Source organism: Python bivittatus, unplaced genomic scaffold (genome assembly GCF_059951505.1).
Source record: "Python bivittatus isolate LINGU-HERP-01145 unplaced genomic scaffold, Pbiv_v1 ctg000700_np1212, whole genome shotgun sequence".
NCBI lineage: Eukaryota > Metazoa > Chordata > Lepidosauria > Squamata > Pythonidae > Python > Python bivittatus.
This window is the reverse complement of record NW_028277098.1, coordinates 41055472-41199650: the sequence shown is the minus strand read 5'-3', so window position 1 is coordinate 41199650 and position 144179 is coordinate 41055472. Positions and strand designations below refer to the sequence as shown.

Here is a 144179-nt window from a genome sequence, read left to right as displayed (position 1 = left end):
TGAAAACTGCTAGACATATTTGTTTCTTAATAAGTAAGTGGTAAAGCCTTGATCCATAAAAATATGTGAAATTAAGATTGTGGAACAAATCAAACTTGAAGATAGTGTGGAAGATGCTCTATTGGAAAGCCTAGGTCAAGCAAGAGATAAATATCTTTTATTTGATTTTAGATGGTTGTTTTAAAGACTTTGAGAAATTGCATTTGGATATGATTTATCTATAACATCCACATGGCAATATATTGAAGTTGAAAAATGCACTAACTAAACAGCGTAGCCCAGATGGTTTGGCAGCCTCAAAAGTATCTGCAGTCCTAGGATCCTTAAGAGATGGAGCCCTTGAAGTGAAACTGACAATTCAGTTTTATAAGGAATTAAATTTTTTAAAAAATTGAAGTTAATATCAGTTACATATCTGAACTGTAGAAGAATTGAAATACTCTTAGAAAATCAGAGTCCAGGTTTTGAGAAATTGAAAACATATCTCTTATGACTCAAGAATGAAATTAATTATTTCATGTCTATTGGACCCCTCACAGAATGTTTGAAAAGGGTTGGATATCAGACTTTTTGACCTGGCATTGTAAAAATTTGGAGATTCTGGAACTCAAATGATTTGCTTGTGTTCAGCTGTAGCTTTGTTTTAGTTTTAAATCACAGCATATGTTAATACAACTGTGGAAAGAAATTTAATAGTTAAAGATGTAAATATGTTAAATGATATTACCCAAAATATGGAATTTGACTTTTGATGAGGAGTTTTGACTTTACCAAACCCAGGGCTTGGCAAAGAGGATGCTCTTACATAAAGGGAAAGAAACTTATGTTCCTCAGACCAAGGAATAGATTCAAGATATCAGTCTGTTATCTTTTTTTGAAAATTCTGGAAGTTCTAAAAATGAGATGAAGCTATATTTCCATGTGGTTTAGATTCAATGATGAATTTAAGGATTGAGTTAATTTGATATAAATGCCAAATGCAGATAATGATCTTTTCCCTCTCTTTTGATTGTTATGCCTTGTTTGTTTTAATCAACACCAAAGTATGTAAATTCTTTTCTCACTATATGGCCACTATTGAATTTTTTTTCCCCTGTTGGTGTTGTAGTTATTTGTATTCCACTATTTAACTTTTAAAAAATTAAGATGAAATATTTTAATTTCCTACTATGCCTAGATTGAAGGCAACCATTCAAGTGCAATCCACCTATGGATTATATGAAATACATTTAATTAGTAAAAAATGAACAAATGCATGTATGTAAATACAGTCTTGTCCTTTACTCACAACACTAAAGGAGGTGTTCATTCCCAAAGTAGATCTGGGGTGACATCCTTATAATTGTCTCTTTTACTTCATCCCTATCTATATTTTATTTTCTTGTATTTTCTAAGTAGATGTTCTCTTTCCTCCTACGATTCTAAGACATCCTTAGATCATTTCAGTTGTTAAGCAGTGGCACTATAGGTGATCAAAGGTGGTCAAATCTTCAGACATATATCACATGAAAAACAATTAACAATATTAACCTAATTATATACTTCTATTGATAAGTACAATCATATTATTCTCTTCTTTCTGGTATTCATTCATCAACTTTCTGGTATTCATTCATCAATTCATTCTTTAGATTTGGTGTACAAGAAATAGAAATGAAGCCTAAATCACATCTTAGTAATTATATTAGGACTGTAAAAGATGAATCATTTATCCCTCATCTAACACCACTAACCATCACTGCCACATGCTAGGATATTCCCACAGAGTAAATGCAAAGGTAAAACAAAATCTAGTGGCATCTTAAAGACTAACACATGTATTATGATCTAAGCTTTTACAGGTTGGAACCTGCTTCAGATGTATAAAGTGTTACTCTGGGTTAAACTTAAATAGAGACAATAGTTTCTGTTCTACTAGAGGTGCTAATTAATGAAACAAACAGTGTTATTGCCAAATACAGGTCAATATGCTCATTTTTCACTAATTTAAATATTGATTTAATTGATAAAAATGTATCTTTGTATTTCATTGCCCTTTTGCCCTACAATTTACTTTTTTTGCTATATATACATGTCTACTACTGAAGAAATCTTCAGACATATATCACATGAAAAACAATTAACAATGTTAACCTAATTATATACTTCTGTTGATACAGTACAGTCATATTATTCTCTTCTTTCTGGTATTCATTCATCAAGCAGGACCTTTTGCACCATGTGCAAAAGAAGTTTCAGAGCAAGTACGTCTATGTTTCAGATATCTATCTACTTAGCTTCCATATATTTATTGACACTCACAAACATACTCACATATGCACATACATCAAGGTGGTATCATACATCAAGGTGGTGTCCAGAGTCCTACTCAAAAATAATTCTCTCAGCCATCAAACTACTGGCTTACTATGTTTTGAAGTGAAATAATACACAGTGTAATCTGAAGAACCCTGATTAAAACCAGAGTCTAACAACATTTTCGCACTATACTGTTCCCTTTCCTCCAATCTTAACCTGCAATTGTCTTTACTTTTGCCAGTCTAAAAATACTGAGAACATGGACGACATGCTATGAACCAATCAATGCTCACTGTCTAGCTTACCAATAGGAGAGAGTAGAAACTGTCCTCCAGTCAGTGTCCCAACTTCTAAACTACTGCAAATCCTGGAACAATGTTGATCTTACCCCATTCCTCCAAAAATGGAAATAAATTTGCTAGTTCCCCGGCACTCCATAAACAAAAACATATTATAATGGAAAATCTTACCAGCTGCTATGAGAAAATGTTGACTGCAAAGACACCATTCCTCCTAAATTTAAAAGTCTTTTGCAAGTTGTGATGATAAACTGATAGCATGTCAATGTTTTCAACATAAGCATTACATTATGTATTATTCTAATGGCTGAAGTGGGGAAAAGGAAGAGGTAAATTCTAAACAATGCCTACAGACAGATAACATGAACAGGACACTAAAATTCAAGGGAAGAAAGGAAAGAGAGGCGGTAATGGTTGCCTTGAGGATGACAAGGTAAGAGTTCACAACAGTAGGAAGTACTAATAGAACTAGTAACAGTACTATTTAGAAAAGTAGTAAGAGAATTACTTTAACAATACTAAAGTATTAGGAGCAGTTTTATTTCATGAGCAATATAAGTACAATACAAGTAAATAAATTTTATATACAATACAGACTAATATTAAAATACAGTGATAGAATAATAAATGTAAGAGATTTCCAAATATAATAAAATCAGTATAAACAATTTCTAATACTAGCACAAATTTAGTATGGATCTCCAGAGAATAATGAGAGAGAAGAGTGGTTCCCCCCTCCCCCCAAGTTTCATAAAAGTCTTGCAAATAGAAGCATCTTAAGGGCTTTTTTAAACTTCTAGAGATTGGACTTCAGACATAACTCAAGGGGGAGTCGATTCCAGAGAGTAGGAGTTAAATGGGAAAAAGCCCTAAAACGTGGTGGCAATTTTAACATGAGAAAAAAACTAATCAACCTTGATTGCACTATTGAACTGAGCACACAGGAGCACAAATTACAACTTACAAGCAGTCTACAGCAGCAAAAGGAAAAACCAGCTTTGCTCTGGCTTCAAATAAGTCACTTTTGTGAGATGGGTGACTATATAAATATGATCAATAAAATAAACCAGCACTGGCCAAGAAATGTCAGCTAGCTCTCCAGAGCAGGAGATATGATAGTGCCAGACAGATGCAGAGCTCCTTCTGAGGCACTGCCAAGGTCTCACACAGAGACGCCCTAACATTATTTAGCTGCACCACTGTTTGCCTGTGCAACAGATGTTTTTACTGAACACTTGTCAGCCCTTTGAGGTTGGCCAAGTCAAGAAACAGGTATAGCAAGGATTCCAGGAATGCTTTATATTGTGCTATAGTAGAATGACAGAATCTTGAAAGCCTTTCCAAGGTTCTTGTCCCATTTTATACTAAATAAAACCAAGGTGGAGTTATTCTGAGTTTCTTTCTCATGCTTCCTTCTGTCTTAGGACTGTATAATCTCTTGTCTCCCTCCCAACCACTCCTTTTATAGCTTGCTCACTCCTTCCCCCTTAATGGCTGTTTCACACCTATCTCAAGGTCAACTCTATATTCCTTTACAATACTAGATTTGGGGCCATCATCCAAGGCATGGTTCCCTCAGAAGTTCCCAATTCAGTAGCAGGGACTCACCTACATTTGAGTACAGGATCATACCCTTAATCTTGAGTACAGCCAAAGACAGGCTTTTACAACTTAAAAGGAAATATTTTTGCCACACAGAAAATCCATTTGCCTTGTAATTAACTGAACCTTGAAATGGCATTCCTGTACAGAAGACAAAACAAGCCGGAGGGCTAAGCTGTATTCAAGATTTTTTTTTAAAGAACTACTCACCCATTCCTTGACTACCTAGACATTTTCCTGGATGTTAGTTACCTCACTGGGAGAGAGGTGGAAAAATGTCAGAATTTTACATAACTCCAAAGTATCAGGTATATGCACCATAATATTCTTGTTACCATTTAAACAATAAATTACAAATTCTCTCACAAAGCATTTTCTTCACCTCGGTTTACGTGACCGATACCACATAAATTCTCTGTGTTAAGTGTTTAATTAAAACAAAATATGGCCCAGTAAATCCAGCAGCCCTCATTTAACAAGCCCTGCAGACTTGCAATCTTCCCCCCCCCCTTTAAAAATTGAGATGCTTTGAACATCCTGCACCAGAAGATTCTCCTTTTGTGAGATGTCAGCAGGAGACAATATATTCGGCTTGGTAATTATGTACTTCTGCACAATCACGTAGCATTATATACCAAAATCACCACACTGCAGAGAAGAAAACAGCCTGAAATGCTAATTAGTTCCAAAATTAACAGTGATTTGATTTAATGTTGAATAAAGGTTTACAGCTTTAATTTTAGCTGAAAGCAGTCACATGGCTATGTTTTAAATAACTCAACATGTCTTGTTCTAGATGTGCAGTATTATAATGTTTTTAAAAAGCAATAAAACACACTCAGTTTTTGTACAGGATATAACTACTGCATAATCCAAAAATCTATCATATGATCCTTAGAAGCATATCTAGGAAATACAGGATAGCTTCATAGTGCCTTTTGGAAATGTGGAGCATTTTCTTCCATTTTTTCAATGGAATTTTTGCTATAAATATATTGCCATGTAAATTTTGCACATCATCTATGTTCCTGGCAGAGCATGCTATAAGTCTTTGATTTTCTAGTCATATTATTAATCATATTTTGCAAGTATGAATATCAAGTTGGCGAGACAGTGTCTATTCTTACTATCAATACAAAATAACTCTTATACAGAGGTGCAAAAGAGTGACTCTGTCAGATACTGCAAACAGAAGGCATGGGGAGCCCTTCTAGGCCACAAGTCAAGTATGACTCCCTTCCTCCATCAAAGTCAACATCAAGCAAAGTCAATATCAAGCAAAATCTTGTTCAAAATAATATGCAGAACACCTTGTTAAGGGTACTTTGTCCTAATTGCAGAAGAATAACAAATAGGATACAACCAATATTGATCAAATGTAAAGATGACCACAGTAAGATGTTAAGGATGAAAAACAATTCACCACAAGTTGTGTAACTCTAGAATGCCCTTCAATGTATAGGGTCTTTCATTAATTAAGTAACTGTAATCTCATGTTTAATAAAAAATACTAAGAGGGCTATAGTTATTATGAAACAGAAGTGATTGGCAGCCATAATGGGAGGATGAGATATGGGAATATCATATATATGTCATGATAGCATGCTGGCTGATGGGGAAGAGCTATAAGCCAGTGGTAGAGCATGTTATTTGGATGCAGAAGGTTTCAGGTTCCGTCCAAGGTATCTCCAAGAATGACAGAAAAGAATGTATTTGAATTCCTGAAGAACTGTCACCATTTAAATAAAAAGTACTGTACTAGAGAAATCATTTGATTGTGTCCATCTTTCACACGCCAATTGTTTTCTAATTTGCAAAAATACTCAATTATCAGTTACTAAATGAATAATTTTTTTAAAATCTGAACTATTTTTTTAAATGGAATATTATTTATGATGGTCTAGAATGCCTGCAATATCCAAAGTTCTTTTTGGAACATCCTTCCAACTCATGTCAAGCCCATACTATGTTATTATGGCTGTTGGATATAGACCTTTCTCAACCCTTCCCTTGATATACTGTATGATGTGGCATTGTGTTTACTACTAGCTGTTTTACTGTGCTTTATGTTTTATTCTGTCTGCTGCTGCTGCTGCTTATGGATTATTTCAATGATAAATCATAGAAAGATAGATGGATCATGTGAAGGGCAGAGACCAAGGAAAGCCTCAAAATATCTAGGAGTTAAGCTGGAGGTAGCTACTCTTGGATTCAGCTTTGAAGCCCATTGCCCCAGTTGCATTCTCAACAGTAAATGGAATTTGTGCATTTTCTAAGTCAGTCTATGTTTTGCAAGGCCTGTATATGTAAAGAAAGAAAGAAAGAAAGAAAGAAAGAAAGAAAGAAAGAAAGAAAGAAAGAAAGAAAGAAAGAAAGAAAGAAAGAAAGAAAGAAGGAATGAAAGAAAGAAAGAAAGGAAGGAAGGAAGGAAGGAAGGAAGGAAGGAAGGAAGGAAGGAAGGAAGGAAGGAAGGAAGGAAGGAAGGAAGGAAGGAAGGAAGGAAGGTTAATTGTAAACATAGCATGATCCTCCATTGTTCTCTCTCATTCAAAACAAACTAAATCTATGGTTAACAGAGTATGGAGTGCAAAACAGTACTGATAAAATACACACACAGGAAAAGAGGCAGCCAGTGTAGATGTAGAGCACTGGCTGGGGAATTCTGGGAGTTGAAGTCCACACATCTTAAAGTTGCTAAGATCGAAAAACACTGGTTTAGAGTCTGAGAATTAGCACAGGCCTAAACTACATGACCTGCTAACTCTGTGTAGTTTCCCACCTATCCTTCATTTCTGCTAGTATACATGGATTGGGGAAGTCCAATCTTGAGGCTTATGCTCCCTCTCTCTGCAGCCTCTTGCCTCACAAAATCTGCTGTTCCAATGTTTGCTGTCTAGCACCTTTTCGGTTTAAAAGAAATTGTGTTAATTGTTTGACAACACCTGTTCTTGATTTAGACTTTAAACATTTCTTTAAAGGTGTTTGTGTACAGACAGTAAACTGCCTAGGGAGGCAGGGGCGTCCACAAGGGGAGAGGGAGGGAGATCAAAAAATCAAAATGGTGTTGTGACTGCATAATCATAGCCCTATTCCTTTTTTACAGGTATGGAAATTTTTATAAAGGTGGCAGATGTAGTCTTAGATAAACGACAATGGCACCATGGAAATTCTAAAATTCTTGAAGATAGGTCTGGGGAGAATTTTATGAAACAAGTGGTGGGGGAGGAGATTTTAGCCTCTTCACTCTGTGCATTAGTCTAGCTGTATTCCCATTAAATGCTATAATCCATAAATCATAATCTGACAGCCTGGTTCACATAGCACAGCAAGACCACAGCTGGGTTCCCACAGCATGCTAAACTACAAATATCCATCCAAATTTTAACCTGGTCTAGCATCCAGCCAGTATTTTGTCAACTATATGGTTTAGCTCTACATTATTTGTAAATCAGTATTGCAAGTAGCAGTGCAAAATACAAAACTAATCTTGTAAAGTTAGTTAAATAGTGTCTGTTTTGTTGCTAGTTCCTGCTTAAATATGTAGTTTAGAACAGTGAATTAATTTGACATTCTGTATAAATACAAAATCTGAAAATTGTAAATAATATTTCCAGGCATTGGTATAAAAACATAAACGTCATGTCAAGATTTACTACTGGAAAAATTGGTCGTTTAGGTTTGTTTTGCTTTTTTTTTAATGGATTTTTTTTAAAAAAAAATCTAGCATGAAAAATATATCTTCCCCTTCCTTTATGCTAATTTGACATTTATTAATGTGTACAGAAATAAGCCTACATGTGGCTGAATGCAGAAAATATTAAAATTATGTCAACTGAACTTAATGATAAATTGATATTTGCTGGGGTGAAAAACGAGATGCAAAATCAGTCTGCCATTTCTAGTAGTCGTCATTTGGATTAAACAATCCTGCAGTTTTCTGGTTCAATGAGTCTGGGGAAGTTTAGGGTTCTTTAAAAAAAAAACCCGCCCTGACAAGAAACAAATTGTGTTAGAAGGCAGATTACACCATCCTATTTCCTGCAGTGTCAGCAACCCAAGATCTTTTGGATTCTGTTATGCTTATTATATAGTTCAGAAACAGAAACGGATCTGTTGGTCCAAGCTCATCTGCATTAGCTTGGCTCAGTGAACCATTCAGTTCAATTATACTATATTATGCATGAGGTAATTGTTTAACTTTATAAATTAATACCCAGGAGGAAACCATGGGAAATAAGACATGCAGCAGAAAATAATCCCCAGGAAACTTCAGGTGGCTCTTTGAAGAGCATCCATAGGTGCTTTAAGTCATGAAGTCCAGCAGTATCTTTAACGAGTTGGAGAAGAAAGCAATACTTGCAATTAATGGGAAGAAAACAACTTGTAGGAGGAATATTTACAACTACAATGAGTATCAGCTCACCCACACATATTGCATTAATTAAAAAAAAAATTCATTCATGTCTCTATCCATGAAAAAAGATAGAAATTAAAGGAGGAAAAAGCTTGTCCTGTTATATTCTCAGTAGCTTGGGGACTCATTTTCATTAAGTCACTCTATACTGGACCCTATAATGAAGGTTCACCTGCATTTGTTTTCCCCAGTGGCGAACATCAAATACAATCTAGTTGTCATTCTGTTCAAGCCCCTTACTTCTCTCCACATGTGAGAATGAATTCAAGCATCTGACTTGCATCTAAAAGTGGGTGAGAACATTATATACTTGTTATGCACATAATCACAATGCCTCTAAATGGGAATGGATAATCTTGTTTTTCTATACAGCAAGCTATATATAGTATATTGTGTACATTATTTTTTGAGCCAGGTTGTCATAGCTAGTTTCAGTGGTAAGCAGCTGATTCTGCAGGCAATCAGGATTAGATGTATGGCTGGTTTAGTCAATATCTGAGCAAACTGGAAACTGGTTCCTTTATAAGGAAAGTTGAGGTTTTATTGCTTACATGCATTGTCGGAAGCAAGGGCACTGCAGCAGATCAAGCCAACAACATTTTCTATTGCAAACTTCTGTGGTGGTAGAATTATTAATATGGGTGCGATATATTGCAGAATTGAGCTCAGGGAAGAGCTTATAAAATGGATCATTAGCAAATGGACTGTTTATGAAGCTCCCTTCAAGAAATAAATACTTAAGTACCCATCTCAAAGCTCTGTGTATAACAGATCCAGAACATGGAACCTGAAGAGAACTAGGCCACTCTAAACTTCTCCTTTAAACAGACCGCTATATCAACCTTGAAAACTTTTAATGACCACTACAGAGGCTGGAATGACAACAGCAGCCTGGACACCACAACAAACTATTTCTTTCCAAATGGCATCTGCAGGACCTCAAAATTAATAATAATAAAATTGTTAAAAAATGACTAACATCTCATATGTTGGTGTTCTACCTTAAATCTGCCCATCTCCCACAGTTAAGTATTTTAAGATATCTGCACTACTATATGCTTATGAACCAGCTAGTGCACTTTTGCTCTAGGACACAATGAATAGAGATGGAACCTCAGTAGAACTGGACTACCATGATTCCTTATATCACAGAATCATAAAAATCAGTGTACGTCACTAATAAATATTCTGTTCTAAGGGAAAAAGCTCTCTAGTGGTATAGCTTGTGCTTTGCATAAAAAAGATCCTAGCTTCAGTTCTTGATACCCCTAGTTGCAAAGATCTCAGGGAGCAAGTAAAAAGTAGTAGATCATGTTATCACCTTGGTTCTACTTATATTCTTTCAAAGGAGATAATAGGATAGTTAAAGAGGAAGTCATCTGTGTCCAATGATCTTAGTTACATGCCCTCTCTGTCCTATTGCTTGTTCCTCTTGACAAAGTATCTTATTTTTTATTTTTATTTTTTACCTTCTTCTGTTGTTTCAACTGCAAGTGTTCTTGGCCCTTTACAGAACATCTGGCACACACTTCTGGTTACATCTACATTCTTCAGCTATGTGCTGGCCTATTTATACAAAAAGAACATGGGTGTGTTATACACAAGATAATAGATATCTCCTCACCGAAGAATAAAATAAAATAAATCACCATCCCTTCTCAACAAATTCTTAGAACAACATGGTCTTCTTTTTCCTCAGAGTTATGATGTGGCTTTTTTAAGATCCCCGTTATCATAAGCAGGCTAATAAGAGGAAGATCTAATATTTTAATATGTTGCCTTTCTGACCCTTATAGTGAAGAGGGTGGAAAGAAAATCCTTTGTCCTCAAGTGAAAAGACTCACCAATTTGGCTTTAGCTTGTGATCCCAGGGTCAGTGAATATATATAATATATGAATATATATAATTTGAAATATGGGCAGATGGTAATCTGTGTTAGGATATTCTGTTTAAGAGAAGTGTCACTGAACAAGGAAGGAGCCTTTCTTTCCCGCATAAGAGTAAGCAAGCAGATTTGATCAGAAGTCGTTTGTAGAGAACTATACAAAAGAGGTCTAAGAAGGGATGGCTTGAATAATAAAAATGCCACTTCCAAAAAGTAGCTGTACTTAAACTATTGTTTGTTGCAAAAATTAGAAGATGCCAAGCAGGATTTATAGATGTAGACAATGTATAGATGAAGAAGGAGAAGGAGAAGGAGAAGGAGAAGGAGAAGGAGAAGGAGAAGGAGAAGGAGAAGGAGAAGGAGAAGGAGAAGGAGAAGGAGAAGGAGAAGGAGAAGGAGAAGATGATGATGATTCAGGCAAGAGTGAGAGAGAGGGAATGAGGACGCCCAGTGTTTAGAGCAACTTTTTCAGTCCCTAGGATAGAGAAGGCTATTCTAGACTTTAAAGTTGTGGTTTCCAGCTGTGGAGCACAACTTACAGCCCAGAGATACATTATTCCTGTTGAGATCAAAAGATGTACCCAATAATGTCAGTGGCACCAAAGGATGTTCCAACAAGCAAATTTCCAGTGATCTCTGCTACATGCTGAACTTCTAAAGCAGAAGCAGATCATAGTGAGGGGTCTTTAGACAAGATTCTAGCTAACTCATTTCATGTCTATTTGGAGGGGGGGGGGAGGTGAAGAATCAAAAGATTTAGCTACTAAATTAAGCATATGGTAGAACTGCATGTATCTTTTGATATGATGTATTATGTGAGTTGCTACTAAAGCTATTGCTTATGTTTTTGTTTTGTTTTGCTTTGTTTTTAATTTCTTATGTGTACATGTTTGGCAAAGGATCACAAAAGATAGTAGACTAAACTATAACAATGTTACATTATTCCTACACCTCCCACATGGCTACAGAATTCAGGGGAAAAAACAACAAAGGCCTTTTTTTTCCCCCTACAGCTCTCACTGCATATAATCCATTGCAAAGTTTAGCGTACATTGGGCCCCCTTTGGAAAGCATGATTATGACAATGATTACTAAGAGGTCTCTAAGAAGTATAAAAAATCATGCTGATTAGCTTCCTGCAGTGCTGGCCTGCCTTCGCAAAAGAGTTCCAAAGTAAAATGAGAGATTGTCCAATGTCATGTGTTAGTGGAAAAATTCAAATTTAGCATCACGCTGGGAAAGCACATATAAAACAAATACCTGTGACAAAACCTCCCTGCTGAGCAGTTGTATATATCAGGCACAGTGCTTCCCTGTACACAAGCTCCAGAATATAGTTCAGTCCATTTTGAAACCATTTTTTTTAATTGTGGGTATCAACGCCTGTGTTTGTTTTATAACAGGAGCTGCAGACACCCCTGGAAGAGCAGCTGCAGAGAGCAGAATGCCAGATGAAATAACCATTTAGCCTATGATCTTTTAGGATAGTGCTATTGTGTTGAGACAGATGCAGGATTGTTTCTGTTTGAAGAGCAAGACAAAATGTACTGCTCAAATCTGATTAGTTTAACTAGGAAATATCAGCAAAGACAGTTGGTCCCATGACCTTCAGCTGTTTCTGGATGACTTTGCCATTGAAGGGGCTGGCAATAGCACCCCTCTTTTCAGTCAGTAGAAAGAAGAGTTGACTTGTCCCAATTAAATCCTGGCCTTCTTCTGGGAAGCTCTGGGAGATGTATCACACATGACCAAAAACAAACCCAGAGGTGCCATTATATTCAGGCTGGGGCTATAGCCAGTTATGGTTCTTTGAAGTACATAGGACATTTGTTCCATTTAGCCTAAGACTGTCAGATGATTAACTGCAGCTCTCTAGGATTTAATGTAGGCATTTTTCTAGCCTTACTTGAAGATATCAGAGATCGTTCCAGGCATTATGCGTGTGCAAAGCAGACACAAGCAGAGCAGTCAGGCCTGACTGCTAGGCATGTATGCATGCAAAGACATCTAGATTGTGTTCATACTGTGGTGGGTTTGTGGGTTACAGGATTGCCTTGATAAATGTAGATGAGAGATCTACATGCATAGAGCTATCATCTTGAGCATGGATGTCTGAGACAATATCTCTCAAGTCTAAGTAAAAGGGCAATCACTGTGATTCCTTTCATTGTCTTTCAGTAATCTAGAAACATGCTTTTCAGTAAGAGTGAGACCGGCCAGGGAGAAGAGAAATTGCTCATCTTTCTTTACCCCCAAGATTTAAAGGGAGGATTCGGGGGCATGGCGGGGCATGTAACATATATAGCAGAAAATCATTCTGTGCTTGAATTTTAGAAAATGAAATGAAAGTGACCTTAACTCTCTTCAGGAAATCACACACACGCACACACACACACACAGGTATGTTCTGTGATACAAGCTTTATTTATTTATGTGAATATGTATGTATGTATGTATGTATGTATGTATATGCATAAATAAAGCTTATATCAGAGAAAAGACTGAATCACCATTCAGTGATCTACTTTGTTTACTTCCAAAGAATCTGGACAGTACCATGCAGTGTCAGTATTTGTTTTTATTATTTAACCTGTACATATAATAGTGAGAGAAATTCAGATGTTTTGGATTACAACTGTCCGAGTCCCTTGCCACTGGTCACTCTGAGTGGGGTTGAGGGGAAATTGAAGTATAAAAATGTTGGAGTGCGTTGGTCTGTCACTTTTGGTTGAAAGGTGAAGTAAGCCTTTATGCAGCATTTCAGCCTCCCAGTTTAGATGTTTCCTAGTGCTAGGTTGAATTGCCACATTAGTGGAAGGAGATACAAGTGAAGGTGTAATATGTGAACAGTAGGAATAATCCCAGTTTAAGGTAGCAGTAATTTTTTAGAAGCCTTCCCCATATAAAAGATTCAATGTAACTGAAAAATCAGCATATCCAGGGGAGGTATGACTGATAGTAATCCTACATGATATTACATTGTTCCATTTTATGTAAGATGACTGAGTGAAAGTGTCAACATCATGCACAATGACAGGGAAAAGGGCAAGTTCCATGTTAGGTATTATCAAGAAAGGATCTAAGAATAGAGCCAGCTAATGGACAAATGTCTTCATTTGCGATGCAGCTGTATTTGGATTATCATTTATAGTTCAGGCAGGAGAAGGAGGAGAAATAATCATCTTCATAGAAAATGTTCTAAAAATCTGTGACTGTAAGACTGGAGCTTATTTCCTATATGGAAGGGTTAAAGCCCAATGGCAGGATGAGGGGCAAATATGGACAGGATTATGGATGAGACTCAGTTACAAAGGACAATATTTATCTTCAGATAGTTTCCTAAACCACTCATGTAAGGTTCCCTTCATGAGCTTTGCAGCTGGGCAACAGAGCAGGAGAGAATGTGTCGATAGCTCAAAGTGGGATCAGTTGCAAAAATAGGGAAAAATAGGGAAAAATGCCTGAATATATGGTCCATGGGACAGTGGACCAGTGGACAGTTCCCTATCGCAGGCTACAGCTTTTGAGGATTCTTCCTTAAAAATATACCTATAGGTTGTACAATTATGAATGGTACAGATAAAGTATCCAGTGAAGGTCTTCCTTTCATATCATATCAGATCTAAGGCCACCCTATGAAACTATGAACAGTAGATTAAAAAAGTCAAAGTTATTCCCAGTGCCAAACCAAACTGTATTAAATGTACTTTAAATGCTGAGTGCAGGCAGAATAAGTCTATCAAGAGCTATTATTTTCTTAGTGCAAATGTTTATAAATTATCAAGATTTCCAACTATCATATCTGGGCTGCAGATATCCAGATAGCCACTAAATGGCAACCAAAAGGTGCAAAAAATTAGTCTTTGCTGCTATCTAGGGATTTTCCTGATTTCTACAGCCTAAATATGTGTTAGGGACTCTTCTGATTCTGAGACTGAAGAGAACCTAGCAGACTTGCAGCCTGCAGGTCAAGAGGCAACATGGTATCGACTACTATACTTGTGAACGATGGCTCTGACTCAGTGCAGGTAGCTACTCATTCTAATAATGAGTCAGAACTTGTCCTTGGGATACAGCCAAGCCCTAAGCCATCTTACCAGCTAAAGAGGCCCAAGGAGTGAAGCCTGGCATCATGGCTCCTTTATATTTATTTATATCTATCTATCTATCTATCTATCTATCTATCTATCTATCTATCTATCTATCTATCTATCGCATATCTCATATCTCATATCTCATATCTCAATGTCTGGCATGGCTCCTTGAGCAGAAAGGGTGTCTTCTCCACCCTTATCGCATCCGCAGAGTGCCACCCGGCAGCCCTGTTTGGGATCACTAGATCCCTCCTCGGTAAGGGGGAGCTGGAGATTCATTTGCAGGGCTGCATGGAAGAATTTTCAGAGCACCTGCAGGATAAAATCGCTCAGATTTGTTCCAAGTTGACTCCGAGCGTGGCACAGGGTCTGGGGAGATACCAGGGGATTGTTCTTGCCCAGTTACCTGGGAACGGTTTGGTCTTGTTGTTCCTGAGGAAGTGGACAGGATCCTCCAGACTGTGAGGGCCACCACTTGTCATCTGGACCCATGTCCCTCCTGGCCGGTGAAAGCAGCTCGGGAGGTAACATGTGGTTGGATCCAGTTGATAGTTAATACATCCTTGCAGGAGGGAGTGTTTCCAGTGCCCTTTAAAGAGGCGTTGGTACACCCCCTCCTCAAGAAGCCCTCTCTGGATCCTACCATACTGGACAATTTCCATCCAGTCTCCCACCTCCCCTTCTTGGGGAAGGTGGTTGAGAAAGTAGTGGCATCCCAGCTCCAAAGGGTCCTGAAGGAAACGGATTATCTGGACCCTTATCAGTCAGGTTTCAGGCCCGGTTATGGAACGGAAACATCATTGGTCACTCTTATGGATGATCTCTGGCAGGAGCAGGATGGTGGAAGTGCGTCCATCCTTGCTCTCCTTGATCTCTCAGCAGCTTTCAATACCATTGACCACAGTATCCTATTGGGACGGTTCAGGGATTTGGGGGTGGGCGGCACAGTTTTGTGCTGGTTCACCTCCTTTCTTTGGGGCCGGTCCCAGTCAGTGGTGATAGGGAGCAAGAGGTCCCATCCTCAGCCCGTCCTCTGTGGGGTGCCGCAGGGTTTGGTTCTCTCTCCGCTCCTTTTCAACACCTACATGAAACCACTGGGTGAGATCATCCGTCATCATGGGATGAGGTATCATCAGTATGCTGATGATACTCAATTATATATCTCCATCCCTGATGAGGTAAGTGATGCCATGACCTCCCTCTTGCAGTGCCTAGAGGCTGTGAGGGTCTGGATGGGGAACAACAGGCTCCAGCTGAACCCTGGTAAGACGGAGTGGCTGTGGGTTAATGGCTCCTCTGTATCCGGGACGTTATCATCATTGGTGCTGGATGGGGTAGCACGGCCCCAGACAGACCCAGTGCATAATTTGGGGATCCTCCTGGACTCACAGCTCCTGATCAAAGAGCAGGTGGCAGCCGCGGCCAGGAGGGCTTTTGCACAGCTCCGGGTTGTGCGCCAGTTACACCCTTTCCTGGATCGGGATGCCCTTTGAATGGTCACTCATGCCCTTGTTATCTCCCAGATAGACTACTGCAATGCGCTCTACATGGGGTTACCCTTGAAGAGTATCTGGAAGCTTCAGCTGGTCCAGAATGCAGCCGCACGAGCTATTTTTGGGGTCCAAAGAAGGACCCATATAACACCTTTGCTTCGTGAGCTGCATTGGGTACCGGTTTGCTTCCGGGTCCAATTCAAGGTGTTGGTTATCACCTTTAATGCCCTACATGGGATGGGACCAGGCTACCTGAGGGACTGCCTCGCCCCCACCATTTCAACCCATCCCACCCGATCTCACAGAGAGGGCATGCTTCGAACCCCCTTGGCAAAAGAACTCCAACTAGCAGGGTCCAGAAGGTGGGCCTTCTCTGCTGTAGCCCCCGCCCTTTGGAACATCTTGCCCCCGGAGGTGAGACAGGCCCCCTCACTCCTGGCCTTTCAGAGTGACTTGAAGACCTGGCTCGGCCATCTGGCCTGGGGCGGGGAGGGAAGTCATCAGAAATGGGGTTGGCTAGCCCCCTAGAGGCCTGGTGTTGCTTCCATTGGCCTCTTGGATTTTTTCTCTTCCTTCCATTTTGGGTAAATGTGTGTTTCTCTTTTTATAATTTTAATTATGCATTTATTTGTTTTAATTTGTTGTAAACCACCCAGAATCCCCCATTGGGGGGAGATGGGCAGGGACAAGTCTGATAAATAAATAAATAAATAAATAAATAAATAAATAAATAAAGCCTCTTAATTACCCAAACCCGGAAATTGGCTTTGTAAGAGCATGTTCCACACCTCCTCCCCTTGTTGGAAACAACTCTCTTGCTTCCCGACCAGCATTTATGTGATGTCCTACTCCAAGTTCTTCCTATGAATCGACCTTCAGCTTGGCTTTTGGACTAATTTCTGAAGAATTCTCCAGTGCTTGACCTAAAGGCTATCTTGGACTTCTCCCAGCCTTCCTGCCTCCAAACTCTTCATGTTAGTAACTTGGGGTACTGGCATAATTTACAAAGCATACAGCTCTCCTTCAACTCTCCTAAGCCTTTGTGAGCTCTGCCTTGGCTATAGATGGAAGATTTACAACACGCTAATCACAGCTCTCAGACTTGTAATTGCCTTACTGTCTGTTTGTATCAGCTTAAGGCTGATACCACAACACAATAAAGCACAAATGAGGTGGCCGTATGAGTTCCTTGGGTGGGGGGAATACTCAAAATGTAATGGGAATAATAAAGTCATTTCAGTTGAGTGCTAATATGTAGTATATGTAATAAGTACATAACATAACATTTGGAACAGCTGTTTTGTTTTCCTTTCAGCTCCAGCTATTTTTGGCCCTCAGTTGTGATGGATTAAACACCTTTCAATATGATTCAATAGAATTCTTTTCTGTGCTTAACATAATATTATGCACATTAATACTAATACTGTGTATTAATACATAGTATTAGTATTAATATGCATTATTTTTCAAATGATGTCTATTACAATGAAGTCCTGTTTCAAAACCTGAGAAATCAAAAGTAAATGAAAATTAAGGTCTAAAGGGTAGAGCATCAACTGATGGCTTAGGTCTTAATTTGGGGGCGGGGGTGGGTGGGAGTAGAGTCTTAACAGTGATTTCTCAAAGCCTGCCAGAATGGCTATCCTCTCAAATATTTTGTCTCTACTGCAGAACCTCAGACTATGCTTAGCCATGAATTCATAGAAGTCAGATAAACTCAAATGATTATTCCAGCTATACAGAACACTAAGCTGATAAAAAGGGTCAACTATCACACTGCTAACATAAAAACAGAATTGCCCCCAAGCCCTGGGGCTAAATTGGCTTCAGGTCATTATAAGAAACTTCCCTTGGAATGTAACACCAAGCATTGAAGGAATAGAACTTAGCTATCTATGTTGGATTAACTGACCCACCAAGACAATAAAAGTAAAGGAAAATAGAGGAAAACACCATGCAGAGGAAAAGAGATTTCTATAGCCAATGGTAAGTTTTTATTCTATGTATAGGAAACACAGATACACACACACAGCTAATACACACATTGTTCCCCCATTATTATTCTCTCTCTTCCTTTCCCCACTCAAATACACAACGACCTTACCTTTCCTTCTGTTAATAGCAAACCATCCAGCTATTAAAGCGGGGGTGGGTCCCCCCACCTAGCAGGAGATAGAATATTAAAGGTAGAGCATTCTAACTCCATTCATCTCATATGAATACATGTGTAGTGGGGAATATAATTTCTGAATAAGGCTAAAATAACATCAGAATGCAAATATTAATTTTATTGTGCACAATTAACTATAACAAATGCAAAGACCTATTTAACATAACAAAAGAACAAATACAGGAATTAAATTCAAATAACAGTTTTTTCCCACTAATGGCTCATTCAATAAATAATGTCAGTGCCATATTCATCTGTGGAATACTGGCATACCTAAGAAAGTACACAAAAATACAAATAAACAATACTGGTCACTTTATTAAAACGTTATTTGTTTGTGCTTAAAAGCAACTCCAATCCTGAGTTGCTAAGCAGCTAATAATTATGTCAAACAGTAGCAAGTTTAGAAGTCAATCATAAATTTAACTATTAGAATTAAATAGCAATAACATAAAAGCAAAGAACCTGCACCCTCATTTCCACCATGAACAACAATTCCATTGTATCCCTAAAGACCCAACCGTTCTTAATAGCCCTTAATAGCCCTTTAAGATATGAACAAGGATGGGATCATCCATATCTCAGAAAAGAAAGGAGCCACCATTGAGAAGGTCCCTTCTCTCTGCCACTCCATAGAGGGGTACTCTTAATCTGACCTTTCTCTCTGGATGGGTAGATAAAGTGGACAATCTCGTAGATACCTATACCCCAAGCCAACATGTTGAATTGCATCCAGAAGCCAAGTAGTAATAATGGAGCTCTGACAATTGATGTATCACATAAGTAAAATGAGTCAAATGCCATATTTTGAATCACTTGTAACTTATGAATGGTCTTCAAGGGCAGCCTCAAGATCAGCACATTGCAATTTGGTGAAAAGATCAGCATGTTAAACTATTTGGTGAAAAGGGCATGAGCGGATGCACAAGGGATTATACGTAGGGTTTCCTGGCTATGGTTTCTACCTGCTGATCCAGCAGGAGCCATGAATTCAAGAGAACACCTATGTAGACTGTAACCCTATTCTCTGTGAAGAAGTACTTACTCCATCAAGAGTCAGAGATGGAATTCCACTGAAGTCAAATGCTTCTGGATCACTACCACCTGTATCTTTCTAAGATTAAACTTAAGCCTGTTTCATCCCATCTAAATCCTGACCGCTTCCAGGCACTGAAGATTTTGAAGGCATCTCCTAATCATCACAGGATGAAAATGTGTAATTAAATCTTAAATTGAAATCAAAATAGCCTAATAGAAAGCAGGTAAAGGCTAGATCTTTAAAACAAGGAGCAAGGAGTAAAAGTCATAGAACTAATAACACTAGGAAAGAAGAAGGAGACATCTTGCTAAGCCAAGGCGCCAAAGACAAAGCTAGAAGCAGAGTTGTATCTCCTGGATCTGTGACAAGGTTACCTGAAAATGGTGTAGGTCCTGTTTCATCAGGAGGGGTTAAGCCTGAAGCAAGCAGAGTAATATGCTCATGTTCACTAGCGAGAGATCTTAACTAAGATTTCTAATGCCAGGAGTTTCCAATACCAAGATCATCCAATGTTCCAGAAAATTTCCAGGAAACCAAGACTTCATGAACTAGGAATACATAGTTAATAAGTGAGAAAGCAGTCAAATATATTCTAAAAATTAGTAAAAAAAAGGTTTGAAACTGGAAGCTTTGCTTTAACAAATAGGCATCAGTTTAGAAGCTCCTTTATTCACATCCTGAAATATCTGTCTATTTTTAGTATAATCATCCATGGTTATTGTAATGGAAGTGAGGCATCGGAGCAAAATTATTACTAACGCTATACCATTTTCCTCCTGAATTATATTCATAACAGAAGAAGTTAAGATTTTTTTTGCCCAGAATATCAACTAATGTATATTGAGTTTCAATATACACTTCAATATTCACTCTAAGGTACTTTCTGAAGAAACATTTATTCCATACATTACATATCTAGAGACAGAAGAATCTTTACTGTCCTGCCAAAAGCTTCCATGTCCTTTAGATGCTGCCAGATCTACTAATAGTTACACTAGTGCAACAACACAAAAGCTAGCTAAATTTGTATTCTACATATGTACAGTATGTGGTCTTGTTGCCCCCTAGTGGCACATTTTAGAAGTTATAACCAGAACTACTCTGATGGTTTCTGCCAAGTCTAGGGCCAAAGGTCCTATCTGTGAGAAGTTTTCAGTGTCAAGGAAATTAATTATAATCATCTTGGTCATTAGTTCCAATTTCAACCCTCTTTTCTGTGTGTGTGGAAGAATAGTCTATTTGTAGCTTATTGTACATTTCTAAACCAGAAGAATTGCGTGGGTCTGTTAAGGTAGGCTGCAAACGTGACTTCTTCCAATAGATTAGATGCACTGCAGTCCTATTTGTGTCTGCTCTGAGCTCTGCTGGCTTAAACAGTATTGCAATTTCAGTAAGTCTACCTATGCTCTGCCCTTTTCCAATGTCAAATTCAAGGTCACACATTGTCTGATTGGAACCCTATATACAGGGCAGTCATTAAGCAAGGATTACCTGTACCTTTCTACCAGAATTTGCATCTTAAGAATTCTCCATCCCTTTTCCCAGCTTACGTAAACATTCTACCAAAGTTTATACAAATTCATCTGCATGCTGAGGGTCCTTCCCCCATATATAGAAGGCTTGCAATTGTTCATTCCAAATATACAAATTTCCCCCAAATTCATACCTAGTTCTTCTATTATTACCATTCACTACAGTATAATGTGCTTCTTTCTTGCATATGTGCCCACAGCTGCCTGAATGATATCAGTTCATAATTCTGGCATATATTTTAGCCTTTCATTTATCATTGAACCTAGGCCTTCTGTTCACTGCAATTCCACTCCACAAAATCAGATCACCTTCAGTTAGATCAATTCCTCTTAGATTATATCTAGCTTCATCTGTTAATTCGTAATTCTTTATCATTTACTCTTCTTACTTTAAGTCACTATTTTCCATATGCCATGGTCATCACCAGATGAATGCATAGATATTGACCTCCACCATGTGTCATGGTTTTGGTCAATCAAGGTTTTTATATAACATTTTTTTTAGTAACGTAGAGAAGGTGTAGACTAGATTATCAGCTTTAGTTATATATGTACCTCACGTAACATTCCTGCTAATAGTAAAGGCAGTACTGGTGAGGTTTGGCATATTTTGAACAGTATGTCCAGTTTTACCCACGCATATGCTCAAGCTATTCTAAGTGAGCTAAAATCACCAACCTAGAAACTAATTTACAAGACAGTATACACCAGTTAAGTGGCCCATGCACTGTACTGTGTACCCCCAGTATAGATGTCTTCTTAAAGTATTTTTAAAAGGTATGAAATGTTGTTGTTGTTGTTTTATTTACACTGAAGTCATCAGTATTTTTCTACAGAGAAGCATATGCCCTGATCATCCACACAACCCAAATTTCGACAAATGAGTTATGCAGTAATTCCATAAGTGAAGTCTTGGTTGAATTCTTGTATTTCAGAATTGGTACAAAATCATGGTTACAGGCATATTATCTACAGGTCTTTCTAATCAATAAAGGCAACTTGCATAACTGGAGCTCCCATGGACTGTATTATCAAAGTAAAATGGATGTAATCAGACTAGACATAGAATTAGTCCCAAAGGAGAGTTAAGTAACAAATCTCAGTAACAAGTTAACAATGGGAAGAATCTATCCAGAATAAAAGCCACAACATTTTGGTTTCAACAATAAAAGTGACTAAACTTGGGATTCTTCCTGCCCTTATTGCTGAATATTAAAATCATTTTTACATATAATAAGGCAAAGAAATTACAGAAATGAAATGATTTGCAGATTAGATATAAAGTACTTTGATTGCATTATATCCAGTATTGTGCTACTGATGATACCTGACCCCAAACTGACGGATACATCAATGGTTTTATGTAGATTTTAAACAGAAGGGGAGAAATTGTTGAATTGTGCAGCACCTCACAAGTGAGGGACCGTGGGTACAATCTCTCTCCCACCTGCCAACATCGATTGGAACTGGCCACAGAGAAAGGAGAACCACCATAAAAGAGTGTCTCCCACCCCCATTCTTTAATGCTGTGCCAAAAGAACACCATGATTTATACTACTGAAAGGATGGATACACCACCCCCATCCCAGATTCACCACAAGTCACCAGTGAGCATGACCAATGGAGTCTCCATACTAAACCCTAGCCTGAATCTCAACTAAAACAGATTCAGAGCTGAAATATATTCTTCTTTATGCTATTTTTCTAGTTATAAAGTAGAAAGTGGAAAATTGTTCACTCTGAAATTATATTTCTTCCCCTAAACCCATGTCATATTTACTTTACTGGATACTTTACTGATTATTTACAGAACTGCCTACACACACACACACACACACACACATAAATATACATCTGCTCCTATATCTTTCCCATTAGTCTGGTGCAGAATTATTACTAATTTCATTCATCTCAGCATGTACAAGTGTGTTTATTATATCTCTTTCTTGCCTGCAATAAAAGTTACTCATTAATTTATCCAGAATTTCATATACTTCTGTAACATGCTAATCAGCAGAAGCATTAATCTCCTAGGCCACAAATTTCAAAGCATATATTTAATGATGCACCTTAACTTAGGGATAATTAAATTCTCCTGCTACTTTTAATGGATATCAATCTGAAAACTAACATCAGCCAGATACATTCATTTGATTAGTATTCAAGACTGCCCTTTGAACTCCAATTTTTTCACCTACCACTGTTCTATTGTTCACGTTCTTGGTATGGATAGAGTTTATATCTACAGGTAGTCCTTGATTTATGACCATTCATTTAACAACCATTCGAAGTTACAACAGCACTGAAAAAAGTGAGTTATGACCGGTTTTCACCCTTATGACCACTGCAGCATCCCACATGATCAAAATTTGGGCACTTGGCAATCGGAATGTATTTATGACGGTTGCAGCATCCTGGGATCATGTGATTGCCATTTGCGACCTTCCTAGGGGGCTTCCAACAAGCAAAGTCTGAGAAGCCGTCTCACCCCCATATCAGCCCACCCCACTCAGTCTGGCAGAAGGGGCATATTGTGGATCCCACCAGTCAAGGATTTTCTGCTGATGGTGTAGAGGAAGAGGGCCTTTTCTGTGGTGGCCCCTGCCCTGTGGAACAACTTACCACCTGAGATGTAGTTCACCCCCACTCTCATGACCTTCCGGAAGAGTGTGAAATCTTGGCTATGCCAGATGGCCTGGGGGCCTGATGGGGGCTTCCATTGTTGGAATTGGCTGCTGGTATAATCAATTCTGCTCTCCCCCGTCATCTTGAATTGTATATAGACTTTTTATATAGCTTTTTTTAGCTAATTTAATATGGATATTTATGTTTTTTACTGTTTTTACCATTTGGATTTTAACTGTGAACCACCCAGAGTCACCCTCTGGGGCAGATTGGTGGCATATAAATTAAATAAATAAATAAATAAATAAATAAATAAATAAAGTCAACAGAGGAACCCAGATTCACTTAACTATCACATGATTCACTTAATGACCACAGTGATTTGCTTAATGATCATGGCAAAAAAGGTCATAAAATCAGGTGCAACTCACTTAATGACCACATTGCTTAGTGATGGAAGTTCCGGTCCCAATTGTGGTCATAAGTTGAGGACTACCCATATTAAAGCAGATTTCAATTCTGTGATGTTTCTACTAATAATAAAGGTTTATTGTTATTTGGATTCTTCAATGAACAGATGAAATATTGAAAATAAATTGTCATTTAAACCAGTACTGTTTTTACTAATGTTAAATATTGTTTTTTATACATTCAAAGGCACATTTCAGATCTTTAGATGTACACACTTAAACATACAAATCTTTGATAAAATATAAATAAATTATAACTGTATATGTCTACAAGAAGGTTTTGTGAAATGTGTGTGTGAAATCAATGTGCAATCCATTGCAATCTGATAAAAATCTTAAGATTTTGCAGGAAAGTAACTATTTAAAACATTGTATTATATTCAAGCCTCAAAGTTTCAGCAAAATACGTTGTTTTTAGCAAAATAGTACTCAATTTCATGGATGAATAACAACTTTGCCAATTTATTCAGGTAATCAGAGCTAACTCTGACCCTGTCTTTACAGTGTTTAAGTCATGAACACTTAGATCAGCTTTCCTACCTTCATATCAAGTATACATAATAAGTGGGACTCTTAAGATTTGTCAGTAAAGTGCTGTAAATGAAAACCATTTTGTGAATATTCAGGCTTACATTCTCTCTCAGATGACCTGTTTTTGATTATTTCCAGTTGAACACTGACTTAAATTAAAGTTCTGCCCAATTCATGGAAGATTCTGAGTGCACTTAACAAAAGCTGTATCTTTTAGACTACAAATTGTTTTTGTCTTTCTCCTGAGAAGGATTCGGAGACTTTAACAGTAATATAACAAACAGGCATTTAGGACTTGACATTGTTGCATCATTGCACTTTCATGCCAGAAAAAGTTTCAGGATCAGCCTTTCTGATACTGGCACTGATGCCATCCCTAAAATGAAACTGGCGTTCCTAGATCTACCCCACTCACTGTCTTGTTAATAGCAGTGTGACTTGACACTTCCTGATCAACTACAAGATCTCGCTAAATCTCTTTCGAAATACTGGTTCAGTTTGAGCTGCATCCATAATTAATTATGCACATTGAAATGCCTCAGCAGGAGGCAACAGCTGGCTACTTGTCTGGGCTCAGGAGCTAAGCAAGGTTGAACCAGGTTAACACTTGACCAAAGATCAACAGGGAATATGAGTTCTGTAGGTTCAACTGGGAAGTAAAACATATCCTGGAAGAAGGAATGGGAAAACACTTCCATATTGCTGCCACATAAAGTATATGGTTTGCTCTCAGGAGTGAAGCTCAATTTTAAGTTGATTTTATCTTTCTGTCTTGAAAATATATGGTTTAATGGAGGGTGGGGAAAAATAAAGAAACATCCATTTGTGTTCCATTCAAGTACAATAACAATCCTTTACTATCTGTGCTTTATGTTGTAGTTTTTGGTTGTTGTTATTTTGTTTGTTTGACATTTCTACGGATTTAAGCAAATGTCATGTTGAGGATGCCATCCATAAAACAGGCTCTATGGTACAAGTTAACTTTTGTGAAAAGTGCACTTTAACTGTTGGGACATCATCAGCCAAATGAGTTTTGTCAAAATGATGAAAGGTGCATTGTGGTGTCCCATGTAAGCTGCGCTCTTGCATGTGATGTTGGAATGCAAATACAAAAAGGGGGGAGTTCACATTGCAACATCACACTCCACATTTCATCAATTTCCTCTCCTCTTCCCCCACTCTGGTGATCCTCCTGCAGGTATTCATGTTCACAGAGGACACTTTCATGTGCCACATGAAAGTGGCACATTGTTCAAGCCAATCACACAAAGAAAACCTTCCTCCGAAATAAAACATATGAAACCAAGAATCCATAACCAAGTGTTTATGATACTTAATTGATAAATAATTCATAAGTAGATAATCTTCCCTCCTCTTTTTTTTTTTCCCCCCTCTCTTTCATACACACACACACACTCCCCCAGATTTCTGTGAGGCCACATTGGAGAGGGACCAGCTCTTTTGCTAAATCACAATAAGTCCTTAAGATCAAGTATTGCACCAAAAGTCAAGGAAAGATGTGCCCAAAAGTCCTTTCTGTAACGAGCTGCCACCTGTTGATCCCAAATCCAGTAACTTTCCTTGCAACCAATATTGATTCAAAAGAAAGTTCATTTTTTGAGAATAAGTGTACAGATCCAAAGCATTGCTAAGACTGATCAAAAGCACGCCAAAAGCTGTTTTTCTTACTTCCCCCCCCCCCGCCCCCCTACATCGCCCTTAGTTCTTGGTCCTCTGATTCTCTTGCTGGTATGACCTTGAGCATGCCAGAGCTTGTGATAAGGAGCCATCTGCTTTAAACGGTTTCTCATTCCTACTCCCCCCACTCTTTTACAATGGCAGAACCGCAGCATGTAAAAAACCATTTTTTAAACTAGCCATCTAATAATCTATTATAAAATCTTGCGAGGATTCTGACACTTTCAAAATTTTTGAAAATTCCTTTCAAAAGCAGACTTCAGTTGTGCTTGCAAGAGGCTATCTCCCTACTCATGAACCCATGGATCAATTGCATATTGAATGTGGATACCTTTGAAGCTCACAGATAACTAAAATGCAGGATGGATGGAAGGGGTGCAACCTGCATAGTGTAGGAGCAGTGCAGATGCAGAATTATGGCCCTTTGGCTCTTTCCTGAAAAAGTTGCATTGTGCTACCTAATAGTTTTGACTCCACAGATATTTCAGGGCTTCACAGGGTCAGACAAATTGTCCATATTGAGTTAAATAAGTCCTACTAAATTCAATATTACATATAACTAAATAAGTGTATTGAATGTAGCATCCTCTCCAGTAGCAAATCATTTCCTAGCTGTTATACTGTAGCGTGAATATAAACCTGAACACTCAACTGCTAAATCTCATGTTCCAATCTGTAAGTATTTGGATTCATGGATGAGTTTCAATATGGCCAGCAGTGAGCATACAAAGGATTTCAGCTTAAGAAAATAAGTGGATTTAACTTCTTGGATAAAAATTAGCACAAGCAATCAGCCCCCAATCACCTTTTCATTGGTGGTTTCAATACAGTTAAATGGTTAAAAGTATCCATGCACAGCACATTAAACAACATGGTTCACTGGCTCTCTATTGCTAACATAGTAATGTAATGTAGCATGCTCCATCTGTGAGTCCCAATAATCTATTTAGAAGCATGCTGCTTCTGATCTCCATGATAATATTGACCCAGTTCACATACTGCAGTAATCTATGGTTTATTTAACCATGATTTGTTGGAAAAACCACAATTGTCCACATGTTTAGCCAAAACAAAAAGAATCATATTATGGCTGTGTGAACCCAGTTCTGTTCTTGTCCTGTCTATTTAATGGGAGGGGGGGTGAGTGTGTGTGTTGGTGTATGGTGTATCTCCTTTCATATTTATCCATCCCACAGTTTCAGATTTCATATCATGCATATTTTAAATTCAGTATCCAAAACAAAACCCTGGTTTAGCATGGAAGTATTTTAAATAATGAATCTCAGTACCTTCTGACCTTGTCTCATCTAAGCAGGATCAGATCTAATTGGTAAATTGGATGAGAAATTACCAGGAAAAATAGAGCTGCAGGCTGAGCTGGGAAGTTGAACACTATCTTGGAAAAAGGCAACAGCAAACCAAGTCTGTAGAGTTGCCAAGAAAATTACATGATACAACCAGGAGCTGAGTAAAAGTTACTTTTATTTTAAAGAACAGATTTAGTTATGTAAATTATGTCTTGTAATTGCTATGTGATTTCCCCTTCTTATAATTTTCACCAAATCTATAAACATACAGACCTACAGTATATTCCACTCTGATGCATATAAGGATAACACTGTTCATTTCCATAAGGAACTTCTGAATTTATACCACTTTGGGGAACTAGTTTTTCTGTATTTAGCTTTGATTTAAAAATAAATGAGTTTTCTAGAATACTGACAGTATTGACCTTACATATTATCAAAACAGATTTTTTTTTAATGAAACAAGTATAAAACCAGAGTACATTTATAATAGATATGCAAATATTGGTCTTTTCATAAAGGTCTCTCCATCCACTCACACAGTGCTTCCTTGCCACTCAGGAGAGGTGAACCTAATGTGCATTTATTAAACTGACAGAGAAAAGGAAGGAGTTCATTGCTACAGCCAGAAGCTCAATCATATTTAAAGTCAAACAGCAACAAAATTATGGGAGAACCCTGTTCCTGCTGTTCTTAGAGATAATTTCCCATTCTTAATATCAAATGTTCACAAGAAATTATTATATCTGGAATAGGAACAAAAAAAAGTTTTTTTTAAATCATAAGTCCTTTACATCCCATAATGATAATTGTCTGTATAATTATGTTTGACAAAACATTTAGTCAACATTTTACATGCATTAAGTAGTCTTATAAATTAATAACCAGTAGATTAATCGGGTCAATTGATAAAGTAATAAGTAGTGACAACCCTGTTCCAAATGGGTTTGCACTTCACCTAGAATTGTTGAGACTGTAATCTGGGGATACTAGTAAATCTAACCTTGTCATTAAAGATTCATATGACTTTCAAGGCATAAAGCATTCTTTATGAGCTTAAGCTCATATGCCTGCTACGACCTCACTTGGATAGAGAAAGTACTACTCTACTATATCTGATTTAGATTATTTTGATGTTATACAAGGGGTGCAATTGAAGATTTGCAGACAGATTATTAAATGGGCCCAAACAAATAGAATATGCCACTTTAACTGCTTTCAAAACCTGAATATGTTAATTCCTTAAACCCAGCCTTAAACCCCTCTATAATAAGACCCTGCTAGTGTTATAAGACTTACCTTGGAGAACTGTTTCACTGTTGCTCCTTGCAGCCAGTAAGAAGAGTCAAAAAAGCTAGAGGCCGTTCTAGATTATATTGCCAACACTTTGGAATTTACCCCTACACAGGTTGGCTTAAGCATGGAATGACAAAGTTGGAAGGTATCTCACAGTCATCAGGTCAACCTGCCTGCTCAGTGCTGAAGCATTTTGGACAGCCTCTCTTTGAAGAACCCCAATGGAGGGGGAGATGGCACTCCTTGAGGCAACCTATTTCCCTGGTCAATAGCTCCTAATATTAATAAATTCCTCATAATATTTAACTTGAATCTATTTCCCTATAGTTTCAACCCATAGGTTCTGGGTCTGCTCCTGCCCTCCAAGGCAAAGAGAACAAGCCAGTCTTCTATAAGACAGCCTTTTAGATATCTAAGACTACCATTGTATCTCCTGCAATTTTTTCTTCAGCTGGCTGAACATGCCCAGTTTCTTTCATAATTCCTCATAGAATTCCTCATAGATAGCCCTCCTCTGAACATGCTCCAGGTTGTAGTTTCTATTTGAGACTGCAATACCTGGAACTGGACACTGAATTCCAAGTGGGATCCAACAAGACAGAGTAGAGTGGGACAATTGTCTCACATGATCTGCATTCTGGACTGGAATAATTGTCCCAAGGTAAAGTGGGGCAATTATCTCAAACGATCCGGACTCTATGCTCCTGTTAATACATCCCAAAAAAGCATTTGCCTTTCTGGCAGCTGTATCACTCTTTGATTCATATTTGACCTATGATCTACTAAAACATTCAGATCTAGGAAAAGTCTTTGCATGTTTAAGAAACCTTGTTTTCACTTAGACTAGAAATGCTGAATCCAAGAAGCACTGTATATAGTAGTAATTTATATAAGAATAGCATGTATGTTATTAATTAACTAATTATCCCAGGTACCTGGGATTTCTCTGGGAACGAGAAATAATAATCCATCAGGATTTTTAGTAAGGCATCCAAGAGGCAAAAAAAGAAGAAGTAATAATTGCAGCAAAGAGCTTTGAAAAAATGAGGATATACAGTGGTACCTCTAGTTACGAACACCCCTCCTTACGAACTTTTCAAGATACGACCAGCTCCGGCCCCAAAAATTTACCTCTACTTGCGAACTCCGCCTCTACTTACGAACCGGATCCGCAGCCATTTTCCCTGCTGCCACGTGGTCGCGGCTTCCTGTGGGCGAGATCGCGGTAGCAAGGAGATCTTCGGTGAGGCTTGTGGTGTGTTTTATGGTGTTTGGAAGGTTTTTGTGGCGTTTGGAAAGTTTTTGAGGTTTAAAAATAAAATGCATATGTTTCAGAACTGTTTAGCCGTATTTACATTGAACCTTATGGGGGAAATTTACCTCGGGGTGCGACCAAATTTGGAGGGCGGATTAGCCGTATTTACATTGAACCTTATGGGGAAATTTGTCTCGTGGTGCGACCAAATTCAGAGGGCAGAACGGATTAACCGTATTTACATTGAACCTTATTGGAAACTTTACCTCGACTTGAGACCAACTTGAGTTGCAACCAGAGTCACGGAACGGATTAAGTTCGTAACTAGAGGTACCACTGTATTTAAAATAATACTAACTCTCATTCCTGTGAAAGAAGTACTTTTTACCCAAATTAAATAATGGCAAGTTCACAACATAAATCTGAACACTGCAAACTCGTTTCAACCATGGGACTGACAGGAAGACATTTATTCGCAGACAGGTGCACATTCCCAATCAATCATTCCATAATTAGGAACCTGTCAAAAGAGCTAAATATAGATTTGGAACTTCAAGAGCTCTAAAGTTTTTTGCATGAAACATTTAGCTTTTGATTACCGCACACTTCAATAACTGAAAGCCAACCTTTGCAATATTTTGCCTTGTCCGGAAACAGGCTGCTTCATATAACAAACAGGAGCAACGGATTCATTTCAGATGGAGATAGCTGAGGACTGCAACAAATCTTCTTTCTCTTTCATTGCCAAATGATGTCCTGAAGTAGGATCAGCAGAGATTTGTAAGGGGTGGGTACACCTTTGAGGAACTGGGAGAATTCAGCATCCTCTACTAAAACAATCGGTTTGAGGAAGAAGATGGCAGAAGACTAGATTTTAAGGAGCAAAATGTAATTGGATTATGTGGCTTAGGAAATTGAAATGAAGCAGAGGTCTGATCCATCAATTTCTGCCACTCCAATTATTCCTTCAAAGCCAATGCTGTCTTCAAACAAAAATGATGCCTGTATACATGGACATCACCGGATGGGATACGTAGAAATCAAATTGACTATATTATTGATAAAAAGAGGTGGGGGATATTCACCTCTAGAGGTGGGGGAGCTTAGTCATAGCATCAAAGACATGGCCACGTTCTGACTGAGGAACAGATCCCAAACTGCTCATGGACAGGTTCCAAGTTAAGCTAAAGAAAAGAAGCCGACCAATTTTCACAATGTGATCTTACCCACCATTTTCAAGGAGAACATCAGGAATTGTTCTGAAGTCCTGAACTTCAATGATAGACAACCAGAGTAACTGTGGTATTAGTAAATAAGTTCATTTTATTTATGGCCAAAACATCCAAATAGCAATTTACAAATATAATCTAAAATTTGGCATTAGATAACAGTTTAGATAACAGTTTAACAAATAAAATAATTGATAAATATTACATAAAACATTTAAAACTGTAGCTTATTGATGTGTTACTAAAGGCCTTGTTTTTATGGCCTTAGTTAAAAATTTGGCTGTTGTCTCTGTAATTTTAGGATTTTCATCTGTAAGTAAAATTTTAACATACTCAGAAATATCTCTTCCTGGTCTTGATTTTGAAATAGGCCAGATAATATCTTGCCAGAAACTCTAACAGTGGTATTAGCTAAAAGGATAAAGTTACATGTTGAATATATATTAAGGGAAGCTAGATTGGAAGAAGAGCAGCATGGTTTTAAAACTGAGGAAGAAACATTAATAACCTGCACTACACTGATGACACTATTCCGATAGCCAAAAATGCAAAGGATCTGCAAGCCCTAGTAATAAACGCCAAGGAGCACAATTAAAAAATGGGAATAAAATTAAATATAAAGAAGACCAAATTAATGACAACAGATACAAAAAACAGTCTTGGAATTGACACTGAAAATATCAAAGTGGTAGATAGCTTCTGCCTTTTAGGATCAACCGTCAACAGTAAAGAAACAAGCAGTCAAGAAACACAATGGTAAAGCAGCCATGAAGGCTTTGGAAAAGACTCAGAATAGTGCAAACCGTGGTATTCCCTGTGACACTCTGTGGGAGGGAAAGTTGGACTTTGAAGAAGCAGGATGGAAAGAATATTGATGCTTTTGAACTTTAGTGTTGGAGAAGACTCCTGACGATACCATGGACAGCCAAGAAAACAAACAAATGGATCACTGAAAAATCAGCCCAGAGTTCTATCTCCAGGCACAAATGACCAGGCTCAAATTATCCTACTTTGGACAAATTATGCAAAGATTTAGCTCTCTAGAGAAGACTCTAATGCTGGGAAAGAAGGAAGGGAAGAGAAGAGAAGAAGAGGACCACAAGCGGCAAGGGAGATGGACTCAGTTACAAAGGCAATGGGAACACCACTGGAAAAACTGAAGAATCAGGTTAGGAAGAGACTGTCATGGAGAAAATCTATCTATGTGGTTGTTAAGGGTTGACACCCACTTGATGGCTTATAGTCAATAATCAATCAATCAGAAATTGAAAGAGTAGCAAATGGGATAAGGCTTTTTATGGAGCCAGAAAATAAAACAAAAAATGAAGTCCACAAATGCATGAGTTTACTGAAGCCCAACATGATTCTAAAAGACAATTTTATTCTTCAGTGGCAATTGGAAACCTATGCCAATTGGTTTTCAACATTTTCAACACTTAAATTTCTACACTGCAAAGCCAAGTTGGAGTAAATAGGACACAAAGACAAGGTAGGAAAAGCAGGCAGAGCATAGCATTTGGACTTCTTTCCAGCTCCTTTAGGAGCAGTGGCCATATGTGTACAGTAGAAGTAGTCCTAACTTACTGACTGCTTGTTCAGCAACCATTGGAAGTTACAACAGCTTTGAAAAAGTATGTTTATTACCAGTCCTTGAATTTGTGGCCACCACAGCATCCCCATGGTCACATGATTGTGATTTGAGCGCTTGGCAACTGGCATGCATTTACAATGGTTGCAGCATCCCACAGTCGCATGATCACCATTTGCGACCTTCACAGCCAGCTTCTGACAAGCAAAGTCAGTGGAGAAGCTGGCAGGAAGTCACAAGCTATAATCATGCAATGTCATGCTTAATGACCTCAAGTGATTCACTTAACAACCACAGCCAAAACTGACATCATAAGTTGGGCACAGTCACGTGATGTTTCACTTTACAACCACATTGCTTAACAACGGAGTTGCCAGTCCCAATTGCAGTCAGTAAGTGAGACTACTTGTATTAAGCACAGGGTAGATTGCATTTCTTCTGCTCCGGATCACATGATTAGAAGGCAGAAGAGCTTAGGTTGGAGTCATTGCCCACATTCTGAGCTGCTCTCCAATTACACCTGGGGTGCACTGGGAGGACTTCAGGATTCTTTTCTTGGATGCTACCAGCATGATCCAGCCTATTTTTTATCTCAATCTTTCTATTGCCAGCTTCTCCTCTCACAGAAACCTTGGTCTTGTTTGATTTAGTTTTCTATGTTAAGATTAAAAGAGTTTCAACCCCTTTTACAAAATTAATTTCCAGTGTTCTCTTGGGTCGGAAAGCACAAAAAGACAATTTTAAGAAGCCATGCTGCAGACCCTCCTTGTTATGGGGATCTTTTCCTTTATTTTTTTGTAAATGCTAAACCCCTTTTCTGGTGTAAAAATTCTTGAAGCAACTAAGATAACATAACTAGGTGGGATGCAGGGAAGATCTAGGATAGCACATTGACTTGGTTAACAAAGGAACACGGTCAGCAGTGATGCCCTTTCAGGCTGCATGGCTGTGTGTCAGCCCGCCCAGGTAAACCAGTCAGGAAGCCCGACCAGATGTGCTACGTCTACTTTATTGTCAAGCTACATTAACAGAACCTTCCAAGTCTGAAAGTGTGAATCTCCCACCCTCCATATTTACTGCCTGAGTAGTTAGGGCAGGTCCTTCCTAAGTTTCTTTTTCTGGCTTTACTCTGTTGCAGACTCCTTTCTCTTTTATCCGATTGTTCCCTAAGTGGCATCTCCCCCCCATCTTCCAAGGTCACCCACACATTCCAACACAACATGGTCTTTCTGTCATCCTGACATTTCACCAGCAGCTGCAGCTGGCATCTTCAGAAGCAGAGTGAGCTGCTTTGTGGTGTACCTCCAGCAGCTCATAGGAAACTGAACAGGGACCAACTGGGCTCTTATATTTGAATCCAACAAACTGATCTCTGATTGGTCCATGTCATGAGAGTCCAATAAAGCTGGTTCCAGATTCATCCCTCGTCTAGGTAGACCTACAATCGATCCATTTTGAAGAAATTCCAAGAAAACCAGTCTCTAAGTGGCTTGTCCTTGACCCAGGCTGCTGTAAATATTAGCCTACTCAGACAATAAAAATATTCTTAACCCTGTTTTCTTGGCAGGGAGAGATGTTCCCAGGTGTGGATTCCTAGCCTTCTCAAACCTGTCCATGCATCTGCCCCTCCCAAATCTCTCTCCTTCTGCTGGAATATAACCCAGAGGAGGTGCCCTGAATTGCCATCCTTTGATTGGCAGTTCTACTGCCCAGTCATTATGAGCCCAGACTGGCATGCCTACTGTTGAAAAGTATTTATAAAAGCCATGTTTCTGTTTTGGTTTGGAGTTGTTGTCAATTGCTGTTGTTATTATTTTATGAGTTGTTAGGATAATATTATCAGCATTACTGTCTTCTGCTATTTCAGCTTTCAGAGCTTTATGGAAAATTCATTATGGATGTTGTGACATTGTACTATTTGTTTATATATATTTTGATTGTATGCAGTTTGGAGAGAACATTTTAGATTATGTCTGATAAACAGTATAAATATATCTCAAATAAATCAATGTTGAGACTCCTAAAAATACAAACTGCATATGGAAGGGGAAAATAAAATAGGCTGACAGAGAACAAACACAAAGATAACCTAAAAAGACTCCAACTTATAAAAAGCTCAGTTTTGGAAAAAAAAAAAGATTGAAGATTATTAAAGTTATAAATAATTATGATTTCTGACTTTGGCACTTTCTAACTTATTGGTACTAAAAAGCTACAAGTCTCAAAAATAATGTTCTAGCAGCACTACATTGACTTCCCACCCATTTAGTATATGGAATTTGACTCAATCTTTACATGTTGTCTAATGTTATATCAGAGGTGAGGGGAGTTTTTCTTCCATGTATTAAAAAAAAAAAAACTTAATTCAAATTATAAGTGAAATTGCCCACTGCTTAATATCACCTTTAACAATGGCAGATTCTCAAGATCCTAATTCAGAGTAATTCAAGGCACATGGTTGAATTTTAAAGCGCTTTAGCAGATGCTTTTTATTTTTCATCATTTCCCTAGTTTTTCTACACTCAAAATGATATTCCTGTTCTGAGACTGTGCCCAAAATAAGAGCTTCTGTTGTTAGAAGGATAGTTGTAAAATGTTCAGATATACCTTTCCTAATAATTTTACAGCTGAGCTGCATATACTTTTAAAATGAACTTTTATGTCATATACCACGTGCATTGTTTCATATAAGGGAAATGTCAGTTGCAGGCTTTTCAGTTGATCAGGTTGATGAATGCTTGACACATAGTAGTATATTTACAATAAATATGAAATGAGAGTTATGCACATCCATTGACTGTCACAAATTTCCTAGGGCCACCAAATTTTTCAAAGTAAAACCTGGTGCAGGAAAACACACACACACGTACACACAGTCCTGGAAAGATGACTTCAGTGAACTCACTCCAAATACCTTCATTTTGTTCCTGCTACACTGCATTTGTTTTTCAACTCTTTTTCCTCTAGGAGTCTCCTTCTGGAGTGTTCATTTAATCCGATGGAGGATTTGTCTTCCTTCAACTCCTGGAAGCATTTTTTGTTTGTCTGTTTTTTGTGTGGCCAACTAAGAGCAAAAGAGACCCAATAGTAGTGAAAAAACAGTGTGGAGCTGGTTATTCTCTCCATATCCAAGACAAGAGCTTCTTATTTGCTTGAGTAACAACTACAAGAAGAACAAAGACTTATGAGCCAGTTGAGCTATTTTTGGTCAAACTATGATGTATGTAATCTGATGAACAAATGAAAAATGTGTTTTCCTTATGATATTTGCTTTATAGATAAAGATGGATTTTTAATCTTTTTTAAAAGGTTTTTGCAGTTGGCACTAATTCTTTGTTTTCTTTAATACTGTTTAAGACAGCTTAAACAGTATTACTACGTAGTTAATACTCAGAAATAAGCTTCACCAAATTCATTAGTACTCACTTCTGAACAGGCAGATACAAATAGTTCTCACTGAAGGACCATAATTGGGACTGGCAACTCAGTTGTTAAGCAAAGCAGTCACTAACTGAAAAAAATCACATGACCACAACTGTGCTTACAATTTTACTTCAGCTTTTCTTTGCTTTACAGCTTTAGAAGGATACAACCCCAAAAAGCCAGGTGAGCTCAGACAGTGGGGAAGGGAACTGAACTCACAAGGAAGCTGAGTAAAAGGGCAAATTTTACAGCCCTTTTCCCCCACCCTGCTCACCCTGGTGCTGGGATAATTAGCAAGAAGAGAATTAATGACTGTATTTACATTCATTGGAGAGGAAGGGATTACAAGAGAATAACAGGCACACAATAGGGAATACACATTGAAAGGAATGTGCTAGCACTGGCTGTTTCCCTAGCAGGTTCCCATCTCCCAGCCCCAGACATTTAGGAGGCAAACAAAAGCCTTTAGTGTGAAACTGATTAGGGTCTTGTCAATTTCATGCAGCAGCTGCCAGGGCAGGAGGGTTCTAATCAACTCATTAAGTTCAGATAGTTGAGCTTGTTAACTTGTGATTACCACATTTTAGGAACAGCTGTGTTGCTGAGAAAAGCAGCTGAGGAAGAGATAGCTTGTTTAGGCAATCTCTCCACTCTGTGAGGGGGGTGGGGGAAAAAAAACGAGTCAGGCACAGGACAACATGTACTGACTGACTATAATGGCAAACTGATGACTGAGAGATGCTGCAAAGGTCATAAATGTAGACATTCGTCTCAACGTTTCATCACTGTCATCCCTGTGAATGGTCGCTGTCCAAGGCAGTTGCTAAATGAGGACAACCTGTATAGAATTGTACAGTGTAAACAGCGATGTATCCAAATTATATTAAAAATCTAGAATTCTGTATGTGTTTCATGCATGGTTTAGTACTGGCCAGATAAAAAAGACAGGAAGATCCTGCTCCTATATTATTTTTATAATTAGTTTATTTTTAATTCTGTGTAAGGATGTTGCAATTTTCTACATGCTTGCACTGAATGTAGTATGAGATTCACCTCTGAGTAGCCTTGCAAAAAAGCAATGTTTTCACTGGATATCTTTGTTTAATTTTGAGTAGCCATACAGAGAGGTCTTGCAACTGTTGGGCATGGGAACGGTTTCTATCTCCTTCCTTACTTCTGAGATAATATAGACAGCATGTGCAACTGATGCCCTTGCTTATTTTGGAAATATTTTGGAATATTTTTAACTTTGGTTACATCAACATGGGAATATGGTTCTTAAAGGTCTTTCAAGGACTGGTTCTCAATCTCTGGTGGTAACCTAATGGCTAAACATAAGAAAATCAGTATTATTTGGGTGAAGACTACTTCTTTCAGGCTCTTACTATGCGACCAAAGAGGAGCAAAAACCATTTCATATTATGTTAGGTGAGGTTAGGGTTACCAGATATCTGAACATGCAAAGGAGGACAGGACAATTGGAAAGGAGAACAAATGGGCGGGGGGGGGGAAGAGGACACATTAACAGGTTAATATTTGCATTTACATTCATTGGAGAGGAAGGGCTTACAAGTGAGTAAGCAGGCAGACAATGGGAAATACACACTGAGAGAAATGTGCTAGCCATGGATGTTTGCCTAGCACACTGGTGGCTTAGGGCCCTGAGCCAGTTAGGAGGCAAAAGCCTGTGGCTTGTAACTGATTAAGGTCTTGTCTATTTCAGGCATTGCTTGTTAACTTACAGTTAGCACTTATTAGGGAACTGCTGCATCTGGGAGAAAAGCTATTCAGTTAGATACTCAAAAAGTCAGACAATATTTGATTTTAAGGCTGTGCCTGTTGGACAGGGAACACGGGGGCAAAAAGGAGGATATGTCCGTCTTTTGCCGGAAGTCTGGTAAACCTAGGTGAGGTAGATTGAAATGTTGGTGGTTATGGTTATGAGAAATGTACATTTTGGGAAATTGATTGAATTTCTAACACTAAGGCTAGTGTTGATCAGTGGCTCAATCAATCCTTAAGCCTTCTTATTAACTGATATATGGTTTATAGTCATAATCTTGGTCTAGATTATTCTGGACCAAGCTTATAGGCCATTAGTCGTATTTTGAAGAATAATGTTTATGAGAAAGAAACAGTGCTGTTGAGATGAGTAGTCGCATCATCATAGATAGTCTGCTACTGCTTTTTGTAACCCAAATTGTTAAATTTAGCATTTCTCTATCCATGACTTATGCTGGGCAGTATCTTTTATTTAACTGATTTTGCAATTTTTTAAGTTTCTTGCAGGCATTCACATGTAGAAGTCACATGTAAAGGTTTAAAGTTTAAACCTTTAAAAAATGGTTAAGCAGTTTTTAAATACGGCATTATCTTTAAAGCAACTTGGGATGTTAGTGTGTATGAAAAAGACATAATATAAATAATTACTGCATGGTATGTCATCTCCTCCATGTATTATAAAAAATATAATCAGACTAAAATTCTGTTTCTACCAGTGTAAATCCTACTTGGTTTCCTTCTTTATGTATCACATATTTTGTCCTGAGGCTATTTCCCATTATGTAAATCAGTCATAGACCCCATGTTCAGATGACAGTATTACATATAAATCATAACTGATTCACAACAAACCCTCCAGTTTCCTGACTCCAGACTGGTCCTTTCTTTCTCTTCAGCATATTTGCTTTCCTTTAGAAATAGTCATCTTTATCTTTTCTTACATATCTAACATACCTAAAGAGCAGGTGGCCAACTAGAATTTTTAAAAATGTATTGATTGAATATATGGCCAAAGACCAAAGAAAAAAGAAAAACAGAAGCAAAGTGAGGAATTAACACATCAGAGAGACAGAGATGGTTGCAAATATTAAAAATTATCATCCTTCTAGGCCAGATATAAATAACCAACTATCCAAACATAGGCATACTTCAAATCTGGCACTTTTTAATAGCAACTGAGCAGAATTTAGCAACTTTTGTACAGGGTCATCCATGGGAGGAAAGGTGTAAAAAAAAAACAAATGAAATTGGCAGCCATGATTATGCAATTGAAGCCGCACCCCTTTTATGTGCTTTGTCCATGCATGAACAGAAGCACTCCAAATATGAACCATTACTGAATTTCCCATACACCAACCATTGAGAGTAAGGCCCAACAGAAAGGATGTTGGGGAAATAATTAGGAATAGCAAAAGGTCTACTATAGACTTCCATACCAATAATTTAAAACTCTGGATCTGTCATTCTGCAGATTCAAGTCAAGACTCTCTGTCTGATCTCTCACATAATTTTCCATGGTCCAAGCATTAACTGGACTCGGGCTGAGGGGCCAAAGGCTGTATATTTTTTTCCAAGATGGAATAAACTGGTTATGAGGATAGACTGAGCCAGAGACTCACCCCAGAAAATTAGTTTCAGGGAGTATTTCAAATGAGAAGTTCTTACATGAGTCCCCAAAGAAGGACATCTTTTCTTTAGTCCAGCTGAAAAATGGCACAGATCAAGAAATGCAAAGCATAGTTCCTATAAATTTTGACTGGATTGCTACTAAGGCCATAGTAGTTGTGCCTAATACAGCAAAGACATAACAACTTGGCTGTCAATAATTTAATGCTGCAGGGGTAAAATTATTGCTGTTACAACTAACTAATCTAATTATTGCATTGGAAACCAGGATTTTTAATCCTTGTTCTGGAGGAGAAGCTGTTGAGTTTCTACCGGCTGTTCCACTGAGCACCAAGATGGGAATCTTACCTCTTATTTTCCCATTTGTGCCACCGATTTTCATTATCTTTTCCTTTTCAGTTATGCAGGATCTCATCATTATACAGGAAACTTGTCCTGAGGGCTAGCTAGATGTCATCATCAAAGCACTGCAGCTTCCACAACTGAACTGAAACACATATGCCTTAATATTAAAACTATTATTAGCAAACTGCTTCAAGCTAAATTTCACACTTTTCTAGGTCACCCTGAAGATTTCTTTTTAATTTGGAATATGAATATATATATATATATATATATATATATATATATATATCCACATTCAAAGGATTATTGAGCTTCAATGGATTTTGTTTCATATCATTTTTAAGGAGCTTTTAAGATTTTTTTTTTTTACCCAGCATGTTTAAGCTGTTCCTTCTATATTTATAGATCCAGCTTTCTCTTCCAAAAATGGAAGGTGAAAGCATTTTTGATCCAGTGGAGATTATTACATCATCAGAAATTCCTGTTTTGCTGGAAGAATTTGTACAATTCTCTCTGTTCTTCCATGCCATCCCATACTTTGTTGTGTGGAATTTCATTAGCATTCAGAGCAGAGGTCTATAGAAGAAATGGGGAGGAGGATCAGTGAAACTTCCCTCCCCTCTCCAATAAAGGAAAAATCTCATGGGCAATATTCCATTTAAAAAATCCTGAATCCAAATCATTAACTAAATATTTTCACAAACTTGAAAGCTTTGAAATAATCTTCCATGGACGACTCCCTTCACTGTGTATGGCTTTCATCTTGATGTTTTGGTTTGATTCTGGAAAATGTCAGTAATCAGCAGCTCTGTTGTTGATTTCACAGGGTAAAAGTTGGCTAAAGCTATAGGCAGAAAAAGAACTATAAAGAATTTGATTAAACTGATGGAGTTGTTAAATGTAAGAGGAGACCGTCTAATACATCTCCTTAATTTAAATTCTTTTTAGTGGGTAATATCAATAATGAATCAGCGTAAGAGGGAACCGTGAAGAAGATTTTAAAAATCAGTGCAATTGAGGTGAAACAGTAGAACCCAGGATTCAAAGTGCTACACTTTTACAACAGATATAAATGACAGATAAAGGCCATTCAGGAATTTCTAGCAGTGAGTGCAATGATACTGGAACAGAAAGAGATGAAAGGTGTTCATTTCTGAGCAGCTACTAAGAAGAGGGACAGATTCACTGAGCATGGCTGCTTCTGTCTGGAGCTGGAGCCAAGAATGTCCATTGTTGTTTAAGATGTTCTGCTGCCTTTGGTAGCAGAATAACATGCCCTCAGCCCACTTTCTATTACTAATTGTGAACTAGATTGGGATGTAAATATTACTTCCAAATCCATGAGAGAACATTACTTCCATCACATCTGAGGGCAGAATATTAACCTTGGGGTATAAATCAGGCCATATGGCACTCATAGCTCTGACTGAGAGAGGAGAGTGGCTGCAGAATTCAGGAGAAATGGCCAAAAGCTGCTGTGTCTACCCCAGCTATTTGAACAATTGCTTCACTCTGCCTCTGACTAGCAATATACTGTACCTATCTATCAGTATTTATTATTATATCTTTATGACAATACTGTTCTAGAAAGATCAATGTCCTGATGTCACATTAGGGTATCTTTAATTATCAGTTCTTCAAACCAAACTCATGTGCCTTCTGTATTGATTATGAACGGGCCCTACCAAAGATACAAACCTGAAAACCTCATATTGAAAATGGCTATAAGGCCATTAATAGAAAATGTTATGCATTGTGTTAGAAGAATCCATTGGTCTTTTGATGTCTATAATATACCATGGTTGCCAAAATCCTCCCAATAATTTAGCAGCTCGTAATAATGATCTATAAATAACACCTTTATAGAAAATGTATCCTTCATAAACTGAAAATAATGAATATGTATTTTTGTTTCCCCCCCCCCCCATTTCCCATCTGCAGGAAACAAATGCCACACACAGCTATTCCAGAAGATCAGAAAAAGGTCTAAAGCACACAAGCTATAAAATATGCAGACTGTGTCCTCTTGCAGAAAATTGCATCCCTAAACAGGGGGAGGGGGAGCCATTTTGCTGTTAATGAGGGTTTAATTAATTGTCAACTTGGCTCAGCAATTTAGGGCTCTCACCTCTGCCCTAGAATGTCATAGTTTCCAGACCGACATCACAGTCTGAACTCATTGTCAATGCTGACATTGCAATGTTCCATTTGAAGTTCTGACCTTCAAATAACATTTTCAACTTGAGGGTTCTTTTGGTTTCCAGTAGCAATTCCAGCTGGGAGATAAAATGGGGCAGGTTGGCTGACTGACAACTCTTTAGAAAGCATACAGATGGAACATTCTCCCCCCCTACCCCCCAGCTTAAAAAAAAAGTGCCCACAGTTATTAGGTTCTAATAGAAGCCACTATGCGTGCCAGCACAGCATATTAGATGTGCAGGCAGTCAAATAGCAGAGTATTAGATATGATCATTGAAAATTCAAAGACATTATTCAGTCACTAGGTGGTCTTGAGACAAGTCAGTGTCTCTCAAAGCTGATTCATATGTTATCCATTAGATCCAATACACATGAAAAAAATTAGTGGCCTGCACAAAAGAGCATCATCATTCCAGAAAAAAAATGCTACAACACTTTCCACAAGCAGGAACTATCAGCATGTCCTTTCATAAAACTACTGTAGCGTATTTCACAGATATGCTTCTCTGCTCCTGTGCACTACCATTGGAAAGCACTTACAAATAAATTCAGTATATTTTTCAATATACCCTGATTCATTTTCCCTTTTCTTCACAATGGTAGTTGAGGGGTTAAAGCTGGATATTGGGCAATGTGACTTTCTACTGAATCTGTACATAACTGGAAAAAAAGAAAAAGAAACCAAGGGAGTTGTCAGATTTGAGAGAGATCCATTACCATATTGGCTGTTTGATTAATGTGATTGTTTCCCATTGTCACCATAGTTTCTCCACACCCACCCACCACCTCTACACCTGCCCTCTTGGCTGGCAGCCACGATCTTCTCTAAAGAGATGCATGACCAGGAGATGGACTCCATGCATTATTTTGTCTACAGAGTATCTAGAAAATTGATCAGGATACTTTCCGGCCAAAAGCATATAAAAAGCCATTCCTGGAAATGACACCACCCACACATAGCTGCAGATTGACTGCCTGCCATTCACTAGAGCCTCAGGCCATCTGAGCCTCCACAGGAACAGATGATGATTCTCATGTACACCTGGTAGGGCAAATTCATCCAAGCTCTAAGCACTAGATCAGTCTGCTGTCTCATTCGCATTTATCCTCTTTGGTTATTTATTTCTTGTATGTTTGTTAGATATATATTGTGCCTTTCCTCCAGGCAGTGTACCTATTTCCACAATAACCATCCTATGAGTAGATGAGGTGAGAGAGTGACTGGCCCAAACTTACCCGCTCAATTTCCACGGCTGAGGTTGAACTTGGACCTGCATCTCCCCGGTCCTAGTCCAGTGTGCTGAGGAGACAACTGGGTACCTCTTACTACTCTAGCCTTAGAAGTGATGTGAAACCCCAAACTCTATCCCCATTGGTTGCCTACCAGAAACAAGTTGCATTGGTGTTCCTTCATCATAACAGTGCCTTAGGGCATTCATATATATACATACATAGACACGAACACACACACTTGGTTTAAGTACCCCACTCTGTCCACAAGCCATGTCAAGATAATAGGCTTATGAATCTGTCCAAACTACCCCCCATATCTAGTACAGTTAGAAGCAAATAAAACGAAAAGTGCCAATTGTAAGACATATCTCAAAAACTCCTACAAAGACTCAAACAAGGTGACTGGTTTATCCCTATACTCCAGGAGAGATGGACCTGATACTGCTCAGAAAACAGTTAAATCATCCTGCATCTGTCCTTCCATTTGCTGTTACAGCCTGTCACATGTAGATACAAGAACATCTCACAATTCCTAGCATTAAGGAGAGTGAGATATTCCTTCTATCCAAGTTCTTGTTTAGAGGAGGATCATTAATGGAAGCAGGAAACAACCTTATCTTCTGATGACTCTATGCCTAAAACTTTAAAGTTAGGCATTTTGAATTTTGTTCAAGGGATAGGCTCAGCAAATAACCCAGAGAATGCTACATTCAGTGTATTTCCATTCTCTACTTAGTGAGGCTTTGCAAAGAAAAAGCTGTAAGAGATGAATAGGTGCATTGTATTTAATACAGAAGATATTTCGGGATGACAGCTTTAAGAAAATATGCAGCAGGAAGAAGCTCTGTTTGGCCTCCTGTTTATATTGAGATAAATAAAATGCTTGGGATGTCTCTCTATATATTTAATTGGATTTACTTCTAAGACATCGCATCACCTTTCATTTTTTATACCGAACCTAGAGCTCTGCCACTTTAAAGATATTGAAAAGATGTCATCCAGTTTATAAAATATTATATATGGTATTTAAGGAAGCATGTTTCACTGAGCTGCATTTTTATTTTCCAATAAATCATCACAAGTCTTTACACAACCATTTTTACCAGCCCCCTCAAAAACACCAAAACCCTGAAGAGATCAATTTAAATCAATGTGAAATTTCTCTCTTTTTTCCTGATAGCATAACTTTTAATAGGAAAAGGCTCATAAACTGCCACTACCGGAGTAAAGTGTTCAAGTCCAATCTTTGCTAAAATAAAATCTGAGGATTAATTGTCCACCCCAAATACTGCAATCTTTTCTCCCACTCCTTCAGTTAATATATCTTTAAGGGGCCTGTAATAGAACAGATTGATTCTTAATGTGTAGGGTTGGGTATTATTCGATTTTTCTGGGCATTTTCTGAGTACATGGAAATCTATGATTTGCTAATATTTCTAAGGGAAAAAAACCTTGAATGCTGACCAGGAAGTATAATCTCTTGGAATATGGGAGTTTAAATATTTTATCCTTGGAAGCTGTAAGCAATGTTAGAATACTGATACTTCACATCATATTTTATTTTTTTCATGGAAACACCTAAGTGTATGTCAAGTAACACAAACATACATGGAAACACATTCAGATACAGTTACAAATATCTGAAATTGAGCCAAATTGATACTCATAATTACAAATGAGGCTGTTTGCCATTGGCTTTGTTCACACAGTGCTAAGCCCGTATATTTTAAGGATGCAAATAATCAAAAACATACAAACCATATTATGTGTGAATGCAATCACTGAGCTAGACTTTTGCTCCAACAACTGCAGCTGTGACATGGATTCTCCAGGATCCTCAGCAAAGATATTTTCTAATCTTCAAGATCCTATTGGAGCTATCTGGGTGACTTTGCATAGAATAGAATAGAATAGAATAGAATAGAATAGAATAGAATAGAATAGAATAGAATAGAATAGAATAGAATAGAATAGAATAGAATAGAATAGAATAGAATAGAATCTGGGTGATTTTGCATGCCAAGCATGTATGCAGTGCATAGCAAACCTCCAGTTGTTACCACGTGTAAAGGCCCATCCTGAAAGTCTGAAAACTGAACAACCACTCAGAAAAAGTGTGTAGTCCTGTTTATAGCCCTAAGGAAATACAGCATGTCTTCTTGATTCACACTAAAATAAATCTTGAAGTGAGTTGATTGGAGAGCTGGATATATATCCAGGCAGTCCCTTAAATACCTGATTAACTTTCAGCAAGTGTTCAGCTTCCTGTGAGTACAATGAAGCCTATAAATGCCCTAAAATCATATCATGAATCAAGATGTTTTCTTGATTCAAAGGCTGAGCTTTTAGCATTACTAACACTGCATATGCTTAATAGGAAACATGTAATACCCGTTTAATGAGATAGATACAAAGTTATATTACCTTGTGAATTCTCTCTTTAAATTGCAATTATGCAAGAGAAATTTCCATAGCAACTTAGATTCTTGACCTTCTGGATAGAATCCACAGGAGTGTTATCAACTGCAGTCCTGCCTGAAAATAGAGTAGAAGACCATCTGTTGAAGCAAATCACTGCCCCAATTTACCTTAATTGTCTCACCCACCCTCCTATATTCTCTTGGCTTAGAGATCCAGAAAAGGAGAAATGGGTAGCGTCGTCTTCTTTGAGCCACCTGATGATATAATCAACTACACTGGACAATAAATATCTGAAGGGAATGAAGTGATCATACTTTACCTCAGGTTTGGATTAACAAAATAAGGCAAGGGGTGAATTTAAAAAGTATAATCACCAATTGTATCATAGATGTCCATTACAATTAAAATTTTAGTATGCAACATATTGAAATGATGTGAAATGATAATTCTGGGCAGTGTAAAGATACTACATGCACAGAGAAAGACATTCCTTAGTGGAAGTTATTGTTGATAGACCAAAGATTATTGGAGGGACATTCTGCTTCTGTCATGATGAAGAAGCTTGTCCAACAGTAGCTTCTTGTTACATGGCACAATTGCCAGAATTTTTTGAATTTCCAAAAGCTTTTGTAATGCACACTGTAACAGTCAATCATCTCTATTCTCCAAATTACACAGTTCTGTTGGATTTATCCAAAGTATAAACTGAACCCCATCCATGCAATAGCACATTTACAGGCAACAACTTCAGAAGATGAAGAAGTATTGCCAGATGCACATTTCCAGATATAAAAAACATTGTAAATATTACCCTGGAGCTTCTGCCTTTTGTTTGATGTAGAGCTGGGGAATTAGTTTGCTCCATAATAAAGGCCATCCTTTATTTCTATGGAACTGTAATGTTTGGGGAAGGGGTCATTCCTTTAAAATAAGGGGTTATCTGCTGATTGGCAGCAGAAGTAATGTTCAGGATTACACGAGAGACAATAAAAAGATATAGGAAAGAGAAGAATGGCATTTAAATGCATCCCAGAACTGTTACATTTCTTTGCTGTGCTTTTCCCCACAGCCATCTGTCCTAACGTTCCAGTTTTCTGTATTTGAATCACTTATCATTAAGCATGAAGATTAAAAGTGTTTTTGACATGAAAGACAACATTTTCCCCCTCTCTCTTTTTCTCAAGCTATCTCAAAAGTATTTCAGGAAAAACAGGAGTTTATGTTATTAAATCTCCTCCTGGGCTGAATTACAACTGGAGCAGGTCAATCTCCAATCAATCCCATTTTCCATCTATCACAATTATTGGACTGCAGTACCAATGGAGATAGACTGTTGCTTCATAGGTCTTAGAATCTGGTGTGATCTTGGGTACCACACCTATGACCTAGGTGTAATGCATCTAGGCAGGGGTTGTTCTACTCTTCCATTTGCTATCATTCCCAGATAAAATGAGAAAAGGGAAAGAGAGAGGACACTGTATTGTTCCCTGATGTCCAGCTGATTAATTCAGAAAATATCTGAAGAATATATTAATTAGTGTCTTAAATACTAATCAATTTGGCATAGGCAGAGTGGAGATAAAGAGACCCCTGAAATGCATCTCCTTTTTCCTACCAACCATCTGATTAACACTATGAAGTGGCAACCAGAGTGCACTAGGCATTAAAATCTCACCAACCCCACAGTTTATCATTCTCTGCATGCTGAGATGGGGGGGAAAGTGTGAGCTAGAGAAATCCAGACTCCACCTACTGTGAGTTCCCTTGCCACTCCCTGCTATGATGTGGCTCCCACTAGCAAATGCCAGCTTTGTTCGTAAAATGTTGCCTCTCCCAGCTTCACATAATTGACTCTCCTTTCTAAGATTAACACGATGAGTAGTTGTTGTCTTTGCTATCCAAAGGTTTTGGGAAGCAAAATGACTTGACCAGCCTGTGACTAGACTTAAGAGCAAGCAGGATACAAGCCTCAGTGGTGTTCTGATAAAGGCACATGGTTCCTATATCCCAACTAAGCACATCTCTTTCCCCCCCTGTTCAGCCACTCAGAAATGCGTCCCCTACAGAATTCTGTACTTTTCTGCTAGGAAATCAGAATAGCTATTCCAGTAAGTGATCAGACAACAAACTCTGGAGAAAAATGATTTGTTGCATCTCTTTAAGTCTGAATCGAGGAAGCTGACTAATATGCTCATTGCTTTGCTAAAGAGCCCAAAACAGCAGCAGCACTGACTACATTCTCAAAATGAGCAAATTGCTTCTCCCATGCACTTCAGTCTGAATCCCCAATTGCAGTCTTCCCAGACTCAACGGGGTGCATAAAAGGTCCTTCTCAGCCTCAGATGACTGAGGGGGAAGTAAAAATGCTAGATGACAGGGATGTGTTTATGCAGCCAATTACTGTGAAGAAGCTTGCTAAGAAATATATTCCCACTAGAACAAGCAGGGAAGATGTTCAGGACGTTACACATCATTGCTCCTGACAAGTATTGATAGCGTAACGTCTGAATGGCTATTTTGTTTCAGTTTCACATGTGCTAGGAAGTCAGTAGTAACTTCTAGCAAGTCTCAGCTCTTTGCAATAAATATTATAAAAGTGAACACGGTTTGTATAATATCAGTAATATATAAAGCTATAATGATTTAAAATAATGTATAATATATATGATATCCACATAGATTGAAATTTTTAAATGAAAAACATTGGCCAAACCTGTGGAATGTATACATTCATTCATACATCTACTTTATAACTTTATTTTCCTATCATTAATGAATGGCAATCAGTTGTTTTTAAGAAAAGTGCTATTTTTATCTAAAATCTACCGTTTAGTCAATTTTGTCATGTCTGCAACATTTCTGAAGCATTTGTTAGTTTCTGAACAACCAACAATTTGGCTGCCATCAGTGTTCCAAAATAAAGTATTTGTTCAGATGACCTAACAAAATAACCAAGCAAACTGTAGATGAGTTCCCAGCAAGTAAAACATAATCCCCATCAACATTTCCCAGTGAAAATTTAACTTTTACTTTATTTTGGAACTGGCAAGTGCTTTCTGCATGACTCACTAAATCATCATTATCATCATATAAAAACAACCATAATAATAGCAGCAGTCATCATCATCATCATCATCATCATCATCATCATCATCATCATCATCATCATCATTCTGCAAGCCCTGCCAGGATCTACAAAAACTGAAGATAAGGTAAGGTAAGGTAAAGTAAAGTGAAATAAGAAAAGACAGCTGGTTTGGTGTGGTCTTTTAAGGACCAGAGTAGAATCCAGGAGACAGTGAACTCTAGTCCTGCCTTGGGTATGAAGCCAGCTGGGTGGCTTTGTGCCCATCGCTCTCTCTTATACATAGAAACCAGGCGATGATGAACCAGTTCCAAGAATCTTGCCAAGAAAACTTCAGGGACTACTCCAAGCAGTCACCAAGGGTCCAGACTGACTCAAAGGCACATACATAGACACATACACAAAACAAAATGGAATAAAGGATCATTTGAACACAACTTGCTTTCCTAGTTCAGATTAAACCCATTTGAACACTGGGACTATCAACACCAAGGCTTCATGAAAAGACCATTGTAAATATAGCTAGATATAGATAAACAGGAAGGTTAACAGTTATTGTTACTATCAAATTTGGGGGAAGTTTAATCAAGTCAAACAGTTCCTAGCGAAGTCCTACCAAATCTTACTGGCTGTGAAAAAAAAATGACACTATTATAAGAGAGTGCATCATTATGGTCTGGATACTGTACTGCTGAACGTGTAATAAATTTGTATCACAATCTCAGTAGGACTGACCGTAATGAAGCATCTGAGCTGTTGTTTCATTGGCTCCTGACTTAGAAAGACAAAGATGTTCATTATATTGATTTTTTGGAATCTCCCTTTTTGAACTGTTATTTGTAGGACAATACAGGGAATGAGCATCAGAAGTCTTCAGAATTTCACTATGGTGATCCAATTAGGATATCTGACAGATTTATGACTAGTAACTCACTTGCCTAAGATGACATTACTAGGGGTTAAACTGAGCTCCATATCAAATATTTGTTGTATCAGATTCTTCTTGTCATACCCTGTTGTCATTAATACACAAGGAGAGGAACCATAATGGTGCAGCTTCTCCTCCAATCCTTTTTTCATTTTGAGGTAAAGTCATCAACTGACACATATCGAGCTAAGTTATGGGGAAAATAACAAGCCTCAGCCAAAATTTGAAGATGTTAAACCATTTGCAGGCTTTGACTTTAAGTAGTCCTGCTTCCATATGAAGAACAGCTTAGGCACACACTGAGACACTTGAAGAATATGCCATTGATTGGACAATGCCATCTTTTGGAACCCATGAAGCTTGCCTTCTTTGTATGGCACCTGCCTTCTGGAATACCATCCCCCCAGAGATACACGTGGCTCCCACCCTGATGGGGTTCCAGAAGTCTTTAAAAACCTGGCTGTTCCCCTAGGCCTTGACCACTGAGCCTCCACCAGATGTGTCTTTTGTAGTATATGGTGTTGGTCTTGCTCAAACATACATAGTTTTCTCTGTCATTATTGTTTTTTACTCTTTTAAAATTTAAGCCACCCAGAGTCACTCTGGAGTCAGATGGCCTTTAATTCAAATAAAATACACACACAACATTTCTTTGGAACCTGGACTAAACAGACTCAACCTTTGAAAAATTGGAATAAATAATAAGTTGTACTCCATAAGGGAACTGCACATGAGTCTTTACTGAAAAGAGTTGTATTCCACCAGGGATGAAGTAGGCACCCCAAGAACATTAGGCCTGGATAGCTGATGCAGACTCAGATGCATTCTGTGTCACATTATCTCTGTGGGCAAGGGCCAGACTAGACATGTTAAGTGCATCCATGGGAGATTTCCTAATGCAAACAGCATCTTCGCTCTAGATATATTCTCTAGGATTGCAGTCAGAAAGGAAATAGCTAGATTTTCTTCCATTCCTGCTGCAATTCTACTATTTATCAGTCCTAGTACTTATCAGTCCTACTCTTATGCCTATGAAGTCAGACCATAAGCAAATACAGCCTTCCCCAACCTGGTACCCTTAAGTTGTTGTGGGTTGTTGTTGTTTAGATTTGTTATAGCTGCTCTACTCCCAAAAAAACTCAACTGGCTTACAACATCCAATATACAATTTAAAACCATTAAAAACTAAACCACAAAGCATAATAGCCTGGACAAAAACAGCCATAACAATTAAAAAAAAATACATGCCAGGGGCTCCACTAACACATTAACCTCAGGGAACAAAGCCAGGTCTTAACAACTTTCTGGAACCTTAAGAGAGTGAGGGCCATATGTACCTCTGGGAGGATGCTATTCCAGAGGACAATTTTATGGAAATTGCAACAACCATCTGATTTTCTGGCCCTGAGACCTAGTGGCTGAGAATTCTGAGTAGAAGTTCCAAAACATCTGGAGAAATAGTTGCGATTAAGGCCAAGAAGCCTTTCCTGAATTCTCCCAAGAACAGGGGAAATTCCTGCTTTATCTCAGGATGCAAAAAATTGCTTGGGGATGGCTGGAGCCACCTCTTTTTCCTTGCAGAATTAGGTCTATGCTTTGAATGGGGTAAAAGAAGCAAAACACAAAGCACCACAGCAGTGTCCATAGTATATTATCATGCAAATTCCACCATTTGACACGAATCATGGCATTTGCCTGATGACATCATCATGAGTGTTTGAGATTTCCCTCACCCAGATGAAAGTCTGCCACAAAGAAAAGAAAAAAAGGCAGCATTTCATTTTGTGTGCTCAAGGTGGCCTTTCATACCATTCTTTTAAGGTCCACCATTTCCACTGCAACTATCTTCCATTATTTACCTGGCTTGTTAATGTCCCCACTTCCATCTTTTCCACTGTTTCATGACTTTGCATTAAAATATAGATTCTTATTCTGTGTGCTAAAAGGTAGATACACTAACCAAGGTTTTTTTTAAAAAAATGATTCTGTAATATAATTTCAAGAAATTCTGTTGTGTGGAAAATGTTTTAGGCTGTGTTTGCAAGTGAGGGGACAACTCATGAGATGCCAGAACCTAATTAAAGAGCCATAAATCCAGTGAATATAATATCAAATATATGATGCACAGGAATGGCTGTTCTGCTTTTATTTGATTTACTAGACCCAACCTGGGTACTATAATGCCTACCCACAAGGCTCCATGTTCTATGCTAAATGACTAAACTAAAATTTAAAGTTTAGTTTGTACTCAGCACACTTCCAGTCAACCCCTATATCCAGATCAGAGCAAGCACACATGCCTGCTCGATACAACTAGCAAAAAATATAGGTTGACATTTATTTATTTAAATCAGCAAACATCAAAACAGTTAACTGGAAAAACTGGGCAAAAGACAGGCAAAAAGCAAAGACAGAGAGGCAAACAACAGGCAAGGGATCAAAGGAAAGCGAGCTTAAGAATAACAATCTACATTCTCAATATATCAAAAAATAGAGAACTTTCCTGAGCCACTGGAAATGATATCATGGGTAATTAGCACAGAGTAATAGGTGTACATAAATGTACCTAACAGAGAATAGAGATGGAAAATAGGTCACCAGGCAATCCACTTTCTGTTCTGAACCATGAAGGAAAGAATTTGATGGACCATGATGATTTATCAACCTACAGTACTTGGCCATTCAACAGGTTGAGATAAAATAAGTACACTGCAATCACCTTCTTTTAGAAGTGTTTGCAGGATTATACTTCTTGTGTACACCACTACAGGTAGTCCTCCCTTAACAACCACAATAGGGACTGGACATTTCATTGTTAAGTGGGACAGTTAAGCGAGTCCCACCCAATTTTACAACCTTTTTTGCAGTGGTCATTAAGCAAATCATCATGGCCATTAAGTGAATCACACAGTTGTTAAACAAAACATGTGGTTCCCCATTGATTTTGCTTGCCGGAAGCTGGCTGAGAAAGTTGCAAATGGTGAACACGTGACCCCAGGATGCTGCAACTGTCATAAGTACAAGCTGATTGCCAAGCCCCCAGATCGCAATCACGTGACCACAGGGGTGCTACGACAGTTGTAAGTGCAAGGATAGATTGTAAGTCCCTTTGTTTAGCACCGTTGTAACTTTGAATAGTCACTAAACGAATGGTTGTTAAGTGAGGACTACCTGTCCAGCAAATGAATAAAGTAAGCACTGAATGGTCAGGCTGTATGTTGCATTTCAAGTGATTGCTTCGGTGGCTGGGTTACTTCAAGGTGTGATTGTGTGGCATATTGCATACTGTTTGAAGAAACAGCAAACACCCCAGCATGACTCAGACTGTCACAAAGCATTCTATAAGTTTCTCCCACGCCCTCACAAAGCAATATTCTTCCCATTACTTTTAGTAATGCATAAACCCATTAGTTCTAAACATGTGCCTTTAATATACCGCCATGCATGCTACAATGCAATTGGGTTATAATATTAATTACAATAAGTATTAAGCCACCCAAATTCAATACATCAAAAACGATTGGCAATTAGAGCTAATTGGAATGAAATAGTTAATATACTGTGATTAACATGTTCTCTGCATTTTTCTTCAGTTTAAAATTAATGGAAATTACTTATGCTGATAAATAATTCCATCAAAATGCTCTCAGATATACAGCACGACAGGTTTATTCTGTGTTCTTGCCATTGCTGTTGTCCTGGGGATGTGCTGTTAATTTTCCATCAGTAATTTATGCTGCATCCTCTTATCTTTGTATTATTCATTTTCTGCTTAAACATCAAGCGAGCAATACCTGCATGGAAGTGATTAAAGCCAGATACAAGTAAAGAATTCTTCTTCTTGCCCTTCCTTGCAGAGCTCAACCAGAGAGCGTGAAAGAGCACTTGCCCTGATTGACAGCAGCGAAAAGCAACTCTAGTCACTTGCTAAACATAACTGCAATCAGAATGCTTTCTCTCCAAATAGCTTTGCTTCACAAAAAATAGAAACGTTTGTAGCTGAATCTTTTTCATAGCCCCGGCCATGAAACGGCAGTGTTTCCATAACATGCTTAATTCAGTCAGACACTGTCAAACCTCTTTTCTGATGGTTCTGGCAGCACATAATCATTCTAACTAGGTCAAAAATAACTATGGAGTACGCAAAGTCCCACCCATTTTGCCAGGATCTGCCAGACATGTTCTGACAAGGCTTCCTTTCATCACTACCTCTTCCCCATTGGCCAGGCAGACAACATGGTTTTGCCACTGCACCCAATCAGCATTTGGAGAGACATTCTGTTTTCCAGGCTTTGACAATAGGTTCTGTAATGGCGAGAGCTGTTTTCTTCAGGAGCTCTTTTCCTCCGGCTTTTTTTTCTTTGAGAATTTAGAGAGGCAAAATGATTCAGTTTTGGTATTCTCAGAGAGCAGACTGGGTGTAGCTGGGTGAAGCTGTGGCAGATTAAATCTGTTTAAGGATAAATCAAATGTCTTGAAATGAAATGACTGAATCAATAATGTTTTGGGGTCCCACAACAGACTATCTCCCCCTCTGCATTGGTTTCATTAATGTGTATTTTGGCTTTGGGATTTTTAGTCTAATTCATTTTAAAATGTGTAATGGGCAGAGAGAATAACCTTGAGCAAAAGGAGGAAGAGCCGCTACCAAGACAAGAGTCAGATAAAAAAATCTGAGTCCAGGACAGAAATGTAATCCGAATAAGCGTCTCAGACAAGACCCTCCCTAGTTCTCATGAAGATAAAGGGAGGGAGTGGGAAGTACATTCAGACTTGCAAGATTGATATCAGCCCTTCAGGGTAGACAACCAAAGTTGTGCAAGCTAATACTACTTTTATCATAAGATTATAGTAACAGAATCTTCAGAAACTTTAACTGAATTGAATCAAATTCAGTTAATGAAATTCACATTGGATTCATCCCAGAGAGATATATGAGAGATAATATTAGATATATATTTGAATGGTATTGAAAATACAAACCAGAAAAATAACATAGTAGCCATGGCTTTGCTATATACATGCATACATTCTTTATTATGATCACTGATCCATATACATTAACATATACAAATTTTAAAAACGATTAAATATAATATAAATAAACCCTATATACAGAGAAAGTTTTTGATCATTTGGAATGGCCCTTCCTATTTATAACTCTGGAAAAGATGAACTGCAAGATGAAAACTCTTACCTGGATACAGAATATTTATAAAGAAGAAACGGCCAAGATAATGGTAAATGGACTACAAAAATATACTATAATAAACAAGGCAAAACTATTCTCTTGATGCTTCTTTATTTCTGTTGGCATTAGAATCACTGGCAAATAAAATAAAATTTCAGAAATTAAATTAAGAGAATAAATTGAGACAGAGAAAGTTGAAACTGTCCTAGGTGGGAAGAATCACAGCAGTAAAAATGAACATTTTACCAAGGCTTAACTTTTTATTTCAAATGATTCCTGTAAGAATTGAAGATACTGAAAAATGTGGTGATCCTAAGAAATTTGTGACAGTTGGTTGATGTGCATAACATATGTTTCATATTTATTGTAAATATGCTATTATGTGTCAAGCATTCATCCACCTGATCAGCTGAAAAGCCTGCAATTGACATTTCCTTATATAAAACAATGCATGGAGTATATGGCATAACTTCTTTAAAAACTTTCTTCAAATGTCTTTTTCTGCATCTGAACTAAATGGAAACCTCCACCCTGGATCATCTGCTTCCAGTGAAATTGCACCCTTTACCCTGAAGGCATGTTGGAAAAGCACAGTCTTGATTGCTTCCCAGAAAGATAACAAGAAAGGGACCTTCCAAATCTTGAAAGGCAGAGTGTTTCAAAGAAAGGAGGCTAACACCAAGAAGGCCTTCTTCCTGGCCTTCTCCTCCTTGACTTCTTGAAGGGAGTCATTCTCAACCTGCCTCTTGGCCCATATGGAATGAGCAGATAGATTCTACTGGTCAGATGGTCTTGAAGGTAAGGAGGACATAAAGTGTCATAAAGAGCTTTGTAAGTGATAACCAGCACCTTGAATTGGACTCAGAAGCCTAGTAGTAAGCAATGTAGCTCCTCCAAAATTAGTGTATTTTGCTGTATCAGTACTAACCACTAGGCAGGTAGGCAACTGCATTCCGAAACATATGTAAATTCTGAATTGTCTTCAAAGAAAGCCCCATGTAGAACAAGCTGCAATAATCCAAGCACAAGATGACAAAGGCCAGAATGTTCCCAGAACCTCTTGAATGAGAAAATCTCCAGGACCATCTCCTTCATGAAGAACTGATCCATCTGGTCTTTGTCTGTTCATCGCAGGTAAGGGTGTTGAGGTTCCCTCCCCTGATGCTTGAGGCTTCAGAAGGCATAGAAGACTGAACTTTTCTGCAGAATTTTTAATCTAACTGTAAGAATTGTTGCTGTTTAATGCACTTTGGGATGGCTTGATAGTTATGCACTGGTTGGGGAGGGATACTATGTCCCGATTTTACTGATTTTATTTTGCTATATTGTAAATCACCAGGAATCTCTGGGGACTCCAGCAGTCAGCAGTGTCTGCAGAGGAGGAAGGTCAGCCTTTTGAACATGCACACAACCTTGACATACATACTATACAAAAGAGTCAGGGCATACATCACAACACTCCATCTGCCTTCTTGACAATTTACCCCTCTCCCTACCCTAGTGCTGGCAGTATGTAAAAACCATAAATAAGTAAACTAGCAAACAAGCAAGTTTGACATTTTTTTAAACCAAGAACCTCATTCTGATAGGAATATTCAGCTGGAAAGGAGCCCTTTGCATACTTTGTAATGGCTATAGCTGAATTAAGTGATGGATAACACCAGAGCTAAAAATATCTGAGATCATATTTTTGCTGACACCTTCTTTTTTGCACTCTTTCTCTCTCTATATACCCATCCAGATCCAGGAACTTCCAGGGAACCAGACATCTAAATATAGTCCTGGAAAGGTGGGGCTGGAATTAGGTTTTACAGGCTGCCTACCTGTCCCTTAGTATCACAGTGTAAGAGCTGAACTGAAATAAATCTAAAACAGAAGGGGAGGTTTCTGATCTCTTTGTAGCCGTGCTAGAGAGGAACAAGGGTAGCACATGAAACCAAAGCTTGTTGCTGCTTGTTCTAATAAAGCTGAAACATGATTAAGCATTATCCTTAAAAAGACAGCTAATGTATATACTTTACAAACAGAAATCCTTTTTTTTTTTTTTATGAGATCTTTTGTGTCTAGATTCCTGGTACACAATATTCCATTGCATGCCTTATGGGGGAAAAAATGCATAGAGAAGGAAAGTAGAAAATCCAAGGTTGCCAGATGCAACCCCCAGGGACTTAATTGTCTGCCTTAATTTACAGACAAAGTAACAGTGAACCTAATACCCTACATCTCTTCAATTTTTTCTTTACCTGGATTCTACCAAATACCTGAGCATGCTGAGCAACCTTCTATGGAGCAAACTGACAAGAATAGATCCCACAATTATTAACCTTTCCACTTGTTTCCATAGTTTATTGTGACGAGACAATGCAATAAGCTTGAAGGTAATCAAAAAGCAATTTTGTAGTTGTGAGCTCAAAATGACAAACCTTTCTTTTTCTAAATAAATCACCATTATTCCCAGATGGCTCATGCTTGACAAGTTTGTTTCCTTAGTAACAGAGTCCTTAAACAGTGGCTAGGTGCATCTGTATTATCTCTTTTAACTGTAGATGTGAAAAAAGAGACAATTGGACAAACGATCTACACACACACACACACACACACACACACACACACACACACAGGGTTCTTGGGAATGGAACTGATGAATCTGTCAACCTTTGGGGACAATGAAGATTTTTACTGAGCCCATCTAGAGTTTCCTAAAATTCTGCTTGAGTGTTTAGCAGCATTTGTGCCCTGTAAGGGCTTCTCCAAGATTTTCAGCTAACAGATTCTCCATTTTTTGCTTAATAGCTTGGCGAAAGTTAAGGTCAGCTGTCTTATAAACCAATGAACAGATTAACAATATTGGAACATATAGTATGGAAAGAAACACTGGGCATGTCTCACTCAATTTCTGTGTTGAAACATAGAATAGTTGTTTGCATTATATTTAACCTTTGACTGTATTTCTCAAGGTCCTGGATTTTCCTTCAGTCTCTCAACACTGATCACTGCCTTTTTCCCAGCATAATTACGCTCTCCTTGTTTTCTGCTAATGAAACATAGGGCATGTTGTGGCATTCCCTTGTGCAGAGTGGGTATTTGTGTCTTCCCCATGTTTAATTCAGACTGAACTAGTTTGATTCAGACTGAAAGTGACTGGACACAATTTGCTTTAGCTGCAGTCCTACAAAGAAGGAAATAATTTGGTTGAGTTCATTGCTAAAGAGAAGGTTTTCTGAATTCAGTAAGTTGGCACAAGGTTATGATTCTAATGGGACATTAATAATATGATTCCTAATATCAAGCAGTATATAATTACCTACAGACAGCAGCATCCATCTTTTCATGATGTATGCCTTACATTGTGCTAAATCTACCTGAATTGTTAATGGGTCAAAGATTTTATTTACCAAGTCAGCAAAATATTCTAGATTCATAAGGTTCTCAAGACAGTCCTTTCCCTTTCGATACTGTCACTGTGGTTCACAGTGCTACAATGAAGAGAAGTGAACAAAACCAATTAGGCAAATTCAGTATTTACTAATCATGATGCTAATACACAGATGTTATTTCCTGCAACAGAGGAATAGACGTCTAACAAGTTACCAGTTCCTAGGGAACTTGTCATGTTCAACCCAAAGAACTCCAAGAGACAATGCAAATACAGTTCTGTTGCGTTTATTAGCTTCAACCTCCAGACAGAAATCTCCCCAGACTGAACCCTAGTTCCCAAGCCAGCCAGCCACAACACCGTGAATTCCTTAGGGAGGTGCCAGCCGCATCTTCTTGAACTTCTCACACTCCTGTTGGGGGCTAAGAACACGCTTATCTCCCTGAGCCTGGCCTTCGTAAGTCCATTCCATCACAGAACTTGAGCAACAAATACTCTGGCATTTATGTCATACATCTAAGCATCCCCAAGGTACTTGTTTAGCTGTTTTGAAACAGAATGTTGGACTAGGTGTTTGTCTTTGCTGATGCAACATAGCTTTGCTTGTATCCTAATGATTCCTTTGCCTATTGTATTGGATGGGTGGCCTATGTAGCAAGGCTATAGCCATGTCCCCCGGCACAAGCATACTCTGGCTACATTTCTTGTTTGCCATCTCCCCATCAGATGGGGATTGCTTTCATATCATTCTTAGCCCATGAGTGAGACAGACTTAAATAATCCTTAGCTGTACCAGTCTTAAAGTAGTATCTTCCCTGCTATTCCCGCACTGTGTAACAGCAACCTCAAGGTATGTAAAATCTGTTAGGTTTGGGGTCCATGGTCACATTCTGCTTGCTGCAACACAAACTAACCATGTTACTATCTGTGTTGGAGAGAAATGTCCTCCAAACATCACCCCCATCTCATCTCCAATCCACTGCTGAGACAGCTGAAAGCCATTTTCAGTTGTTCTAATTTGGAAGTGGTGTTTTCCTTCTCCCTGCACAAAACTTCTCATGATGATAATCTAGGACATCCTGGGAACAAACTAGGAGATAACATAATCATGGACAGTGATCTACTCAGCTTCAAATGGACAAATACGTCTGCTGCAGTATGGCCTTCTCCATCCAATAACTGGGCACTGTGCTTCCTGGGCCATTTTCTTTGGCTCTGACAGAAACTAGACCCCTGCCTTTTTTCTTTATAGTACAAGAGTTTTTTCTTGTAATCCCTGGAGACCAGTAGAACTGTCTATCAGAAATCCAGCCATTTGGTGTATATGTACATTGTGTGTCTGTCCAAGGGAGACTGTGAAGTCAAGAAGGTGCTTGAGGATACGCGTACATAAATGTGGAATGGCGATGGGAAAGAGAAGAACCTCTTTGCCCAATCAAAAATGATTCACATGAAAAATTAGCTTCTGGGAGGAGGAAAAACAGAAAGTTCAGAAGAACAATTCAGAGGTCTGAACTGAAGTTGAAAATAGGCTGATGGCCACCTGTGGCTCTAAGATCACAGTCACATCTCTCTTTTTTAAATGATCAGGCCTTGCATTAGAAAACAGTATTAATAGCTGTAGTGAGTCTTTGCTCAAATTAAGCCTTGGCTAACTCCGACTTCATTAACTTTAATCCTACAAGTCTGCTGAACATGTTAAATGCCATCTGCATCCTTTTTTCTTTTCCCAATGACACATCCTGTTGTAATTGCCACTAAGCCCAAGCCTGTGACATTAAATACATGTTTTGGGATAGCTAGCTAGCTAGCTAGCTATAGTATTTTCTTATTTCTTTCCCTCAGTTATCTCACTTTGTCCCATATTAAGTTGTAAATTCCTTGCCCAAGACCTTTTTGACAATATTTTCTTGTCATAACTCTGTAAAGTCTGCTGCATCTTGATGGGCACTATATAAATAATAAGGCACCTGCAAGGAAGTGCATTTCCAAGATTTAATTAATCAGTGTAATATTTAAATGTTTTGAGTCATATGTATGTATCTGTGTGTGCGTGAGTGCACATGCATTCTGCACCTACTTCAAACATTATTCTGATTGGGCACAAAAGCCAGGCTTTGACTGTGCCTTACCAGAGCATCTCCCTGCTATTCGTTAACGCATCCCAACTATATCAAATTTCTGGGCGAACCTGAAGAAAGGTACAACGTCTTCGACTCATGAATATGAATGTGACTTTTAAAGTAAGAGCAGGTTTTTTTTGTTTTTTTTTCTGACTCACATTGGGCTGCTTTAATAAATAACCGAGTGGTGCCACATAAAGTCCAAAGCATTTTTCTCAAATCATAAAATAGGGTGCACCTTTTCCAACTAACAAATTTTATTAAAAGGCCTAAGCTTTTTTGAGCTGCAGCTCATTTCATCAGAGACAGAGCATGAACTAAAGGTCACAAAAATTTAGGCCTTCTAATAAAATTTGTTAGTTGGAAAAGATGCTTCCAGACTTCTGACTTTTTGACACCATAGACCAGTGTTTCTCAACCTTGGCAGCTTTCAGATGTGTGGACTTCCACTCCCAGAATTCCCCAGCCAGCCTTGCTGGCTGGGGAATTCTGGGAGTGGAAGTCCACACATCTGAAAATTGCCAAGGTTGAGAAACACTGCTGTAGACTAACACAGCTCTCCTCCTTCAATTTCCAAATTGTAAGTGTGCTTAATATGTATAATCCTTCCAACCCGTGTGTGTGTGTGTGTGTGCGTACTGAACCCTTTCATGAGCTGTCTTCTGAGAAAGAAACGTAATGTCTAGCCAGTCTTTTAAGAATTTAGTAATGCCAGTCGAATCAGTGTTCAGTCAACAGGATTGTCAAAAAGATGTGTTCTGCCTGAACACAGAACAGATTTTCAGTCTGTGTCTTTGTAGTTTTGCTTTTTTCCCTTTTTATTGTTCTTTCCTTTGGCGAAGAGGCAGATGGCTTGCAAGGAAGAACAGTACTTTTCCTGTTCTAATCTGGGGGAAAAATGTGCCTATTAGTTTTAAGTCAACCTCCACTGCTTTCTCCTGTGCATTTATTTACAAAAGCAAAAGTAATAAACACTGACAACATTAAAAGACCTCTGGGAAGGCAGACTTTGTTTGCTAGGCAAACATTCTAGTTTTAGCATCCCCTACAAGCAATATTGCTGTTTTAAAAGGATAATTCTCTCTTTTTTCCAAGCGAAAGTTATAATTTTGTAAAAGCATTCACAGAATAAAATTAATAGGGCATAGAACACTTTGGATATTATGTTCCCATTTTCTTCATGTACTGCATATTTTAAGAGAGGAATTATGCTGTATTTGTTTAGGAAAAACGTCTAACGGAAGCCTTCTGTTAAAACAAACGAACGAACAAAAAACTCTGCATGCCCCACCAGATGCCAGTGACAAAATACTTGGGGACTAGCTATGCATTACATACAAACATCTACACCCTCGATAGGCATTCTTAGAGGAAAAATGCTGTAGACAACTAAGAGAAGTAGTGAATTAAACAGAGAATAATCACTGTGCTGTCTTAAGTCTCTGGTCTCCTGAAGCTTTTCTTTTTAAAGTGCATGAATGACGGTTTAGGGCCGAGATAGGCAACTTTTCAGTGGATGGTGGATGCACTTATTTAAGTGCTATTGCGCTGTTTAACAACTGAGGGTTGAAGAACACAAAACAATCAAATAATGCAAGTTGGCAGGGCTGGAACTTCAGGGGAGGGGGATTAAAAAGGGAGTGTGGTTTTGTTTGTCCTTTCACTGGGTTTGTTACGGGTTTGTTCGTTCTTCTCTATCCTACTGCCTGCACACCCTAGCTAAGCAGAGCTGGATCTTATTAATATTTGGATGGAAGATCACCTGGAAATCCCAAGGCTGTAGATCAGACTCTTTGGAAAAAGGCGGCGGCAAACCATTTTCTTCCTGTTGTCAAGAAAACTACATGAGGTACCTGTAAATCCACTAGGAATCAAGTTCTGCTTGAGAAAATCTTTATCTTCACTGCTTATACATCTGTTTATTGCCCAAAATTGGCAGAAAATCAGCAGTATGATTTCAGGGGGCTCTGGAGGCTGCAAACGACATTGGTTATCCACCACTTCTGGGTGGGTCCCCACACTTCTGTGCATTACACATACATTTATCTCAGATGTTTCCTCCATACGTTTTTCTTATTGGAGAAAGATGAAACTTCCTTTCCCCATTGATTTTTACCAACATATGGCTGCTGTCCCATGTCCATACATAATATGGCGCCTATGTTACTTCCTTATGTCTACATATTGATCACGAATCACACTTCACACAAACTGGGGAATGGGACCGTAATCACATGTGAGCAGTTTTCAGTCGTCTTCCTTCAACTCAGAGAATGGATAGAGTAGCACAAGAATGCTTCTACTGTATCTCCATGCATAATAATCCTTGTAATGAGCCATAATCAGGTTCTGTAGAGAGAGAAGCAGAATACAGTGTCACCATCCATTCATTATTTGGTTAATTTCACCCTCTCATTTCCAAAATCACAACTCTTGAGTTTACTCCATGTAAAAATACTTTCAATAATTCTCCTTATGCCAGCTTTCTTCAAACTGATACTCTCCAGACTACATTTCATTTCTAGCAATTTCTGTCTAACATGGAAGGCCATTCTAATAAGGAATCGTGATATTTGAAGCCCAGCAGAGCTGGAGGTCTCTAACTATATATGAGTGAAATTTAACAAAGATAAATATGATACAACAGCGATAATACTATGTAGCAATGATAAAAAATAACTACATGTTAAAAAGGGGGGAAGATATGTATGTATGTATGTATGTATGTATGTATGTATGTATTTATTTATTTATTTATTTATTTATTTATTTATAGAATTTATAAGACCATCCATCTCAACCAGTGTCTCTAGGCAACTAACAATGCAGAAAACATAAAACAAAATAGAAGAAAAACAGAAGAAAACAATCCAATGCATTCTTTCATTATGTATCATAAAGCAACTGGTATCCTGGCCCCAATGCTGGAGGGAAAAGCCAGGATACTAGAGCTTTCCAGAAGGGTAGCACGATTCGGACTGAGTCTCAAGGGTAGACTGTTCCCTAGAGCAGGCACTGCAACAGAGAAAGCATTAATATACAATTCAGTCCTTTAACAAAGTATTAAATCTAGACAATATAACAAAATACTGCTCCATCTTCTCATTTCTAAAATATAAAGCTATATCAAAAAATGACAAAGAACACATATTTTGAATCCACTCTTTAACATCTGGATTCTGTTGTTTTCCAGTACATTGCTGGATATATTTCGGTATATTTACTGCTGTAAAAAATGCTTTGTTAAGTTTTATTACTTTCCTATGGTAACTATTCAAGTTTTGACTATTACTCATCTTCAATTCTCTATAAAAATGAAATAAATCAGCACTAGAAAGCTACAATACCAAAGCCAACTCATTTGTATATAAATAACAGTCAGATACATATGGATGGTTAGTTCTTGGCATAGACCTTCCTCACCACCATCATCGGCTCCATGAACTCCAGCAATATTACAGTACACTGCAATTAGCTGGAGCTTAAATACAAAAGAGTTTCAAAATGCTTCTTGAAAACTAAAACATGAATAGACATCCTGGCACAGTAATAATCCACCTGATTCATGTCTGCTGGAAGCTAACACAGCCCAGAACTGAGACTCTGACAGGTGGCTTTCCTGTTCGGAAAGTCAGCATTTTTAGGCCAGCACGGGCTTACCTGGCAGGCAGTTTCTCCACTCTCAAACAATGATGAGTGATTATTTACATGCTTCATACAGCAGACTTGTAAAATCCCTTGATATGAACATTCCTTGAGATGTCTGTTCAAGAAGTTGAGTGAACGTGCTGCCATTTCTCCAACAAAAGAAGCAAATGGGAAAGAAGGATCATGTTAAATTTAACCAATGCAGAATGTTGGAAAAATAACTTGTCAGAGTTTGGAAATTATCCAGTACCTCTACTGATGCATCCTAAAGGTTCATTTGGACATCCTGCTTGCAAGGACAGTCCATTAACCCTTTCTCAAGGACAAGCACACATAATGTGATCCTCAGCTTGCTCTTAGCCTGCTAAGAAGGCAACCTCCGCCCATGGTTTGTTAGGGTTTTTTTGCACTAAATCAAAAGTAATTTTTATCTGACTTCTGACAGCACAAGTGGTAGTCTGTAGTATGTCTGCTGTGCTTCATTTTGTTTAGGCAATATATCTACCCCAACTAGCTACTCTGTGCTGTGGTGGACAAACCACTCCATTCTGGTCACTGGTCACTATCCTCTACAGCCATTTTGTTCTGGGTTGCAGAACTGGTGAAATGCAGAAACTTCTTGCGGCTAACCAGGCTAATAGTGAACTGATCAAACAGTGGGCCTTTCCTTTTTTCTTTCTTTTTTTCTTTTTATCAAGAAAAAGAAAGCAAGAAAGTAGTGGAGAGATAGGAGGCTGGAGGACTGGTAGCAGGGAAGGGAAAGGAAGGGAAGGCTGCAAGAAGGAGACAGAGAAGGGAGGAAGGCTCCTTTGAGTGTGCAGGTGAGTAGAGCTGGAAAGCAAATAAACCCCAACCCTCTTCCTGACAAGCATAAAGAAGAAGGAGACCGAAAACCAATCCCCTTCTTCTCTCACTGGATAGATGCTCCATCCAGTTGTCCTGGTTTAGAATTTAGTAATGTTTTTGGCTTGATGAAACATCATGGGGCTTACAAAGTCAAGTGCTAGAAGAAAGCAACTGTTTGGACTGAGCATAAGGGTGGGGTAAAAATGACAACAATTTGCCAGGTGTGCCTTCTAGCTGAAATGACAGCAAAAATGGTGAAATGGTGAAACCATGGTGGTTTTCCTCCCACTGGTACACTAGTAAACCAGTGAAATGCTTGTTATGGACAAGTAAGTCCTACTGTGGGCAGGGCCTTCCAAATATATGATTCTACGACCGCTGGATATTATTTGTTAAAGCAAATGAAAATCACATGTTCTCAAAGGTCCATCCAAAAACTGGGAAGTGATTGTCATTTGCTTTCCTGGAACAGGTGGGAGGATAAAGAAGTAGAGGAATCCACCAGTTGAGGGCTGTGGTAACCATCATCCAGATAGAGCACCTAGCCAGCATCAATGTGTCATATTTTTGTCTCAACCACAGATTGAATGCTAAGTGTAAGGAGGCTAGATCAGCTAGGGAAGCTATGAGAAATTTGAAACACTACACGTTACCTGATGTTATATTCCTTTGTTTTATCTACCCTCCACACAGTCTGGTTAACTCGTATTGTTCATATTCATCTATGTCCATGATACGACCCTTGTTAGTGTTCACATCTGACTGTTTTATTATTTTGATCCATCATTTCTATTTCACATCATGCAACAAGACTCATCAGGCAGCTCATTTGAAAGTGATTACTGTACTCTGTGGACAATAAACCCCCCCTTGTTATTATTATACAGCTGAAGGTGTGCTGGGTTGGCAAATTGCTCATAAATGGAATGCTTAATGTGTCCTAATGCTTAATTGCATTTTTCAGTTTTAATTGTGAGGCTGAAGGGTAGCACAGGTAAGTCATTCCTCCCCAGGAAAAGAGCCTGGATTATCTCCCGCAACTCCACCCCATTTTTTAATTTTTGTTTGGCAAGGGTTTATTTCTAGGTTGTCAGCCAAATGTGCTAAGTGGTCGGGCGCCTGGGAATTGCTATGGAAAGCACATGGGCCAGTGCAGGACCTATTATATATGTTCGTGGTTTGGTAAGGAATTTGTCACTGAGCCAGTGAGTTGTACTTATATAAGCAGTCTTGTGAAGCTCTAACTCTGAGCACATGTCATTCCACAGCATGTGCAACATAGCGATATCTGGCAAACAACTGTTTTGCCCTTGTGAAGAGGGATAAAATTTTTGTGGTCTTATATTAGTTGGAGAAGTTGGGCACACTGGTTTACACTGCTTGGGGAAACATTTAAACTTAGGTGGAAACATGAAAGGCTGTCCTGCTGTGGGTTTTCTGGACTGAAAGGAGAAAATACTTAGTGGGTAGTAAGATGATTTGTGAATAGAACTGTATAGGATTACAGGATTGGTCTAATTAAAATGAATGAAACCTATATTGATTGCAGCTTAGCCCTGTTGGGTCCAGTTGGGAGTTTGGCATGGTTTTCTCCCTGGATTGGACTAATAAGGCTTTTTAAAAGAAATGACATGTATATCATTTGCTGGAATGAAAATACTGTTCTCTCCTTATCATGTCCCGGGCTGTACCAATAAACAGACAGAAGTATTAATAGATTTTAAAAACTGTACTTTGTTTGCTTTGGATAATTCCATTTGTTGTCTTGTTGCCTTCTTCTATTTTGGGGACCAGTTCTGAGCAAATGTAAATTAAAAAGGAAGAAAACTGGTCTTTTTGAAGAATGACATAACAAAGAAATGAATTAAGTTCTTATAACTGTATGGCTTTCACTGTGTTCATTCAGAGGCTAAATACTAATTGTAATAAATACTATTACAATGTATGTTCTCTCCAATCAAAAGGGATGAATTTTTTTTCTTTAACACTACTATTGTCAATCTTAACAAGCCACTCCTTGGCATATGGATCCTGTTTACCTATAGATCACCCTATACCTCATTAATGCTCTATAAATATTCATAAGAACAATTTCTGGATCCTTCTTTTTGTTTTCAGATCTTTCTTGGGACAGAGATCCTATAATCTATATCTTGTCTTGTAGCTTTCCCCCCATGGCTGGTATAATTGAAAAGTCAATAACATACAATTTAGAAGCCTATTTCACTTAATTTACGAGAGTTTGTGTTAGCAGACTGTGAATGTTACACTAATAGTAAGAAAAGAGTTTCAAGAAATAGTGAGGTCCAAAACAAGCCAACTTTTCCATGCTTTCAGGTTTTCCGGTTTGGTTTTTAAAAAATATTTGAATGACATCTTTAGCAAGCACTGCTAACTTTTTTTAAGACAAGTCACACTACTGCATATTGCTTCTGTTTGCACAGCCTAGGCAATCCAATGATCCCTCTTCCATAATTTCATTCACCTTTATGTGCCAACAGCACACAATCCAGGGTAATTGAGATGGCAGGTTGGAAGCCAGGTTTCTCCTGTTAAAAGCACCCGTCCAACAGTCCTGACTCTTAAGCATCTCATGACCTACTGATCTCAAGGAGGCAGGAGGATGCAGCTAGAGAATTTATTGATTTATTTTACGGTTTTTATAGCCCACTCAAGTGGAAAAACTCTGGGCAGGTTGCAGGTGAAATTGTAAACACCACAATAAAATAAATCAAAATTATAAAAGCAAAAGTAACTATAAATTAATAGCAATAATTCAACCCTCCCCCCACAAAAGGATACCAGTAGAATTTACCTAGGGTTAAACTGCAGTGAAAAAAGCTTTCTTTAAATACCTCAAAGCCATGAGAGAAGAAGCTTTACAGACCACTGGGGGTAAGGAGTTCCAAAATGTGGAACCCTACCAAGAAGGTCTGTCATCTCTCCATGCCTCCCTCACTTCAAAGAGAGGGGGGACTCTTAACAGGCCTTTTCAAGCTGTTCTTATCAGTTAGGCAGATTTAATTCTGACAAAGTGGTGCCTGATGTAACCTGGTATAAGCATTTGTAAGAGAGTTAAAGATTTAGTGTGTGTGCCCACTTGGTTTGTCATTCTGCCTGTTTGTTGTCTAAAAGATTGATAAGATAACGTCACGTCCTTCTGCCTTTCTTCTCAGGTAGATATGCATGGAGCACATAAGAAAATAAGTAGTGGCCTGCTGGATTGGATCTCTCGCCCATCTAGTCTCACAATTGCCAACCAACTCCACAAGGAAGCCCACTAGTCTCCCAGCAGATGGTCTTCAAAGGAAATCACATTGCCATCAAGGCTAATAGTCATTGATCCCCATGACTTCCATGAATTGGTCCAGCCCTTTTATGAAGCCATCCAAGCTGGTAGTCAGCACCACTTCTCATAGTAGAGAATTCCAAAGTTGAATTACACATGGTGCAACAAAAATGTCCTTTTGTCTGACTCTCTTCCTCCTGAGATGCAGTTAGCTGGGTGATAGGTTTTGCCTTTCCCTATAATGTATTTCCTGTATGTAAATCTTCTTCCTATTATAAATCCTGATTCACTAATCATTACTCAGGTCAGATACCTGTTCACAGGAATGCTCACACACAAAGAGAGAACATTTTAACTTCCAACATTTAGTCCTCAAACTGTACATAGGAAATTGGGAGACTGTCACTTCACTGTCCATTTTCTGCTTCCCCCCCACCCCACTCTGGAGAGGAAAAAAAATTAAAAAGGCATGATCAGAGTTAGCACCATGAACAGGATGGGGAGGGGGTGGTACCTTCTTCCACTTGTTTCTGAACCTTTTCACACAAACCACATCCTATTTTGTGGAGCAGTATTGCTTTGGGGCCTCCTTTGTCACTTTTGGTAGCCAAAAGAAGCTGCAGTGGGTTACTGAAATGACCAAAGGAGGCCTCAGAAACTTGGGTTGGGGGATGACAAAAATGAAGGTGATGGCTCCAAATGTACAATTGAAGTCCCACACCATTTTTAGAGTGCCACACATGCCATACATGAAAAAGGGACAAGGCTTTGGTCAAGTGGTCACAGCCACCAACTTTTTGGACCCCCACCCTACCCCACCAACAACCCTATAATATAGCCATTTTGGTGTGATTGGTTACATATAGGATAACTTCTTGTAACTGTAGTCCATGTTGGATTGTGGAAAGCCTCAAAGTGTTTTGTCTCCGTGATACAACAAAATAATTTCCCATCTTCAGTGAAGTGTTTTCTAGTCCTGCCCGTGCATTATTTAATATGTATTTGACCACGTTATAATTTCCCAGTCACATCTCTGGCCAGTACTAAGAAAAACATTAATGCTTACACAGTTCCTACTTCTTTATTCTCAAAAGCTCTGGGCACTTATATTTTATAGTCCAATTAATTCTTTTAGTTTAGAGAAACTGCCATATTGTCCACAACGTTTGCCCAGAAGAAAAGGACGAATAAAAGGCCCAATTATCTGGACGCTACAGCCTTCTGTCTGTATATCATTATGAAGCTTTTAATACAAATACTAGATTTTCATTAGCTAAATGCCTCTTTGCCCTTAACGAGTTGTTAAAGAGTAAGGGCAACATTCTGTTTTCACTTTCACCAATATTTCTCTCATTATCCAAGTGCCTACTGGAGATAAAATGAGGAGAGCTGCCCCACCCTTGAAATTAGCACTTGTATAGTCAAGCTCTGCACTCCTAAAAAAACATTGTCCGCCTTTCGAGGTGAGCCAGGTGAGGAAACAGACACTGCAAAGATGACTGGAGCGCTACTTTATGTTGTTGGGTATAACAACAGACTCTTGAAAGCCTGGCAAAGTTTCTGTCTGCCCCCTTTTATACTAAAGAGAATCAAGGTGGGGTGACCTTGAGTTTCTTGCTCATCCCCTCCTCTTTTTCAGGGCTGATCTGGTGTTTACTTAACCATTCCTACATTCCTTCTTCAAGGTTACCTCTGAACTCCTCTACAAACACAGGCACCTTCACAGAACAAAGAGTAACAATACAGCATCCAAACAACGATCAGTAAATGTATTGGCTATTTTATCTTTCTTGGATTAATACTACTGCCAGCCTTGTAGAAGTAGCACACCAGAATACCAGCTCTAACTTTATTGTAAGGTTACATTAACTAAATCTTGCAAGTCTGAAAGTACATCTCTCCTCCCTCACCTAGTCCAAGAAACTAGGGAGGGTCCCTTCTGAGATGCTTGACACACCCCTATTCCTTCTGCAGGCTCAGCTGCCTCTTATTTGACTGTTGCCTAGTCTGCGGCTCTTCCACCTGTCTCCCATGGTCATTCCCACAGACCATTACACCTACTGATGCGATGTGGAAATGAACATATTTTGTGGTAAATATAGAATTTGCCTTATACTAGATTAGGAATCTTGGCCATCTAGTCCATATTTTCCTTTTTGACTGGCAGCAGAAGCTTCCCTTGTTCCTAGAAGAGTTTGGATATCTCCTGCACCTTGAATGTTTCTAATGGAGACAATAAGTACTGACACTGGGATCTTCTGTATGTAAACTTTTTTTTTTTTTACTATTGAGCTCTTTTATTTATTACTTATTTATTTTTCAGTGCTTAGAACCTGCCCCTATCCTAAAGGACTCCGGGCAGTATACAACATCAAACAAAAAGAAAAAAACCCATAATAAATAACTAAATCTAAATCAAACTTTTAAATAAACCCCTAAAAACAAGGATAAAACCAAGATAAGTGTCCATAATCAATTAGCTTGGAGAGACAAAGAAAACAAAGGCATTTCCAGGATCAGTTCCTTCCCCGGGACTATCTTTTCTCAACAGTCTTAACCTGGTTCCTGAATTAACCTATTCTCTCGTTCACATCATTCACTGAACCATAAACTAGATGGCTACGGTTGTACCACAGGTTAGGCCATAAAAAACCTACCCTAGTAACCTTAATCAACCATAGCAGCTTCTATAGATGCATCTAATAGTACTTTACTTGACCTTCTTAAATGTATTATATGAATACAGACAGTGAATCTCTAGATCAGGGTTTCTTAACCTTGGCATCTTGAAGATGTGTGGACTTCAACTCCCAGAATTCCTCAGCCAGCAAGCCACACACCTTCAAGCTGCTAAGGTTGAGAAACACTGCTGTAGATGTTAGGGCTGTACAGTGCTCTGGAGTGGGTGTTGGGGTATACATAGTAACTGTCTGTACTTCTTTAAATGTCATTTCTCAGAATCCCACTGCAGCAGCTGCTCAATCCTGGGAATAGTGGTGAAACATAGTTGTTATAAGGAGTTGCAAATATAGCTATCTCTTAATAATATTTTTTTTTACTTCATTAATATTAGATTTAAAAATGCACATATTTAGAAACATGGATAATCCAAGTCACAGGACTGAGAGCAGAGAGAATGAAGGCAGACAAGTGAGTTCCTCCTAACATTCTTCAGTCCTAGTCAACCCAATAACAATTAATAATGATAATCTAATAAATCCACACTGGGCTTGTCAAACAGCTCCTTAGAGGATTTGAGCTATCAGGTCTCATTAAAAACAGCATTAAACACTCACCCTTTCTAAGACTGACTTAACAATTAAGGCCACATAATCTGGAACAACTAAGATAAACATCCTCAGCTGGATGTCCTCCAGATGTATGATGCTATATCTACCATGATTTTCAGTCACTGACAAACTGGCTGAGGACTGTGGGAGATGTGTGTATGTATATATATATATATATATATATATATACATACACACATACATACACACACACACACACACATACATACACATACATACACATACATACACACATACTGTATGTGTGTGTGTGTGTGTGTATATATATATATATATATATATATATATATAAATATATAGTATTTATATTTATAGTATATATATATAGTATATATATATATACACATACATACATACATACATACACACATCTCCCACAGTCCTCAGCCAGTTTGTCAGTGACTGAAAATCATGGTAGATATAGCATCATACATCTGAAGGACATCCAGCTGAGGATGTTTATCTTAGTTGTTCCAGATTGTGTGGCCTTACTATATATATATAGTATATATATAGTAAGTGTGTGTGTGTGTGTGTGTGTGTGTGTGTATATATATATATATATATATATATATATATGTGTGTGTGTGTGTGTGTGTGTGTATGTATGTATATATGAATGAAATTTGGGTTGAGGAAAGCTGATCTAAGGTAATGTTAATAAAGAACATAGTAACAACATACAAACTAGCGGGGAGAGCAGCAAGTTTTGTAGTGGCTTAACTTAGAATATTTGCCTAAGGGTTACTGTCAATATAGTTAGCTCAAAAAAACACTTCAGTTTGAGAGAAGGGGTAAAGCTCTTTTAAATTCACTCATGCTCCAAAAAGCACAGAAATAGATATCCAAAGTTTTTTTTTTTTTCTAAAATACACACACACATACACACACACACTTGAGAGAATGCTCAAAGCACATTTACTTCCCACAGGTAAGTTTAAACTTATTTTTCACCATTTAAAGGAAAAGAAAGATGAAAGCATCTAGTAAGAATTAAAACCAGTTCTGTTTCCCTTAAAAAAGTAAATCAATGTATATCCACTCAGAACTATTGAGCAGGTCAATATGTTTTTCTTCCAAATATAGAATCATGTCTTTATGGTACAGACTTTTTTTTTTTTATGTGAGTACACCCTCAGATAAGCTTCAGTTTCTGATAATGAGCTATCTTCTCTATTTTTATTCTTTGAAATAGCCTCTCAGATGAGATCAGGTTCAGAAAGATGCTAATAACTGAACCCTTCCATAAAGAATTTGTAGACTTGCTGGCACCATCTAGGCTGAATGTATGTAGGATTAAGGTGTATTTATAATGACTTGATTTCATTTAATTTTTAAAGTGTTTTTTTTCTAAACATGGATATTTTATATAAGTTGTATTAATTTTTACCATGGATATTTTACCTTCTCTGGAAGTTTTATCTGTTAACTACCAGGAGTTCTATGAGACTGGTAATATACAAGATAATGTATATTTTAATATATGTTTGTATTTTAATTATTTATGGATTTTAGTCACTGTTGGAGGGATTGGTGTGTTTGTTCTTTTTTTATTGTGAGCCGCCCAGAGTCACCCGTTGGGGGAGATAGGCGGCATACAAGTTTAATAATAAAAAATAAATTGAATGAATGAATGAATGAATGAATACCAAAATCACTTTTTGACATTTTAGACATCATTATTTCTTAAACATAGTTTGAATGTAAATGGCAAGATCCTTTTATTTGGGTGAAATTTATACATCCATGTATTTTCTAGGATCTGATGCCAGCAGATACAATCATAATAGAACTCTTTTCCAAGTATAAGAGTGGATTCAGCAGACTTTGGGGGAATATAAGAATGATCTTTTAGGGTTGTTCTGGAACTATTTGGCTCACTATAGGAACTCATTGTTTGCTTTGGAGCAGAGAGATCCAAAATCAAAGCTTCTAGCTCACCAGTCAGCATCCTTACATACCTTCTTGTATCAATCTTCAAAGGGAGTTTCTACTTGGGTTTAGATGACACTGCATCGTTCATTCCAGTCTTTTCATCACAATAAGATGATAATTATTTAATGTTGAAAAGAGCTACTCTGGAGTTACAATCCTGGATTGCTTACTTTCCATTTATGTAGTGATGTGATATAGTGTGATGTGTACTACTAGTGCAAGCAAAGTTTATAGATTTCTTTTTAAAATAGGCTGAATGGTATCTTCTGTATGTAATATGCTTTTCTGTATGTGTTTGTTTTTTTCCCATTTTTTCTGCACCTGGTAACATTTTTAAATTTTAAAAAGTATCTGTTAAAACAGATTGAAAGTAATAATTCTGATCTAGAATTAGAAATGTGACCAAATTATTTTATGTCCGTACCAATAAATTCCAATTCTGTGATTCTAGAAACTGATGTAATATGTCAGTAAAGTAACAATAACATATATTGCATAACAGTGATTTAGACCAATAGAATGCGGAAGGAAGGAAGGAAGGAAGGAAGGAAGGAAGGAAGGAAGGAAGGAAGGAAGGAAGGAAGGAAGGAAGGAAGGTCACATCAAGGGATAGATATGAAAGCAACGGGCAAGTTCATATAATACAGCCATTTTAAATCTAGTGATGGATTTACTCCTGGGCTTATTTTATCCAGATGTAATTATTGCAACATGACAACAGCGTACAGCCACCAGGCATAGTTATTGAGCCACATTTACACAACATGGCAGCAAAACCATGGTTGACAGCAGCTGTGCCATGCAAACACGTCTTGTATTTTCGCCAAGAATTGATACAAAAAAACCCCAAAGTTCTTAAATGTGATTATTTCTGCAGCTGATCTAAGATAATAATATTCTACATCCACATAAAAACATTTTAAAGAGGAACCTCAGATTTCTTCAGGCTTTTTTCTTGTTTTTAGAGAAGGAGAATAAAATATTTCAAAATAAAGGCACATGCATGTAGAAAAGACTACAGTTAAGAGACAATAAAGGAGAAAAACCAACTCTAGCAGATACATTATATCAGTTACTGTACATTAGTTTGGGCAGTAATCACTTTCTAAATGCTGGAGTCCTATACTTATGACTCAGGGGTGTCCGCGGGTTATGATTTAAAAAAAGGCAGTCATGACAGTGAGATCAAAGTTCCTCATCACTGATAAAAAACAGGAGCTTCAATCACACCAACATGGCTGCCATCTTGACTTTTGACCACACCCAGCGGACATCTCTGTTATGACCTAAAACAGATTGTTGCCATCTGATAGGGGAACAATAACAGTTCTCTTCCACATTCTGCAGCATATGCTTGTTATGAAGCACATCGCAGCTAATTAATAATATTTGTGTGCCTTCAAGGCAGTCTTGACTGCTGGCACTGCCTGGACAAGTTTTCTTGGCAACATTTTCAGAATTGGCTTGCCATTCATTCTTCCTAGGCTGAGGGAAAGTGACTAGCCCAAATTCACCAAGCTGGCTTTGTGCAAAAGGCAGAATTAGAACTCATGGTCTCCCAGCCTACACACCAAACTGGCTTTCTGCAGTTATATGTGTCAAAATCTACCTCCCAGAAGCTTTCTAATGATTTTCTTGAGATTTAACTGATGTAGGAGAAACCAGCAACTGGAAAGCGGGTTATCTTGTGAAAGTCATAAACCTCACACATAGCCCTCAACCATCTCCTAACTAAGCAAAATGCAAGCTTCCTGCATCCTACCCTTAGATATTTTCCAACATGTTTCCAACAAGAACAAAAAACAAAATAATGTCCTCCCATTACACAGAATGGGAATAGCCAAAAAAACACAGGAAGAATTTTAGGCACAGCACTATGTATGTGGTTCCATCTGGAGAGGAGGTGCTTTTTAACACTCCGTTACCCCATTTGGGAGGGGCGGTTACATTTATGAAGGCTTTATCTTGGTTTCCTCCAACAATCCATTAGCTGAAAATAGATTTCAGCTGCTATGAGGACCCAATTAAAACAAAATTTCCTTCTGGTGGCCATTTTGACTGATGCAGCCTCAATGAGATGTCAAAAATGTAATCAGGAGTGTTCTAAAACTCTTCACAGACAAACTCAGAAATTGATCCTTACAGCAAACGGAAAAGATTAAGGCATTCAAATAAAAACAGCCGTGTATATACACACACCTACACCTGTTCTCAGGGACAGCATGGGATTCCAGGATCTTAGACATCACAAAACTGTAAATAAACCAGTCTCACAATTATAAGATAGCTCATTTTGGAAAATTTCTAGATGGAAAGAAGGTGGAGAAAACTATGATTTATTTGTAAAGGCAGTAAATCTTCACAGCTTGTTGTTAGCATGCTGACATTTACTGCCTTGGATGTGTTAACTGTTACCATGGCAAGATAGATGCTATAGGGCACTGAAAGTATTGTTTTGCACATGTATATAAGACCGTAGAGGTAGTTCTTAATTGAAGTCTGGAGATGTAGCAGAGTAAAAGTCAGGTTCCTCTGCAAATTAGCACTCCAGAACTGATCAGCCTGTTTATTCTTTCATTTTCTCCACCCCCATTTCCACTCAACATCTGTAATTATTACCAAACATGGGATAAAAGCTATAGAAAATGTAAATCATGTTTGTAACCAGTATGGATTGATTGCAAACAATTTTATTAATGCAATAAGTCTACTGAGCATCCATAAACAGGACTGTTAAGTAATCTGCATCAAAATAATCTAAATCTGTGGCAACCAACATACACATCAAGGAAATGTTCTCACTACACTTTAATATATAATGTTCCCACATCCTGGAATTAGGGGGGATTGGTATTATTTTAGCTGCTGAAAGAGCAAGCAAAGAGAATGGAAGAAGTTAATGGTAAACAGTGAGTGGTAAGATCAAAGAGGATGAAAAAAGAACCACAGGGAGACATCTGTGCAAGGCAGAGGAAGAAAACTTCAGGAGGATTGGTGTGTCTTCTTTTGTCAGAACTCTGAAGTCCATCCCTTGAAGCCAGACACAAAATAATGGCTTAGGATCAGAGGCATCTTCCTTCTGCATCCTACTGGGATAATTTGTACATGCATGAATGTATGAGTTATTACAGCTCAAGAATTCTATTTTTAGTTCTGAAACAAAGGATACAGTTTTTTCAATCCTGTTTTTTCACCCCAGCTTTCTTTGTTTAGCAGCCTATCTCAGAATTGAAATGAGGAGGCCTTTTGCCATTTCTGCTGTTTAACATGTCAGAAGGCCATGGAGAAATCTCCAAGGCATTTGCCAATAGACTACAATTTAGTTTCTGTTTGCCCCCAAACAGATTACTCCCAACCCAGTTATAGTATGCATGGGATCAGACCTATTGTGTTGTGATTCATAAGCTCTACTTCGTACTGACTTATTCAGTTATGTTTATTTGTAGCCTGCCCTTCAGAAACAAGACGTTTCATGACATGTAGCAAAATCAATCAGCCAATAAAACTTCAATACAAATCCATAACACCAGCAGCAGAGGGGGAAAAAAAATACATCAATACTTCTCCCTTTATTGGAGAAGTAACTGACCATCGATAATTACCCAATGGTTCACTTCCACTGGGCATTAACACTGTTGCTTCCCATATAGAATGCCTGATGCACTTCCTGGAGGGGACACATTCTACATTATAGCAACTGCTACAATGTAGGCCCCATTTCCTGCCACTGCTACTCAATGTTTGATTAAGGAGTGCACGCACCCACAAAGCTAAGTCACTTCCATTATGAGAACAGAAGTAAGGCTGCATATAATAAGCTGATGGGAAGCATAGTCAATTTCCTGTCCTGCCTATAGATTTTCAAGAACAGCCCTTCCCAACCTAGATGACTCCAGCTATGTTAGACAACATCCAGAATTCTTAACAAAAGTCACACTGGCTGGAAAATGTGGGTATTGTACTTCCAATCATCAGAAGGGCTTCACATGAGTGAATACTTTTGGGGAGTATTTCAATTTGCCAGTATTAGAAACAATAAGAAAGGAGATCCTTAGCTTATTTTAGTAGGAGAGGAGTGTGCTGCCCCATCTCTGATGTGAGGGAGGGGGCACCTTCGAGTCAGTGTTGACTCCTGGCGACTGCCTGGACTAGTCCCTGCAGTTTTCTTTGCAAGATTTCAGAAGTGGTTTACCATTGCCTGCTTCCTAATACTGAGAGAGTGACTGGTACAAGGTCACCCAGTTGGCTTTGTGCCTAAGGTGGGACTAGTACTCACGCTCTCCCAGTTTCTAGCCTGATGCCTTAATTACTACAGCAAACTGGCTCTCCATCACTGATTATATGATACTTTCTCCAAGTACAGCTGTGGACATGCTATGGACATGCTATACTGGAAAATAAAGTACAACCTGGAAAGCAGACCTCTACAGTTGGCATGACTGCACACCTCTTTTTCTGTTCAGTTATGTGTGTGTGTGTGTGTGTGTGTGTGTGCCATATACTGTATGTCTACCCAGTAGTTATTGCGACAGAACAACATTTTCACTTGTGACATTGCTAAATGCTCAGGATCATCACAGTGTGCCTCTGCTATGATGATGTTCCAGCAGCATTAAAAAAGAAAATTAGACCATTTAAATGAAGACTGTAGAGACATAAAGTAAAATGTAAAAATGAAACTAAGATAGCATGCTCCACAGGGAACATGTTTTGATGCCTAAGTAGAATAAAACAGTGTAAATATGTATCATATTGGACTAAAAAGCTCACCGAAGCTGGTATTAGCAGCCTAATTTGGGGATGGCATAACAGATATCCTTCATGTAAGCTTTTATTTCTGCTAAAGAGCTATTTACTGAATTAACAAGCAAAAATGAATGTTAATGGACTAGTTTGAGAAGTATTGACTTCTGAGATTGAATGAGATTTGGGTATTGGGAATGTTGGTCTGAGTGGGACAGAAAACTTGCCCGTTTTGTCTATGTGCAGCTGATGGTAAATATGGACTTCTCCGTCCACTACACACACACACACACACACACACACACACACATCTTTAAAAAGAAGACAATGAGATCCAAGCTGCTTTGAGAACACTTTCTTGGAATACCTGTGGGGTGAACAAACATGTCAAGACTTTACACTTAACATATCATATGCTGAATATGTATACAGGACAACATGTAACTATAAACCCCTCCATTCCTGAGTCCACAGACCTCTATGGTCTGCTCTTCTCACCAAAGGAATCTTTGGACCAGCTCTGGAACACCTCCTCATGGCTCCTGAGGACAGCTGAGTACAGTGTAGTAATGCAAGCCCCACCCCTTTTTCTATGTTTGTCACAATATTCTACCCAAACCCAAGAAGAGTAGGGCTTGTGGCACAACATCACAATGCTATTTTCATAATTCTGAAAAAAAGCAAGTTCCTGTAGCCACTGCTGGGACTGTTCCCTAAATCTCATTAGGCTCCCTTCGTTCCAGAGGGTCTACTGGACACTATCAGGCTGCTGTAGGGCTTCTGGGTGGGCTGGTCTATTCTCTGCTTTTAGTGGTACTTGGCATTCCACTTCACTATTGTGCTTGGAGCCTAGAGTTGGATTTCATTGCTCCACTCCCTCTGCTTCTTCTGCAAGTACTTTCCTGATTTCAGCAAAGACAAATTTGCTGTGATGATTCTGAACATTTAACAATGTCAAAGTCATAACTAAAATTTGGGAAGGTTCTTCTATTGAGATAGGTAGTTGGGTAGAAATATATGGCAATATAATGTAACCCCAAAACCTGCCTTCCTAATATGCTGGACTACAACTCCCAAAATTCCAAGCAAAAGGCCATCTGGCTGACAATTCTGGGAGCTACGCTCCAGTACAACTAATATTCTGGATGTTGTATGTTGCCAAGATATCTTGGTTTGCCATTATTGGAAATAAGACTGGCAATTTAATCTAGCAAGGCTATATAAATATAATGAATGAATGAATGAATGAATGAATGAATGAATGAATGAATGAATGAATGAACAAACAAACAAACAAACAAACAAACAAAGATTTCCTATGTATTTTTTTCAGTTGCCTTCAAATAGATATTGCATCTTGGGTTCTTGGTATTTTTTGAGCTTGGGGTTGTGTTTTTTTTTTGTTTTTTTTGTCAGATGCTTCATCACTAGACTAGGTAATGCCATCAGTGCTCTGACATGGAGAAGGAAGAGGAGTTGTTAGCTGTTTATGTGTAGCAGCTTGTCCTATCAGTATTGTGTGGATTTGGGCAGTTTCTCTTGATTGGTCTTATTGTTTCTTCTTTGACAGGCATGCTATCTTATGATGCTTCTTGTGGGGATTAGATGCTGGTTCCTAACGATGTCACCAATAATATCCATGATGGTGCCCTTGAGAACCAAGGAATTGCAGTTCCCAGAATTTCCTTCCAACAGACCCATGTCATTGTAGTCCAATTCACATGCAGAGCAATGTGTTATGGAAGGCTGGTTTCTGGTTGCATTTTTCCATTAATTGGTAGTAGAATCAGTGTATGTTTCTTTCTCAAATCCCATCTGGATGTTCACAACTGGCATTCCTTTTCAGGCAGAAGTTAAGCAACTTTGCACATGTGACAACTGCACTGAAAAGATGTGACCTAGCAGACATTCCTTTGCTTCCAAAATATGTTTCTACTATCACAGAAAGATATTGAGAAGTGGCCTGGGAATTCAGACAAGACTAAAACTAAAAGTATTAATGAGCCAAAGGGAAGATGACAGACAGTGAGAAAGTGTGTAATAAATCCCCCCCCCCCACTCCCCTTATGTGTCTGAGGAGCATCAAGAGAGGGTTGATTTGTTTAAGAGGAATCTAATTAGGAGTAGGAAGATAGACATAGAGGAGTATAATTAGCAAATTGAGAACAGCTTTGTATTTTTCAAACTGTGATGTGGTTGCTCACTAATAGCCAGGGATATACTGTTTGTCAAGTCACTTCAAGCTAGACTGTAAAATGCTGCATAGATATTTTACAGCAATATTGCATCTGAGGAAGATTGTAATTCAGTGTGAGAAAAGTAAGTCCTTTGCTTTAACATCATTTGTCAGCAATTTGTCAACAGTTGACTTGGGAAAGTCATCTGAAATTTGGAGCTTGGTTTCTCTCTTTTTCAAATGATTGCAAGTCCTAAATTGAAATGGTGGGTTTGACATGGGTTGACAAATTAAGGATCAGTCCATCAGTCAGTAGATATATTAGTCTGGCATTGGAAGAATAGCCATTTCTGGATGAGGTTGTCTGCCCTTCTGGTTTGCAGAAACTTTCAGACCCTCCCTTGCTGCTGGAGGCCTGGTGACTTCTGTGGCCTCAATGATCCATGTATTAATTGATTTCCATTTAGATTACTACAATATACTTTTTGCATGGCTGCTCTTGAATGGTCAGAAACTGCAGCTAGTATAAAATGCAGCAGCCAATCTATGTTCTGGTATCCACTCTACAGTTCACAAAATGCCAATCTTACGCCAATGACACTGATCTGCTTTCTTTTTCCAAACACATTTCTGTTTGTTCATTTTTTTCTATAAAATCCTAAAAAGTCTATAAACAGGATAACTAAATAGATTTGCTTCCTCCCATGTATATCTACATTTCCTAGACTATTTCAGTAGTTCTACTATGTGTGCATCTCTATGAGCAGAGGTGTCCATAGGGTATGGTCAAAAAGTCAAGATGGCAGCCACAATAGTGTAATCAAAGCTCTGCCTGCTTTTTTGTTGTTGCATGTGAGGGCATCATTTATTTATTTTTCTGTTTTAGTGTGATAGCTAATTGTGGCTTCTTCAGCAACAATGGCTAGGCAATCCATGACTTCGTGTGACATATCAGCCAGATTTGTATGTTGGACAAGTGGCTTATCCTTTCTTAACTTAGTTGTGAAATTGTAGATCATCTTGGTGACTTTGGTGGCAGAATGGCAGGTCATAAATATTTCAGTAAAGACATAAGACAAATGGGTATTATAGGTCTATTAACCAAAGTTAGCTAATCTGCTCAGAATTCTAAACTGTTTGGATGAAATGTGGTATGTATCTCATATAACTAAATGCTCACTTACTGGTCCACCATAAACATAGCTGTTCCTAAAGGAGTAGTATTAGGCATCACTGGGTTAGCAGGCGCAGGTATTCCAAGAGGCGCTTTTACAGCATTAGTGGTCTCTTAAGACTTATTGATAAAAGTGAACAACTATCAATTTATGCTTAAAGAGATTTCAGTCTGTGATAACTAGCACAAAATGAAACCCCCCAATAATTTCTGGTTAGATATATAGTGGCCTTTTGCTGAGAGAAAACACCCCAGTAGGCCAGATTAATCTCCATCACATAAGGAAGTCTTTTAGAAAGGGAAAAATTAAGTTGGGAGAATCAAGTGATTTGGCAGGTATGCAACTGAATGATAACACAAAAGGAAGGGAGAGAGAGGGAGAGGGAGAGAGCACATTCCAGGCAACAGATAATGGTTGGAAGAGGGTCAACAGTATGCTGTATAGCTGAGAGGGAAAATAGCTTGACTAGTAATGTGCTATCTACAAGGACTTAAGCTGGCAGCAGAGGTGTCCATAGGGGGATCAAAAAAATAATCAAGATAATGAGGCACATTAAAAAGTGGGTGGGGCTTTCGTTGCATGGTTGTGGTTGCCATCTTGACTTTTTTAACCCACTCCCTGAGGACACCCCTGGCTGGCAGAAAAGTATGCCAGCCCAGATATTGCTGCCCCCTGTTCAGCAGTAGTAACAAGGCAGCAAAGAGTGCCATCCTTGTGTACCTACTGCAGAAAGAGATTGCTGGATTCCCCCAATTTTGTTTCTTTTCACAATGGCCAGCAGAGGAACAACCACCAACCTTTCTGCCTAATGTGGAGTGGGCTGGGGTTGGGCAAATATAAATGGGTCCTTAAATCACCTGTCCAGTGTCCTAACAAACTGAAGGCAAGGGTGAAACAAGAGGGGGTTTCTAGATGCTCCTGCTCAGCAGGACCCTTCCTACCCTTCAGTTGAACTATTTCTGAACAGAGCCCTACTGCTCTTCTGATAGAACATTAAACCCATATCCAAAAATAGCTCATCTGATGCTCACAGGCATGGAGGAGAGACACTGGGTGAAGGGGGAGATAATAATAATGAAAGATTAGTGCTTGTAATAGAATGGCAGTGCTGGCAGTAATTAACTAAACTGCCCAGCTTTGACTTGTGAAGGTGATGGTTGTCACCTCTAAACTCTTACATGGCATAAGGCCAGGCAACTTGGGGGAACTGCCTTTTTCCCAATGTATCTGCTCAACTCACCAGATCTAGCAAAGAGGGCATGCTCCAAGTCCCCTGTTAAACAATGTCATCTTGTTGGACCCAGGAGTCATATCTTCTCTGTAGCAACACCTGCCTTGTGGAACAGCATCCTTCCAGAGATCCAGATGGCCCCGACTCTATTGGCCTTTCATAAGCCTCTGAAGACATGGCTGTTTCTCCAGGCGTTTGGGCCAGGAGGTTAGGCAAGCTCTGTTGATGTGATTTTATGATTGGAATATATTATTTACCTCAGGAGTCACAGGCTATTGTTTGTAATAGGTTGGATTTTTAATCTGTGCATGCTGCCTGGAGTCACTGTTATGAGAATAGGCGGCCATATAAATTATTTAAATAAATAAATGGAAGCACCTAGTTGACAGCCATGTGATCAGCCCGCACGTAATACTAATCAACATAATTCTCAGTCCTTCCCAAGGCAGAAAGAAAATGGTGCCACCCCCACCCCCAAATATAATAAAAATAGTAAAAACACAGCCATGCAAGCCCCCTTGTTGGCAGAAGCATTTTAATTGTAAGCCACCCAGAGTCATGTATATGAGATGGGCAGCCTATAAATTTACTAAATAAATAAATAAATAAAACCAGTGATGCTACCAATGGTAACAGAATGAGCAACACATCGCTGGCAAAATCCACTTCTCTTTCCCAATTTAAACTGACCTGTGCAGCACAACAGCACTAAATCTGCACTGATGCTTTGGAAAGGGCGGGTCGGCCATTACACTGGCAAGGCCGCTGCAGAAGCCAGATGTTCAGCCAAAATGGCCATGGTTCGCAGTTGTCAATGCTTAGTGGGGGGGGGAGGGGAGAGAGGCTGTGCATCTCTAGTAGTCTAAAATGACCAATAGGAGCTGGGCAGATCCTAACCCTTAACTGCATCAGCCACCATGTGGTCAGTGCAGCCTGCCAGATCATATGCAGAGCAAGAAGTGTGTTGGGAGAACTGGAACAGCCAAGGGCAACACTAGGCTGCCTTAGCTGTGGGCTGGGGATGAATCAAAGGGAAAGTTATGAGGCCATGGCATAAAAATATATGATTATAAGCTCATGTTCTGGAAGAGTTCTGGAGTTGGGTGGTGCCAAATTGAATTAATTACATAAAAACATTTAAGAGGAGGCAAGGAAGAGCTGGAGATCTCCATTCGACATAACATAAAGCCAGAATTGTTTAAAACAATGTTTGTTGAATTAGGCATAATGGCCAGGTTGATATGTAATGCTTAGCTATAATGGGTGGTGTTAACATTAAGTAAAAAACTAACTATATTACAGCTAGAATCAGTTCTGTGAACAAAGTAAACTCTGGTGTCAGATTTTTTCTGAACCAGATTTGCAGGGCCTTTTAATTATAAGTAGAAGGAATTCCAATGCAAATGTTCCCGTTTTTCATGAAGAGAGAGAAGGCCCTGTCAGATATCTTGGAGAAGAAAGACCTTCCTTACTGGAGGATCTTCTTCCTTATCAGGTTGCTTCATCCTGCAAACAATTCCAATAGACGGCCAGTCAAATTAAACCATTGGTTACACCCTCCACTGTTCAGGCAATCTAAACCTTCTCCTGAAGATCTCTTGTTCGTCTCTGGATGGAGGGGGTAAAAAAAAAAAAAATCAAAGATGATCAGGAATATGCTTTGAATTTATTAATCCAAAGCTTACATGACACAGAATTTAACAAAACCTTAGGAAACCTTCTAAGGATGCACAGAATAGCTTAGCACATGTGAAGGTTTTAGTTTCAAAACTAATGCTACCCATTGTCAAGGTATGATTCATGGGGAGGGGGGGGCGGGGTGGAGAAAGCAGGAGGAAGATCTCATATGCAAAGGCTTGTAAGCAAAACTAAACAATCTGTTTAACTTAGTTATGTGTTTCCTATTTAAACATTGTTCTGGGATTTCAGAGAATGGGGAGAGTTTATTGCAAATAGGAGAAGCTGAGGGCTTCACTTGCCCTTAATCACAATTCAAACATGCCCTGGCAACATCTTTTTTCTTCTGTGTCCTTAGGACAATGACCTCATCTCATCCTTAGCCCAAGAATGTGACAGCCTCAGGTTGTCTTTAACTGCCTTGGGGTTTAGTATTTCCCCCCTTATATTGACACCATCCAAGGGCCACCTCAATGTATAATATCTGTTATGTTTTGCTACCCATTACCCAGCCAGCTGACTGAGATGACTGAATAAGGAGCAATAGAGAAGGATAGGGATCAGCAGGCAACACAGAGAGAAAGAGAAAATGTGCTCTCGTAGTTTTTTGTCTACTCAACAATTGGTAGCATTTCAGCTCAAGAATGGATTAAGGTTAGAGTATCTCTGGACTCCTAGTTTACATGATTCCAGGGAGACAAAATACTGGGTGAAGTTTCAGTTATTTATGAGAATCAACAAAAACTTCTTTGATGCAAATTCATGTTTCAACTTGTAAAAAGAAGCCCTATTTCTGACATCAAGGGCCTAAATAGCGAATCAGAAAATTATTTAGAGATTGTTTCTTCTTTTTTCCTGACTCTTGATCTTAATAGGAGAGAGATTATTTTGAAAAGGGATTAATCAGGAGATATATTCTGAAAACAAAGCAAGATATCTCCCTCTTGCCAACTTCTAGAAAAACATACAGATAAAAGCAAACTTTCTCGGACAGATACTAGGCATCCTGAGAAGTTGGTATCAAATTTTCTACATGAAGGCTGCCCCAGAAATAAACAGGATACATTACGCAGGGACACTTTCAAACAGCAGCAGTCTGTATGTTGTAAACTAAAATTAATTCAATCCAACATCACCCAACGAATTGCTCATATGCCCTTCATTTTCTATTCCCATGCACAAGTTTTTTTTTTTTTTAATGGCTATTCCATTTCCAAGCCATCAAAGGATAAGAAGCTCAAGGAAGATTCTGATCTTTGGGTATCTGACAGTAATAAATGATATGCGTTGCTTCTGTGACAGGTTGCTCACTTGGTAACTGATGAGCTGAGGTCCCAAAGAGCAGAACCCATGTATTTAACAAATAGCAAACCAACTGCAGTGATCGAATCGGTATGGATAAAAAGAGAAGCAAATATAGGTTTTTGCACTAAATGTGTATGATAGATAGATTCGTCTTATTGCGTGCTACTCAAACTCAAACATGTATTCATTCAGAATACATTTGTAGTTTGAGGATGGTCCCTCAACTTTGGTTCTTACTTAATAATCCTTCAGAAGTTCTTTCTTTTAAAGAATGCCAGTAATCTATGAAGTCACTGAAACATGTTAGTTCATATTCCAGATGAAGCCTGCTGTATAGATCTTGCTGCTGCCATAAATAAAACTTCTATGCAGCTAAGCAGTGATGTAAATCAACATGAGGAGAAGCAGCAGCCTGCATTTATGAAACAAGAACTCCTCATTGTTCTGGAGAGGGTTTTGTTCTATGGTTTAAACAGAAAAGTGGGGGGAGGGTTAGTAGGCACTGATTTCTTCATTAGTGATTTGTGACCCCAATTTCCATATTTCTGTCTATGTTGGTGCCCTCTATTTCATATCTGACTCTGGAATTACCATCACATAAAATTTCTAGAAGAGAACTGCAGTAGCTAAAAAAACAGTCCAACATTTTTTTAAATCTATTTTTTGAATGCCACCTCCTGCTTGGTTTTTTCTTATATTCTAAACAAAGTGTGAGCTTCATTTTTAGGCTGTGAAAGATGTATGGAAGCAGTTTAGATCTTGATTTAACATACATACACACACATATGTGGAGGATTCTCTAAGAGTTCTAGCTTCCTTGCTGCCAGCCTCAAGTCACCAAGTATAACTCCCAAAATAAACAGTTCTATCTTGTTTCTGAAACAACTGTCAGCTTGACCCACTGAAGAACACAGGAAGCTGCCCAAGGAACTCAGGTTACTTAACTATATAATCCTGCAATCCCTGTTCAAGCCCAGCATCCTCCAATTTGAGGCTACAATTCCACCCATCTTTTGCCACTGGCTGGGACTGAACAGACTGGTTCAGATCTGGAGGAACAGGGAACATTCTTCAGATCTACTTTAAAGGGTAGCTCTGGGCTCACCAGGCTGAGGCTCATCAGCAATCCTTTTTAACGAGAGAAGGCAGGGACTGGACTTTCTCCTCCTGCACTATTTCATTCTTGGGCTATTTAGCATTCCTTCACTTAAGCCAACAGGTCTCAGTAGCTATTCAGCAGCCACCAGGAATGCCTCTATTAATGATGTCTTTTTTAAAATGAATGTACTGGTTTAAAGTCATCTTAGCAGATCTTAGACATTCCAAAGATGTTTTTTAACATACTCATATAAAGCCCAAAGGAAGGCAATGCCCATTGTCTACTTCAAGGCTAAGAAAACTACATGGATGTATCCATGAAATCATGGCAAGCTGAACTCAATTTGAGGAACTCTTTCTTTCTTTCTTTCTTTCTTTCTTTCTTTCTTTCTTTCTTTCTTTCTTTCTTTCTTTCTTTCTTTCTTTCTTTCTTCGTTAATATTGATCTGCTTAGTTGGGTAGGAAGGATTGTCCTAGGAAATTCTAGGGCTTAAGAGCAGGGTGGGAGTTGAAAAAACATCTCAGAGTATGAAGCTAACCACTTCCATCTTGCTGCTGACAGAACTGCATAGATGAGTTCATGAAATCATGCAAAACTGAGTGTAACTCACAGGACACTTTACCCTTTTTATTTCACATTAAGCACAGGAGATTATGCTTAGGAAATGTCTATATATTGTATAGATCAGGGATTCACAACTTTCTGGGGCAGTTAGGGATATTTGGAATTTGTGACAGGCTTTCACAGCATGGTTGGCATGACAGGTACAGCAAACCATAAAACAGCCATTTTACTGGGAGGTAAAACTGATGTGATGGCTCCTGATCATCATCCTCTTTAGGTTCTCACATGGTCTCTCCTACCTCAGCTTACTTAATATTTTGGGGGAGGCAAGTGGGCAGATTTTCAAACAACACCCTAGGTTGCAGTCATCTATCATTTTATATTCTAAGAAGATCTATGGAATGTCTCTAGAAGACCCATTAGGTTGGTTAAGTTTAAAAAAAAATCACTAATGTAAAAAAAAAGTCTAGAACATTCACAATTACAGCTATAGCATCTATAAGCTCTGCTTTCTCATGAAGTTTTGCAATCCATCATATGTCATAATATTCTCCCCTTCCACCAGTTTTTACAAAAGTACTTCTCCAAGAAAAGAGAGAAGAGGAGGTGGGAAGGGAAGGGAAGGGAAGGGAAGGGAAGGGAAGGGAAGGGAAGGAAGGAAGGAAGGAAGGGAAGGAGAAGAAGAGAAGAGAAAAGAGAAGAGAGAAGAGAAGAGAAGAGAAGAGAAGAGAAGAGAAGAGAAGAGAAGAGAAGAGAAGAGAAGAGAAGAGAAGAGAAGAGAAGAGAAGAGAAGAGAAGAGGAGTCATATTCCTAATTCCCTATTTACAGTGCAGGGGTAATTCTATCCACAGATCTTCTGTGGCCACTTTATAACTGATGGAATGAAAAAGCATCTTCAATTTCCTAGAAGTATGAGCATCATCAGAACAAATGGTAAGTTTCCAAAAAGCTCCCTGTTTAAACACGGAATATTGTGCCAGAAGCAAAGTCTCTTTTTAAAACATTTAAAAGCCCTAAAGAAAGATCATCTCAATTTGCCAAAGCCAGACTAAGAACTAAGCTATTGCAACACATCAATTAAAAGAGTCTCACAGAGACAGTCGAACTGCCATCTTGTGGTTAACAAATCTTGTTGCTGTGACTCTAATACTTTAGTCAGTTTTCTTTTATTCTGTGCACGTAAGGAATAAATCAAAGGGCAACATATTCCAGGCAGGAATAAAGAGCCTTGATTCTCTGGAGTCTAAATATCCAATATGGATCAATGTTACTAGAGGGAAAAGGAGAGAAATTTAATTACCTCAAGCCTTAAACCAAATGCATAAGACAGTAGGACAGGAAGCATTTGAACGAGGGCAGAGGCCACGTAAGTGCCACATTGTTCACTGCAACTATCTGATAATGGGGTAAACAGGCTGCAACATCAGTAGGAGAGAATTATCTGGAGGAAAACAAAATCACAGAAGTATTGCACTGGCGCAGGCTTTCAGAGGTGTCGGTCATTAAGGACAGAGAAAGATACATTGCAAGCAACTTTTGTAATGGTTGGGATAATATTATCCACTTGTCTTATCTTCTGGAGATGCCTCTTGACAGTTAAAAATTTAAGTGTGTAGGTGAAAACTTTCTCACTGATGTGCTTGAGTAAGACCTCCTCCCCACAAGTAATGGAACATGCTAGACTCTGGAACTAAGCATGTTTCACAAGTTCCAATTGTTCCTGCTGTTACCATTTTGTGCTGGGATCCTCCCTTCTCTGGTTGTGGTGTGATGTTGTCTTAGTCACTCCTCATATATCACCAAAAATGTGTTGTTGTTTTTCCATGACACTGAAACACAAATGGACTATATGTGGGCTGAAAGACACAATAGGAATAAAAACTTCACACTGAGTCAAGCCATGATCTAGATCAGTGTTTCTCAGCCTTAGCAACTCTAAGATGTGTGGACTTTAACTCCCAGAATTCCCCAGCCAGCATGGGCTGGGGAATTCTGGGAGTTGAAGTCCGCACATCTTAGAGTTGCTAAGGTTGAGACACACTGACGTAGATGCTAGCCCGTTATTCCTCCTCTAAACTCCCCTCCTTTTCTGAACATCACATTAAGATAAGGAGGATATTGCATTATCTCATGAAATTCATTTAGAATCAAGGGGGTGATTAGACAATATGTGCCAAGGGACATTTCTCCATTACAGCTCCTATTTGGGATGCTAACAAATAGATGTGGATTATTATATTAGGGATCATCCTTTAGGAAGTAGAACTAGCCTTGCTTTGTAGCTGAAAAGATGCTTTTTATGGGGAGACTACCATTTGAGGTCTAATAGCACATGAATGTTCTATATGAAGTGTATACTCTCATGTCTAATCAAATGCAGAAAGATATATCTTATACGGCTATGTAAAAAGTCTAGTAGTCTTCAGATTAAGCACAGCCCCTGCCCACCTCATAGACATGTCCATGTAATTCTTTTGGCAACCATAAGGAAGGGTTGGACATTGGCTTTGTCCAGGATTTTTTTTGTTTTTTTAACTTCCAGTTTAGCCTACAACCCTGAGATTCCCTATTGGCGTCTCCTTCATGCCATAACCAAGCCCGACTCTGCTTAGCTTCAGACTCAGACAAGGTCAGGCAGATGCTACCACCTGCTGAGACTACACTGCTGTGCAATAAAGCAAAACTCCTACGGCAGTGAACTCTTTCATCTCGTTCAAAGGAAACTACTAAAGAGTCAGCAATCAAAGCCAAGTGGCCTAAGTGGCCATAGAGCAAAGATGATCAGGGGACAAAAGGAGGGATATGACCGTCATTTCACTGTAGTCCAACTAGGTTTTCTAAAGCGACATGTTGTTTTGCAAGGAACTGTATCATTCAGAAATACATCATCTTTTATTTTCCAAACCACAGCCAGGTAAAAAGGTCATAATGAAGTTCTTCAGACAAGCTGCACAAAACGTTCTAGGGACGACAAGGCAAGTGAACTGGTTTTGCATACAAATTGAGAAAACTGAACTAGACACTATACCTTTAGTGGGTATTTTAAACTGTTTATATCCATTTGTTGGATTGTGTATAGCTGTGGGCATCCTGTGTTTACTAAGCATTATGAGGTGAAAATGGAGTCTACAATACACCTTTGGGGTATGTAAATATTTCTTATATTGTGGAATCAAAGCACAGGACACAAAGGCAAAATAATCAAGGCTTCACTGCAGTGTTTATTAGATAGTACGTACTGGAGGGGGACCCCACCAAGGGTTAGTGGGAGACACTCCCCTGTAGGCAAAATGGATGCCCTGATATTTATACAGTTCTACAAGAAGAGGAAGGGAAAAAGAATGCATGCGCATACATATTCATATGATGATGCAGGGATACCTAAATAAGCAATACTTCTCAAGTTACTTTCTGCCCTTCTGTTATCTGCTACCTACAAGGACAACTGCTATCTACTAGGAAGAAGAAAAGAAGAAACTAATTACTTCAAGGTGCCAAATGCCAGGAAGAAGGCATCCTCCCTTAAGTTGCTGTGGGGATGTTTGTGACAAGGAGTTTATAATCAGCCTAGTTTACACCACCTTCAAGGATGCTGCACATTCCTTTATGTTTCAATTTTATTAAGGCGATCCCATTCATCTGAGGCCTCTAAAAACTTGCTTCTTTCACCCAAAGATATATTTTCCTCACAGTATAAACTATCCTTTGCATAACTATAATGGGCATTTGCAAAATGAAATACACATTGAAATATATAAATACAGGTAGTTCTCGCTTAACAACCATAATAGGGACCAGAAAATTCAGCATTAAGCGGGCAATTAAATGAGGCATCACGTAACTGGACCTGATTTTATGACTTTTTTTTTGTGGCAATAATTGAGTAAATCACTGTGGTTGTTAAGTGAATCATGTGGTCATTAAGCAAATCACACAATCGTTAAGTGAACCATGCAGTTCCCCATTGATTTTGCCTGCTGGAAGCCAGCTGGGGAAGTCATAAATGTCTATCACATGGCCCCAGGATGCTTCAACCGTTGTAAGTGTGAATTGGTTGGCAAGTGCCCAAATTGTGATCATATGACCATGGGGGTGCTGTGACAGTTGCAAGTGCGAGGACCAGTCATAAGTAGCTTTTTTCAGCACCATCGTAACTTTGTATGAATAGTTGTTAAGCAAGGACTACCTATACAATGTTTTAATTAACTTGCCCTGCACCAATTTGTCCCGCCAACTTCTTTTCTTATCAGGCTGTCCTCCTGAGCTATTGGAAACACACTTCCTAAAAATTCTAGCCAGCGAGTTCAGACTCCCTGAGAATTGTGGGACTTAACAGTTCAAGTTCATTTGGAGGTCACCAGATTGGGGAAGACTGACTTTGCTATCTAATATAAAGCTATGAAACAGAACATGATGTACCAGAAAGATGTGAGGCACCATTCTTCAGATGCTCTAACACTTCCCATTCTCAATTTGTTCTGCTAACATTCCGTCTTAAGTCTGGTCTGTTGTGTTGCAAGCACAGTATTTATAAATTCTTAGTGGAGTACTGTCACAGTCTTTTCTAAATCAGAATCATTAGACGTAGTTCCATTAAAGATCAAATTATTGTTTCTAACTTTTGCCCAAGGCTTGGTCATGTTTCAGAAAGTAACAAGATGTTGATTTATAGTAGCCAGAAAGCACAGTTCATATTGGTATTCGTGCAACTTGCTTATACAGAGAAATAGCAAATACAGTGACAGGTTGCAGGCACAATATCCCAGAACCAATTAGGATATAACAGTCCAACTCACTTTTATATTTTATCCATGTGCATAATGTGTTCATCCACAAACTCAGTTTAAAATGCTGGTGTCATTTTTTACTCCATTAATAACTTGGGATTTGGGTCCTTTAAAGACTGCTTCCTCTGAAGTCACTTCCTTGGGCAACTTCTGTTGCATTCCTGTTCAACTTTGAAGTTCTGGTCCAGGTAGCCCTCCCAAACCAAGTTTGGTAGTGATCCAACTGGAAGAAGCCATTCTCAGTTATGATGCCAAGTGTATAGAATGTACACACCCAGTAATAGTGCCTTTACACGCCAAGTAAAAAATGAGCTTTTGAAGACAACCTTTAGCTTCAATTTGATTTCAATCCTGTGCTTTATTACCAGTTGTCCCTCTTTTCTATCCAGCTTTTTCATTCCTTGTAATTCTGTTCTGTTGATGGTTATTTCACTTCGTCTTGCAGTTTAACTAAACATTTTAACCATTATTTTGTTATCTGCTTTGATTTTTAATATACAGAGGGATACCATTTTAAATCACATTTTTCCCCCTACATTAGAGATCTGCCCCAGGGATTTCACTCTTTTAAAATGAGTCTGAAACCACTTCCTGTCACAATGCTCTGTCTTCTCATCCTGCCGATGTGAACTACAATCTTTTCTCCTTTTTCCTCTCTTCCTCCCTCCCAGCAGGAAAGCTGACAAGGGTTATCACACTGGCCAAGAAAAAAAGACTCTCTTCCTTTCTGATCAAATGTGGGAGCATGTCACACCAATTTACTTCTACAGTGCATTTGGTCCCTAAGATATTTGTTGGATCTGTAGGGGGAAAAAAGTGATTACTATATGTTATGCTTTTCAGTTTATTTTATGTGTTGGCATCCAAATAGCTTAGCATATTTTGAAGTTTTTCTGTTTATAGAACAGGCAGCAAAATCACGAACAGAAATAACAAAGTGACCAAGAATGGCCAGCGTGAGCCTTTTACTTAGTTTTGCTTTCTGAACTATAAAAGGCTTGAGCCCGATGCACGCTAAATCAAGAGATACAGCATCAAGACTGGAATCTGGAGAGCCAATCTTGGACATTCCTCTCCAGATAAAAATAAATTGCATAATGTTATTAAGAAGCTCAATATCAGTAAACAGTACTAGTACTGCTTTTTGTCAATTGCTTTCTTTTAGTGAAATCAGAACAAAAAAGGAACATTTTGAACAACAACAAAAAAATAGCACCCTAGAATACCTCACGGAACAGCTCTTATGTTAACTTCATTGCAAACTACATCATGGCTAACAAAATGCTGCCGTCTTATTTAGTACTTTCTGCATGTCATTTGTAAGCCAAAGGTTCCAGGTTTATTAAGCCATTATATACTTGACCTACTTTGAATGTATAAAAGCTGTTTAGTCCTAATTTTCAGAAACAAGTGAAAAACAAATCAGGCATGGATTAGCTTCAGATTTGGACTGATGATTTATTTTACTGCATTTACCTAAGCCAGAAATTGTGTGCTACCAACAAATGCTGGTTTAAAGCTGGATTTTCAAATCATGGCTTGCTTGGTCACAACAAAATGCCATGCCAGGTTTGGATGAAAAATTAAGCTATCAGTATCTGACTTACGCTGCACACCATCCTTATTGTGGCTTAACCAACAACTCCTGGCTCAAAACCATATACACACCCATATTGTGACAAAAAAGCAAAGGTTTGTATTCAATAATTTTTGAAAACACTGTTCCACACATCAATTTATCAGTGTTCCTTGGCCATTAAATGCAGAGATTCCCATCACTAGTAATAGATGAGCTTTTGAAACGTGGAATTTTGCAGCAGCGTTCTTGGTTATAGCAATATTTTCTTTAAAGCTTTTATTTCACAAGCATTTTACTCACACTTTTTTAAAAGTATACTTTATTCTCAGTGGAAAGTTTGCCCAGAATAATATGGAAGAAAAATCTCCCAATCCTCTTCACATCTTCCTGGATTTTTATATCTTTAGTAAAGATGCATAAATCTTTTAAATTGTTCTGGAAATATGGCTGTCCAATAGAGGAGAGCCTTTGCTGTAATAGGTGAAGTGGGATTTAGTGAATGAGTTTTATAGAGTAAACAAATGTTCTGAAATAAGGACTACATTCTGACAGTCATATACTCCCTAGAATGGTTAGGATGTAGAAGTATTATAATATTGGCCAAGGACAACATCATCATTGCTATCAACTATATGCTTATAAGACTATTTACTTACAGAAGCATATGGTGAAAATAAAAGCATTGCAAAGACAACCCTGTGCAAATGGGTTAGTTACAAATTAGGTTCAAAGTAGGGACACAAGAATGAACAGGCAATACAGGGCTAGATGGATTGTTTTAATCCTTATGCCTTAAGGCACTTCTTCAAGAATAGTATCAACGTATCTTGACAATATGCTTTAAGAGTCAGAATCTAGGCTAGGTATTTTAAATGCTTGTCAGCCCCCTCACCTAATGTTTATGTTTAATCACTAAAGTTAAATCATGCTCTTCCTGCAGGAGTTCAAGGCAGTACACACAGCACTCCCTCCTCTAAGTTTTCTTTACAAGGTCAATTGAGTCAAACAGGTTGGGATGAGAGATAGTGACTGGCCCCAAATGACTCAGTAAATTTCCATGGCTGAGAATAGATTTTCAGAGTCCCACTCCACCAACTTAAATTAGTACATCATGTAGCTGGAACCCATGAACTTCCCATCACTAGATATCCAAGCATAAATCTACTGAGATTTAATCTAAGTGGTAACTTGTCTACCCTACATAGGCAAATTTATATTTTATTACATCAATTTTTAATGAAGGAAATGTAATGTTATGCAGTGTAACAGGGATCTCAAAGTTGTGGAAGTCATTTTCTGCAGCCCTCCAAAATTAGGCAACAGTAAGCCCTGTGGGGCATGTTTCTGTCAGCTGGCAAGGACTATCCCCAAAAAAGGTGCCCATTTAAAGAGGTGCAACAAATGAGGCAAGAGGAAACTCTGCTGAGACTGAAAGAGAAAGGAAGGACGGCGCTGTCTTGCCAATGGCCCAGAACAGAAGAAAGTTGCCTACTCACAAAACGGGAGCGCCTGCACCGATGACGACCTTGGCCAGGCATAGTCGATCCTCCTGTGATTAAGAGGAAATGGCTTGACACCCAGACAAGGCAAGCCAAAAGAGAGGCCACAATCCTAGCCCCACCTCAAGATGCCATCACAGCTAGGGCCAGGAAGAACTATAGCAGTGGGAACAAACCCAGGGGGAAGAGCAGGCCCAGCCTCAGCCCTTGGCCATGACTGTAGCATCTCCTTGATGAGGGATTAGGGCTACAGCTACCCATTGACCTGCCTGCTCAGGTAGAGGCTTTTTCTCAGTCTAAAACTGTAGCAAATGTATGGAACAGAGAAGTGGGAAGAGCAGACCCTGGTCCTGGTTGTGATGGCCTTGTTCGTTCTTGAAGACACCTCAAGCAGGGAGGAGTATAGAGAGAACAAGAAGATTTGCAAGGCAGCACCCTGGGGCTGGGGCTGGCTCTGGTATGGAAGGAGGCACCTCCTCCTGGAGTTTGGTGCCTTCATTTTACAAAAGGGTTCCTGGGACCTGTTCCTCAGAGCCAAAGGGTTAGCTACTGCTAGCTATTCTCCATGCAACAGCCACCCACCTCACAATAGCTCTGATGTCAACAGCAAGCCCAGGTATCAATGCACAACCATCACAGTGGCCCAGGTGGCCAAAAAGGAGCTCTAGCGTTTTTATCACAAAAGGCTTTTTATCAATATATGAAAAAGGTTTGGTGTATTGTTCTCAGTGTAAAAGACAAGTCTTCATACAGCACTTATGTTAAGTTTGAAACCTCTGCTACATAAAATGTTATTTATTTCCACAACCCTTTGGGCTTGCTCTACAGCAGGCTTTCTCAACCAGGGTCCCGTGGAACCCTAGGGTTCCGCGAGAGGTCACTAGGGGTTCCCTGGGAGATGATTTATTTAAAAAATTATTTCAAATTCAGGCAACGTGCTGTCACAGTGATGAGCAGAGACTGAATAAAAATCTAGGTACAATTCTTTCTGAGCCCTCTGGTAGTGCACTGTAGGCTATGTTTATTTAATTGAATCCATTCTTAATTTTTGACATGAGGTAGAGGAGACCATTGATAACAGGTGAACACTACATTGCAGGTAGGGAGGAATATATTGAAGGAAGGGGAGGGAGATGTGCATTTTTCAAGGAATTAATGGACTCATCCAACTTAGTGTGTGATGTCAGTCTCCCCCTCCTGCATCTTTTCCCTGTGGTTTTCCTGTAGTTATTTTATTCTGTTAAATAAATTTTGTACACATATATTCAGTCATGTCTGAGGGTCCAATGTGTTCAATGATGATAATGAAGAATTTAAATCTTCTCAGGCATTTCCCTGCACTGGTACATCAATGGACTCAAAAAAAGTCCATCTTTACAATGAAAGCTAGTTATCAATGGGTTTTACATGGACTGGTGATCCAGGTTGTCCTATTCCATTGTGCCTCATCTGTGGCAAACAATTGACAAATGCAGCAATGGCTTCAGCAAAATTAAAAAGACACTTAATTACAAATCACAGCCATATGACAAGTAAAAGTTCTGAGTATTTTAAATGGTTATTGGAATCACAGAACAAACAGAGTAAAGCTTTTGTTAATAAAATGACAGTCAATAAAAAAGGCCAAGAAGCAAGTTATTAAGGAGCAGCAAAGTCATACTTTGGTTTAGAAAGTAATCATGCTACATATAAAATAATAGTGGGAAAAATGCTAGGATAAGATGCAGTACAAGAAATTGAAAAGGTTCCACTGTCAAACAGTACAATAAATCAGTGTATATATTTTTATATATTTATATTTATTCAATTTCTCCCCAGCCCATCTCCCCCCAATGGGTGACTCTGGGCGACTCACACAAAACATTAAAACCATACATGTATATAAATACATAAAACATCAAAATTTAAAAAACATTACTGAAAAAAAGGAAAAGGAGAGTCCAAGAAGTTGAAGAATCTGGGGCTGAAGACAGCAGGCTTCTATGGGGCTAGCCATCCCCACGCTTGAAGTATTCCCGCCCCACCCCAGGCCAAGTGACAGAACCAGGTCTTCAAAGCCCTTCGGAAGGCCAGGAGTGAGGGAGCCAATCGCACCTCCGGGGGCAGAATATTCCAAAGAGCGGGAACTTCTGCAGAGAAGGCCCGCCTTCTGGACCCCGCTAATCGGAGTTCTTTTACTGAGGGGGTCCAAAGCATGCCTTCTCTGTGTGATCAGGTGGGATGGGTTGAAGTCATGGGGGAGAGGCAGTCCCTTAGATAACCTGGTCCCATGCCATGTAGGGCTTTAAAGGTGATAACCTACACCTTGAATTGGACCTGGAAGCAAACTGGTACCCAGTGCAGCTCACGGAGCAACGGCATTACATGGGCCCTTCGTGGGGCTCCAAAAATAGCCCATGAAGCTGCATTCTGGACCAGCTGTAGCTTCCGGATACTCTCCAAGGGTAGCCCCATGTAGAGCGCATTGCAGTAGTCTATCTGGGAGATAACAAGGGCATGAGTGACTGTACAAAGGGCATCCCAATCCAGGAAAGGGCGTAACTGATACACAACTTGAAGTTGTACAAAGGCCCTCCTTGCCACGGCTGCCACCTGCTCTTCAAGCAGGAGCCGTGAGCCTAGGAGGACCCCCAGATTATGCGCTGGGTCTGTCTGAGGCAGTGCTAACCCATCCAGCACCAAAGATGACAAAGTCCCAGATACAGAGGAGCCATTAACCCACAGCCATTCCGTCTTACCAGGGTTCAGCTGAAGCCTGTTGTTCCCCATCCAGACCCTTACAGCCTCCAGGCACCACAAAAGGGTGGTCATGGCATCACTTACTTTACCTGGGATGGAGATGTATAATTGCATATCATCAGCATATTGATGATACCTCATCCCATGATGGTGGATGATCTCACTCAGCAGTTTCATGTAGATGTTGAAAAGGAGCAGAGAGAGAACCGAACCCTGCGACACCCCACAAAGGAGGGGCCAAGGATGGGACCTCTCGCTCCCTATCACCACCGACTGGGATCGGCCCTGAAGAAAGGAGGTGAACCAGCACAATACTGTGCCACCCACCCCCAATTCCCTGAGTCGTCCCAACAAGATACCGTGGTTGACAGTATCGAAAGCCGCTGAGAGACCCAGGAGAGCAAGGATGGTTGAACTTCCACCATCGTGCTCCCGCCAGAGATCATCCATAAGTGCGACCAATGCTGTTTCCATTCCATAACCGGGCCTGAAACCTGACTGGAAGGGATCCAGATAATTCGTTTCCTCCAGAACCCTTTGGAGCTCTGATGCCATCACTTTCTCAACCACCTTCCCCAAAAAGGGGAGGTGGGAGACTGGATGAAAATTGTCCAGTACAGTAGGATCCAGGGAGGGTTTCTTGAGGAGGGGGTGCACCAACACCTCCTTAAAGGCAGCTGGAAACACTCCCTCCTGCAAGGATGTATTAACTATCACCTGGATCCAACCACATGTCACCTCCCGAGCTGCTTTCACCAGCCAGGAGGGGTATGGGTCAAGATGGCAAGTGGTCACCTTCACAGTCCCCAGGATCCTGTCCACTTCCTCAGGAGCAACAGGATCAAACTGTTCCCAGATAACTGGGTAAGAACGGTCCCCCAGTATCTCCCCAGATCCTGCCCCACACTCGGAGTTTAACTTGGAATGAATCTGAGCGACTTTGTCCTGCAGATACTCTGAAAATTCCTCCACATGGCCGTGCAAATGAACCTCCACATCCCCCTTGCCAAGGAGGGACCTAGTGATTATGAACAGGGCCGCCAGGCGGCATTCTGCGGATGCAATAAGGACGGAGAAGTATTGGCGCTTTGCCACTCTTATTGCTACAGTGTAGGCCTTGATAGCGGCTCTAACCTGTGTTCGGTCAGATTCGGTCTTTGTCTTCCTCCAGCAGCGCTCTAGACATCTCTTGACCCTCTTCAGCACCCTCACCTCCTCCGTAAACCACGGGGAGTGTCAGGGCCGATGTGACAAGAGAGGTCACATAGGCGTGATCCTGTCCAAGGCCCCGGCTGCCTCCTTATTCCAGGTAGCAGCCAAGGCCTCCGCTGGACCATGCAGCAGATCCATGGGAATATCCCCCAGCTCCCTCTGAAACCCTGACAGGTCCATCAGGCACCAGGGGCATTCCAATCGCATGGGTCCTGCCTCCTTGCGGATGGGGGTGGCACAGGAGAAATTCAGGGTCACTAGGACGTGATCTGACCACGACAACAGGGAAAGCTGTAAATCTCCCCTCAGATCACTTTGCCATTGCTCTGACAAGAAAACCAAATCCGGCATGTGGCCACTGTCTCGGGTTGGGTCCCGCAACATTTGAGACAGGCCCATGGCTGCCATGGTAGCCATGAACTCCCGAGCCGCATCTGAGGACCACCCCAGGGATGGCAGGTTGAAGTCCCCCAGAACCATAAGCCTGGGGAACTCCACCAACAGCCCCGAGATGACCTCCAGCAGCTCAGGCAGGGAGGCTGCCACGTAGCAGGGAGGCTGGTACAACAGCAGAACTCCCAACTGTTCATGGGAACCCAACCTAATGAACAGTGTCTCACAGCCAGAAACTTGTGGAGCAATGCCCCTGAAGGCCACTAGAGATTCCAGGATCACAAGAGCCACCCCTCCTCCCCTGCCCTGGCATCTCAGCTGGTGCCACACCATGAACCCAGGTGGGCACATTTCCGAGAGGGGCACCCCCCCTCAGGCTCCAGCCAGGTCTCGGTAATGCATGCCAGGTCTGCCCCCTCCTCGGTGATCAAGTCACATATGAGGGGGGTCTTCTTGTTAACCGACCTGGCATTAAGCAGCAGCAGCCAAAGGCCAGGGCCCCTACAAACCTGCTGACCAGGGCCTGAGAATGAGCCAGGAGGGCCAGAACTTGCCACTGGCAACATACACTGGGGGCGTCTTCCCCGAAGATGGCCCGCCCTCCAGCTCCCGCCATATTGTCCCCTACCTGTCACCACCTCAATAGTGTAGTCCACGGCATAGTCCCTGGGGGTGCCAGGCCCAAATACCTCCAATCCTGGACCTCTTGGGTCCCTAATCCGGGGCAAGGGTCCCTCCTTCCAACCAGTCATCCTCATTCACACCCAAACGGTCACAGGTGAGGGAGAGTTGCCCCAGCACACCAGCTCACGCTCTTGGCACTGCCAGGACCCACCCACTGAACTTTATACTCCTACACACCCTCTGCCACCCTGCACGACCTCTCTCACTAGTCGGCAGGGTGGGCATCCCACTCACTCCCTCACACCTCCTGTCTCCCACCCAAAAGGTGGATCCTGGTATCCTCATGTACTCCCAGACTCCCTCCCCAACTCTCACTCCCAGGAGTCCCAGACTCACACTGGAGGGACCCTGCGGTTCTCCACTGGCTCTGGGGGGCAGTTAAATGGGAGTGGCTAGATTCTTAATCCCTAGTTCACTAGCCTTAAAACCAAGGGCTGTTGGCTTTGTATGCCATCCGGCTGTTCCCGTCCGGCTGTTCCTCCGGAGCCAAACGATCTTCCTCCACAGCTGGACTACAAGTCCACTATGGCCTCGGCCCCAACCCGCCCAGCGTCCTTGCGCCAAACTACCAAGCTCCTAGAACTCCAGCCACCTGTAAGTTCCCACATCCCTGGAGTTTGCTGCATTGCTCCTGGGGTCACTAAGGCACGACATGTAGCCCTGGGGTCACTGGAACTCGCAGCACTGCTCCTGGGGCCCCTAGGGCTCGCTGTGCCATGTGAGGACCTGCTGCACTTTCTGGACCTGAGGTTGGGCATGCTGCGTCTGGGGCTTTCTGGGCCCACTGGGCCTGGGGCTCGGTGTGCCGTGCCGGGGTCTGTTGTGGTTCGCCACGCCATGCTAGAAGTCACCGGGGCTTCCCATGCCACACTGGGGCTCACCATTGCACCTCCCTGGGGCCGCGTCATTTCAAGGCTCACCGAAGGCCGTGCGGCGCCGAGACTTGATGACGTCACATGATGCAGAAGAGGTTTTGTATGATAAACTGAAGAACAGTAGCTTTTCTATCCAAGTTGGTGAGTCAACCAATAAATGTCATGTTATGGCATTGGTAAGATTTGTAAACGATGGTGAAATTCAAGAAACCTTTTTCTGCTGCAAAGAACTACATGAAACATGCAGAGGCCAAGATGTATTTAAAATTTTGTCTTCATATCTGGAAACAAAAAGTCTGTCTTGGAGGAACTGTGTTGGCATCTGCACTGATGGTGCTCCATCAATGATTGGCTCCATGAAAGGTTTTGTTTCTCTTGTAAGAAAAGAAAATCCTGATGTTGTCACAACACACTGCTTTATTCACAGAGAGGTGTTAGTGTCAAAAACTCTTGAAATGAAAAAAGTTCTGGATGATGCTACAAAAATGGATAACTTTGTTAAACAAAGACCAGTTCACTTAAGAATGTTTAAAAAACTGGGTGAAAACCTGGACAAAGAACACATCTGTTACACACAGAAATATGGTGGTTCAGCAGAAGAGTTCTCAACAGGGTGTTTGAGCTGGAGGCAGAATTGCAAGAGTATTTTTGAGAAAATAGTATTCCACATTTTGCTGAGTGCTTTGAAGATGGAGAACGATTGCAGAAATTAGCACATTCAGTGGACATCTTTCTTCACTTGAACCAGCTGAACAAGTCTCTACAAGGTACTGGAGAAAACGTTTTGACTTCAAGTGACAAGAGTCTTCAATTTAAAAGAAAACAATGTTTGGAAAAATCATGTTGCAAAAGGAAATATTGAAATGTTTCCACTGCTGCTTGGGCTTGAGAGTGAGGAAGGATACCAGAAAGTCTCAAATCTAATTGAAAACCACCTGGAAGTACCACAGAACAAAACTGATCAGTACTTTCCCTCCCTTTCAACACAAATGTATAACTGGGTGAGGGATCCTTTCTCTGCATCTTCTGCTCAGTCTGAGAACTTCATTTTGAAGAAAGAGGAAGAACTTTGTGAACTGCAGTCTGATCATACACTCAAGATGAGATTCATTGATCTACCCATGGACAAGTTCTGGATTTCTGTGAAAGAAGAATATCCTGCCATTCATAGGAAGGCACTGAACATTTTGCTGCAGTTTTCAACTTCTTACATGGGTGAGCAAGCTTTTTCTTATGTAACTAACATCAAAAGCAAAGACAAAAAATATCTTATTTCAGTTGAAGATGAAATCCCTGTGTGCTTATCTCAAGATTGGCCCAGAATTGAGTATTTTTCCAGCAAAAAACAAGCACAGGTTTCACATTAAAGAGTTAAGTTTCATTCTTTATTTTTAGTTTAAGAACACTGTTAATGCATATATACAGGCCTACTTGGATGGGAGAACAAAAGAAAATGCTAGAACTGGAGAAGAGATTGGAAATAAAAAACAATATCCCAGGAGATAGCAATGGTAAGCTATTTCCTTATCAATGCTAAGAAAACATGGATGTAGCCTTGTAGTCACCAGAAGTTGGGTGTATGTAACTTAAGGTTGACTTCACCTGTTGATTCAACCTGTCTTTTGAAAATATGAGACTCAACACGAAGTCATGAAATTAGATGATATTCTGACCAGCTCATTGGACAGTTTATTGCATGTTGCGTCTTGACAGAGGCAGTGCATTTCTACAATTCAACACAAGCTCAACAAAGTTGTGTTAAGCTTACAAACTAATGAATATAACTTAAATGCACCATGGAAACAGCTGCCAAATATAGGCAGACATTTAGACAGAAGCAAGATTTTCCAGTGGAAATCGTCCTCAACTCTTCATACAGAAATAAAGCTGGAGATTATAATGTGATATAAATAATGGGTATTTGTTACAAGAATAAATTGGACAATCATTTCATAGTCTTTGAGGATCTGTTGCTATAGCCCTTGGTAGATGTACTATTATCTAAGTGTAATCCATGCTTCCATGGAAGCAAGAGTTTCAGAAAGAGGGATGAATGATAACCCTGTATATAAGAAGCCATCTTCTGCCAAACCATCCAAACATTACGTTTCTTATCTACATTAGGATTGAAAAAAATCATACCCATGATTCACATCTGTCTCTTCATGTTGTCAGTCAAACATTTTCATAAATATTTATGGCAGATGTTCTACCATGTGATAAACATTTGGATAAAATTATCCAGAAGTATTTTTGCTTTCATCCCTGAGTATTATTTTCCAGTGACAATGTCTACAGGCACTGTCTCCTTTTTAGCGAAAGGCAGCTTAACTTTAGAGGGGGCAGAACCATGAGGAGGGATATCTGGGTCTTTTTTGTCTTCAAATGCTTGCAAGAGCTGCTGCATAGTCAGTCTGAACACAAGGCGGGGATCTGGACCAGGCAAAGACGGACAGTTGCAACTTTCCCTTATTTTAAGTGCCTGCAAAAAGAGAAAGAGTGTGTTATGACCGAAGCAAAAAAATCTACCCCAGAAATCCATAGTTTTAACCAAAACCTTAGTGTTGTCTCATTTACACAGTTCAGTAATGTTGGCTTGAACTGAAAACGTCTCTGAATATATACAGGCCTACTTGGATGGGAGAACAAAAGAAAATGCTAGAACTGGAGAAGAGATTGGAAATAAAAAAACAATATCCCAGGAGATAGCAATGGTAAGCTATTTCCTTATCAATGCTAAGAAAACATGGATGTAGCCTTGTAGTCACCAGAAGTTGGGTGTATATAACTTAAATGTTAAAAATGTTATATTTTTTAAATATAACATTTCCACCTTTTTTGCACACTACCAATACTTAAAAAAAAAGGTAATATTTTGATTTGCACATGGTTTTCTCAATATTGCTTATAAAAATTAACTAGATGTAGACCCAGCCACTTCCACTTACCAATCAATAACTTCACAGATATTTACAGTGACAGAGTTTTCTCTTATTCTCTTGTTGAACATAAGCTACTGCATGACTGCATTAATGTCAAATTGTATTACTCAAGCCAAGCAGAAATACTTGGGTTATTTCTTAAAAAGAGGAAATGCAATTCCTTTCATACTAGTGTAGTTTTTTAAAAATCTTGTGGATTTTTTTTTTTTTTTTGGTAAAACACAATATTATATCCATCTTCCATTTCTTTAGTTCATTTATCTATCATAGCAGCACATCAGCAACAAAGCCAAACCCTCAAGGGGAATAGCATAGCTTAAAGAATTTTTTTGACTGTGGAAGTTTGAGAGGGTAAGAGGTGCCTGATTAAACATACTTCACACTGGTTTATCATCCATTAAATACAAGATGAAGGCTACAGGCATGAGAGATAGAGGGCTATGCTCAGCATGGAACCTTCTGAAACCTTAAGTCCAGTCAAAATGATATTTGCAACAATTTCCTGTATGAAGATTTATTGCTGATACTGAAAACTTAGTCTCACCAAGGGAATGCCCTTTGCTGGCTATTTTGTTTTATTTAGTGCCAATAACACTGTGGACCACAGGTAGTTTAAGACCTGTTACTGGGTTATAGCTTGACCTATGGTGAACTGCAACAGCAGCAATACCATTGTAGAAATATATGGAAAAAAATAACAGTGATGTCTATTGTTGTTTATTTGGAGTAAAATTCCATTTAGTTCAAATGATACTTTCTCCATAGTATGTTTAGGACTTCAATCTAAAAAATGGGTGCTTGCATGTATGGGTATGTGCATGCGTAAATAAAGTCCTAGGTCTGGAAAAATACAGTTTTTCATATTTACAAAACCCACTTCTGCACCGTTCCAAAAAGGATAACACTCTGCTGTGCTGCCCCACGTCCACCATTCACACCCATGTTCCTGTATCAGCACAAAGAAATTAAATAAGAAACCTTTTCTTGAAGTATGTATAGCAGATTATGCAATTTGCTTCAACAGAGCAGAATACTTAATCATGAAATGTGCTTGCAAATTTGAATGCATACTTACTATTTATATGTTCCCAGAGCTAAAATAAGAAAATAATGAATATGGCATATGCAGAAGTTTGACACCTTTCCTTCCAAATGTTTCCTACAGTGTCAAACCCCACAAGGCAGCCAAACTTAGGAAACAAGGATCACTTGGATTTCTTGAATGAACTGTGTTGCAAATAGGATAATGTAGCAAAATCCTGAAAGCCTGCCAAAGCAATTCCCCAGGTCAATTTCTACCTAGCATCCTTAAGGTAGAGTTACTCTGAGTCTCTTGGTCATGCTTAGTCCCTCCCTGAACCAAGGAATCTTTTCTGTAATGGTTCAATTCCCTCCTGTAACAGTCTGCTGTTACACTTAAGACGGTGAATTAACTGAATACACTTAAGACTGTGGAGATGATTGTGGACTTTAGGAAGAATCCTTCTTCCTAAAGAAGGAATCCTTCTTTAGGATCCTCTAAATCCTTCTCCTATTCCTCCCCTTACTATACTTAACAGTCTAGTATCAGTGGTAGAGTCCTTCAGGTTCCTGGGCTCTATACTTTCCCAAGACCTGAAATGGACGTATAACATTACAGCCATTATTAAAAAGGCACAGCAAAGGATGTTTTTCCTGCGGCAACTTAGGAAGTTTAAATTATCCCAGGAGCTCTTGGTGCAGTTTTATAGGGGAATCATTGAGTCTGTTATCTGCTCCTCTATAACTGTCTGGTTTGGTTCTGCAACCAAACAGGACAAACTCAGACTCCAACGAATAGTTAAGTCTGCAGAAAGGATCATTGCAATCCATCTGCCTTCTGTAGAAGAACTATATACTGTGAGGGTCAAAAGGAGGGCAGAGAGGATATCTGCAGACTCTTCTCATCCTGGGTACAATCTGTTCCAACTTCTTCCTTCAGGACGGCGCCATAGAGCTCCTTATGTTAAAACATCCAGACATCAGAATAGTTTTTTCCCTCGTGCCATTGCTTTGCTGAATACCATGTGATCTTTTTTTTTGCTCTTATCCAAACGCACCGTTGATTTTGCTGTTATCACCGAAGATAAATTCCTTGTGTATGTTTTATACCTGGCCATTAAAGTATTGGTATTGGGTCTGCTCCTTCTTCCAAGTTTGTAGGGAGTCTGAGATATTCCATACATACAGTACAGCCAGCTAAGAGTCTTTCTATTATTCCTTCTGGAATTATTTCCACTCCTTCTTACAGAATTATTTTAGCTCGGAAATATTCTTAGGCTTTCTTGCATGTGTTGAACGTTTGAGATCTCCCCCAAAACTTTCAATAATATCCAAGTCTGGGGACTGCTGAAGATCACTCCAAGACCTTTATCTTTCTTTCCTGCAAATACTTTATGGTTGATTTGAAAGTATGTTTCAGACTGTTGCCTTACTAAAATCTCCAACCTCTTTTTGCCTTCAGTGTTAAAAATAGCTAAATGGTTCACTTGATTCGGAACACTTATAGAAGCTTTCCAAAATATCCCAGATTTTTGGTTCACCGCTAACTCAGAAGCAGCAATTCATATAGAAGAAAAAAGTTCCTGTGATAAATCGAAAAGGAAGCAGGGAACTCAAAAGTTATGTTGCACATGGATTCAGATTTCAGACTCAGCAGACACTTAACAGATGGGGGAGGGGGAGAAGTAAAGTCTTCTTTCTAGATACACAAGGTAACTCAGAACAATTTGGGCAAGTAAGACAGTAATATAGTTTGTATATTTATATACCACCATTCCTTCAGAAGCTCAAAGCAACTTATATGGGAGTCTCCATAACAGTGAGCCTGACAGGTAGATTGTGCTGGGGGAGAAGGACTGACCCAAATTCAAATGAGGAATCCAATTCTGAAACCATGGGTTAGGCACCAAAGGAAAATGGGGATAGTACAATTTCAAGAGTAACGCTTCAGAATCAGACCATTTTTCAACCAAAGCCCTCTTGAATTAGCTAGTTGCCAATTTATTTGTTCTATTTCCTTCACCTTTCCTTCAGAAGCTTAAGGAAATGTAAAAGTGTTCTCTCTTCCAATTTTTCTCCAAACAACCCTATGAAGTACAATGAGCTAAAAAGTAACAATTGCCTCCAAATCACCACAGTGTTTTCCCAGCTTATGTGAAACTGAGACCCTGTATTCCCTGATTCTACGCCAGCTCTTCAACTACTACACCACAATTGGCAGTCAGAGAGACATTTTCACTTACTGTATCTAAAATTCTTTAAAAAAAAATTAATATAGTCGACAAAGGAAATAAATCATGTGAGACACCTCCATAGTCATTTGAGGTTCTCTCATCATTTCTGGCAGTCTCCATACATGGCAATTTCCTCAAAACAAAAATAAAGTCAATTAATAGGGAGGTTAATTTAAAAAAGACAAAATTAGATTAAAACATATCTAAACCCCCCTACAAAGACCACTGAGATAAGGAGAATAAGACTCATCTTGAATTATGCTGTTCTTAGAATCAGTCTGAATACTCTGGGACCAAAGGACAATATCTGGAGAGATACTACACCTTCTCAATTCAGCTGTTATTCTAAGACATCATCTTCCCACATATATAGAAAAGGCTAAACTAATGTTAAATGAAGGTGTGAAAATCCATGGATTTTTTTTATCTACAACATCTGCTTTCCAGTAACACCTGTAGGCTGCAAAATCTGCTCACCAGTAAATTCTAGCAATCTGTAATGCAAGCTCATTAATAAGTATACTTTAATAGATATCATGGGATTCCAGTTACTCAATCAATTCAGCCAATTCTGTATGAACAGAGAGCAACTGGGGTTCAGGAATATTATTTAATATTAAAATATATTATTTTAAAAATAAGTAATAATAATAACCCATACTTTTTGGAGGGAATGGAGGGAATATTTAGTAATATACACTAAAAAAAAAAAACCCTAATATAAATACCAAAAGAAAAAAATAAACCAGATATCTGGAACAGAACATGACTAAAATTGTCTAAGAGCTGAAGCTGGTAAGGTAAGAAGCAGTGATTCTCAGACTAGAGCAAATTATTACATGGGATATGCAGCTCTGACTCTCAAGAGCAGGAAAAGTAGTCAAAGGTCCATTGCCTAGAAAGGATAGGAGAAAAAGGCCTAGGACTTAAACTGAGGTAGGTAGGTAGGTAGGTAGGTAGGTAGGTAGGTAGGTAGATCTTGAATCTGCAGTAGGCAAAGCTTCTGCATGTATATGACAAAATGTGGGCCTGCGTATTTATCATCAACTTTTTACTACCAACTGAACAGAATGGCTAGCCTGGAAAACATTTAGGCTGATCTTTAATCATAATACAAATAAAGAAAACTACTGGCTCTAAAAAAAAAATCATCTTACTTACCAGTCTTAAAACTGTCCTAGAAAAAATTGTTTCTGTCAGACCTTGGCAAGGAACTAAACTTTTACCTAGTTCTGACACAAAATTTCAAAAGGTATATTTGTGGCTATGCTTTGCTTCTTTTTTTGATACTAGCATTTCCTGGAGATAAGTAGTTTTGAAAATATTTGAGAACAGGGTCTGTATACCCATTATCTAACTGTAATCTTCTATTTTAGTTGATAGTAGAAATTAATATTTCAATAGCTTTCGTAATGAAATATGCCAGGCAGGGAGCTCACCAAAGTGGTTTCCTCCAACAGTGACTATGCTAAGCTTTTCTTTCTTTTATTCTTTTAAAATAGATTTTCCCCCACTTAGGCAAATATTAGAAAGCATATATTGCTGAACAGCTCATCTAGATCAGTGTTTCTCAACCATGGCAATGTTAAGATGTGTGGACTTCCAGAATTCTGTGAGTTGAAGTCCACACATCTTAAAATTGCCATGGTTAAGAAACACTGATCTGGAGCAATATATTTAGGGTGTACAAAAACCATTTGGCTATTTGCGTTTTGATTCCATTCCCAAAGAGAGAACCCAAAAGAACAAAACCCCTAAACCCTTGGAAAAAATGTGAACCTTTGCCTCTAATTTATTTTATCAGTTGTTTTTTTTAATTCTCAAGACACTGAAAGGGTTTATTGAGAATTTCAACCCAGAACTATCTTCAAAACAGAAATTAAAATAACTTCATCCTCATCCAGTTTTTCCTATTATCTACATTCTCATAAATGCAGTATTTTAATCTTTGGTGCTAATGGTTCCTAATTATCTAATTTACAACAAATGTCTTTGTAAATTCTGAAAAGGGTTGGTTTTCTAGCACTGTCTAGTTTCAAGGCCAAATCAATTATATCAGCTAATAAAGTGTTTATCTTATTCTGTGCCAAATGAAATATATACCAATAATAAGCCTTGTTTTTGTAGTGCAAGCAGTTTCTTAATATATTACATAAAATAAAAGCAGAATAGCATAGCAGTTTGCTGAATGATTTTACGCCATTTACTGAGCTCATAGATCATGTTAGGGCATTATGTGGTTTCTCTGGTTTTGGTTTTGTGTACTACATAACTCCAGATAATTCTGTTTTATTCAGTAAGTCATGGTTAAATAAATCTTTAGTGAGAAGTATCAACCATATTTCTGGGCCCAACCTACCCCATAGGGCTCTTGAGGAGGAACTACTATGCATGCCACCTTGAGATGCTGCAAGAAAGATGAGGTACAGATGATGATGATAATGATGATGATTTAAAAATCAAACTAAAGATTCAGGTTTTTTGGAAATGTGTAAATGGGCACCAGTAAATATAACGACTGTCATATACTTGCAGTAGTAAATGAAGCCTTTCCTTTTCTGCTGCTGTTTGAGGAAACTGTCTCCTTGGGCACAGAAATCTATAGAAAAGAAGAACTACATTGTCAGGGCAAAAAAAGGATGAGTGGGCCAGGGGCAGGGAGAATTGTTCCATTCTTATTTGGTTCTTTCCCTTTTTAAAACCAAAATCTGGCTCCCACCAATCCAGTGCTGATGTAGTTTTTCTCCCAATTCAGGAGCCTAATAGCAGCTTGAGAAGCGTTCATGCAATGAGCAAAATCAGAATACATTCCCGAAGATGTCTTCTTCTCTGAGACAACAACCTCAAGGGAATAATTTCTCCCCATGTAAAGAGCCCCTCCAAGAGAAGGAATTTTCTTCAGGACTTCAGCAAGGAAAATCCCTCCACCATTTATTCCATCCAACTGATGCTAATTTCACTTTCAAAGGTTGCTCATGTTAAAGGGAAAGCTACTGTATCTGCCCCTTAATAACAACTTACTTTTTTCTAGCATTATCTAGTGTTAATTCCTTCTTGCTTGTTGTTCAGCTAACCCCATATTCTTTCACTAAAATAAGAAGAAAGCATAAGCAGTACAGTACTCACTTATTCATTTATTATTTTGATTTATAAGGCTGTCCCGACTCAAAGCCAACTCTGGGTAGTATACAATTAAAACCAATACAATAGCTAAAACAACACCCCCCCCAAAAAAAAACCTTAGAGACAATATCATGTAATGGGGAAAATGCATACAATGGCCATACAGATCAAATGGGCACACCAACAACCTATCCTAGGGCTTAGGGGAAAAGTCAGGTGTAAATGTTTGAAGGCTTGCAGGGTCAGAGCAATCTGAACCTCTGGGGGAGATGCTATTCCAGAAGGCAGGCACCTGGATAGAGAAGGCATGTTTTCTAGAGCTCCTCAGATGACATTGCTTAACAGATGGGAGTCAAAACATGCCCACCCTGTTGGATCTTACGGGGCAAGCAGAAATAACGGGAGACCTGTAAACACAGCAGGGCTTATTATTCAACTTCCAGCAAAGTGGGTTGCCATTAGAACTGCATGCCAACAAAAGGAAACTCACAGCCCCAGTACAGTATAAATCCATCCAAGAGTAGACACAGCTCTAACCATTGTTGTATGCAATTCTCCCAGGCTCAAACTATTCCCACTTTCTTTCCTCCTCTGCTGTCCTGAAGCAAGTTGGAAGTGTTAAAAAAAGGAGGGACTGGAAGGCTGATTCTCCATACAAGGCCAATATAGCTCCCAAACATATGAAGAGCTTCCACTGGACCAGATCAGACCAGAGCATTATCTAGTTCAATATCCTATTCCTACAATGCATAAAATTCAATTGTTACTCTTTATAGTGAAGAATTTAAAGATTTTAAATGAGATTGCATGCCAGATTTGTTATGAAAAGATATAAATATTGAATTTTCCTTAGGTAATAACTGGATTAACAATCATTTATACACACACACACACACCATATGTGTGTGTGTCTGTGTGTGTGTGTATATATATAAACTGAATCAATGTCTCTATAATATACAATGAATAAAAGGAGACTCTGCTATGTAAATGAAGGATCACTCTGATCGTCTATCAAATATGAAGCCAAGGCATTTCAATTTCGCCTTATGAAAAAAGCTTACCCACAGAATTCTACTTACAAATCACATGAATTTCCGCTTTGTTTCCCACTTTCCTTTTGTGTGCTACAAGCTGCACTGGGGCAAGACAAATGGACACAGAAAGGAACAAGTCTGGGAGGAACAGAAAATTGTCTAGGACCCTACTTCCTAAATTCCCATACATCTTGTGGCAGCAAATACAATTATTTAATTAGGTACCAAACGTGGAAATGAAATTTAATCTTGTAGGCGAAGAAAGAAAATTTCTCTCTTGCCATTGTTCATATCCTGCTAAGTGGTATCTGCCTGGTGAAGTCAAGACACTTGCAGAGATCTGCTGCTTGGGTGAGAGGGAGTGAAGGAGAGGATTCTCCTCAAGCAAGAAGAGGGTTGAGGTTCCTTGGGTGTGGCCGTTGTGATAGTGGGCTTGGTAATTGGGGTCACACCAGAGGGGATTTATGGTTTGGAAGGAAAGTGATTGGATGTGAGGGAAGTGGTTTGGTGTTCTAGTTGGTTTAAGGAAAACATGTTGGGACTATGGTTGAACATGTTTTTCAGAAGTTCTATTCAGCCAGCTTGTACAATTAGCTGTCCGATGTGCTTCACCAGGACAAGTATGGGCCTTTTTTTTTTTTAAGCACTGGATAAGTTATCAGTGTGGATGAAGATGACATTGGAAAATGGGAGCCTTGCAAAAAACTCTGATTAGCAACTGGATGCTGGAAGCTGCCTCAGTGGAGGGAGATGAAATGGGAAGTGACAAATGCTCTAGAGCAGAGGTTCTTAACCTAGAGTCCACAGACTCCTCAGAGGTCTATGGATAGATTTCACGGGAACTGCAAACTTCGATGGGGAAAAAAAAACTATTTTCACTAAACTCTAAGTGAAATTAATCTTTTCATTCAATAATGTATGTAGGCAACAAAGTAATTTATGGCCTCTAGACTGCAAAGATATTTATTAACTTCAATAAATCTCACTATCTAAAATTATTACAGCCTAAAAAGGACACTGTCTTGTTACTGATTAATGGATTGATAAAGAAGCATATTTATTACATTACATAATTGTTATTTTTATTATTTTGGTAAGTATGCTTGAGCATAATTGGTTTCCTTAGTAGTATAATCTATATCTCTGGATGTTATTTTATGCATTTAAATACATATTTATGAAAAGGGTTCCAGTGGTTTCACCAGACTCTCAAAGTGGTCCATGGCACAGAAAGGTTATGAACTTCTGCTCTAGAGGAAATGGATTATCTGGACCATTTTCAGTCAGAATTCAGAGCTGGGCATAGGACTATAATGGCACTGGCTGCTCTAGAAGATGACCTGCATGGAGGAATTGCTTCTTCTCCTTTTCTTACCAGACCTTTGATACCATTGATCATGGGATTCTGGCTGGGGATGTACTGCATTACAGTGGTTTCATTTCTTCCTAAGCAGGCATTCCAGTCAGTGGTAAAGGGGAGGAGAGGTCAGTTCCATAGGTTCTCCTCTGTGGGGTTCCCGAGGGATTGCCTCTTTCATCCCTGCTGTTTAACATCTATATGAGGATGCTAGGAAGAGGCCATCTATTGGGTTGGGGTGAAATATCACTAGTATGCTGGTGATACCCAATCACATAATGCCACCCTAGGCTCAGCCACAGATGCTGTTACGGTCTTGACTCAGTTCCTGGAAGCTGTGAGGGCCTGGATGGGATGAAAAAGACTACAGTGAAACCCAAACTAGAGAGAGTTGCTCTATGTCCATAGATCAGCTGGTTCTCCTTCTGCTCAGGAGGTTACCCTGGATAGGGTAGCACTTACTCTGAAGTAGGAGATACATGATTTAGGGGGTCCTCCTGTACTTATGGCTACTATTTGATGAGCAGGTGGAGGCCATGGCCAGGTGGGTGTTTGCCCAGCATCAGCTAGTGAACCCAACGTATCTAGATCATACCCACTGATAATGATAGTAGTTCATTCCCTCCTTATTCTTTTTAAGGACTGCTGCAGTGCACTCTACATCAATCTACCTCTGAAAATTCAGAAGCTGCAACTGGCATGGAACATAGTGGTCTGCATGCTGACAACTGAGAGCCATTATACCTGAGTTATACCAATAATGCAGTTGCTGCACTAGTTGCCAGTAGGCTTCTGGGTGCTATGCAAAGTGTTGATTTTTCTTTACCAACAAACTTATTCTTGTATTAATGCTCTGCCCCATCTAGTAGTTAATGTGTACTCTATTAAAATGCAAGCACTGAGTATCTCATTTAATAGCAATGAATATTGTGCAGCACACCAATAGCTGTTACAAGTGCCTTTGCTTTGAACATGCTATATGTAAATTTCACTAAATATTCTTTTTTTACCAGTAGGATAGAGGAAGAAATGAAGTCAATATTCAGTGTCACTCTACTCATTTATGTTATGCCTTACATTTTCTTTGGGCATACTTCAAATACTTTGGTTTGCAGTTTTCATTATATTTTGGAAGAAGTAGTTAAGCCAAAAAAAGAAAAAAAGGATCCTGGAACTGATAGGAACAAGTACTATATTAATATAATTGTTAATGCATTTCCTTCCTCCATGTGTTAAATTATAAAGAGCTACATGTCTGCTTTATCAATTAGATCAAACAATGCGAATATTTGACAGTACCTATCTAATTGCAAGACTCATCCTTACTGGGAAATCCTCCTTTTATTGAATTGACTTAGAAGGAATCCTAGCAGAATTGAATCTTAACAGGAACAAATAGCCTAATCTTGGACCATTACCACCTTTCCCATTTAAAACAGCTCAAGAAATTCACAGGGTAATTAAAGCACTCTACTGGGATTTAATCTGATATTGGCTGTAATCCATGCTGCCTCTCAATGTTCATCCACTGTTGCTTAGCATTTTTTAAATATTATTTGTTCTTTCGGAGGTAAGAAGACATGGGCTTACTAGATGAAAGTTATGCTGTGCGTGATTTTGCTTCATCTGTGCTTTGGGGCATAGCTCTATAAGAGAGGTTTGGAATGGATAACTACTCATTTAGAAGTTACTATGCCTTGAACAGTTACAAACACAAACAAGATGAAGATCCCATGTTAGGAAATACTGTCATTTATTTCTGCTCATAAAGGCACTCTCATTCAAGCCACAGGAACTCTGCCAGGAAAAGAAGCATCAATCCCAGAGTACAGTTCAAAGCCAAGTAGTTGCTCCTTTGTTGCAAGACAGAGAACCCTTAAACATGTTTCTTGACACGTACCTAGCAAACACTTTCTTGACATGTACCTAGCAAACACAGTCAATCTATATTGTTTGATAGCACGCAATGGCTATTGAAAATGATGCAACTGGGATGGACTGAGACTTATTATTTCAATTCTGCCTTTGTGAACACTCCACATTATGGCTCAGCATAAAGTCCCCATGACATTTAATGCGGCCAGGGATGCACAAAGACAGAACACTGTAATTTAGCTGAAACTTCTAGAACTGCCCTGAGACTGGAGTTAATGTTACAAGTCAGACCAATATTTCTTACAGGCAAGTAGAAAGCTCTCCCCACCCCTACCCCCCAAATTTGGCATAGCATCACAAATGTTCACAAGTTGAGATTATTAACAGTAAGAGTTGTGACATTTGAGAAATGTTCTAAAAGACCACAGGTAAATTATACCTATGGAAAGTTTGGCTGTCTATTGCCTAGTAATAAATGTCCATACAGATTGTATATTCTGTGCCATATTTTATGACAGCCTCTTCACACCACGTTCCTTAAGTATATAGCTATAGATTCAGCACATTGTTCTTTCTGCCAAATTCTGATTGCTTCTCCAAAGCAGATACCACATTCATTATGTATACAGAAAACAAAATTCACTGAATCACTTAGGATTTGGGTTGTCGGAAGGATGATTATCTTTCAAAAGACCAGGTTGTGAATCATCCCCACGGAACAGGACTTCAAAGATTTGTAAATACCATTTTTGTTTTTGTAAACCTTACACTAAACATTAATGTACAGTCAAGTAAACTAAATTTTAAAGGAAGAATATAGTAAACAAAATTATATAGTTTTCTGAATTACAGTACTAACTCCAGCCTCAACTTCAATATTTCAAGTAGATATAACCCCAGTTTGGCAACCAATGACACATCTAAAAAAAGCATTTATAGTCTCTATACAAGTCTGTCTGCCTATCATCTGCATACACAAATATGCACAGATAGGCAGCATTCACAGTATCCTAAATTATACATTCCCAGAATACTTCTCTACATCTTCTATCTTCGATCATCCAAGTGTTAAATTTCCCCTCTGACTTGCTTATCTTAAATCTCTACAAACCAATTCTGCACTTCAGATCTCTCCTCAAGGATCTTTTTTCCCATGCTAAATTGAAAATCTCCTTCTACTTCTTGCTATAAAAGTAATAGCTTTCCACAAGAATATATCTTTTTTCTTTTCATATGCATTGTGATCACAAATCAGGATGAGCGTAACCATATGAGTCCATTTCAAGAGGTACTCTCACACATCAGGGTATGTGGGTCCACTTAAAAAGAAAAACATATGCAAAGTATTGTAATGTGTGTGTGTAATCACACACAATCACAGCCGTACAAGTACCTCAGGCTAACATTATGATTAGTTAAAATCTGAAAAGCCTTCATTTTTGCAACTAACAGTTAAACTCTAGCAGTTAACATTAGTTTAACTGACTTCAATGGAACTTATTTCTGAGTAGACATGCAGGAATTACATTGTGGGATTCATGCAAATTTTGAGCTAGTTGGTAGGAGAAAACTGGAGGATGGGGACAGAACTGAATACTTAAATTTCTAGCTATAAATCATCTAGAAAACAGAAACAGAATTCATAACCTTTGGCCACTGGGGCCTACAGGGAATTGAACTTCTGAAGAACAGGTTACATCTGAGTTAAAACAACATGGTTCACCTCAACCAGGAATCAGAATTACAGTACACAGTAACAAAAAACAGAAACTGTTAGGTGACATAGGCTGAAATTTAGAAGGAGAAGTGTAATGCTCTGTCCCCAGCCAAGTGGGGTTAGGTCACAGGTACTTTTGGATGCACAAACAATGACCACACCATTATGAACACTCAAGACTTTATTCCAAGGCAATATGAGAAAATAACACAGAAATCAAAAACATTGAAGAACAAAAGAAAGGAAAGGAAGAGCTTATGCCGGTTCTGCCAGTCAGGAAAACCCAAAGAGATGACAGATCCACTCAAAGCCGCCAAATATACAGCACCTTCTGCCATTTGAGTCTGGACTGAAGTTCTATCTCATGAGGGTTTCTGAACAGCTTATATGTACTCCAATGTCACCCTTATTTTCAATAGCGCCATCTCAGTTGATTTTGCCAAGGCCAAAGAAAAAAAGTTTATCTTGTCCTTGGAAAACTCCACCTATTCCTGCCACGGATGAGACCATCCCAAAATTAGTAAGTATCTGTTTATACCAGGTGGCAATGAGACCATTTCAAGGTTAAGGAGCACTGAAGATAAGAAAGCTCATCCCACTCTACACAGGTGTCCCATGCCAAGAACAGAACAAAATCCTTAATAACTAAAATAAATGCTTAATTCTGTATTGCATACTCAACCATTACATGGGAATATAAAGTTCTATATACTATGCATTTAAGAGAAAGAGGTACACTGTACTATCCAATTCTTTCTTGCCAATCTCCTGGTGAAACTACCATCACTACAAGAAGCCAACTTTCAGTGAACAGTCAGCAATATACAGTATATCATATAGGAAATCCAGTAAATATTGTTCTTGGTGTTCTCTGAGCTTGGCTGTTTGCTTGCAGACATCCCCTTACCCAACTAGGTAACATCATCAATGTATGATGTGAGTTGAGTGAGTGTGGGCCTGCTCTGTCAGGTTTTTTTTGGGAGGGGGGTCTTCTTGATGGTCCCTTTAGCGTATTGTTTTCTGTTTGTCTGTCTGGTATTGATCCCTGCTTATCTGACTGTTCACTGCTGGAGGAGATGTGCTCTAGTCTTTTTGTTTCTTTCCTAGGTTTTTTAATTGTCTCTTTTGAATGATATGTACATGTGATTTATCTTTATGTGCCTGTTGATGGCTATTCATTGATTGATTGACTGATTGATGGCTATTTATCTCTATGTGTCTATTGATGGCTATTTATTGATTGATTGATTGATTGACTGATGGCTATTTATCTCTGTGTGTCTGTTGATGATTCACTCTGAACAGCAAGTACACTGACCACATGGAACCATTTTGATCAGCCTTTCCATTATGGCATTAGAGCAAGTTCAAAGGCTGGAAATGAACACATTTCTTCAGTCTAATATTTTACATCTGGGGCTGCAGTTTCTTTCTAGCTATACATTATTATTTTCGTTACTATATCCCAAATTCCAAATTTTTGCTACATAATTAACATTACATTTGCAAGATTAATCTTAATTCTCTTTTCAATACCATGTTTAGTATTTTAAACCAAATGGGACACCAAAGGGAAACCCAAACCACATATTAAAGTTCCTTCAAACTTGTTATATCTCCAACATAAAATGTCTGATATCCAGGTTTTCTTGAACCACAATGTACAATAAACAGGAAACAGAATTTTTGATGACTTAATCTCATTTTACGTTCTTAAGATAAATGTGTGACATTCTTTAGAATGCAAGATCATTGATTTAGTAAAACAGATTGTTCCAACTCTTAATTCCAAAGTCTTTCTAAATTAACAATATTTATCTTAGTAATGCTCTTCAACTGTTCATGTAACTAAGGTGTAGGTTTAGGCTCCAAGACCTTTTCCAATATTTCCAATAATTTAAGGGTTGTGGAGGCTGCAAATTCATCTGATCCAAACTGAGAAATTAACGAATGTTTTAACTTGTTCATAAATTATTTGGAGTTGGTTTCTGATGGCAACAAATTATTTAGAACAGTTAAATAAAAAATGACATTGAAGATCTAAAGAGGAGGAGGAGAGGAGAGAAAAACAGTAACTAAACTCAGGGAAAAGGCATTTCAATGACAAATACTATTCAATGCAAGCATGTATGTAGTGATGAAACTTGGAAAAACTATCTCAACTTTATTGATGGAATCTGAGATAGCAAGAACTGTCCTGGGAAGGGATCACATGGCTGTGGTGGATAATTTATCGAAAACATCAACTCCATGTGCAGGAAATTCCTTATCTAGGCTTAGTAGGAATTTTTTTTAAAAAACTGTCAGTATCATGATGTTTTAAGGCAATGTACTATGATCATATTTGAGATACTCTATACACCCATCTTAAAGAATGGGTCAGAATATTGCTGACTTGAAAGAAATTTTGGGAAAGACTAATCAAAATGATCACACGCTGGACTGCAACAACTTTATAATAGTGAAAAGTTATAACTTTTGCTCTTTTCAGTTTTAAAATGTGTGAGTAAACAGGAAGATAGTATTCCTACATAAAATCATGTATTCTGTAGAAACAGCAAAGGAAAACTTTTTATCTTTCATAACACTAAGATCTGGGGACATCCAATTAAGTTGAAATAGTGAGACAGTCAGGACAGAAAAGGGAAATACTTCTTCATATAAAACTTAATTAAATTATAGAATTTGCTATTACAAATTATTACAACAGGCACTTCAGCAGCTTTAGAATGGAACTAGACTATTCATGACTGCTTCTCATGATGGTTATGTGCAACCTTTAGGAATTGAAGCAACACGAGCTACTGAAAGATATACTGTGTGTTTTTACATTAATGCTCTGTTTTCTTCAACTGAAAATCTGATTTATTATCTACTTTACTATCCCTTATATAAATATGGGGGTGGGGAGATGCAATCTTTAACACTATATTGGAGTCCTACCACCTAGATACTAAGGAAGACAAGTATGTTGCCATTATTGTTTACGTTGCCCAGATCTTACAAGGTGTCGCCTCTTTAGATATAAAAGTTTTAAAATTGCAAGAGAACAACATGGTACATATTGTAAATCAACATGAAGATTAGTTTGATCATTTTATCTTGCTTAGTGTAAATCTTGTGAATGACTGCAAAGGTTCCCAAAATGGTGCCCTTCAGTGCCAGTATGGCCATGAATCTCTCCTTTGATGCAGCCTGGGCTCCACGCTTCGTATGTGTGTGAGAGAGAGACAGAAAGAGAGAAAGAAACTGACCGAAGCTGGTCGTGTCACCATGACAACAATTTTATTAAAGGACTTCTATCCACCACCATAGCAGTCACAGTGCCCACAATAACCTCTCAAAATTCCAAGTGTGCCACTGATTAAAGAAGCCGAGGATTTCTGCCTTAGGCTGCAACGTAAAAACTCTACTTTTTCCTGCTTGTGAATTTCCCACAGGCATCTTGTTGGCTATTCTCATTCTGTGGTCTAGATGAGTATTTAACCCAGCAGAGTTCTTATGTTTATCAACACTTATAAAATGCAAGCTTAGTTTATATTCTGTGTGTCCAGCAAATCCACAAACAATAGAGAAACCATGCATATTTCCACATGCTTCATTATACTGAGAATAAGCACTATGTATTACTCCATAAGAGGCTCCTTGTAATTTCCCTGAAGTCAACCGTATGAATTCCATACATTTCTGATGCAATGCTTTATTCTGCCATGGAATACTAGGAGACACACACATACACTACATACCATTTCAGTTAACTTTTTCTCCTTATTTGTTACATCACAAACCACATTCAGGATTCTGAATCCGCTGGGCAGGATTCCACACAATCGCCTCCCCTCTCAGCTCTTTGAACAAGGATGGGAATCACATTTGGGGAAAATAGCAGTCATACATACGATGACATCAATTCCAATAGCAAGCAATTTACAGATAGTAACTCTCATCAGAAGAAGTGGAGGAGTTGAGTAACATGAACTTTTCAGTACCAATGGCTAGGGGAGTAAACAAATGAAGGAGACAGAATAATAAATAGATCACACACACAGCAGTCCACTCAGTATTCTTACCACAGAACATCTGACTGGAGGGAAGACTGGAAAGTAAATTATAAAAACTCACCCCTTGTCATCTAATGGTATATCTATACTAGCCAATTTCTGTATAATTTATTTCATTATTATTTTGAAGCGCCTATGCATGGATTGCAAAACACAGTGCAAATTGACAGTATGCAACCTGGTGACAATTTTCTTTAGAAAAAAGGGGAAGGAAAAAGTAAAGCATCATCGCTGGTAGATTGTAACGTGCATATTGTATAGTTATCAGCAACATTTTAAAGAGGAGTGGACACCGTCATCATCTCATTTCTGAGTCATTTAATATGGAGGGAAGCCTCTGTGATTAACAAGAAAGACAGAGCACACAAGGTTTACAAAGAGTGACTAACCTCTGGTATCAGTCTGTCCAAATGTTCAGCTCGATTCCCATGTGATGGGTGTGTAGAAAGCCACTCTGGTAATTTGGGCTGGTTCTGTATAGTCTCAGCCAGTTCCATTTGCTGCCAGAAGACAGAACTGGCTCTTACATCCATACAAGCCTGGAAAAGATATACAGAAAACTGCTAAGTAATGACATTTTCAGAAATACCTCCCACAACAAAATTAGATCTCCTGTAAATATCACTGGCTGCTCTCTTCACATGAAGAAAAGAAAATTCCTCTATTAATCAAACAGGTTTCTATGGGCATTTCCTAAGACTTCAAAGGACAAAAATTCACAGATGCAGTACGTCACTAGTTTTTTGGGGTGTGCCTTCCAGTCAGTGTTACTCCCGGCAACTGCCTGGAAAAGTCCCTGCAGTTTTCTTGGCAAGGTTTTTCAAAGGTGGCTTGCCATTACTTCCTTCTTAGGGCAGAGACAGAATGACTGGCCCAAGGTCACCCAGCTGGCTTTGTTTCTAAGGTGGAACTAGAACTCATGGTCTCCTGGTTTCTAGCCTGATGCGTTATCCACTACTCCAAATTGGCTCAAACTTTGAGATAATGTATAGCCTTGATAAAATAAAAGCCAATTGTTAAATTCAAGGCTGAAGCAGATGTTTTGCTAAAGTCACAATCTTCATTAGGCATTGTACTATGCCAGGGAAGTTGCTGCCAGCAAGGAAGTAGAGAAAGAGTGAGCATGGAAAAGCTTCCGGACCTTTTTCATTGCAGGAACTATGACATCCCCTACTGAGAAACCAAATTAATTGGTAGACCTTCTTGCTTTAGAAGTGAATGGGGCAATAAGAAGAAAATAAAAAAATAATAATAAAAAAAGCAGAGGGCAAATGCTTCTTCCTTTTTTCTTTCAAGGTTTTCCTACTTCATATTCATGGTTTAAATAGCAACACATATTAGCAAAGTGGTGTACATTTTTTGATTAAAAACTAAAGGGTGTCTTCAGATGACTAAATATTCTTGTTGAAGCAGTAACGCAAATCAAACAAACAGAACTTTTGCTGGGAGAAGAAACAACCACTGAACTGGAATTATTCTCAATGTTCTACGCACTGGATTGCATATTCGGTCTACTATACTGTGATGGGCAACCTTTTCTGGCCGTGGTTCATTTTACACTTTGAGAACACATGGTGGGCACTATCACAAAATGACTGCCATGGGAAATTTGCCTGATGACAAAATGGCTATCGCACTAGGGATGTCCAATAACAAAACATTCATTTACCAGGTGAACTCATCATCCCTATAGGAACTCTGTGGGGCTCTAATGCTAGAGGCTGGTGCTCTGTTTTTTAGCATGCCTGTTTAAAAGAAGAATCTTTTTTTAAAAGTCGGTGTGATTTGGGAGCTTGATGGGCATCTACAGAGGTATCCAGAGATTTCTGTAAACATCTGTGAAATTGTCTGAATTGATTCAAATGACTATCTTTCATTACGCCATTTCTAAAAATGAACAGCTTCTGGGAGAAGAGTGAAAGAACTGCAGTGGGCAATAAGAGAGCCTTGTCCATTGACATTCATGGCAGAAATAGAACATGTTGATTAAATATGCACTGAAAGGCTGGCTGGAAAAAAATAGGATGTATTTATTTATTTGTCAGTCATCTACTGTTCAAAACTTTGAGTCAGAACTAGCCTTCTCTAACCTAGAAGCCCCTAGATGCATGGACTTCAACTCCCAGAATTCCACAACTGGCATAATTACTGCAGAGAATGTTTGGAACTTCTAAACATCCTAGCTTAGAAGTCAAAATTATTCAGGCACTCACTCATAGGAGGAAGAATTTTAAGCAACTGGCATAATGGGGTAGGTACTTCCTGGAATGCCTGATCATAATATTTTTAGCTTGGTAGCAAATCAATTTGTCTCCTCCCCACCCTACTTTCTCCTTACTTCAAACAAATCTACACGGGTAGAATATATCAAGTGGTTTGAGAGGAAGTAGGCACCTTTGCCCTCTTCCTCCTTAGTAAGTTTCGCTTGAATTTTGATAGTGCCCAGAGGAAGCCATCTTAACTAACTGAAACAGAAGAAGAATTTAACCATGTAGCTGATTAAGACAGAGGATGAGTAACTAACTCACATGCAAATATAAGAGAAGGAGATACCAATTCTGCCAAAAGAAACAAAACAATCTGAACTAAGATGTGGACCTTTACAAGCAAAACACACATGCACAAACACAAAAGAAACTGCTATAGCAATGTGAAAACAATAACACAGAATATTATAAAATATTCTTTATAAATACGGAAGATATTGAAAGAAAGAAAATACTTATAGGGATAAATGGGTTAAATTCTGCTGTATCTTAAAAGTTTTATTTAACAAGTATTTGTAGCCTCACCGATTCCACTTAACAGAACACTATACGCCCCAGGATCAGATTGGCCCTGAGCTTGCTGGCCTTTCATAAAGCCTGAAGATCTGGATATGCTCCAGGGCCTCAGGGTGGGGAGATTAAATGGCCCATTGAGAGGTCTTCATTAATGGTTTTGTTTGGGTTCACCTTTGGTGACCACTGTTGGTTTTTCTTTGCTTTGCTTTTAGTGCAATGTTGCATTTGTGAGATGGGTGGCCATATAAATCAATGTAATAAATAAACGAAATAAATAAAATAGATTTGTGTTCCACTCATACATGCCATCTGTGGTAAAAGGCTGCTTGATAGTGAAAAGATATGAAAGTGGTATGGTAAAGCTTTCTGCAGATGCCTAGGAGAAGAATCAGCACAGATAGACAATGGGTTCATACAACTCTCTTGACAACAAGAGCAAGCTTGCATTTTCATGTCAGTACCACAGCACATACTGTATATGAATAGCAGTGGAGAGCATGTAGCATGTAGGAACATGTTATGTTCCAATTGTTTAATAGATGTTGTTATGGATTGAAAGATGATAGTTATTTGGGGTTCACTGCTTACCCCATCTTTCCTTGTGCTTGTCACTGACTAAAAAAAGATTACTTTGTTTACTCTATCTTCCCTTTTTCGAAAGGAATGGCTTTTCTATTATGGCAATAAAGTAGTACAGTGTCATTTTTCTATAGAATCCATTTCAATTTATACATCATGTTATACACAATAAAATCCTGGAAAGGAACTTGAAGAATTCTGGCCCACAAATATAAAGGAAGGTTGCTGAGATTGCTGTTAATTAACATGCATTAGAACTTTAACAACAATATTTAAATATAATGCTATATTTAGCAATCCCAACAATTCACATATTCTAAAATCCTAACACATAATTTTCTTATTATCACTAGGTGGCAGTGATGGTATATAATGATATGCATGTCTCATATATACTATAAGTGTATATAGAATCATAGAATCATAGGGTTGGAAGGGACCTTGGAGGTCTTCTAGTCCAACCCTCTGCCCAAGGCAAGAGTCCTCATACCATCTCAGACAAACGGTTGTCCAATCGTTTCTTGAAAACCTCCAGTGATGGAGCGTCCACAGCTCTGGGAGGCAAGCTGTTCTACTGCTTAATAGTTCTCACTGTCAGGAAATTCCTCCTTACTTCCAGGTCAGATCTCCCTCTGACGAGCTTCCACCCATTGCTTCTAGTCAGGTATTATGAAGAAAAATCGACACCATCTTCCCTGTGGCAGCCCTTCAAGTACTGGAAGACTGCTATCATGTCTCCCCTCAGTCTTCTCTTCCTTAAGCTAAACATGCCCAGTTCCCTCAGCCGTTCTTAATATATGTATTAAGAACATAATGACAGAGGAAGAAAATAATCCCAGGACTAAAATTAAAAATGGAAAGACATTACAACTAGATGGGGAAGCTATCTGTCAACAACACCATCTACTGAAAATTAATTCAACTGAAGCCCTAGTACGATTTGAAGAAAGGCAATTCTTACCTTAGCAACAAACTGAAGTCCAACTTTGTCAGCTTCAGCTTCTAAACTCCTGCTGTATGGTCTATCAAAAAGGAACTAGAATGAAATAAGAGGAAGGACACCCCAACATTTACACTTGCTGCTTTCTGAAATAAAAGTTTCTTCTTACCAAACAAAAACCCCAAAATTACCCTCACTGACTTTCTACTAAATGCAAGGGTGAATTTTCTTAGCAATATCAGTAGGGCTGTGCAGGGACTAGAATTAAAAAGGGGGAAAAAATGTTCCAGAGTGCACATGGTGAGCATGGCAGGCCCATCAGCACGTCCTTAAGCCAAATGCATCTTTTCCTGGAATAATGAGGCATGGAAAAGATACTGCTTATCTCTTATTTTTTTTCCAAAGAAAGCACTGGACTGTCACCCCCTACAATTTTTATTTTGTATGAATACCTCAGGGGTATAGATTTATTACTTGTTTATTGAAATTATACCCCACTGCAATCCAAACAGACTCTTGGCAGCTTATAACCAAATTAAAACACGATATATATAAAATAATACAAAAAGCAATACCAGGAAAAAAAAAAACCACAACCCCACTTAACAATAAATAGTTGGCATCACTTCCCAAACGCCCATCTTCGATTTCTTCTGGAAGGCAGATAATGTCAGTGCTAATTGAATCCCGAATGGGAGGCCGTTCCAGAGGGCTGGTCCTATCAAGGAAAAGCAATATTTCTGGGCTTCAGCCCTCTTAACCTCCCCAAAATTGGGAAGAGCCAGCTGCTTCTCCCAGCATGATCAGTCAAGCTAATTCCAATGTTGGGATGAGGTTCTACAAGTAACTTAGAGCCAAGCCTTGAAGAGCAACATAGGTGAAAGCCAACACTTTAAATCAGATGTTGACAGGGATCCAATGCAAGCATAATATGATCTCACGGACAACTGTCAATAAGCATCTGGGCCACTGCAGTTTGCACTAATTGTAACTTTCAGGTGATCTTTAAGGACGGCCCCATGTAGAACATCTCCAGTAGTTTAAGCAGGTGGTGATGAGGGCATGAGGCAATATAATAAGGTCCTCAATGGGGATCAGAAGCATTGCTGGAAACAGAAGAAATGCTAAATGTTGCCATTTTCCTTTGCAGCACACTAGCGTCTCATGCATTCTATAAATTAAAAGAATCCAACAAAAAATCAGAGCCAGTTTGGTGTAGTGGTGAAGGTACCAGACTAGAAACCAGGAAACTGTGAGTTTTAGTCCTGCCTTGAGCCTGAAGCCAGCTGGGTGACCTTGGGTCAGTCACACACCCTCAGCCCTAGGAAGAAGGCAATGGCAAACCACTTCTGAAAATGTTGCCAAGAAAACTTAAGGTACTTGTTCAGGCAGTTACCAGGAGTCAAGACCAACACAAAAGTATACACACAGACACATACACAAAATCGAGAGAGATAAGACTGGGGGGGGGGGTACCAAATGAGCTTCCTGAGCATCCTGACACTGACAGGGGTTACACTAGGGATATATTTCTAGATTTTAAAAAAGTAACATAAATAGAATAAACCTTAAAGTAAAAGCCACAATCTGCCAAATGTATAAATCCATAAATACATAATCTTTGGTTTATGCCATTTATAGTAGAAATAATTGGTTCCATTTTACAGGTATAGTGAAAAATCCTAACTACCATGATCAATCCCTGGCCAAATCTGTTCTTATCTTGTAACTGTTTGTAAACAATAAATATAAAATAAACATTTTATCTAAACATAAACATAAGTATAATAGAATGGAAAATAACTAAGCCACTTGCCACGATTTTCCCAGTTATCTGTAGAAAGTGAGAACAGGCTTTATTTATGTACTTATATATTATTATACTCTTAAGCAATAAAAACATTAAAATACATTTATACAATTTAAAATATAAAGATATAAAACTCTATTACAACATATGAAACAGTAATAAGGAGTTGTAAAGCAATATCAAGGCAAGATGACCTGAATATGAACTGCATAATTCTGAGGTCAGTTATCTTTATTAGCTGCTTTTCATCCCTGGTTTTGTGCTGTCTTTTAACCCTACTACTGTATATATTGATTTTATAAGTGGCTCAGAGTCTTCAACTAGTATGGCATATAAACCTGAGTTAATAAACAAACCCATAAATCTTGAAAGATCTTTAAGGGGCATAGGAAATGCAAAAGAAAATAAGATTCTAAAATTATTCTTACTAGATCATTCAAACTAGAAATGAACCAATTGCAGTGCAAAAGAGACACAAAACTATTTTGCTGTTACCATCTAAATCAGTGTTTCTCAACCTCAGCAATTTTAAGACGCGTGGACTTAATTCCCAGAATTCCCCAGCCGGCATGCTGGCTGGGGAATTTTGGGAGCTGAAGTCCACTTGTCTTAAAATTGCTAAGGTTGAGAAACAGTGATCTAAGTACTTCTTTGGCTTCAATCTCTTAGTACCGCAAAAGCAGGAAATGTTTACTAAGGAGTAAGAACAGCACATCCACCCAGATACCTATAGAAACTAGGAAAAACCAACACTAACCCTAGAGATTTCCCTGGCATTTCCCTTTAGAAAAAAACAAAATGTGCCACCCCCAATTTTTCCATTTCTGCAACATGAAGAGAAAGAAACTGCCAGATATAACAAGCAAAAAATTGGGTTTGGCATCTTTTGAACTATGAAGAAAGCTCACTACTGAAGTGTCATTGATCCTTCTGACAGTTCCTTCAGCTGATTTAGGCTAGGCAACTGAACTGCCTTTTCCTACATCTCTGATTTTATTCCTGACTGGCAGGAAGAACAAGTGTAATAAGAAGTTTTACAGAAAAAATAAGGGCATTTATTCTCTTCTTTGTTTCAGAGTAATGAATTTTGCAGCATCCAGCCACAAGAAGCCAAGTGGAAGGATCTCTAGGCATTCAAAGTTCTGGACTAAAGGAATAGCATAAATAAAAAGAGAAGACAGTTCAACCACAAAATGCATGCCATCCTTCCAACAGTTAATATGACAGATGATGAATGCTACAACTGAATTTAAATTATTGATTATAGGGAACTGTTATATCACTCAGTAGAATATATATAGCTACTAGAATAAAATAATAAGAAAACTGTTCTGGGTTCAGAGAATGTGCAAGGAAAATAAAAGAAAGACATTTCCTCTCAGCTTTCATCAGTCCAAGTTGAGAAGCTAACAAAAATGTAGTATCTTTCACAAATTAGTCCATTGTTTAAATTACTGACCAATCTTGTGAGGTATACGTCATGAGCCTACTGATTAGCAAATAAACAGTAGGGTTCCCAGATAAACCAGTTCTTTGCCATGGCAAAAGAATGGACAAGTGTGTATGAAACAAAGAACAAAGGTGAAAAGGGCAGCATTTGAGGCTGAGCATTGCTTTGCATCAGACTAAAGAAAAGCCCCTGACCCACTATGGATCAAAGTAGCCCAACTTAGTAAGCTGAAGTAGATCACAGATGGGATCCTGGTTAATGTGTGCACTCATTAGTTCTTAAATCAGGGAGATCAAGTTCTTAACACCATCCTATGGAGAAAAGGCAAGTCACAAGGCTTGCAATATCAGCTATTCACAGAGGCTAATCTACAGTTTCTCCCAGCATTCAGAAATGCAACAGCTCTCCTAGATCAAACTTGAATCTATTGTATGCAACATCTTGTTTCCAACAGGATCTGGCAGCTTTGTGATAGAAGTGATTTGAAACTAATGTGGGAATTAGACAAATTTAAATATAAGATGCAATGCAGGACTCAATTAACTTACCTCTCGAAACCTGTCCTGGATCCACTGGCTTAGCACAGCTAAACTGTCTCGAGGACAGATAGCCCAAATCACGGTGAGAAGAATGACTGAAAAGAAGTCCAGGAAGTGCATCAGACTTGCCTTCTCTGTCTTGAAACAAAGGAAAAAAATGAATATATTGTTTTAATTTTTCTCTCATAGATACTTTTTCCTATATTTAGTACTGAGATAAAACTATAAGGACAGTGTTTAAAGTACTTTTCCCTCATTAACAATCACATTATAATTTTTTTTAAAGATAAAGGAAAGCCCAAAGGAGACTATCAAATTATCTAAAAAAAAGATGTAGCAGAAGGCTCAACTCATCCATGCTTGTTAAAATAGTGGAGAAAAACACCAACCATCTGGTAATTAGTGTAACATTTAAGAACATAAGAAAAGCTCTGCTGGATCAGGCCAATGATCCATCTAACACAGCATTCTATGTCACAATGGCCACTCAGATGCATTCAGAAAGCTTATTGAGCAGGAAGACAATTGCCCTCTTCTGCGATTCTCCCTAGAAGCCAGTTTTTAAGACACATTGTCTATAATTCACATTCAACAATGGCTTCAAACTCAAAATGGAGTGTTTTAAATGTGAAACATTTTTCACACCATCTATTGTGAACTACAGTGGGGCAAAAAAGTATTTAGTCAGCCACCAATTGTGCAAGTTCTCCCACTTAAAAAGATGAGAGAGGCCTATAATTTTCATCATAAGTATACCTCAACTATGAGAGACAAAATGGGGGAAAAAATCTAGAAAATCACATTGTCTGATTTTTAAAGAATTTATTTGCAAATCATGGTGGAAAATAAGTATTTGGTCACCTACAAACAAGCAAGATGTCTGGCTCTCACAGACCTGTAACTACTTCTTTAAGAGGCTCCTCTGTCCTCCACTCGTTACCTGTAGTAATGGCACCTGTTTGACCTTGTTATCAGTATAAAAGACACCTGTCCACAACCTCAAACAATCACACTCCAAACTCCACTATGGCCAAGACCAAAAAGCTGTTGAAGGACACCAGAAACAAAATTGTAGACCTGCACCAGGCTGGGAAGACTGAATCTGCAATAGGCAAGCAGCTTGGTGGGAAGAAATCAACTGTGGGAGCAATAATTAGAAAATGGAAGACATATAAGACCACTGATAATCTCCCTCGATCTGGGGCTCCATGCAAGATCTCACCCTGTGGGGTCAAAATGATCATAAGAACGATGAGCAAAAATCCCAGAACCACATGGGGGGACCTAGTGAATGACCTGCAGAGAGCTGGGACCAAAGTAACAAAGGCTACCATCAGTAACACACTATGCCGCCAGGGACTCAAATCCTGCAGTGCCAGATGTGTCCCCCTGCTTAAGCCAGTACATGTCCGGGCCCGTCTGAAGTTTGCTAGAGAGCATTTGGATGATCCAGAAGAGGATTGGGAGAATGTCATATGGTCAGATGAAACCAAAGTAGAACGTTTTGGTCTAAACTCAACTCGTTGTGTTTGGAGGAGAGAGAATGCTGAGTTGCATCCAAAGAACACCATACCTACTGTGAAACATGGGGGTGGAAACATCATGCTTTGGGGCTGTTTTTCTGCGAAGGGACCAGGACGACTGATCTGTGTAAAGGAAAGAATGAATGGGGCCATGTATCATGAGATTTTGAGTGAACACCTCCTTCCATCAGCAAGGGCATTGAAGATGAAACGTGGCTGGGTCTTTCAGCATGACAATGATCCCAAACACACCGCCCAGGCAACAAAGGAGTGGCTTCGTAAGAAGCATTTCAAGGTCCTGGAGTGGCCTAGCCAGTCTCCAGATCTCAACCCCATGGAAAACCTTTGAAGGGAGTTGAAAGTCCGTGTTGCCCAGCGACAGCCCCAAAACATCATTGCTCTAGAGGAGATCTGCATGGAGGAATGGGCCAAAATACCAGCAACAGTGTGTGAAAACCTTGTGAAGACTTACAGAAAACGTTTGACCTCTGTCAGTGCCAACAAAGGATATATAACAAAGTATTGAGATGAACTTTTGATATTGACCAAATACTTATTTTCCACTATGATTTGCAAATAAATTCTTTAAAAATCAGACAATGTGATTTTCTGGATTTTTTTCCCCATTTTGTCTCTCATAGTTGAGGTATACCTATGATGAAAATTACAGGCCTTTCTCATCTTTTTAAGTGGGAGAACTTGCACAATTGGTGGCTGACTAAATACTTTTTTGCCCCACTGTAAGTGATTAATCACTAGATGATTAATAATATCCAAGGTCCTTAGCGTAAGTCTATCCCACTTCATTGCAGCAGTGGTGGTCTCCGCTATGACAGCTACATTTATCCTTATGGAACTGATTTTTATGTTAACATTTCCTTAAAAAAAAAACTTACATTGTGTCCCAGAATAGCATGAGCAATTTCATGTCCCAAAATGAATGAAAGCTGATTGATATCTGACACCGCACTTAGCAAACCAGTGAAAACGAAAATTTGTCCATTCTGTAGGCAAAAGGATAAAATAAACATTCATGCAAGCAATTAAGTCCCCCCCCCCTTAATTATGTGTCGCCTTTTCTTTTCAGTTATTACTTACTGGAAGTACAAAAGCATTAATATTAGGCTCTTCTACCACATGGACAGTCCACGTAAATTCAGAGAATTCTGGTACATCCTTGTTGCTTTCAATTAAATGAGTAACAACTTTCTTGACCACCTGGTAATGGGGATCTGTTTCTGGCAACATTTTATTCTTAAATTCTAGCATCCACTGGAATATTTAAAAAAAAAAAGGTGGGGGGAGGAAAAAAAGGACACAACACATTAATTGTCCCAAATGATTCAAATTGCAACAGAGGCCTGTACTATATATGAATATCCATGGAGGAGGCTTAAGTATGACAAACACAAGACAACACTATTCAGAAGAAAAACACTATAACTCATACTACAATCTTCTTGAGACAAAGTTTGAGAACTTGAATAGAGGGCTTTTATGGGGAAGTATTTTTTATCTTAGTAAAAAAAGTAAAGCTTAAGGAGTAGTGTTCACATGCTGTTACAGGTTTCATCATGACAAGCATAGAAAAGGGGAAGAGTTTGTTTCATGAGGCTGCAATGCTGCTTACATCACTTGTATATCCCTTGCCCCTCCCACCCACAGACACCACCAAACGTAACCTAAGAACAGTCCTTAAAATCAAAAAGATGTACATCCTCACCTTTTAGAGTGTCCATAAAACGGTAGCTACCATTCACCTACACACCCAATCCACTGTATTTCAAATTAATCACTGGCAGCACAGCTGGACAAACTGCCTGCTTAACACCCTGAACTGTTATACCAAAGAGGCTGCTAAGCTAACTGATCCACTGAATTGGCTCAATAATGAAGGTGGAACAATGGTTCTCATTATAAAACCTGTCACCCCGTTAGGAAATGTTAAAATTGAGAAACCACAGTTGTACGTGAGTGCCTTCAGAAGGTATCTTCTCCTTTGACGCTTTAAACATTCTTTGCTCCTTCCATTCTCTTCATTTTCTCTTCCTACCACATCTATTACCAATTGAAGGATCCACCACACAGAAGGAAGTCATCATATATGCAGATAAGCACCACTCAAATCCTGCAGTCAGGATGCCAAGACAGATAACCAAAGAAGGGAGAATTCTTGCTGCAAATAATGATTTTCTTCTGACTACCTCCTATATCCTTTGACTTCTGCAACATATCAAAATGGTGCCTTGCCTCAAGGGTATCACATCACAGTTTCTCCCCAAACAGCAAGAAGCTGTGCCTCCACAACAGGAAGCTCAATTCAGCTTTCAGCATTTTGACTTATCCAATACACTCATGGGTCAGACCTTACTTTTAAATTCTTTGTGATCAGGCAAGTTTAAGTCTCTGGGCAGTAACTGAATGTAAGCCAAGGTAAATGAACAGATGGAGACAAAATTACAGATGTTACTTTTTCTTTGCCCTGCCTATCTCTGTGGCATTGTATCTCACTGTTGTACTGAGATCCAGAAGCACAGTTTTGGAGAGCTAACTACTTAACATACCTAGCAAGCCACAATTTCTGATACAACCAAGTCCTGCTAGAAATGTAGGAGCCAACCTTGCCAATGCTCCTGGCACCTTACAAAGCTCAGTGATCAGAGGCAGCAAAACGGCAGTTCCTCGGCTCGAGTCAGTGGTTATTCTTCTAAGTCTTGCCCAAAGCAGACCAAACTCTGTCAATATGTCCTGCCCAGTCTGACATTCTACTGAAGCCAGAGATGAGGAAATCTTCCCCAGGAGTGGTTAAACTTGCCAAACAGCCACACCAACTCCCCTGGCATTTTAGAAAACCCAATGAACAGAGACAGCAAAACATCCACCCACAAGACCAAGTCAGTGGTGAATCTTACATTAAGCTTGGCATCCCAGAAAAGCAAGTGGAAAATTAAGAGCTTATTTTTTTTAAACAGTTTCTAGGTAGGATAATTTCTGCATTGGTTTAGCATAAATTAGGCCCTTTGCTAGAGAATGTGGAGGCTGCTATGCTATCCTTCCCCCATCCCTGCTATCTCTGCCTTAAAAGAGGAACAGGGAGCATATTAAAATGTCAGTGCTACAAAACAAAGTCTGTTCAAAAGGGTCGACAATCCCTGCTATTTTCATAGCATTCTATAAAAAAGCAGTCCTTTATGAATGAACCGTTTTCAAGCAGAATCTCAAGGCAGTTCAAATCAAGTAGGTTGAACCAATCATATCATACCCTCTTGGAATCACCATTAAAATTAAATCAGAGCTAATTCATGGAGGCCTAAAAATATTTTTTGCAGATATTGAACATTTTAGCAAAATATTTACACCAAAATAATACTTTTAATTTCTACTAACCCTGATTTTGACATCCAATTGAATGTCTGCAAATAGATATATTTTCACTAGAAAAGGGGCATGTGTCTCTTCGGATGTTAATGAATTTTCATTATTCCTAGTCAGCGCTAATGAGAGAGAATGGGTGTTATAATATAACAATGTCTGGAAATTTACACACTGGCCAATCCTGCAAGAGGATCAGCTCATACCCACACTATCAGTTTACTTACCTTACTGCCTCTTATTTGCAGAATCTCACTTTTGCCTCACCAACAGCAACGCCAGCAGGTAGTGGCGCGATGGGGTGTAAAATGACAAAATCAGCATTGTGCTGATGTGATGCATATCAAACCTCACACACATATTACAAAGAAGTGAAACCTGTATCACAGTGGTGCAACACTGCTTTCACTGTTTTGATTAATAAAATAAATAAACAAATAATCAAATTTATACACCACTCATCTCACTGATTAAAGCAGTGGATCCTGCAGACACATCTATTCACCCATAAAATAAGTTCTAAAATAGACTACTGTGGCACTGTCCCAAGCCAGAAGTCAAACAATGGTTGAAGAGCATAAGAAGTATATCAACTTTTGATACACAAAATCCTAACCAAGCAAAATAGACTTAACTTTTTCTAGGTGTACTACCTCTGAATTCTAAACAACAACGTGGTTACAACAAAATCCCTGCAGAAGAAGCTGCTGCACCTGTATTGCTATGACTAAACTGACAAACTGAACATAGGAGAGGACCTGACCAATCGTGTCTGAACTCCAGTAAATGACAAGGAAGCATGTTCTGGCTTGTTCAGCAGTGGGAAGTAGGCAAATCCTGATATCAAGTTTACTAAGACTATTTCTAAGGTAGGAGTTACAGCAACTTTTTTTGGCCAGGAGCTGCATTTTATTTCTTGTCAATTTGTTTAAGCTTTTGAGTGTAGTAGGGGATGTGTTCAGTGACATCAGAGGAGGAGGGGAAGAAGGAGAGGGAGAAGAAGTTGTTGTTGTTGTTGTTGTTGCTGAAGGGTTTAAAGTCCAAAATAGGCAATTAAGGAGAAAGGGGACACAAAATTGCAGAAGCAAATGGGAAAATCAAGCATATGTCGAAGTGTTGCATATGGCTCTCCTGGGGTAGAATCTCATGAACAAATGGCATTACACCACTCATCTATGACTGGTTTTACATCACATGGTTGGTTTTATAAGTTTACATATCATTCTAAGATAAACCGTGCTTTATAAATCGTAACAGCTAAAGCCAAAGCACTAAGTCAAAATCTACCAGAATTACATGATACCATAATAAATGGATGGATTCAACCTGTACTTCATATATTACGCCACTTTAAGAAAAAAGGAAGCTCATTCTGAAAGAACAAGAAACAAAGGTTTTGTTTACCTTAATAATTACCTACCATGTTATACTCAATTTCCATCACTTTTGCAAATTGATCCTTGTCAAACACTAAAAGCCGAGTGCGTCCAGTTATTGGTGTCTCCTCCAAATGAGTAAAGTAAAAAATGATAAATACAACTCCTAAGCTAGAAAGTCCAAAGACTATCTTCCATTTATTTCTTCTCACAGATTCTTTAAATAACTCCTTCTTGTTTGGAGGAAGGGTGTGCCACCATTTTCTTATGCTCCTAGAAGACACAAATATTACAATTCTCAGACAACTGCCCCTAGATTGCTCTCATTAGTGCTCAAAAAAAAAAAAAAAAAAAATCGGGTGCAAAAAAAAAACCCTCTTCAGATTACAGCAAGTGTGTTAGCACCCAAACCAGCAGAGTGGTGAATATAGAATTACCTTGTTTGATGTTAATTTGCCACTCTGAATGTGAAACTAACACAAGATGCAGTCCAAAGGCTGAAATGACAGGTAAAAGCACAATAATACCGTAAGCTTTGAGATCTAGCATTGTCACTTGGATAGAGCAGAGAAATCTGTTGCACACTGTTATACTATCTGGAAAAATGGAAGACACTAATTTGAAGGCAAGCCAATCCTGAGTCACAAATTTGTATAGGGCCCCCGCTGGTTTATATGGTTTAGATATGCACAACTGTTTTTTAAGCTTCAGTAGTTTAACGGGTGAGCGATAACACCGTAGCCTTCTGATGCTTTAAACTCAACTCAATCTCTTCCAGTCACTGTCAAAATATTGGGGAGTTTGAATTTAGAACACCTGGAGGGCACCAGGCCACCTTTTCCTAGGATGAGATCTTTTTATTTAGTTTCATAGTGAATATATAAATCTTATACAGGAGAGACCCAAAGAACTATACAACTAGTTTCAGGAAGCCCTGAGGAGTTTAAACTTGTTTTTCAAATTGTTATGTTTACTACGTGCCTCAAGATGAACTGCTCTCAAGAAAGTTTCAACAGCAATATGTGTTTTTTATTTATATACACACACACGCATAAAACATATCAAATTATATGTATGTGTATATGTGTGCGTGTGTGTGTGTGTGTGTATGTATGATGGGAGACATCATGAGAGTGGCAAACATTCCACTGGGCTAGTGAAATCTCACATGTAACTCTAAACAGCTTCTGGATACTGGACTATTTTTTACTAAAACATTTGATGTTTAGTTGATTCAATTCATACATATTGTAACTAATATGAAGCAGAGATATACATCTTTCGTTGATGGAACACCACAATCTAAAGTATGTATTACAGACAATGCTTTTAATGCTGGCAATCCTTTTAATGACATAGAAGACCCACAGAAATTGGGCAAGGATGTGGCTTTTTTACATGAAACATTATACATGCACAGGGGTGTGTCTGGTATCCTCTTGGGTACAGATTATATCCAGATGGGAGGTTAGCAGTTAACTCAGCTGTTACGAAGTCAAAGAAAAATGAATAAAGTACAATTGTTTCTTACTACAGCACAATAAATCAATATCCTGTCAATTCCACCTAAGGACTGCAAAACAAGCTCTACAAATTGGTAAAATCATTGTTAACACTGAGTCTTTGTTAAAGAATAAAATGAACACTTATTTTACTAGCGAAAACTTTACCATAAAAATGGGTGATCTCTGGCCGGAGTGGTAAAGGAACTACTCCACTGTCAAAATAGAACATGTTATCATACTTTAAGATATTATTTGTAATAAAATATTAAAATATATTTGACCACTTATCTGTAATGTGAAGAAACATTTTCTTGTGTAACTTTTCACTAGTGTTTAATGTTTAACTATGGTTTAAACATAACTAAAGAAATTATATGAGTAAGATTTGCACTGAACTTTGAGCCAAACAAACCATACTATGTATTTGAGCCAGTCAAACAAACAGCACTATATAATTCAAGATGTAACCCGAGTCTACAAGATAAACTCTTTTGACAGCAGTTACCAAAAGTAGAATACTCTACAGTGAATTCAGAAAGTATTCAGACCCCCTTCACTTTTTTCAATTTTGTTATGCTGCAGCCTGATACTACATTCATTCAAATTCATTTTCTCATTAATCTACACTCAGTACCCAGTAATGACAAAGTGAAAACAGAATTTTAGAAATGTCTGTAAATTTATTAAAAAGGAAAAACTGAAATATCACATTGGCATAAGCATTCAGACCCTTTGCAACAACACTTGAAATTTAGCTCAGGTGCCTCCTATTTCTCTTGATCCTTGCTGAGCTGTTTCTACACCTTGACTGGAGTCCACCTGTGGTAAATTAAATTGATTGGACATGATTTGGAAAGGCACAAAGCTCTCTATAGAAGGCCTCACAGCTGACAATGCATACTGTATCAGAGCAAAAGCCATGAGGTCAAAGGAACTGCCTGCAATGCTCAGAGACAGGTTTATTGCAAGGCACAGATTTGGGGAAGACTACAAAAAAATTTCTGCTGCACTGAAGGTTCCCAAGAGCACAGTGGCCTCCATAATTCTCAAATGGAAGAAGTCTGGCACAACCAGGACTCTTCCAAGAGCTGGTTGCCCAGCCAAACTGAACAATCGGGGGAGAAGAGCCTTAGTAAGAGAGGTGACCAAGAACCTGATGGTCACTCTGTCTGAGCTCCAGAGAGCCTGTGTGGAGATGGGACAAAGTTCCAGAAGGACAACCATCACTGTAGCCCTCCACCAATCTGGTCTTTATGGCACAGTGGCTAGATGGAAGCCTCTCCTCAGTGCAAAACACATGAAAGCCCACTTGGAGTTTGCAAAAAAGCATCTGAAGGACTCTCAGTCTGTGAGGAACAAGATTCTCTGGTCTGATGAAACCAAGATTGAACTGTTTGGCCTCAATTCTAAATGTTATGTCTGGAGGAAACCAGGTACCGCTCATCACCTGCCCAATACCATCTCAGCAGTGAAGCATGGTGGTGGCAGCATCATGCTGTGGGGGTGTTTTTCAGCAGCAGGGACTGGGAGACTAGTCAGGTTGAGGGAAAGCTGAATGGAGCAAAGTACAGAGATATTCTCAATGAAAAGCTGTCCCACAGCGCTCAGGACCTCAGACTGGGACAAAGGTTCACCTTCCAACATGACAACGATCCTAAGCACATATCCAAGACAACATAGGAATGACTTAGGGACAACTCTGTGAATGTCCTAGAGTGGCCCAACCAGAGCCTTGACTTGAACTCTATTGAACATCTCTGGAGAGACCTGAAAATGGCTGTCCACCGACGGTCCCCATCCAACCTGATTGAGCTTGAGAGGATTTGCAAAGAAGAATGGCAGAAAATCCCCAATCCAGGTGTGCAAAGCTTGCCGCGTCATACTGAAAAAGACTCGAGGCTGTAATTGCTGCCAAAGGTGCTTCAACAAAGTACTGAGTAAAGGGTCTGAATACTTAAGTACATGTGATATTTCAGTTTTTTTCTTTTTAATAAATTTACAGACATTTCTAAAATTCTGTTTTCACTTTGTCATTATGGGGTACTGAGTGTAGATTAATGAGAAAAAAATGAATTTGAAAAAGTGAAGGGGGTCTGAATACTTTCTGAACACATTGTATATTTAAACTACAAATTGGTTGGAATTTTAAACTAATAGCTGGGGTGTACATTTATTATTTCTATGTGTTTTTCTCCAAACTCACAAATAATGGACTACTCTGTGCATGAGAACTTAACAGACAGAAGCCCCTATAAACCCAAATAAAGGAACTGGTTGGAATTTCTGGCAATCCAAACTTGATTCTACAAAACAAACTGGAAGCAGCTGATTTCATGTCTCAAATTCTTAGCAGTAAAGGTAGTATGTGTCACTGGTGTGGGTCCAACAACTGTCTGATCTTAAGCAAAGTGAATGAGCATAAATCCTAATTCCTTCCAGCTTCTATAGCATATATCTGCTTCCTAGGCCAAGAGATAGTGTCCACAGCACTGGGGGAAAAAGTGCCAAAGAACCAGCCTGTTACTCTTGCTAGAATACAAACAGGAGATTCCTATACAGGTAGTCTTCACTTATCCATCACAATAGAGACTGGCAACTCTGTCACTAAGTGGCATGGTTGTTAAGGGCAATGTCATATGACTGCACCAACTAACGACATCAGTTCCATCAATTCCAGATGTAGTCGTTAAGCAGATTACCGCACATCGTTAAGCACAATGTCATGTGACCACAACTTATGACTTCCTGCCAGCTTACTCATTGACTTTGCTTGTCAGAAGCTGGCTATTAAGGTCACAAATGGCGATCACGTAACCATGGCACACTGCAACTGACATACATGCGCACCGGCTGCCAAGTGCCCAAATCATGACGACATGACCGTGGGGACACTGCAATGGCCGCAACTTTGAGGACTGGTCATAAGTCTCTATTTTCAATGCTGTCGAAAGTTCAAACGGTTGCTGAACAAATGGCTGGTAAGCAAGGACTACCCATAGTGTTCTCTCCGTCTCAGAAACTGAAATGCGTGTTTTCTTCTGCTTTTTTATTCAAGACCAGAATGCTACCATATGATGAGCTGCTTCAGTATCTTTAAGAGCTATAAGAAACTCAAGATTATTTTCTTGCACACCATGAGCTTTTATCAATAATGCTCCTTTGTAAACACACTACAAACTTTACAAACAATTATTCCTACTAAAAAAAAAGCCTGTTACATTCTCTTTTCCCAGGGCAATATTGATTGGTTACCTCCCAAGGATGATAGCAAAAAGCTTCTGCACTGGCTTCAAGATCATCAGTAAGATTGGAGCTGGAGCAGCTTTCAGTATTGATGATCCATGAAAACATCTGAAGATCTGGATGTTCTGAATAGTAATGTCTTGTAATTTTTGAGACACAGTAGCTCCAAATAATACATCTTTTCTCCTTGCCTTTTGCTGAGTGAGAATACAAGGCCTTCTAAAATAGATGCATCTAGTTGTACATATTCCTATATCTTTAGGATTTGGAAGCCATCTGTGGGTTCTATTCATGTCATTTCCATAGATTCTGGAATTTTCATTCCCCAAATAAAATCTAATGCTGTTCTTTTTATTCCATGCTTGGCATTTTATCAGTTGATGCTGGGGTCCATTTAAAGCTTTACTGGAAAATGTATAAGGATTAATGCATTTTCCCCAATTAATTGAAGATGCCAGTTGAATTAAAATACAGTTCCTTGAGCCACCAAGGGAAGCCATCTCTCTGTCGTTATGTTCAGTTTCAATATCTAAATTAAGATAATCAAAAAATAAAGTTACAAAAGAGAGAATGAATTTGTAAGCATGTGATACAAAGAAGGAACACAAATCAATTAATTCATATAAGATTGAGAGACCTACCCTAAATGCTACAAGGATGTGATAAAAACTGCCTGGTTTGGACAGTGATTTCAGGAGTCATAAACCTCATTTATGAAGGCAGGAACAAACAATTCCTAGTTAATTTTTAACTAGTTTCCAAACCACAGTTAATGTTAGTTAACAAGCCAAATCTAGACTCTTTATAAATCAACCTTAAGCCAGAATTCCACCATTTGGAGACTCTGTTTAATATAAGGCTAGTAAACCAAAATCAAAACAAACTAGAGTCACTTGCTGAGATGGGCAGCCACACAAATTGAATGAATAAATAAATAAATAAATGAAACATTAACATGGTCCAGAAGAGGAAGTGTGAAAAAGAGAAGGACTAGTCCCAGGGCTCATTCCTAGGAACTAGCAGGTAAGCCTGGACAATATGCTTCATAGGGTTTTTCATCCACAGGGGTAGCTCTAGGTTAGATCATGTTAGGTACTGTTGTGGTCCAACACAATCTGGGATCCAAGAAGCAAAAAAAGGTCAAACCAGGAAACTCATGATGTTGGATCATCAGCTGATCTGAGTTAACTTTGAGTAACTTTCAACACAGCCATGAATAGACACCTGCTGGTGTGGCAGAACTGCTCTTTGTTATTCAACTCCACTCCAGCCCCCCACGCATGCACACACATCCAAAGCAGATTTTAAGAGCACAAAACAGCTAAAGGGAAAGGAGAATTGCATCCCTGCCCCTCCCTGGGATACAGTGGTGTGAAGTAACTGGATTTCAACCTCTGTCATTTTAGATTTTGTTCCATTATTTTACTACAGTATTTCAAAACTGCTAATCCCTTGGGAAAGGATATAAACACAATAAAAATGGCAACAGTTAAGAAATAAAGCAGAACTTAGGTAACAGGAAGCAAAACTGAAGAACTAGTGAAAGAGAAATTAGAGCAGAGGTTAAGGGAGGGAGAACATGGAGGGCAGCAAAGAGACAAATAAGTTACATGAGACAGAAAGAAAAAAAGACTAGGGATTTCAAGGAAGCGAGATAAAGACTTAATTTGATACCTTCTTTGAGTTCATATTTTGTGCTAAGCCTGAAATCATACAACTCAGTTGGTGTGGTTTTGATTCATCAATGAATCATGCCACTGCAGTTTTTGTAAAGTTTCTGCAATGAGTGAAGACAGACACAATAGATGGCTTAACAAATCATGGATAATGAAATTCTGGCTTAGTACAATAACCAGTTGAATTGGTCAGAGGAGCCTTAAACCAGTTGCTATGTAAGCTACAGTTTCTCCACTCCAACACTCATTTACCACCTACAGGAATGAGATATTTTACTTATCTTGCAACACAACTGTAAGTACTGTATAATGTATATAGTATTCAGTGAATCCCTTACAATGATATTTATAAAGATCAATGAAATGCAGCAAGGCTGCATATAACTCAAAGAACACTCCCCCTTATTAAAAGAAAGAAGGTAATATTCAAAGTGCACTTTGCAACCCAGACAAAAATGCTGAGAAACCTGGGAAAATATAGCCTGATGAAAGTGTCAAAAGGTGGTGGTGAAGGGTTAGCAGAGCAAGCAAATGACAATCAGTCATTGTCTAATCAAGTTGTTTTCATTTTTTCCCAAGAATGGGAAGAGTCTTTAGATGAATATATGGTTTTTTCCCCCCAAACTCCAGGCCAATACATTAACCCACGCATGAAACCAACTGGGAATTAAAAACAGGTATTCCTATCTTATTTCCATCTCCCTTCTCAATATTAAACATGAAGACGGGCATTCTAGACTACTGGGTGCAAGTACTTAAAACAGGGAGAAACTGTAATTAAAGGAATCACCCTGAACTTGTGCATCTGCATTTTCAGATTCCAAGCTGAGTGTGGAGAACAAACACCCACATATCCTCCAACACAGGTTATGCAACCAAAGAGTCAAGTCATGCACCTCCAAATTGTAGAGAGCGAATACACACATTCACTTGCCTTTCTGGTTCTTCAACTTTCGTGCAATCTGGTTCTTCAACTTTCTTGCAACGTGTGCACAAAAAATCTGCAGAATCTGTTTCTACATCAGGCTGAACTAATATTCTCTGGTTAAAAAAAGGTAGGAGGAATAACACATTTGGGAATCTGGTCCAATGGGTTAGCCTGCTTTGATCCAGTTCCCTCCAAGGGTGCTGACTATACCACCCACCATCCCCAACCAGCAACAGGAACTGCTGGGAATGATGGGGTGTGTAGTCCAACACATGCCAAGGGGCACTTCATTGGAAAAGGCTGCTTTATGGGGCACAGACACACAGAGGGGGAGGAAGCAAGAATTCGGGCCGCGCTTCGCGTTCATGCAGACTCAGCACCTACCACCAACGAGGGAATGAACCCGTCCGGCCGGGGAACGGCTGAGAGCAGACGCCCCAGGCGGGGTAGGAGGAGCCGAAAGTTTTACAGCTCTTCCTTCTCCAAGTTCTGGCTTCCCCGAAACCGAGAGAACTTGGACGCGGGCGAAGGGGCTCAGGGGGGCGAGAGGACAGGGGCTTGCGCTCGCCGGGTGGGATCTCCTTGCAACCCATCCGGGAAGAGCCGGCTTTCTAAGCGCCCAGGGGCCCCACCGGCCGCGCCCTCCGGCCGCCTGGTCCTGAGAGGGGCAGGACAAAGCCGGCTAGGCAGGCTTGACTCTGCCGTCCGTTCAAGGACTTTGGCTGCGCCCTAGGCCTAGGCCGCCCTTTCGCTTCCCTTCCGGGATTGAGGGCGGAGCGTCGCTTGTGGAACTTCGCTACGAGCAGCGCGGGGAAGGGCGCCTTGGCTCGCGCTCTTCTTCCGAGGGCAGTGGCGCGCGGTCGGAGGCCGCGGTGCCCAAGTGGCGCCCGTGAGGGGCGGCGGCAAAAGGGGGTGAGATTCCTCCTAGGCTACTTGGGCATGCCAGGGAACTGCCAAGGCCGGTCACTGCACCTCCTTGCTTGACTTAGTGCCAGGCAAGAGCTGCCTAGCCCTGGGAATGTCCATCATACCGACCTTCCTGCTATTCCAGTATTTTTATTTTATCCTTTTCTACAACAAAATGGTGGTGCTTTTTCCCCTCCTAAGCAACAAATAGCAAGGTAGCACAAGCAAACCTCTTTTTATTCTGGTAATAATAACTACGATTTAACTGAATTTTAATGGGAAAACTTTCCATCTTTCTCTTATCGCATTTATATTAAAACTGGGCATGCTACCTGCCCTTCAGAAGCAAGTTTTTCCAGAGTGGCTTATAATACATTTTTTGTGTGGCCCTAAGAGAAGGAATATATAAAAAGCTATCATAGCTTCCCCCCCCCCCAAATCTCTAGTCCATAGTTGAATAACCTTCCTTATTCAAATCAAAATGTCTTAAAAAGTGAGGAATTTGAGAAGAAAACTGTAGAAGCTCTAGTAGACAACAGGAGGAGAGAAATAATATGTATGTGTATCTAAGGAGACTGCTTTTTAAGATCAGTGTTTCCCTACTATATTGCTTTTTTAAACTTCCTGCCTCTACAAATGAAAATAGGCATCTAGGAAACAGTTTATTATGAGGCTAGGCAGCTCACAACAATCCATAAAAACATGGCTAAAAACAAGAGTACCCTTCCCCTCAGGTGCCAGACCAAATCCTCCCAGCTCAACGCCCATCCTAGCCTAATGCTTGGGGGGAAAGACAAGGACATGAACACCAGAAAATCCTGATTCAATGATCCAACCAATATTTAAATCAGTTTCCT

General features: G+C 39.0%; 1 protein-coding gene across 5 annotated transcripts; it reads right to left on the bottom strand.

The window, feature by feature from the left end:
- Window positions 1-61097: 61097 nt before the first annotated feature.
- Window positions 61098-142943, bottom strand: OMA1 (OMA1 zinc metallopeptidase). Of its 5 annotated transcripts, XM_025169515.2 has the most exons (10): window positions 142801-142940; window positions 142423-142529; window positions 139822-140341; window positions 135109-135337; window positions 131415-131588; window positions 131213-131320; window positions 128803-128931; window positions 125016-125090; window positions 121082-121231; window positions 102694-103808 (listed from the first exon to the last, which is right to left on the bottom strand). In XM_025169515.2, the coding sequence occupies exons 3-10, from the start codon at window positions 140310-140312 to the stop codon at window positions 103599-103601; spliced, it is 1566 nt and encodes a 521-aa protein (XP_025025283.1). In that variant the 5' UTR covers window positions 140313-140341; window positions 142423-142529; window positions 142801-142940; the 3' UTR covers window positions 102694-103598. The 5 variants fall into 5 exon arrangements, with proteins under 5 accessions (XP_088010437.1, XP_025025283.1, XP_007432872.1 ...); XM_088154311.1 differs by lacking the exon at window positions 102694-103808 and adding an exon at window positions 61098-62907 and having other exon boundaries at window positions 142423-142943; XM_007432810.3 differs by having other exon boundaries at window positions 142413-142943.
- Window positions 142944-144179: the final 1236 nt, after the last annotated feature.

Coding starts and splice junctions, on each gene's coding strand:
- OMA1 (XM_007432810.3), bottom strand. CDS start 140,312: ATGGCTTCCCTTGGTGGCTCAAGGAACTGTATTTTAATTCAACTGGCA. Junction 131,589..135,108: donor TGGAAATTGAGTATAACATG/GTAGGTAATTAT, acceptor TAAATATTCCAG/TGGATGCTAGAATTTAAGAA. Junction 128,932..131,212: donor ATGCTATTCTGGGACACAAT/GTAAGTTTTTTT, acceptor CTTTGTTTCAAG/ACAGAGAAGGCAAGTCTGAT.